General features: G+C 33.4%; 8 protein-coding genes across 8 annotated transcripts; 4 read left to right on the top strand and 4 right to left on the bottom strand.

Moving 5' to 3' along the window:
• Window positions 1-11,287: 11,287 nt before the first annotated feature.
• Window positions 11,288-22,180, bottom strand: LOC113498086 (prominin-1-A-like). Its single transcript, XM_026878001.1, has 15 exons — window positions 21,807-22,180; window positions 20,355-20,450; window positions 19,058-19,260; window positions 18,494-18,629; window positions 17,663-17,833; window positions 17,037-17,136; window positions 16,775-16,856; window positions 15,888-16,051; window positions 15,278-15,499; window positions 15,093-15,208; window positions 14,255-14,445; window positions 13,304-13,462; window positions 12,773-12,912; window positions 12,494-12,550; window positions 11,288-11,484 (listed from the first exon to the last, which is right to left on the bottom strand). Exons 1-15 carry the CDS (start codon window positions 22,015-22,017, stop codon window positions 11,448-11,450), a joined length of 2,085 nt encoding a protein of 694 aa, XP_026733802.1. The 5' UTR covers window positions 22,018-22,180; the 3' UTR covers window positions 11,288-11,447.
• Window positions 22,181-26,793: 4,613 nt separating this feature from the next.
• Window positions 26,794-31,276, top strand: LOC113498119 (circadian clock-controlled protein-like). Its single transcript, XM_026878055.1, has 5 exons — window positions 26,794-27,266; window positions 27,532-27,754; window positions 28,995-29,119; window positions 29,584-29,736; window positions 30,738-31,276. The coding sequence occupies exons 1-5, from the start codon at window positions 27,194-27,196 to the stop codon at window positions 30,887-30,889; spliced, it is 726 nt and encodes a 241-aa protein (XP_026733856.1). The 5' UTR covers window positions 26,794-27,193; the 3' UTR covers window positions 30,890-31,276.
• A 14,756-nt stretch (window positions 31,277-46,032) lies between these two features.
• On the bottom strand, window positions 46,033-59,025 carry LOC113498307 (circadian clock-controlled protein-like). The gene is made up of 5 exons (XM_026878275.1): window positions 58,712-59,025; window positions 55,299-55,518; window positions 48,010-48,140; window positions 47,404-47,559; window positions 46,033-46,257 (listed from the first exon to the last, which is right to left on the bottom strand). The coding sequence occupies exons 1-5, from the start codon at window positions 58,788-58,790 to the stop codon at window positions 46,091-46,093; spliced, it is 753 nt and encodes a 250-aa protein (XP_026734076.1). The 5' UTR covers window positions 58,791-59,025; the 3' UTR covers window positions 46,033-46,090.
• A 7,323-nt stretch (window positions 59,026-66,348) lies between these two features.
• On the bottom strand, window positions 66,349-78,982 carry LOC113498239 (circadian clock-controlled protein-like). The gene is made up of 5 exons (XM_026878177.1): window positions 78,588-78,982; window positions 71,245-71,464; window positions 68,378-68,508; window positions 67,151-67,306; window positions 66,349-66,577 (listed from the first exon to the last, which is right to left on the bottom strand). The coding sequence occupies exons 1-5, from the start codon at window positions 78,664-78,666 to the stop codon at window positions 66,411-66,413; spliced, it is 753 nt and encodes a 250-aa protein (XP_026733978.1). The 5' UTR covers window positions 78,667-78,982; the 3' UTR covers window positions 66,349-66,410.
• An 8,052-nt stretch (window positions 78,983-87,034) lies between these two features.
• LOC113498284 lies at window positions 87,035-93,528 on the top strand. The gene is made up of 5 exons (XM_026878239.1): window positions 87,035-87,244; window positions 87,587-87,809; window positions 89,653-89,804; window positions 90,304-90,465; window positions 93,225-93,528. The coding sequence occupies exons 1-5, from the start codon at window positions 87,178-87,180 to the stop codon at window positions 93,398-93,400; spliced, it is 780 nt and encodes a 259-aa protein (XP_026734040.1). The 5' UTR covers window positions 87,035-87,177; the 3' UTR covers window positions 93,401-93,528.
• Window positions 93,529-93,930: 402 nt separating this feature from the next.
• Window positions 93,931-96,003, bottom strand: LOC113498152. Its single transcript, XM_026878093.1, has 5 exons — window positions 95,838-96,003; window positions 95,529-95,757; window positions 94,980-95,131; window positions 94,643-94,804; window positions 93,931-94,199 (listed from the first exon to the last, which is right to left on the bottom strand). The coding sequence occupies exons 1-5, from the start codon at window positions 95,902-95,904 to the stop codon at window positions 94,024-94,026; spliced, it is 786 nt and encodes a 261-aa protein (XP_026733894.1). The 5' UTR covers window positions 95,905-96,003; the 3' UTR covers window positions 93,931-94,023.
• A 4,551-nt stretch (window positions 96,004-100,554) lies between these two features.
• Window positions 100,555-104,110, top strand: LOC113498234. Its single transcript, XM_026878172.1, has 5 exons — window positions 100,555-100,631; window positions 100,921-101,146; window positions 101,420-101,571; window positions 102,915-103,076; window positions 103,730-104,110. The coding sequence occupies exons 1-5, from the start codon at window positions 100,568-100,570 to the stop codon at window positions 103,903-103,905; spliced, it is 780 nt and encodes a 259-aa protein (XP_026733973.1). The 5' UTR covers window positions 100,555-100,567; the 3' UTR covers window positions 103,906-104,110.
• A 4,406-nt stretch (window positions 104,111-108,516) lies between these two features.
• Window positions 108,517-112,492, top strand: LOC113498126 (circadian clock-controlled protein-like). The gene is made up of 5 exons (XM_026878063.1): window positions 108,517-108,677; window positions 108,985-109,222; window positions 110,913-111,043; window positions 111,297-111,446; window positions 112,273-112,492. The coding sequence occupies exons 1-5, from the start codon at window positions 108,620-108,622 to the stop codon at window positions 112,425-112,427; spliced, it is 732 nt and encodes a 243-aa protein (XP_026733864.1). The 5' UTR covers window positions 108,517-108,619; the 3' UTR covers window positions 112,428-112,492.
• The last annotated feature ends 31,687 nt before the right edge of the window (window positions 112,493-144,179 follow it).

Below are 144,179 nucleotides of genomic sequence, written 5' to 3' on the forward strand. Positions count from 1 at the left end.
TTTATATATTGTCTATTCTATTTTCATTCAGGACATTGAACTTCCTTTCTTTGTATTTCTACTTGAGATGGTAATCCTAAGACAAGTCTAGCTTACCTCGTCGACTACTTAATCGCTTTGCTTAATCTGTCGCTACAAAGCTGTTTGTTACCACGTCTCCACTAAAAGTAAATAAGATATTATTCCGTGGAATTCAGAAAATATTCAACTTGGTCTTAAATTGTTTTCTACAAATGTAATGTAAACTAGAATGTTTACTGCTAGGAGAGTATTTGGGGCTACATTTAAACAACGCGTATTATTACAGTCGGTTTTTTTTTTGGAACCATAACCATATGTGGTTTTGTACAATACTTGGTGCGCGAAAACATTGGCCACAAAAAACAAGACCTTTAAAATATTGATGTGAAGCTTATTACTTGTATTATAATATTCTCTTGGACTCCAGGCCTCATTATAAAGTGTTTGCATATAAGTTAGTAGAAGGTGGTTCTATATTACCATGTTGCTTAATATTAATCTATACTCGAATAGTTTGTTTGTACGCGCTAATCTCAAGAACTACTGGTTCGAATTGAAAAATTCTTTTTGTGTTACACAAACCATTTATCAAGAAAGGCTATAGGCTATATAAGATCACGCTGCGACTAATAGGAGCGAAGGTACAATGGAAAATGTGGAAAAAGCGGGGAAAATTATTTATCTAACCACGTGGACGAAGTCGCGGGCAACAGCTAGTGTATAAATATAATTAAAATGCTTGATACTAGTATTAGTATACCCATGTCTGGGCGGTTTAGTCATACGTACTCGTTTCGCAACCAATGCAATCGTTTATAGGCATTTTAAATGGTGAATAAATTGTATATCTGGTCGTGTGAAATATGACGCGTTCTAATTTAATTCATGTTTGCTGAAACTAGGAATTAGGTACTTTGGGTTATAAAATACCCGTATATTTAAATAATTTAACATATTTGCTTTAGGGTCATCGACTCGGTATTAAAATGGAAAATCTGGTTGAGCCGTTAGGATAATAAAAACACTTACGATTAAACTCGAAAAAGGATAAGCTTTTAATAAGAAAGCTGCTGATAATACTAGAAATTATAATATGAACAGCTGATAGACAAAATCTGAAAAAAAATAACAATAATACTGGCCATAAACATTGAGGTAATTAAACGCTTCTTACGGTCCTAAAATTGATGGGTGACCAAATTCGATAGGAAATTGGTTTTTCTTATTGAAACCTCAATAGTTGCAGCCCAAAAATAATTTAGTACTAAACAAATCATTTATCCCTAATGTAGTTCTTATAATTACAACTACGGTCTCATTCCTAACCTACGTATAATTCGAAAAAAAAAACATAATCATATCCAGTGTTGGTATTTATAGCTCTATCAAACAAGACGGCTTATTAACGAGATATCGATACTTTTTGTAACATCGAGAATTCTTTAGCTTATATCGATTTATGTTTCGCAAGCGGACATGAGTTTATCTAGAATATCTGGCTGGGAATCTAGACCGCTGACTGGACGTTTGTGGTGAAAGGTCAGCCCCGTCAGACGCAGTGAGGCAATGCGTGACTAAAAATATAGGTATTTGGTTTTAGACTAGACTATTTGCTTTTTAGTTTGTACGTTGGTAGTTAAGTGGTCTTTAAGTGCTATTATTTAAGATCGTATATATATTTAAAAGTTTTAACAAAGGTTTGGAAAGAGTCTAATTCAAATGAATTTTGTTTTGCAAATTTTATTTAAATTTTTGTCAGAACACATACGTATACAATATGTTCAGCAAAAATACATTTGGCTTTATATATACAAAAAGTACCTTGAGGGCACAAAAAGGAATACAAAATTACGTAAAGCCTTCTTGCACCAAATTCACCAAACTACAATAAAAAAAGCAAAATAGTTACGCATCCATTCACATTTTACAGCGTAGGTACATAAAGGTTCATTAACCCACGATGATTCATAACAAGATGCACCGAGATGCGCGCGAGTCGATCACAGATAACGTATGTATGACGTCACAGATCTGACCTTGTACTGCATACTCGTCTTCGCACATCTAAATAATATGTTGGATGTTGCAGCTTAGAATATAAATGGATATGGCATAATTATTAAAGTTTTAAAAAACCTGCAAAAAGTTCAAAACATTGACATGATAATTGTCTCATGTTGATTTGTTGGAAAATCATACTTACCACAAATGGAAATAAGGTTGAAATCCTAGTTGCAAAATTAAAATGGATTTGTGATTGATAGTTCTGTCATTCTCCACTTTCGATAATTGGTAAACATTTAGCATGCGATCTAATGACTATAATTGACTGGACTGAAATAATGCAATCAGTAGTCTAATATTTGCTATAAGCTTTAGGTACTCTACTATTTCTTTAGTTAATACTTTTGATACAAATTTATGTACTGTGGGTGACTTAATGCCAGATACGTCTGCCATTCGCTCTGAGAAAATGTTAACGGGGTACATCAAATCTTATTAGCATTTTTAGCGTTCCGTAACAAGGAAGCCTATTATCGACGAACCGCTGTCAGTCCGTCTCTCCATGCGACAGTTGGGCAACATTTGGTTGTATCTAGTAGTGATAACTAAAAAGTTACAATTTAAACCGGTCATTTATTTCCGTTGCCGCTATAAAAGACTCGCACTTGACTAGTGTCACATATTACCTTTCTTACACAACAGTAAACCGACCGATAAAGAAAGGAGTTTCTAGTTTGTGTTTTGTTTATGTTTGTAGCAGAGTTATAGCAATAACAGTCTGCTTAGATGAGTTTTTAAAGTAGAGCTTGTGTTGTTTGAGTAAGCCGCTAGAGTTAGTGTTCAACGTTGACATTCTTATACAATGACAGTTCTGTTTAAGTATGTAATATCACAGGATCTGTAAGATGTACTACGAAGTGCCCTAAGTTGTAAATAGACTACATTGATAGTACGATTCTTTATAATTTGATTTGTTGCATTTTAACCTTAAGCATTCTGAAGTATTTGAAAGTTTACGTGGAAAAATATAGAAGTAGTTTCAAGTTTTATTCCTACATTAGCTTTTACCCGCGACGCGCACGTCCGCGTGGTTAGGAAATAAGATATTTCATCGTAATAAAACGTAGCCTATGTGTTAATCCAGGGTGTCAGCTAACTCCATACCGAATTTAATTAAAATCGATTCAGCTGTTTTGACTTGAAGAAGTAACAAACATACACACTCACGAGTAAGTTACATGTTTTTTTATTCTTTTTTAAAAAACGACTCTCGTATTTAAGGTATTCACAAAGTATTTATACACAAAGATAGGCAAGCAACGTCGGTCATACAAATGCTACAATAAAAACCCGTGCAATCAAGTTTAAAAACTGTTTATTATTAAAATAATGCCTCATCCACTTGTTGATAATGAATGTAGAGCCCGGCAGACGAGTCTGGCCGTCACCGTTATAAAGCTCACAAGCGTGTCAATAAGGCATTAGTTCAAGGTTTTTTAAACATCTTTATTATTGTTTTCCTTTTTTATTTGAAGGCGGTCGTTGATCTTTCCTTTCCATTTAACACGTGACACGTTGATTAAAATTTTGGACTTTATTCGATACCTTGATAGGTGAAAATGGCTCGTAAATATTTTATTATTTTAGGCGATGGAATTACTAAAATAGAATTTCACAAATCTAAACTCATAAGTAGTCATATTTTTTTGTTGGCTTTGTTGCTTTTGAATAGATAAACTTTAGAAAGGCATCCCTTAAATCCTTCCATTTTTCTCAGTCTATGCCTAAGGGGGCCAGTTTTTTTTAAGAAATATATTTTAGGCATTGCGCCCTACATGTTATACGAGCATTAAACTAAGTTTAATTAACTCCACTTATTAGAAAGAAGAGTTTTCTAGTGAGACAACCCTTTATTTTCCTAGAACAATAGTTTGATAGTATCATAGGTAAGGCTACAAACACATAAGTCACATTGTTCCCAGTGAACAGTAAAAGCACTATAAATATCCCACGATATCCTTATCGACTACCGCACGATCGCGAACCAATAAATACAATATCGTGAAACATTCGCACGTGGTATGAACACAGCCTTTCATTTTTATGTTCTGTTTGAAGTATTGTTTTAATAGTGTTAAGCACCAATCAATGAAAGACAGCGTGCTGGATGGCTGCTGGGGAGTTTGTTTCGCCGTTTCTTTTCGCACAGCAGAAGCTCCTAGGAAGCGGTGAATTCTGTCCAATGTAATGGCGTTCAAAAAGTGCTACTTAGTAGCCTAATTTTAAGAAATGACTTTTGATTTTGAATGTTAAGAGCTGGTCAAATATCAAGTTTTCTTCACTTTTCAGTTGATTGGCAAATCGTTTTGATGGAGTGATGCTACATTTGAAAATTACGTAGAGTGTAAATACATAGCGTGCAGGGCCCTTATTTTAGCGAATCAATTAAGAATCGCACTATTTTTAGACCAACTCAGCAAAACTTTGATATTATATCTTTAAACTTTCAGGGCCAAGAAACTGTATCCTTGGCTGGCATTGAAAACCATTAACAAAAACTAAGCGTATATGTTTTTATTACATTGTTATGTGGTCTTTAACCGTACTTAATTAACTATTGTAAGAATTCTGTGCCAAGGTGAGATAATCGGACGGCCTATTGCGAAATGTTGAACTTCTTTTGGTGTAGCGTCGGCACATAAATGCTTGTAGAGGGGCTAATATTATTAATACTACCAGAAATTGAAGGTGAAATTCATTTTAAATTATCGTCAGTTTTATTTTGAGAAGTGCAAAGATTTTTGAAAAGATTTTCCGTAGTCGATGAATATTTCAGGATAAATACCACATAATATTAGTTTTCGTGTACCGTGTTGGTAGTTGTGAGCATAAATAATATAATTAACGATGTGGAAGGGGACGATGTTGCAGTAACTGATGTCATAAAGCAATCGACGGGCCTGTTGGTCTAGTGGTTAGTGACCCTGACTGCTATACCGGAGGTCGTGGGTTCGATTCCCGCCCAGGACAAATGTTGTGTGATGAGCATGATCATTTGTTCTGGTGTCTGGGTGTAATTTATCTATAATATGTATGTATTTAGAAATATATAAGTAAGTTTATCAGTTGTCTGGTTACCATAACACAAGCTCTGCTTAGCTTGGGATCAGATAACCGTGTGTGAGTTGTCCCATGATATTATTATTATTATTATTAATTACTTTAAATATTAACAATAATTTATTAAGTATAGTGTAGGTATAATCAAGTCCAAAATCTGACAATCCTAACATATAAAGTTAACTTTAACGTTTAATCTTAAAGCACTCCTTAACAAACTAGGAATGTTTATTTATTTATCTTCAAATTACCGAATTTCGAGTAAAATGTGCAAAAAAAACATTAACGTTGTATTAAAACTTGAAGTTTATTTGACATTTATGGAGAGACTGGTAATATCCATCTAAATATGGAACGGGAAGCAGATTGTGATCGCTTGTAGGCGAGTCAGCTTGTAACTGTCAAACTAAATAAGTAATAGATGCTTGCAAGTTTAACTTGATGCGGATATAGCAAAGTTATCCTTAAAAATTAAGTGACTACTCACAAAAAGGTGAATTAATTTTATAGTCTGATTTTCAAAGGAAAACAGAACCCTTTTACTAAAGATCCTATGTCTGTGTTTTAGATTGGTATTCAAGGTGATTGAAGATTATTTTCAAAAGTTACTCCAACTTTCATTTCAAAACATTTTTAAATAGAGAGTAATTTCAAAACTTTTTTGCTATCGCATAAATGTGCAACATTAATAGCATGTCTCCACAATTGTCGCTAACATCTAACAAAAAACCAGGTTTGTTTTTTTTTTTATAAATTGGCCACTTGTTCAATAAAAAAAAACATTAGAATTTACTCTAGTTCAAGATAATAAAACGTGTCATTTATAATCTTGATATCAAATATCTTTGCGACACTTAAACGAAGTGGGTCAACTTTATTCAAAGATCAAGGAGGTCTACTATTAGCTCCTAAAGAAAGACAATATCACTTGAGGAAGAAAGACACTGCTCTTCATCATGTAGAGCGCTGTCTCGTTTTCTCAATTTCAACAGATATATTCAGATGTCTCAGTTATAATCGCGGATCATGGCGTAATCTTGGTGTTCACCGTTCAGCTCGCCGTTCACGCTCTAGGTTTAAACCAAAATAAAAAATGCAAGCGACGCGACAACCTTAAGGTGTCGCTTGTAAGAAACTTTTACATACGCTTCTTGGGTTTTACATAGCAGCTCATCTCGCCTCGTGAGGTTTATACCACAAGTTTAAAGATTACATTCGCGTCTCGAGGTTCACTTCATGGCGCGTCTCGCCTCGCGTGTAAATTCGGTGAGAGCTGCTAGTAGGCCCCTTGTCTGGACATCCTACAAAGGTAATCTTATTATGTTAAGTAGTAGAACGAGAACATAGTTAATGCCATTAACATTCAAACGTATTCATTGCTTTCGTAACTAATGTATAGCTGTTTGTATTTATGTACATTGTTTGATTGCGTGTGGGTTTGTTTGTAGGTATCAATGTGTGTTGCTTTTCAGCTTGGTAAAATTTATCTAGAATATTATGACTGAGTATTTTTTTTGTAACTTTTAGTCAAATATTGTCAAAGTAGCTAGTTTATTGAATGATGCAACGGTTTAATCACGCTTATCTATCGGGATGGCTGCCTAGTTTCGGACCCGACCGGAGCCCAAACCCAATTCTTTGAGTTATTTTTTTTTCATCTGTCACCTAAATTTAAGACAGTTTAAACAAACCCAGACCTTAGATGTGTCTAATATTGTCTTTATTATTGAATCTTGAACTATTTATAACGTCTTATTTTCTTAGTATTTTGAACAAATACTATATCAATATGCAGAATTCGAGTCCTCAAAAGACTTTGACATTACATTGAACTACGCCATTGAATCTTCAAAACTTATCTGTTATTATTAAATTTAATACTTAAGACCTTAATCGTTAATTACTAGCAGCTAGATTCAGTTCAATCTTAATAATAATACCACACGTGCAGTTTGTAATAGCCAGTTAATTGTTATTTAGCTTTTAACAGTCGTGTTTAAGATAAAAGATATAATTAATCATGTTTGACTATAGGTATACTATGGTTGTTGCTGTTTATTGCATGTTACTTTAAGCTGGTACTCTGGTAATGATTGGCGTATTGGCCCAAACGTTTGGGATACTCTGGCAATAGATTGTAAAGAACTGTTCTTTTTCCACCTGAATTGATATTGTGTTGGTGAATCAAGGCAAATATATTGGCACAAATATGTAATTAATGATGATCACACCAAAAGAATTCTTCCAAATAATCCTGCAGTTGAATTAAAAATATTACACATAACGGAATAAATTATTTGAAGCCATGAGGCGAGATTATTTTAAAATATCAGTTTTAATATAAAAATGACAAGTTATGAATATTTGAATTCGCATGAAAGCATTTATAGCTATTTATGCGAAAAGTGCAATGAAATGGTAAAACACTCATGAAATGTGTATTTTTCTGTCGTCATATACCTGAATTACAAGGAAACTTAAATACAACAATTTTTCACACCCTGTACTAAATAAACATTACATTTTGACAGACCCAGATTTGGAAAAATAGCTTTGATTAAGCTGTAGATGACGTCTCTCGTTTACCACCATTCAATAAAAGCAATGTGATTTATTTCCCCAATCCCTCCAACATTATACACGTTCAACGCAAGCGGTGAAAACGCTTTCAAAATCTTTCTAACATATTTCCGTTCCGTAACACACGTTCGACCTTCCGATCTATAATCTCAAGCCTATCGGTCTATCTTGGCAACAATATGATCAGATGTGATCACAAGTCTATACAGAATGTCGCAATGTTTAAGGCCAAGTGAAATGTTAAGCGGTCGACAGTGGCTCGATGGATCATAACATCGGATCTTACGAAACCCACCTAATTGTAGATATTTGCATGTTGAATTTAATCCTTAAGCGTTCTGGTTTAGATGATTGGCTTTTAGGATTGCGAAGTAATAGCAGCTGTTATAATTGCTTTATTTTTGTTGTGTGTATTGAGCACGCCTTTTTGGCTCTTACCGTCCTTTCCTAATAAAAACAAGTGACATTTTGAAGTAGTTCATTTGCAAATGCGTTCGATCGTAATCAGTGTAGCAATTTTGGTAGTAGTTTAGCTTGTTATATTAAGACGTATTTATCTTCCAGTTCCGTCCCTAGTTGATCTGGAAAGTGAGTATGGCGTGAGTCACACATAAAGTTACACAGACATAATATTCTATTCAGCTGAAATGTATTTGTTTTATGAGTGCTTTAAACCAGAGAGGCTGTGTTCCTCTAATTTATGATAGTCATTTCAAATGTCACTGGCTTTGTTTTGATAAAGCGTGTTTATTTGCGTAAGTAGGATGTAATAAATGTACTGTAGAGACACATACAGTTGCCTAACATGGGTCTCATAATTAAATCGTTACTTCTCTGTATGAGAGGAGGACTTTGCCCAGTTGTGGGACCTCCATAAGCAGTATTGTGTTGAAGGATCGTGATTTTATTAATTAAGGTGTAGTTTTAAGTTTAATAAAACTCTTGTCTGAAGTTACTTATTAGGGGATATTTGTAACTCTTTCATCATCAAGCGGCTGGACCAATTGATGTTTGGTATGAAGTTATTGATCTAGATAAATACATAGGCTAGTTTTAATCTACTTTTAATATCGTACGCTGCAACTAGCACCTATTAATTGTTTTGCATCAAAAGCTGCTGTAGAGTTTGTTGCGCCTTTTTTTCTCCACACCTACAGCATTAGGGGCGCTGTGGGCGGGTTATAAACAGGCTTTATTTGTGTTTATTATGACTATCAAGAAGTGTTACTTAGTAGCCTACCTTTAATAAATAAGTAGTGATTTTGATTGTATATGTTGAAACCGAAAAGCGAACTCTAGGCATTGCAGTTAATGCCGACTTTTGCTTGGCAAAAAAATATTACTCAATTCAAAAAAATAAGTCATTTATGTGTTTTGTTGTGTTTTATTCCAGTTATTGTTTGTTATTAATCGTGACGAGCAATTCTAACCTCTATGATTTACCTAAAAGGGACCTCACCCTACGGAAGTTTTGACGTATGCACATAATTTATACGTATAATCAATCTGATACATATTGCGCGTAAACAAATACCGGTAGTACGCTCAAAGACTGGCAATCCGCCATACTGGTTTGGCACTTTTTATGGTAACAAATATGCCATAAAAATTAGGTTGTATGCTTACCATATTTTTAATGGTTTTGGGCAGTTATTATAGAATTCAGTTAACACGATCTATGTTTTAAAATTTTGTATAAATGTGTCTTTTAACTTTACAGTGACAGTACATTATTAGAGATCTGTAAAGCTCAAATGTCTATGTATGAAAATATTACCTGTCTCTCCAGGTATCACGGTTAATGACATATATCATGGAGGTTTTAGGTGCAAATACAAAGGATATCAAGGGATCCCTTAAAATATGGATGGAATATTGGACTATGAAGAGTATGTCTAATTCGTTAACAATAATATTCTAATCTGAAATTACAAGTAAAGTCGAAACAAGTCACTATTTAAAGAATGTCATTAATTTACTAATTTGCCTACAAGATTTATATCTTTAAAATTGTTGTCTAATTTTTTGTACTGGCCTTGCGTATTGTTGAAATCATCAATTATACGTTGTAGAGTACCGACATGAGTTGCAACATTGATAAAAACCTACCATCTTTATTTTAAGAGGATTAAGGCCTATTTTCGAATAAACTGCTCCGATGTTGTGTATGCATGTTTGTATACTTTAACTGTAATTGGTCCACAGTTAACTTATAAGTTGAACGTGTGTTTACGATTATTACACCTCCATATTTCCGTTAAACTCGTTACTACCGCATCGCTTATTTTGTTAAGGTAAACAATTAATTTTGTTTTCATTAATAATTACGTAAATTATTTTGTATCATGTTTCATATCACGATACATTTTAGACAAAATTGAATAAAACTAAATTTTTATTAACCATTGTGAACAGAAAAACGAATTCTGTAAAAGTTTCATAAAAAGTGTTTGATAATTTCAGTTCGTGATTTCTTTTAATATCAATCAGAGAATATTGTCTCTACTATTTTTGTGATCTCTTCACAAGCTATAGTGTGGTCATAGGTAGAAATAGGTATAAGTATTATTTATTTAGATATTTTTCTATACTGGCCGACACGCACAATGTTTTTCGATCCCGACGCCTCTGCTCATGATTAAGGACTCCGGTTAGGTCCGAAACTAGTCGGGCTACCCCGATAAATACGCGTAAGTAAACCGTTACATCATTTAATAATTAATCAAATCAATCAAAAAATATTGAAAAGTAAATGTCCAAAATATTTAAATCCCTGTGTAAGTACGATAAAAATAATAGCCAATCGTTCTATTTATTCTTAATTAAGCTGGGCTGTAGACGGCAATTTAAATTGAACCATAAAGTACATAAAACGGGCATTTGGGTCACACGTCATTAGTTTATGCCAATAGTGTACGAGTACGTTCACTTTAATGAGAATATATTTTGTCGAAATATGTAGATTACGTCAATCAGGGAATCATAGTACTAATGGTGTACTACTACTAAAATACATAATATCTACTACCCGCATGTACATCATACATTAAAAGCACGACGTATTTATTTCGATAAAATATAAAAAAAGATCCACGTTTTGAATTCCATTCAAATTGATCAAAATCGGCCAAGTCGTTTTTATAGTTGTAAATTGCATTGTCTTCGGTTTTCAAGCTGCCCTGAAAATTACAGACTGCTAGCTTATCGGAAAGAGCCCCAAAATTGAGTTGCAAAAATCCAACTGGAACGACAAACATAAACCACAAATAAAATTGAGTGTATAGAAACGTGGCAAAAAAAATACATTGAACATACGAAATAAAATTTTCAATCAATGATTGCTTGAAGAATATCTTAAATTTATCGGAGACGAGGAGGATTGGGTCAGGAAATATTGTTTTTTTTCTTCTACGAATGTATCCTCCCAAATCAATAAAACAAAATGAAGTTTTCTTTCTCATTTTATAATTACTTAGACCGTATAACTAAAACACAAAGTGAATTACCAACTAAACCTACTTTAAATAACAATTTTATGTTAAAAAAAAACTCTTTTTATAAATCTCCTCTCTACGAAACTATTTATAAGTCGAAACGAGATATTTTGTTGTTAATAATAACTTCAAAGAAAATTAACTCCAGAATGCTGTAGTCAATATGGATGACATCTTATTCCATATTTTGTGCTGTTAAAGCTCTTCATCGGTTTTGCAGATCACGCTTCACCAGCTGTCGTTCCTTGGTGGCGGAGCAGGTGCTCTGTGAAATACAAAAATATGTACTTTATAATGTTTCAAAGTCAAGAAGGTAGTCCCTGGTTAAATATTACTGCTTCTATCCATACATAGTGCCGTTTTCTAAATAGCTTATTATTGTGTTAATAAATTACCCGTTTTGCCCTAAACATGACTACCCAGTGTTTAGGGCAAAACGGGTAAGGGTAAAAATGGAACACTATTACAACAAGACTAGGCTCTATCTCACAAACTGTGACAGCTAGTCGTTTAAAATTTTGACCGACGATGGATGTTTGTTGCTTAATGGTCACACAAAAAATGTTTTCTTTTTAGACTATTTGTACAGATCCATAGAAATCTAAATAACATGTTATTTAGATTTCTATGGTACAGATCCCTCCATAACCTCAGTTTATTTATTAACAATTCACGGCAGACAGACTATTCCAAGATATTTAAAGGTTTATGTTAAATTTGTTTAGTACCATGACCATAAGTAAAAGGTCTTGAGGTGCTCAAATTTCACAAGACATTCACTAGATGTTATACAAACACATCTATCAAAGAAAGGCGACAGATTTTTCTCGTAAATGTCGATGTGGTCATACAAGATGAAAGATATGTTTGTAGGTAAGTGACTTCATTGTATTTTATGTAAGGAATAGGGATGTACTTCTGTACTTTGCTCTTGTAAATCCAGTCATTGAAAATTACTGAATGACTTACTTTTTTAGTCTCTTACCAACATTCAAGTCACATGTGCAAGGCATCCAGATTCAAAACAAGAATTCTGATCTCACAATTTGTGGTTTTACACGGGGACATAACATGCGACATGCTACACAGTGTGGTGACTTACCCCATTTGGCTATTCGAGCCTGTAATTCATTCTTTAAAGTTGTGGAACTAGAACTGCAAATACTGCTATGATTCTCTAAGCCCGTTCAGGTAGTCATGCAGGTATGAGTACTCGTACCTACTCAATTTATTTACCAATAGGTACATTCTATCGATTAACTTTGTTAACGTACCCGGGTGTGTTCCAAGTGCTGTCATCACATAATGCTGTTGTTGGAGTCTCTTGTTGCCTGAGAGAAGGATATAAAAATAATTTACTGTTGTTCTATAAAGTAGCATATTAATAAATAATTTATTTTAATCGAAAAGACAAAGGTCAGGCGAATATAAATATGTTTGTGCACTTAATAGACCGAGATTGAGACAATTTCTATTGACCTACAAACCGTCACAGAAGCAGACTCGTTACGTAACATTTAAATGGAACAGTTCTAAGCAAAACTTGTACTAACCCCGAGCCCAAGTTAGCAAGCGTCATAGCTTCATGTGCCCTAATTCTCCTGCCGTATGCGCGCCAAAGTTTCACACAAATAGGAGCAAGTGCCGCGCACCATGAAACGCCAAGGAAAAATCCACATACCCACCAGCCATGCTGAAAATAATAAAAAGAAATGTCTAACTAAAGGCAAGAACAACCCTTAGCCAAGTAACATTATTCATATATATTTAACTCTATTTATTTGATTTGCTAGTAACAAAGGAAAAGTGACACGTATTCTCTTTGCTGACATAATATCTCAGTTTGCCATGCATTAAGTATACCGTTCTAGAAAAGATATAAAGCTAGAAATAAGGTTTCGTATCTTGAGGTTCTGTTCAAAGACTCTTGTATTGAATTTACGATTCACTTTTCAGTCAGAGGTTCTCAAGTCAGGTCAAAAAAAAAATCCCTTTGTTGACAACACCAGACAAAGTGTTACTGTTCTTTTCGGAATTATATGGAATACCAATATGGATAAATGTAAAGTTGGAAAGAATCTTACCAAAGAAGAAACATATTTGGAACATAGCAAAGACCTGGCGGCAGAATACACAGCATACAGAGGACGACATCTAGCAGCATGCTTCCCAGTTGATATAAGCACGTGAGTTCTCCAACCAGCGGCGTGGGAGACCAACCGCGAGATGTACATTGATACTTTCTAGAACAAAACATTAGATAGACGAAAGTATGTGGGATGAAATAATAATCAAGCTTGTATTGTGAGCACGAGACCACTGATAAACATACTTATATATTTCTAAATACAGACATATTACATATAAATTACACGGAGACACAGAACAAATTATCGTGATCATCACACAAACATTTGTCCTGGGTGGAAATTGAACCCACAACCTCCGGTATATCAGTCAGGGCTACTAACTACTAGACCAACCGGCCAGTAGGGTAGTAGTAGTCAACAGTTAGAAATATTTCCACTTGAAGATAAGTAATATTGGAGATGCATTCTGCCCAAAAAATACAAATTCTCTCCAATGTTTTTAAAGAAAGTTTTTGTACTTGGAGTCTTAATGTATTCAAAAACATATTCGCTGAAGTATAGGGAACCTTAAGGATATAGGGAACCTTATATAAAGTATAGGCATTACACTGGCTAATTAGTTCTTGGAAAATTGGTACTCAGAGGAGTTCCTTCGAGCGAAAATCAATTAATTAAGGTATTTAACGTAGGATTCAGAAAAGTTTAGTATGAGGTGCCTTGAATTTTTTTGCTTTCCTCATAGATTTATTATTCTTATACCTTGTTAATAAGATATCTTGATCATTTTTTAAAGATTAATTTGATCATAATCAAAATCTTTTTTTAACATATTTCTTGTTTTGGGGTAATTTGAGATACCATAATCTATTTTGTGATAGAAATAAAAGCCCACCAACCAAACAGAGTAATATTAAGTAGTTGATGGTGTGAAATATCGTATTATACCTTCTGAGCAATAACATCCCCTTGGTTGTCGATATAAAACTGCGCTGTATGTATGTGACTTAAAGAAATGTTGAGTTTTCTTCTAAAAGGCGACAACTGTAGCTCCAACTCCGTCAACTTGAACACCACGTCAGCCCGCAACTGTTCAAGTGGTTTTATGTTTGTCAAGTACAGCCTTTGAGCTCTTGAAGCTGGAAATGTTAAATTAAAGAAATATGTTGCAGAAAATGTTATAAAGCTTTTTAAGTCACCTGGAGCCTACGATTGCGTTACTTTTTAAGTAACTGTTGCATTCGTAGAGCGAGGTCCACACAACTCTTCTAAAATGTTTCGGGCCCTCGAAATAATAATTGCCAGATTGGATTTTGTTTTTTGGGCATTACAGTTAAGGTTCTATTATTGTGGTCTTTGTTTGCAGTTAAAACTGTTTTTAATCAGCGGGTGTTTATGAAACAATAATTTTAAGCTAGAAACATTTAAATTTATAATGAACACATTTGTTTCCGTTACTAAATATATGTAAAGAAATATACTTGAAGTCAATACGATCCTTAATAACTTTAGATAAAAAGATGCACGAATTGGATTGTAAATGACAAAATGGTTTAAGCGAACAGCAAATTACATAGATCCATTACGGATATGAGTAAGTTTTATATTTCAGCTTTAAACTCACGGACAAAAAAGTATGTTATAAATTTCTGTCCGTGGCACGGTTGCTCCTAACAAGTACTAACTACATCTGAGTTTATAGGGTGCATTTTATGTTTTGTAGCTATAGTGACTGAGTTGTCTCTTTCGTGGTAATATTTTAGTCTATTCAATATTTTGTCGTTACCTATAGTCTCCAATCTTCCTGCCGTAGTTAAATCTGTAACTTGAGCAGCTATATTTTCCAGTTGATCGACCAAAGAAGGTAGATCTTTGCTTACTACGGGCACATTGTAATCCATTCTAAAACACATAGTGGAATTCAGTTATTCACATTTATTTAAGAGTTAAGGGTATTTAAAATGATTTTACCTATATTTAGCTATATTGACGTCTGAAACATAGAGCATTTCGTTTAACAATTTACTGAAATTAACTGATATTGTTTTCAGCAGTCCAACGTCAATTGATGACGATAGTTTCCTGAAGTCAGATTGTAATTCTTCCCATTCAAAATATGAGGTCTCCTTATTAACATCCAATATTTTGTCCAGTTGAAACACTATGTAGGCCGGCCGGTCTCTCTCGCAATCTCTGAAATATAATGACCACGCTTTTTTATAATAATATCTACTCCCACTGTAAGAGATTTAATCCTTGTGGAGCGTGGGCTTCAAAGACTAAACCAACCTTTAGAAAAATGAGCATAAAATAAAAACCCAAGTATTGTAGGATGACGATTCTCAGTCAAAACAATTATAATCAATTTTGTTTTAGGTAGTAATTTCAATGGTTTTTGCTATTTACAGAATGTCCAAAAAACCAAAAGCAACCTAAGATTTAGCGTTGTTATTTTAATCCACACCTGTATGAAATTTCCATTCCAACTTGTTTGCGGACCCTTTGCTTGACCCGTGTTTTGTAAAATAACTCTACAAAAACTAAAAGAGAAAGGAGACACATATCGTAGAATATAAAATACCTGAGCACATCTTTCACCGATACATCGATAGTTATGTTCTCAAGTTCTCGGAACATGGCGTCGAAGATACCTTCGTTTTTTGGCAGGAGCGGCGACGGTCTGTCTAATAGAGCCGTTAGCGTTTCATATTGCGGCGCATCCCATAACGCATGGCAGACGTATACCTGAAAATGCATTATTAAGCTGTTTGAGAAGTTTTGGTTAAATACAAACTATTTTGTAGGAATTGCGTGTTTTAGGATAAGATACAAAAATGATTTTTATAGCTCCGTTCCCGAAAGGTAAAAATTGAACTATTACTAAGGCTCCGCTGTTTGCCCGCCCGTCTTTTATCAGGTTACAATTGAAAATTACAAAGATAATGATATTTTTGTATATGATACGGCCATAAACATGAAGGGTTACCATTTTTGACCATTTGCACGGAACCCTCAATGTCCAAGACTCACACATAGCCGATTTTTTATTAACAACCCATCTTGCTTTTTCGAGATGTTTAAGTATCAATCAAAACATTCATTGTCTTTATTTAACACAGGTAAAACGATCAACACAACAGCCACTTAAAGTTTACCGTCTCATAATCACTACGTAAAGTCAACTCGCTCCAACAACTTACATATTATGAAACTTATCCTGTAACCGTATACGCTACAAATAATAAACTTAGCGCTCGAAGTTTGTATCAGTGAACGCATAATCTGTACCGCAGAACATATTGCTGAACACAACTTGCTCACAGCTTTTTCAATGCGCCTTCAAAGAAATTCTTAGCAATGCACACGACAGCGATTTTCTAACTCGCGGAACAAAGGCGCTTCTGACTTTTCTGTGATTAATGTGCGTGTAATTTTCTTTGGAAGTAAGTATGCTTTTGGTATACCTACCTCCGCGTGACCAGCTATGAGGAATACTGAGGATACTACTCCCCAGAGTATAAGGGACGCTAGACATAACCAGACGGCCGATCTGAAATTGAATTAGTTCTAAAATAATACTGACAGACCAAAACTATTACAAGTTCGTAGACAAAAAAAAAATCAATGGAATCAATATACCTACCTTATTTCAAGAGTAATACAAAAACATACCTTATCATCAAAATCTAAGGTTCAGTTTTCATTGTGACATATTATAGTTTATACTTACACCTTAAGCGTTCTTTTCGCATGGTTTTTCGCATGACCGCAACCACAAAGCAAAGCCATCAGTATAAGCACCATAACAAAGCCAAACGTTACAATGCATGCTGAAATCATGTTAGTAAAAGAATTTAAATAAAGTAAGTAAAAATACATTAAAGAATTATAAATCTTTTGGAATTCATGTTTTCCGAAAATGGCTTTTAACTAAATATTCCTTAACTTTACAAGTAATTGGTATTTTCTAAGAACTTAGTACTACTACTTTATTAAATGATGTAACGGTTTAGTTTCACTCGCGATTCCGCCGCGTCAGCTCATGATTAAGGACTCCGGTTGGGTCCGAAACTAGTCGGGCACCCCCGATAAAAACGCATGAGTAAACTGTTACATCATTTAATTATGAATCAGTCTCACGATAGTTATTTTAAAAAAAAAAATAGCACTACTACATCATTTGCTTAATTTCGAATTTCTCAAGCATTTGAAACAATAATAATTACAGCAAACGGCAAAAGCCAAAACATACCACCAGCTCAAAACCGCTACACATGCGAAAACTTGCATAATAAGTTACCCTAACCATTCCATAGAGCAAATAGCAAGTAAGCGGCAATGCAAGACAAACTTTACCTAACATAAGTGTCCACCGCGCGAACTCATATCTCTGGACTCTCTCGAGACTCGATTCCAATTGACTGGCTATAGTGTGTAGCCCGGACGTTAGATGGCGCACAATGTCACTAAGGATTTTAGCAGAACTGTGAACAGCTTGTCTCCGTGTTTCCACGTCTCTAAGGATATCTGAGGAAAATGAAAATGAATTTTTGTTTTCTTTCAGAAGCTGAGCGCTTTGGGAAAATAAATGTAGAGGCATAACTGTAGTGATTTGCTTCTTCCGTATCTTAATATCGTTGTTTATTTAAATGTACTTTGATTTGGCATATCAAATTATATTTTAGCCTAAGATGTATACTAATAATTTCTGTATGTATGATTTAAAACCCGTATATCATTAACAACTACTTATTTAGCTGCTCTCATTTTTTTCTCAATTTATTTTATAAAATATAATATAATATATAATATATCCTGGGACAGCTCACACACGGTTATCTGATCCCAAGCTAAGCAGAGCTTGTGTTATGGTTACCAGACAACTGATAAACTTACTTATATATTTCCAAATACATGCATATTATAGATAAATTACACCCAGACACCAGAACAAATGATCATGCTCATCACACAACATTTGTCCTGGGCGGGAATCAAACCCACGACCTCCGGTATAACAGTCAGGGTCACTAATCACTAGACCAACAGGCCCGTCAAAAGTTTTAAGTCCCTCGCAGATTTTCGCAAATTTTATCAGATTCATTACTATTAAGCATAATCTCGCATAAAGTACTACCACGTTTAGTATCAGCTTTGAGCACAAAATAAGTAAAACAAATGAAGTACCCTCTCTAACTTGTGTTGTCTGCGCTAATATAGCTGACGGCAAAGTTTTGAACTCCTCCCGGGCTACGCGTATAGCTCGAGTCAAATTCTCAACGCCTAAAGTGCGCAGTTCCAATAACTGTTGCTCGTGTAGGATCTGAAATGATAAGTATTTTGATATTATGTTTGTTCTTTAAGTAAACATATTTTAGGATGGATTTGATTGTGATGTGATGTTTGATTGTCCATTTTGGAAGTAGCTTTAAACGAATTTTTTGAAGTCTTTGTAAATTCTACTTTAGAACAGCAAATGAGCTTCTCTGATTGAAGCTTCTTATTTCGATCAAGAACAAGATGCAATTTGAATGGTAAGATAGTTGAAGTCTTTACTACGAATCAGCCCCTCACTGTATAAGCTATCATTTTGGGTTATATAAACCCAAAAATTTTACTTAAAGAAGTAAGACTAAAGTAAATAAGACTAAGGAGCTATTTTGCCTAAACCAATAAGGAGGAGAAAGTAAAAATTCAAATCAACAAAATATTTTCTTTAACGATATTTAATAATACAAACGATAAACTTACCAAATCAAACTTCATTTTCAATTCCAACGAGTTTGTATTAATAGTATCACAAAGCGGCAAGTCTTTTAAAGTGCAATGTTTCTTTAGGTTTTCAATTTGGCGAGCCAAGTCCCTAACTCTATCTGACGCAGCTGACGCCAATGATCCTGCTCTGACGCTAACGTCTCTTAATGTAGATATTTTGGACGAAAGATCGAGGCTTTCTGTAATGTAAAATGCAAAAATGTTGATAGTAGTGCTGTGACATGATGCGATATACTATCCTTACTTCCTTACTAATATTATAAAATATGACAGGCAGGCCAGACATGGAAAAGAACATAGGCTACCTTTCATCCCGATTTTAAAATAGTTCCCGAGGGAAAATTGAAAAGGTGTGTAAAAGATATAAGATCACTAAGGAAAGGACGCTGTAAACTGAAGTCCACGCAGACGCAGTCGTGGGCAACAACTAGTATTTAATAATGTAAAACACTCAGCGAAAAATAATTCCTAGTTCCTGATGAAGGGAATTGTAACAGTAAGTAAAGTTACATTGGAATAATTAAAATAGCAATAAGGTAGTATTAAATCAAAACGAGTTGGAATAAAGTTAAGTACAAACACGTAGGTATACGTAAATGGATATAATTTATTCAGAATAGTTATTAATAAATGTTCCGCAAACTTGTTTGTTTAAACAATGTCGTCAATATTTGTTGATATAACTGTTTTTGATACATTTTTTTATACTTACTTCAATAATAGTACCTGTTTTTATTATTGACGTCAACCGATAAATAACCGTCTAATGATTTTGTTTACGTGATACAATTATTCGTACCTCTGAACATTTTTTGAAGAAAACGGAAACTATTGTAGTAGGTATCGAACTGTATGTTGTCATGGAGATCAAGTTAGATTTAGTTTTCAGTTTGAACTTAGCTGTTACATTTAGATTAAGCCGTGTCTTATATGTATTACCGCTTATGCATGGCATATCGACATAAGTTTCATGAAGATAGAAAAATAATCGTGAACGTGTCAGAAAATTGGCAACTTATAACCTTATGATGGTGGCCAACAGGGTTTTTTTTTGACGTAAAAAATATCCTCTTTTCTCTCTTTAAACCCCACTTGAAAGGATTTCAAGGGCCTTTAAAGTCATACAACGTAAATAAACAATTTCTTATAAAACCCGCCTATAAACGTCCCAGTGCTGACCACAGGACTCTTTCCATATAGATGTGACCGTTGATGGTGGCTTTGCTTATGAGGCCTTATAATTTTAATCTATTTAAAATTAAATAGGTAGTACCTGAGATTATGTCAACTAGAGAATCGAACACCAGATCGATGCCACTCTCTGCTGATATTGCTTGTTGAATAGGCTCGCCTAATAATGGTATTACATCTGAAAATAAACATTAACAAGTTAGAAATAATAAAAACAAAGTAATATCTTAATGCTCTCTACAGGAAAATAATGGGGACTTCCTATTTAAAACACTCTTTTCCAGAATTAGATTTTCAAATGCAAAATGTTTTTTCTTTTAAGTGTAATTAGAAAATCGTGTTCACAAAAACTTTTTAACCAGTGTACAGATTACTCAGAATTTTTAAACATAGTTCAACAGAATCTCGGACAAAAACTGACTTCATAATTGATAACTTCCAAGCTACTCTTCCTCTACATGAGGTCCTATCAGTAAAATAAAAATAAGGTTTCTCTCGTAATACGTGCTCTGGATTTTCTGAAAACTTAATTAAGTCGGATAAAAATGTTTGAATAAGGTCCTACTTTAACGCCTGAGCTTCGTATGTGCCTTATTTTTAATTATACGTTGCTCAGAATTATGATGCTAACGATAAGGCAGAATCTTTGAACAAACCTTAGGATGGTACTAAGAAATGAGCAAGATATATTTTAATTATCATTAAAAATTAAAGTTAAAATCACTACTTATTAATTGCCATTGCTACTGAAAAAAAACATGTCAGTATTTGCAGAAAATTATATTTTAAGTACTAGCCCCAATATTATTGTGGAAAAATACTTTAATATTTTCATGTATAATTTTTTCGGTTGTCCGATTAAATTGTCCGGTTGATAGGGTGCGAAATAAAACAGTCGAAACATTTTGCCATTCGGAAACCTTAAAACTGTTTTGTAATTTATGAACCTCTGGAATAGACTTCCTAGCTTGTAGGATTATTTCCAAAGTTTCGAATCCAACTGAACGTTTGCGGTGAGCGCAATATAAATCAATTATATTCGCTGTTCCTAGAAATCCAGCTGGTCCTATCCACAATACCGGATTAGATTTTGGTAGTAGAACTTTGAGGTTTCCTACTTACCAAATGATGCAATCGGGGTTTGTATATCTAGCTAGGAATGTATAACAAATAACAATATATTTGGTTACCATTGGTTAGGAAAATATGAATAAATTTGAATATGTTTTTAAAAGTCATCATACTATGATATAAATACCCTGTTAACGAGCGTAGTGATGAATAAAATGGAAAATGTCTTTCTTTGGTGGGTTATTTCTGAAAGGCTTGGTACTCTGAAAGAAAGATTAGCTTAGGGTAGCGGTAGCTTTCACCGGGTGCTTATGTTCCCTAATATATGGGAAGGCTGAAGAATGAAACACTGCAGTGATTTTAACTGGCAATAGACCTAAAAATATTTCTCTTTGCCACCATTGGAAATCCATGACAGTTTTCCAGGATAAATAACCTTTTTTCTTGTCTTTTTTTTTCTTACTTTTCAAATCCTGTTTATAAGCATGCAGCACTAGATCCACAGGCGGTACAAGACTGTGGTGTAGCTCACGCGCTGCTGCTGACAGCCAGGAGGCGAGGTCGGCGCATGCGCAGCTGATCACGTTCCTACCATCAGAGGCAGCTTCACGAGCCTGTTCGTTGCTCACAGCCATGCCAGATATAAGGACACTGAAAATGTGAAACGATTTCATTTAGATAGGTTTGGAATATAAGGTTAGGGTCTACATGAAATTCTTGAAAGAGTGAGTTGTTAGGATCCATTTACAGGAAAATTTACCATCATTATTGGACCTCCATACATTCCGTTTTCGATTATCTAGAAAACGGTTTCTAAAACTGCTGAGTTATATTCCACTTTTTTATTCTATATTTTAAGATAAGTCGTTTTGACGACCTCCGTGGTCGAGTGGCGTACGCACCGGTTTCAAGGTGTCGCTAGCTCTGAGGTCCCGGGTTCGATCCCCGGTTGAGTCAATGTAAAAATTCACATTTCTATATTGTCTCGGGTCTGGGTGTTTGTGGTACCTTCGTTGTATCTGAATTCCATAACACAAGTGCTTTAGCAACTTACTTTGGGTTTAGAACAATGTATGTGATGTTGTCCGCATTTATTCAGGTATTATTCAGGTAAATCATATTACATTTAAGCCAGTTTTCTTATTAAATACTTAAAGTTTGATGTATGGTTTAGTCTACGGAAGTGATTTGCATCTTAAGCATGTAAATTGCTTATATTACAGCCTAATTAATTTATGACGACAGAATAAAAAAAATACAATGAATATTGATTTTTAGATTAGCATAGAGGTACGACTGAATCATAAGCGAATGGTAAATCACTAAACAAAACAACAATTAAATTTATTGGACTATATATATATATATATATATATATATAATATATATTTTATAGGAGCTTTTTCTTTCTTTTAAGTTCAGTTTTATATGGAGACGTAATAAATTAAAAAGCAAAAAAAAAAGATTTTACGACAAGTTCAGAAGGACATGGACACACTCGAATGCTTTTGTTTTATCCGTAAATGCACACTTACTTCTCAAGTGTACATTAACTTCAGCACGTTATATAAATAAATTAACAAAGTACTTGAGTAATATCACGCTAAAAATCTATTTCGTTTTATTTTAGTTTTCTATTAGTACGAAGTAGTAACGCCTTTGAGGGTTCGCAAGGAAAATACAAGATTAATATCGTACTTACCAGCAAACGAGAACGATGAGTAAAGTCACAACCACCAGAGCTTTATCATTGCAATTTGTGTTCTCGGCTACAGGGAATAAGGCTCCAGTTTCCAATTCATCGTCACACCTGGACCTTGAAAATAGGGAGAGTATTCCCAAGACGAGGAAGTAGGAAGGTATCACGAGAGCGATGCAGGCAAACGCGATGATAAAAGCTAAGAAAGTTGATTCCACTTTTATTGACTGAAACAAAAATAAGACGAAAGTTACGTATAATGTTATATGACTTTGACTATAAGGTAATATAATTAATGAGCGAGGCCACTAAGGATATAAATATAGAAAAAGAACGGCCTCTTGATGCAAAAATTACAGAGGTCAAAAATGCAGGAATGCTTTAAATCATTGAACAACGGTATAGGCCTTGAAGGCCTATCTTTTAAAGTCCTTTTGAGAAGACGCGAGATTTTGCTCTAAGCAGTGTATAAAACCTCTTTTTTACACAACCACATTATTGTTAATGAAGGTTTGGGGCGTTTAGGGCATATTTTTCTTGTAGACGAATTAGCAGGGCCTTAAGAGCATGTGTATTTGTCTTTTAGAAGAATTAAAAGCAGAACTGTTTTCGGATATTATTGTATTTCATGTTGGTCTCTTATAATAAAGCATTCAATATTAATATGGTGATTTAACTTTTTTTAAGGTAAATTATTATTCAAGGGTACGTCATCAAATATTAATGTCTTTTTTTCAAGTAAAAAATATGCGTCCCACTGTTTATTCAAACATTTATGGTAGATGTGTCAATTTAAAATCTCTGGATTTTAAAGATTTTAAAAGTTACTTTAATTCTTAGGTTGGTCTTTATATTAATAAAAGTTAGTGACCATAAAAAACACGAATAATTAAATCTCTTACAATTATCTATTGGGAAAAGCTTATTACTCGGCATCTAAATATATTTGAAGATTAATCAACAAGTAAAAAAAGGTAGAAATATAATATACAGAAAGCTGTATATTATATTTGAACTCGCGATACAAAGGATTTGGTACAAAAAGGGTAAAGTAAAAAAAAAACTAGTTTGGTGACAAATAACTATCCAATATATGTGTCACCCAAAAAGAGAATATATCTGCATACATCAGCATAATATCTGCATTGTTTAAACTCAATCAGTGAAGGACGGACGAACAGCGAGGCCTCAATAAATAGGGTCCATTTTTACTCTTTGGGTACGGAACTCTAAAAACGCTTACGAGATTAGGAATGACCGATGTGTATTGCCCGAAAGAAAAATGTGCTCTTGTGTAAATGAGAGGACAACATCTCACTGAAATCAGTCTAATGTCTCTGACACACCCTATTATTGTTCAGAAATACTACTTAGTATTGTATAAATCAACATAATTCGTTTGGCAATTATGTCAACGGTAATACGATTGTCGCCGGGATCAAATGTACGGCTTCCTGTGCCTTCAATGCAATTTCGCGTCGGCGAACGTAATTATTGTACAGCAGGCTAATAAAAGGAAAATCAATTGTTAACGAAAATTATAACTTCATTTCTCTTGAGAATCTCCGACAACCAGCCTTGACTTCCCAAGAAATATCGTTTAGATAGTGCAAGGACACTAGGTTGAAGAGGACACATAGGCTGCCGCTAGATGTAAGACTGTTAGACTGGAAACCAACACCAATGTACAGGGGCAAATATCGGCTGACGATGATGATGCAAAGAGGTTCTCTTTTTCCTCATACGTCACCGTCATTAAAGTTTATAACCAAAATCTGAATGTTTGAACCATTCGAAATATAAAAACTGGAAGTCAAAGCTCGATTTTCAAAGCATAAATACAGTGTAAATCGTTGAGGAACTATTGCATAGCTACATTTTTCTTTTTAAGTTGCCGTAGTTTCGGAACGTTGTGTTAGAAAACTGTAAAGTAAATCTGAAGTTGACAAACTGACTTGTACTTCGCATTTGTATGTAGAAATGTTGCCTTTATTGTGTTTAAACCTTATTGAAATGTATACTTTACATGAAGTAGGAGATCCTACTGAAAGAGGTTAATTACAAAACGTTATTGTACTTACATCACGAGAATTAACGTTTACTTCTCGGGATACATTTTATACTAGTTTACATCGGGCTACCTGGGTTAAAAAGAAAGCAAGGCGAGAAATAACACACAGTATAGTATATTTTTAGTTTAAAAAATATACACAAACAATAAAATCGAAGCCCTATTACTGAAGAAAAACTCAACTCAAAATTTATAAGATCAGGGTAAAGTAACGGTTCTTACACACATAAATATGTTATAATACAAGCAATTTGTTTATCATTAGACAATCTGTATGGAACCCCTGTCTCGCGAGTCCAACTCGCACTTGACCGATTTTACTAATTTTATATTAGTCTCTTAATAAAGTCAGGGAATTGTTTTGATCTTAAATTCAAGGTAGAAACAGCAAAATCTATAGGATTAACATTAATTAAGCTTTCAATGTCGCATTCTATTTTAGGCTTAGTCTAAATTATTGTCCTTGCTATTTCGTTATAGGAAAAATACTAGAAACAACTTTTTGACAAGTTAAAATAGGTTTTAAGACAGTGATCGATTATTTCCTAATATTTTCGATTAGAAAATAATCAATTCGGAATATTAAAATATGTATAAGTATACTAAGTTGTGTGAAATAAATCTTTAAAATTGAATTATACTAACAAATCTAACTTAAACGTAGTACTTAGTGTTTATGTGAAGACGATTTTTGTTGTGAAAAAATATGTTCCTAAAATCTAGTTGCCTTTAATTATTAAAATAATTTTTGCTATAAACATATACAAGACAAACAAACATGAACTACACTCGTGTTAGGCGACACATTATCGCCTTTCCCCGTACTTGAGCCATCAGTACGTACGATCAAGTTTCAGGAAACGATCCTTTTAAAATGTCAATGTCTTATTGTTTACTTGACTGTCAGCTGATAATATAGTGTCTGTCCTTACTAAGAGACCCTAAATGACTGTTATCGTATGGAAGCGAGATGGAAGATATGCTTTGTAGTATGCTATCTCCTTCCGCAACTTTGACATGCCTGGCTGAAGAGAACATGGTACAGAAATTCAACGGCATTTTGGATAGTCGTTAAAAATGTACAATGAACTGTTTTTAAAATGATATTAAATCGATGAAGTTCTACAAAACAAAAAGTTTTATATTGAATAAGTAAATGAGAATAATTTCTATGACACACGAACAAGGCTATCGAGTTGATGGAAGACTTACATTGATATGTTTTTAAGAAATCTATTTTTCAATTACTGGAAAGTTCCACTGGATAAAAAAGTCCGAATCTAACGGGAGCGATCTTTTTTTAACGCTTTTTTTTCCACACTTTGAAAGAAATGACAACATATTAATGGCATGTTTTAATTTACTTCAGTAAAAAGTTATCATTTAAATGAATACTACAATTATACATATTCTTTTTTAGTACATGACATTTACATAAATGTATAGATTAAGTGACACAAAAAATTAAAGCATGAAATAAATTTAGAATGATTTATTCTTACATTTGTTACATAACTTATATCCATTTATTTTGTCTAAATTAATGCAAGCAAAATGTATGATAGTGTGAATTTGCAATCGTGGCAATTGAAATACTTATGACCGGTTTGAGGTGCTTCAGGCCAGGCACCAGGAAATTATTGCAAACACAGATGACACATATAAAATCATTGCAAAACCCCTTTTACGACGAATGTATCTTGTGTAAAACCTCTTTCATTTATTACAATAATTTCTTTAGACATACGCAATCATAATACTGAGCGTTAAAGTTCTTAAATACGGTATACCTTGACTTATTAATGAACCCTTCATTAATTTATGAAATACATTGGTACCTACGCAATGTAACTGGTTTTCAATTTTCGCCCTACGAGACACCAATAAGGTAGTATTGTACTGTAACCTCCTCCGTTGTTGACATTACTTGGCTGAATGAAATACAACAATAGTGGTTAAACAAGAAAAACTTTGCGTGATATTTAAAAAAGGAATGATAATCGCGCTTAATTTGGCCGGACCTTCTGATTATTGATCAGTGTAAGACTGGACCTCAACAGTGGATAACGACTCGAGCAAAATGTTTAAAATGATTGTTTTATATTCAATAGTTTCGGTATTATTTATTCATGGAAGTTCTGCAAAGGTTGCACGTGAGTAAATTAAACTTTTGTTGCTAAAAAAACTAAATACTACTATACTACTACTGAATAATTACTAAATAACTGTCTTGTTAAATAAAGTGAAATCTTTTCGAATCAGTGAAAAATAAACATAATATTTATTTAAAAAAGCTTATCATTTTTTGATGTAGATTAATTAATGTTTATTAACAAACATAATTTTCGATTCCAAATAAGATTTTCCTTAAGTATTATGTGTGGTCTAAATAATTATGTTTCAATCATTTACTTGCAGCATCGTACATCAAGACATGCCCGGGTCTTAAATCAGACTGTTTGAAAAAAACCATAGAAGACACATTGCCTCATTTCGCGAAAGGGATTCCCGAACTGGGGATAGCTCCTATCGATCCATTGGCAGAAGACCACGTCAAACTCATTCTTCCAGGAGGATTCAAGGTCGAATTACATAATGGAACTATGACCGGACTGAGGAAATGTGACATTGAATCTGTTTCGTAAGTATTCATTTGTTTTGAGTGATCTGATTACTAGATAGGAGTCGTAGGGTTAATAATATATTTAGCATTAAGGTAAAATTTACCGTGTGTGTAATTAGTACCTAATTGTTATTATAATGAGATCTTCTTACTCAGACATCATCAGAGATTTCTTTCTTAATTTTTTCAAGCTTTCGTATCTACAGTATTTATATCGCATTTCTAAAATTTACAACAAAATTTGTGAAACAGACAATAAATTTGCAACAATTCATTTGTTAAATTTTTGTGATCGAACGAATCTTCTTTCCATGGCATTTGACTCATGAAGTAATAAAAGCCTCCAAATTTCGCATTTTATTATTTTTATAGATGTTACTAAGTCAACAAAAGTAATACCTATAACCTGTTTTTGGAAGATCACCATATGATATACTTCCGTTGATACCAGTTATTTTACCATAAATATTATTTTATTTTTGTATTTAATAGCAGTTTGCAAGATTTTTCAAACATAATATAGCTAACTAAAGCATTAACAGTTACAAGGCGGAAAGCCTCATAACAAAATCATGAAAATCCTCTATACAGGGAAATGGTCTAAAATTGTAGTTACGGGGATCCTGCATCCAGGAGTTGAAAAATCCAGAGTAGGTTTTTTCTCTCTTGCATAAGCATAAGCATGTTGAAATAGTTTATTATTTTACAAAATTATTTATAACTAGCTGTTGCCCGGGACTTCGTCCCCGTGGGTAGAAGATATAAGTTATGATTTATACCTGCCCTGTTTTTTTTCACATTTTCCATTGTATCTTCGCTCCTATTAGTCGCAGCGTGATGGTTTATAGCCTAAAGCCTTCCTCGATGAATGGTCTATTCAACACAAAAAGATTTTTTCAATTTGGACCAGTAGTTCCTGAGATTAGCGCGTTCAAACAAACAAACAAACTCTTCAGCTTTATATATTAGTATAGATATAGATACAACTAATGGGTTAAATTGCACGCGCTTATATCTTCAACCAAGACTTTGATTAGAAAAAATGTATGTCATATGTAAATTCTAGATTGTAAAATGTAACATTTCGTTTTTTGCCTTCATAATTCAGGAAGCAGTTAAGCCTGCGCTCAATATATAGCCTAGATCGGTTTCTAAAGCTTGCCTTGGGACATCAGCAAAGCGAGTGAAACCACGGCGAAAAATATATACCTAATTAAAAATTGAATAGTTGCTAATAGATTATGTGTTTCAATTCCAGGTACGCAAACAATGAAGCTAATATGTTAATGCACTGTAATCTTACGATTAAAGGAGTTTATAAGGCGTCTGGAAGAATATTGATTGTATCCATCAATGGTGATGGAGATGCTAAAATTAAAATCAGTAAGTTCTTCAAATTGATTAAAAACTCACTACAGAATCTAATGTCGAAACGTTCAGCAGGCCTACTACCAAATTAGGACTGCTTAGAGAGATGCCATTCCATTTTTTTATTACATATTTATGAAAATTAATTAAAACCTCAATACACAAAACTCTTTAAATAACAATTCACCTATTGGTCTAGTGGTTAGTGGCCCCGACCGCTATAACGAAGGTGGTGGGTTTGATTCCCACACAGCACAATTATTTGTTCTATGTTTGGGTATAATTAATCTATAATATGCATGTATTTAGAGATATAACTGTCTATTAATTCTCTAGTTATGATACAGGCTCTGCTTAGTTTCAGACTGGCGACGTGTTACAGTTGTGGACGTGTTATATTATTATTGTTACCTCACTATTTATTCATGTGTTTACCATTTACGATAAAACGGGTAACCTCTTTTTTTTGTTTTGTACAGAAAACCTAAAGCTCGTAGCCAAAATAAAGTTCCAAGACAAAGAAAGAGATGGTGTTATCTATCATGAAGCCAAAGACTTGAAAATTGAGCATGAATATGGAGACAAGGTTATCTTCAGCTTAACGAACTTGTTCCAAGGAAACCCTGAATTAAGTAAGTGAATATTCTGTTATAGACGTCTTAGATGGTTGCAAAGATGTGTGAAAGGGGGGGAACTCGTCTGGTGTCAATAGAAAAATAGAAGAATGTGAAATAGAGTACACCAGTAATAATAGTACTCGGATTTTATGAAGAACGTAGATACCGAGAGAAGATGTTGAGTTACAGGGCTAAGTAATTCGCTTTTGAGGGATATCTGCCTAAAGATTTTTCCTGTTTTGGGCCTGTAGCTAAAGCTGACATATCAAAGTCTGGTTGTAGCAAATGGAAAAAAATATCAAAATTTTTGCATATGTCATTCGCATATTTAAAATTTTCTATTCGTTCTCTAGTGCGATTTTTCATAGCCCTCTAGAAGGTTGTATGCCTATGTGTAATTAACTCAAAGTTTTTAGACTACCAGAGTCGGTACGAGAAATCTTTCAAAAGACATTTTTAATATTCGTCAATAATCTTGAAGCCTGATTTATGATAACCGGTATAAGTTTATGTAAGAGGCAAGCGACAAGTCAAGGTTAACCACAACTTTTGCACATAATTGAGTAGCCTCATATTAAGGTAATAAAGGACATTTATTAACATATTCAAAAGAGAAAAATAAACTGGTACTTTAAAAGTTTTTTTTTTATAGAATCATATTGAATTTATTTTTGAACAAGTATAAAAAGATGTTTTTGTTTATTCGTTTGTTTTTTTTTACTTTTTTATTATGCTTTATGAGGCGTCCACTTAAAAAAATAAATTTCAAAAATAGACATTTTATTTCCTTTAAAACGGTAAAAATTAAGAACAAAATATTTTCAACAGATGCATACTGATATAGAATACTACTATCAGTCACTATCGATAAATTCTAAAACAGACTATTTAAATATATGTTCCGACTACTTTCGGACGAAACTGAAGTCCTTAATCATAAACTGACGCGCCGGCAGAGTCGCGAGTAGAAATATTCCTTTTGTTATATTCCTAATCATTTTCCAATTGTTTTGCAGGTGAGGCGGTTCTACAATTTTTGAACCAGAATTGGAAACAAATAGCGGAAGAGTTTGGACAACCCTTAGTAGATAGGCTAGTGAGTATTGTATCTAAAATTATTACCAAGTTCTTTACTGTTGTACCTAAAGATGAACTGTTTGTTGACTAAGTAATTGTAATTTGAAATACTTTAAGATTAGTATTGTATGTAGAGTCAGTAACAAATGTTTATAAATAAAAAGATTCCCAAAATACTTTAATTATTTTTTTTAACTTCACGGTACAGCTATATTCATTGGTGCAATTATCATTTAAACTTATTATCGCAAAGAGTATAAGGTAGTAAGTGTAATTGAAATTGAGAATCAATTTCAATTTACCTTGGACTTCACTTTTGTTGCTGACTGTACTTAGTCATGTAAATTTAATTAAGCTGATAAGTTGAAATTAATATATTATGTAAATTGACATAAAAATGTGAAATAAATTTGAATATATGAAATAATCTGTGTGTGGTAAGATGGTAGTAATAAAAATAATAGTGTAAATATTAAGACTGAGACTTTTATTCATAGTGATAAATGTTACTTGTATTTATATTACAACGAAATTCTGTTACGAAATATATCTAAAAGAAACACGATGTCGTATTCGAAGAAATAATTATTGTAATAGCACCTGTATTATGAAAGCCTTGCACAGGCCTCTACTTGTCGTGAGAGAGAGATGATGATACACAGCGTAGAGCAGCGTCTCTTTCTCTCAACAAAATAAGCCTTGCTTTGAGTGCTCATGGTACATCGCATCTACATTATTAAGCGTTCTATCTCATGTTGTCATATTAAAAAAGTAACTCACCTGGAGGAAGGAATATGGAAATGTGAACTCTCCCCAAACAATATCCTTAATAAGACCTGCAAAACATATGGTTTGTGTTAAATGACAGTGTGAAATGTCAAATAATATGTTTGAGTTTAATACTTGTGATACACTATGAAGTGTGTCAGAAAAATTAAAAACACTACAAAAATGTTTTCATCGTAAGTTCATTATTAAGAGATGCTTGTTACCCCGTGACCGTGTCAGCTCATGACGTGGATGGACTCCGGTTGGGTCTGAAACTAGTCGGGAAATCCCGATAAATGCGCGTGATTAAGTTTTGCATCATTTAATAACAAAATATAGTGTTTGTTTTTATAGAAACTGCTTCAGAATTCGATTTATTTGAATTCAATTCACATCATCTCAACACCTTTTTTTAAATTACTCTATTAACACACATACACTAAATACGTCACGCAAGTGTTACGATACTTACATGTTAGTTTTCTTTCTGTCATTAAAATTCTAACCAAATTGATACAAAATATATGTCTTCAATACATAGTTCGTAAGGTAACGAGATCATCCGCGACCTCGTTGTAGAGTACGAGGCGAAGCCTTTTGATATTGTACTGACTGTCACGAAGTCTTATTGGCAAGTTACACCTTACGTATAAAAATATAGAGTACTTTGAAATATTTTTCGAACGCTATGGAAAAAAACGCTTCATGATTCTTGACCAAACTGGCACAATATTAACGATAACCTGCGTAAAATTATTATTTGAGACCCCCGACTAGTTTTAGACTCTAGACAATTTCTCATTTAAGAGTTCCGCCCACTCGCAAGCTAAACTTATTAATCTTATTCAAATAAATAAAAAGTAATAAAAACTTCTTACCCACGGGAAAATCGAACGGGTATATCAGATAAAAGAATTCAGACATGAACTGAAACGGATGGAACCCCTCCTCGAGTTTCAGCGCCGGTATCAAATATTTTTGTTTCTGAGGCAGATCACCAAACCTTATTTTACTTCTGTCTTTTTCTTCAAACCAATCCTCTGTATAACTTGCCACTACATCACTTTCGGTTGCTTCACTCTGCGTTGTATTAAATATATCCACTTGGTCCTCGAAAATATCCCTTGTTATTGGTATGACTTGAACTGTTGTTGTAGGTAATGTGGATGATGTGACTGTAACTGCAGTGGTAGTAGTAGTAGTAGTAGTAGTAGTAGTCGCCTCCGTTGTTGTTTTTTTAACCACTGTTAGATCAGGTTTCTGTTGACGTCTTTCTTCTGACTTGGAATTCAACAAGTTATTATATTTCTCCAACCAAGCCTTTCCTGCCGTTGAGTTTAATTTCAAATTACCAGCATCCCGTTTTCGCCATAAACCTCCGAGTTCGTCGCGTCTTTGAGGACTGTAGTCATAATTATCAGTCTCAATATCAGCATCTACAGGTTTCACAATGTTTTGGGGGCTTTCGTTGAAATTTGTTTCGAGACAATTATCCCAAACTAAAGCTTCAGGTTTTATCAATCCAGTTTCCTGAGATATTTGCAAATCTCCATCGGTATTTTCCAAGTCGCTTTCATCTGAAAGTAATTTGATGTTGCCTTCGCGCGCATTTTTATCATTATTAGATTTCTTGTTTTTCACCGAGTAAATTGTGGAGATTGGTTGGAAATTCTGTTCTGGTACGTTCAGAGAGGTAGTTGCGGTGCCACCAATGACATTCAGATTGTTTCCGGCGGAGGCCGCAGGCGTCGTTTCCGATGTCGTTTGAATTTGTTGGATTCGCGATGGAAAAATGGCAGAAACTCGTAGTCCTTCTGGTAAACTGTTTATTTCGCTGGCCTCGTTCAACGCTGTTAAGCTGGTTTGTGAGTTAACTTGATTTATGAGAACTGCGAGAATTATATAAATTGTCGCCATAGCGATGTCATATTTTTGTTAAGTATTTACGTAGTCCCGCGACTGTGTATCGTAAGTAACGACGGTTGACTGAGTCGTGGGGTGCGGGACATTGAACGGGGGATTTGTAGCACTTAGCAGTCTGCCCAACGACGTTGCACAATCGTATCACGACGCTCCTATTGAACCTTTACTGGATTACGTGGAGAGTACCTTATAGAACATTATATTTACTATTTATTGATTAAAATATTTTAATACGCGTATACACCTGCATAATTCCACAATTCCGGAACTCATGATCTGGTAGGTATTTTTTAAATGCCTGAGTAATATCAAAATCGTACCCAGTTTAAGCTAAAGTTTGAGAACGGACATTCATTTTGATTGCCGAATATTTTAAATATCTTTTTCCAATTGAATGAATTTACTAACATTGGAAAACAGAGTTATGTTAGTCAGTAGTCCGTTATGAATAATATATTATGCAAGTCATAAAAATAATCATTTCATATGTGACCACATGCGTGAAATTTAGTGATGAAACGGTCGTACAAAACATAGAGTCCCTAACATTAACGATAGCTAGTTCAGAATACACGAAATAATATTTACGGAAAAGTGGTTTTAAATTACACTTGCTTAAAGAAAACTTAAAACCTCATTGGATTAAGGTAAAACCAATGAAAGTGGATAATCTTAGATTAAAAACATGCAGTAATTGTGTTAATTATGGTTACTGTATATCTAACCATAGTTTTAATCCTAAGATTATTTTAAGGAAAGCTTTACTTGACGTCATGTGTCTTGTAAAGTTCCTTATCGATTTAAGGATTATTGTCAGTTTTAAGGACTTACAACGGCTTTTAAAATAACAAGTATAGGTGCATACATGTTTACATTGCTAACACCTACTACTCTCCTTTTTAAATATTCCTAAGACTGTATAATATATGTTTTAGAACTTAGAAAACAAATTACATTTGCAGTATATGTGGACTGCTTTTATGTAGTGTAGCTCTCATAAAAATACTAATATATAAAACGTTAATATTATCCTTGATAATAAGGATCAACCAGACAGGCGTGGCAAGGATAGGCTGATAGTTCCAGAGGTTATACGGAACAATTATATGAGAAAAGCTCAAATATTTTACCTTTTATAATATAAGCATATCCAAAATAACGGTGTATTTTTTGGAATAAATATAATAATTAATATTGCAAATCATAAATTAACCTTTACCTAATTTAAAACTAATGAAGCTTATAAATTCAAACAAAAGCAAAACATGATCGCAATCTGCATAATACAGTAGTACAAAAATCTCATACAACTTTCCAGCCAGGATTTCGTGAAAACGTTACGTACCTAGTCGAAGAGGCTCTTCTCTACAAAAACTCTCATATAAAATGCATGCAACGGCTCCTAACCTACATCGTTATTAATAGTCAAGTGGGTGTGCCTGGCCTTATTACCGCGTACCTACTTTAATTTTAAACCTGACGTGTGTATCACCCTAAAAATTGTGCTGAAAGTTACTGGAGCTTTTTAAAAGAATTCCCTTACAAGCATTTTCTAAGGTAAGTCTCGTGCAGTTCTGAGGAATAGTGGCTTATTGCGCTTTTCCTCGACGGAAATTTTCAACGTTGTCATGATCTACGTGCGTCCTAATATGATTATGAGTTATATTTATGGTCTAGTTTGGGAGGAGAGGGTCTTGTGTGATCGTTAAATTACGTTTTCAATATTATAATAATATCTATTAAGATGGTCTCCAAATCATAATTTCCTATATTTAATATGTGTCATTAAAAACGTCTTGGTGAATGAATAGATCTACCAGCATTACCTCGTTATATGTATCCTTGTTTATTTCTATAACATCTAAAACTGTGATGATTATAATATCTATGAAAAAGACTGTTACGCTCTGCGTTTTAATTATACTCCTACAAGAGAAATACCGTAGATAAAACGTAGAAATATTCCATATTTTATCTGTGTCAGTGTAACAGTTGTTTAAGCTTTCATGACTTTGTTCTTTACAAAGCAATGACAGCTAATGTCATTGTGACATGTGTTGCTTAACGTTTGTTCTAATTGAAAAGTAGCACAGATAGGCTTGCGGTTCATTTTGATGTAGAGGAAATTATTGTATCTGTGTTATAATATTAACTATGCTTGTTCAAGATAAAGATAGGGATGAAATATTGGCAGTTAACATCAACTCTGCAACTGAATGATAAGAATCAAACTTAAATCGATACTTGCTAATTTCATCATCATTAGCCCGTTGCAGTCCGCTGCGATTACACATAGACCTTTCCAGAGTACTCCACCTAATTGCCTAAATTCATCGTGAAAATAAACAGGCTCTTGAAATAAGTATAACGTGAATCACTGCAAGTGTTCTAATACTTAAAATAACCTAGTACTGAAAGAATACCGATGAGCGAAAAAACTATCAAAACCATTTTGTCGTAAGTAGTTAAGTCATAACATCACATCGAAACTCTACTTTCAGCCAATCCTCACAAATGGCGGCAAGACAAACAGTTCACAAATAACTTTACACTCCCTTGAGCACGGAAGCGGGTGTATTCATCCTCCTTTTTTTCGTATCAAAACGCAAATGACATGTAAAAACAAATTTCCAAGTAGTTACCGATCGGATTTCCTTTGCATCCATACATACGGTATTTGAATACAGAGTCTGACCTGAATAATTCATTCGACTTGTACGCGGGCTCAACGGATACTATTTGAAATGCAATCGCGCTTTATGTACGACTTTGCAAGTGTTTGACACTTTTCAAAACCGATTTACTTTATGGATTTAAGATAAGATGTTGTGATCATTATATTGGATTTATGTTTTTACTTTCTTAGATAATGTTTCGTGAATTCTTTTTTCTTAGATGTCGCTCTATAAATATACTATGTTTATGTTGACTATTTTACATGATTTTGACGTTTCAGGTAAGAGAAGACTCTTAGAATCCAAAGATTGTAGTAATATTGAAAAAAAAAACACTTTTTAATGGATTCTCAAAAAGGCTTTACAAAAGATCTTTAACGGCTTGATAAGAAGTAACAAAAAACTTAAATCCTAGAAATTTGTTGTGATGTTTTAACGCATAAGAGGTTACTCGCACCTAAGCAATGCAATTCTTTGTTTGATACAAGTAGAATATTTCTCAGCATAAGTGGGATCAAACCTTTAAATGCGCGCATGGCGTGTGACAGCAATTTGAATACCGTAAACATCGCGCTTCAGGTCTCAACCATTCCTAAGCATTCCTCTAAAAATCACCTTTCGAAACGTCGCAAGCACCACTTGACAGTTCACAGCAATATACACTTTAAAAGCAAAGGTGTGAAAAGGGTGAAGTGACTTTTCGCGTGGCCGACGAAATGGGGGCACGCGGCCGTTACTGTGTGTATGTGTGTTGAGTAAACACACTGCTTTTCTTTTGGCTGAGGTTTGCTCGAGATTTTTTTTAAAAGTAAATTGACTGGTCGCAGGTGGTTGAAGGGAAACGGGTCAGCGGGTCTCGGTGGCGTGTCATGTTCATGTATCACCAGGGACGAATTTGCGGCATGACATATTTTGAATTTATCGTTCCTTTTGCACTTTTTTTGTGAATAAAAACCAAATTTAGTGCGGTATACTGCAAACTTTGGTTCTAATACAGAGAGTCCCTGGTAATACAAGAACAAGACATTTAAGAACTTTATCGATACCAATATTAAAACTTTAGGAAGTACAATATCTTCTTTCGTACTTATCTAGATGTTCTAAGATACCAAAAGAAGTCTTAATCCATGCTCGTATATCATGAATATCCGAAATGCATATTATTTTTGGATCAGTCAATAATTAAGCGATAAAACTCAGAATCACATCTAAAGGGCCTCTTGAGACGGTTCTGAAGTATCAAGGGGTTCATCATCTCTCATTTGAATAGGCTTAAGTAGTTGCATTCGATTCAAATAAAACCTACTGAGACTCTTTGTTAGTTTTTCGAAACCCTCAATTAAAGTGTCTCAAGTGGAGCCATCGTATTTTTAAGGGCTTTATTGAATGTGACAGACGAAAATGCGTATAATCAGAATAGTAAATATGTCTTACTTGCACCCAAAGATAGATCTCGATGGCGTGCAATTGGGGACGCCTATGATGATGATGTTTGGTTCAAATTGTAAAAGGTTTCATAAATGCTGTTAAACTTATGTTAACTTCACTATCTTACTGTTTAGAGAGTGAAACTATACCAATTCAAAAATACTACTTCAAAAAAAAAAAGACCACCATTTTTGCGCCTTACAAAATGTTGTCAGCAAAGTCCGTCCCTGCTGCATCATATTTCTATTAATTACCGCGACAACTGGGGCGCAGCTCCCATCTCCGCGGCCAGCATCTTGCAGCGTGTTTTTCTTCTTACACCTCTCGCCGTCATGTGGTAAGTAATTAAGATTTAGATACGGCCATAATGAACTGCGGGTTTTCAGGTAACGGATTTTTTACCTGTTTTGATGTAAGAGTGAAAATTAATTTGAAAACTTACCTGTATATTGTGTATTACTGTTTTCTACAGTTTTTTATTATAATTTTACTGTGTTACGTAAGATTTAGTTTTCAAATGTCTTTTTTCCTTTAATTTCAACGGTAACGAAACAGGAAGGTAATTCGGAACTCAGAGAAACTCATACACTTCTACCTAAGTATATTTCTTTAGAAACTATTTTTAATTCTGTATTGTGTCAATTATAGACATTGCAGTAAATATACTTCACCTCACCTACCGGACGATCAAAGTCTAAGTTTAATGAACAGAAAATACAAAATTCAATTACTAAATCAAATAATAAAAACATGACAATCAAATTGGAAATGTCTTAGAGTCGTATAATGGTAGGATACTGTCTTGGCATTTAATTAAGGGTGTATAACCCTTTGATGTCAAGTCAGGAAGGAAACCCTTTTCCGCCACTTTAACAGTAATAATAAAATTATAGCTTGCCCTTGGAGTCATAGCTTTAGCGGCCGCTAGTGATGGGATTGAATTCGGAGAATTTGGAATATCCATTTAAGACATCAATGTATTTTTAGCAGAACAAGACCTTATTACTAAGGAGCCGTTGTTGTTTCGGCGTCTGAATGCCCGTCGCTTGGCTGTATCTCAGGAGTGATGAGTGGACGTTGTTACAGTCATAATATATTTTTAGTGTGAAACTTGCGCTTGGAGGGTTATTCGCTTGCACTTGTGTTGTATGTCAAGGGAAATCCCCAGGTATTACACAAAAATACAACTATATTTTTGTTTTACAATGTGATAAGACCATTACCGTATTGAACAACGGATACGTTACTAAACTTCCTTTTGACAGACTATCTTATATAAACATGTTGTTCAGCTACGCTGCAGAAAGAAACAAATAAACAAAAAGTTATACATCACATGTAAACGATACCATCAAGCATAACTCCTCAGTAATCAGACCAAAACTAAAATCATCCATATGAATGTCTTCCGAGTTCAATTTCAGGAAGGTTCGTTTTCAAAACTCATTACTGTATTCAGTTTGTTTGGTAACCCTACGCTTGGGCTCTTGATGTCACTCAGCGCGTTTCTGTTCTACCCGTTGACTGTTGCCTTCGTATTTCAGTATGGCGTTATTTTATAAAATGTTGGAATATACACGATCCATTTAGTATTTCGGTTTGTACGTCTATATTTGACATTTTATCGTCTGATTTTGTGTAATTAGTATAAGATTCAAATGATTTGTATTGGTTATTGTGACCTCTTTGTTTCTAACTCCTTTGTTGAAAAGCTATTGTTGAGTGGTCTCTCATAGGTTCTCATAGGCAAAATTGATTGATTACTACTATAATACCAGAAACGATTCTTGAAAGTGAATTTCCTTAAACTTTCGTCATCATAATAAAAACTAAAGTAACTAAAACCCACATTCGGGACTTAAGTTATCACCAGCAGAATATTATTTATAGGATTAAATGCAGTATCCTATCTAATCCTATCTTAGAAGTTTGGGTAGAATTTAGAAACCAATAGACAGACATATACTTTGGAAAGTGACCCAAAATTTATGTCCAATTTCCCCAAATGTCCTTTAGTCAAATTGAAATTGAACCGACGTTTAATTTTGTAGATTGCATCCAATGATTCTATCAATCAATTCAAATTTGGGTCAAGTGCCTGTGTATAATACGGTCAAATGTCTTTCTTTTGCGTTGAATTTGGGATAAGTGAACCGTCTGTTTCGCTGTGTTTTGTTTTCTATTTTTAAAATAGCCTGTGAAACGGTGTGATAAATGGTTTCATTCCATTTTGTTCCTTTCTGTTCAGAAAACTGACCTCGTCGAAATTGTGACTTAAACGTGAGTACGGAAGGGTTATTTTAGTGTAATTTAATTATAAAAAAATATATATTGAGTGAAATCCTTATTTTCAGTTTACTAAATACTCAAATAAACAAATCACACGTAGCTATGGAATGTAGTTCATATTCAGTAAAGAACACAGGCTACATTTTGAAGTATTTTCAAGAAACGGAATTCAAAATATGCCTGCGGTCTGTTTTAAACGTTGTATATTTGGTTCGAAGTATGCCTCGTTCACTCTTTTCGCATCAAAGACTCAATGACGCACAAATCGCGTTTCTGCAGTTGCGAAATTTACGAGATTCTAGGCGTCGCACTCACAGCTGTTTCAAGAGTACTCACAACCTAGCCCTACACATTAACGAGATTCCAAAAAGGATAGAAAGCGAAGAGGAAATAAAACGCGAATATTTTTGATGGAAATGTTTTGGAAAATATATTTTTTTTTTGACAGTGAGATTTTATATCACTGCTTGTTGTTGTTACAATGAAATTATAATTGATACTAGAACAAAACTTTTTTTTTTATTCAGCCTTTTTAATGAACTAGGTGTTTACTTTCCTTTTGGGCTGTAGAATCATTAAGAATACTACCAACTTGACAATATTTACATACAAAAGAACAGAAAAGGAGGCTTTGCATTTTTATTATGAGTTTAACACAGCGTGGCAAAAAATAGGGCTTCAACGGAAAATCGAATAAAATGCCTACCTACTTATTGCAAGATTTGACAAAAGGAACCAATTTGTAAATGGTTGAATATTATTATTCTTAATTGAAATACTTTTTTGTATATTAAAAGCTTTTATTACTCAAAGGTTTTCCTATAACAAAGGGGTCTCTTGACAACGGTCCAAATTTCAGTAATAATGACAAAAGGATATTGACAACGGTTGCTTGATTTTAAGCATGGAAAGCTAATTACGGACTGAAATAGTTAACAGAAACCAGATTCAATTAGAGACACATTGTCTTGGGAGCAATGGACTTAGAATCAGAGGTGGTCAACTCGAGACATGTCAATGCGTATGAGAAAACAATTAAAATGTTTCACGCAACATTATAAGCTTAATATAAGTGAAGTTTCTGTTTTAAATGCTTTGGAAACTACATTAAAAATAATTACATTTATGTTGTAAATGGTGCAGACAAGACACATCTAGAAGTAAATAGATAAAAGTCCGTGCAACAAATAAGTTTGTAACACGAATTTAAAAGCGGGCTATTTACAAGACAGAGTTGAGAGCAACTGTTCTCAAGTCAACCAACCGTACAAAGGTTACCTAGGACGTATAAGATAAGATATTTTGCTATGTTTGTACTATTGAACTTATTATCATTGAGATGTTGGATTTTAAACCCTATTTCAGTATCATTAAATTTAGTTTAAGCTGATACTGGTTGTTTTGGGTTTGAAATGATGATCACACTGCTGGTCAATATAGGTAGGTACTCCTCCTTTTTCCTTCCAGACCTTTATTTCGTGTGCTAGGATATCTGCCTAGGTTATCATACCACCTTCGCTGCGGACGCTCTCGGCGTCCTCTGATACTTTTATCAGAGAACGCCGAGAGAGTAAGTCTTCACTTACTATAAGAAAATACTTTTTTCTTTGCGCCTCGATCATGACAAAATAAAATATCACTTTAACGAAGGTTCAAGTCAGGAATTTGGCTTTTAGTGTCTTAAACTTTTAGCAATAAGGCAAGACAGTTCGAAACAGAACATAAATATATTTTTCAATCTTCCACATTAAAACAAGTCCTTCTATTCAACAAGGCGAAAATAAAATGGAAATCGTGGACTAAACCATAAATTTCGTCGTCGGGTCGCGCTATAAGTCCAAACTTTACACGACAAAATTAGCTCAGACAAGTTTGTCCAAGTTGTTTCTGCCAAGAGAAGTGTTTTCTTTGGTTCAGAATTTCCAGTAAGTTCGGGATTTATTTTCTAAAAACTTCGTGTCCGAACACACAGCAGTGTCTGCGCACCCATGTGATCGGTTCCGTCCCTTTGTTTGTGTTGAATGTTTCATTTTTACCGACGGACAGGCCAAAGAGGTGTGTTGTAGAACTCATAGTATAAGCACATACTATTTTTTCAGAACAAAAACCTACAACTTACTCCTAATAAACACTTGATGAAATTGTCATAGGCTTACTACAGCTATTAAACGTTAAGTGAAGTATGTTTTGGACATATGCTTGAGCCTGTAAGAAAAGACTCTCAGCTTACTTTATTGAATTTCTAAAGTACCTTCAAGTCTGCAAAGTATCATGCTCAAAACACAATTTTAGACAATTTCCACTAAAAAGTATTAATTCTACAAAGTCATTAAAATCGAAAAGGCTACATGCCTAAGGGTTATGAGAAACAAAAAACTACGATTGCATCTTCTTGTATAAGTGTCACTCCAAATAATGAAGCTCCCAGCTGCTGGAATCTACCACTAGCCACTATGCTCAGAGAGACGGCTCAGATTCACTCGCGATGATTACGACTCATAGCTAATCAAGATAATTTAAGGCTACATAAGACTCATGTAGGTGCATGAGCGTCGATGGCCGATCATCATCAAATTTCATTTCTTTTTTTTGCTGTTCCTAATAATACTATTTTTCCCACGTTTTTATAAACTTGTTAGTTAGTCGTTCCGGTTGGATTTTTGCAGCTGTATTTGATACACTTCCCGATAAATTTGCAGGGTAGCTTCAAACGCGATGATAATGGAATTTACAACTAGATATTAAAACGGCTTGATCGATTTTGAAAAATATTGCATGGGGGCTTAAAATGGGGAATTAAAAATGTGGGCTTTTAGATTTTTTTAATCGAATAATTACTCTTAGTTCAACTGCACAGAACCTCTTTCATATTAAATAAATCTTTAAACGAATATTATAAAAGAAGTACCGCTAAGGTCACGACGGTCAATGCCACGATCCGTTGTTAAACCAACGAATGATTGAGATTAAGCAATGACCTAATATATATTATATAAAAACTTAAATTATACCGTTCAACATCTTAATGAGTGACCAGTAAGGTCATTCCATCGTGCGGTGTGAAGTTTTTGCGCGCGGTTTCGTCTGAGTAAATTCCGAAAATAAATTGGATAGTTTTAAGTGTATTTTGTTCTGAGACGTTCAAACGACTTTTCAGACGTTCAAAAGTTCAATTATACATATATGCCGCACGTCAACAAACCATTAATAATACAATTTTCTTACGCGCTAAGGAATTGAATCTCACAAAAAATACTAAATTTCGTGTCAAACACAAAGACACCCAACGCAGGTATGATCAATAATTTTATTTTTATATAATTTAGTTTCAATCATGCAAAACAGCAGATCGCGTTATTATTAATCAAAATTAAAATTGCCTACAACAGATTAAACGGGTATGAAATTACGAGTTCCATGACGCCAATGACGGAACTTTTTTGACATTCGTTGATTAACACTTGACTAATCAAGGAAGTTGTTTTAATATTTTGCTTAAACACAACAAACTGAGTTACGTAAGCTTATCCAAATAATAAGTTTATATGAACACAATTCAATTAGTACCTCGGATTGAACGTGTGGGAGAAGTTTTAACACGATTGGATGTAAGTCAACATTACTGTACACGAAGTTATATCCTAGGTGTTTTGGAATTAACTGATATTGTCAGTTGGGTATGCTGGAAAATATACAATAGACATGTCGTTCATATTCGGACCCAAATTGTGCGAACCGCATTGTGGAGTTTCATTCGGACTCGAATTGTGGAGTTATTGGGAGCAATTAAATTACGTTTTTACAGTGGTGATGATGAACATTATATTATATATAATTTACATATTAACATTTGCATTTCAAAAATTTAACAAGTAGCCTGAGTTTCGGTAAAAAATCTAGTATTTTAATAAATATTCTGCGATCAAAACTCATAAATTCAAAGCTGTGTATTTCATCTAGTTGTATTTTTTATGTACATATCTACTGTTAAATAAACAAATTACTTCGGGAACATAATTAACAAGTTTATTCCTTACGTGTAACAAAACTGGCATCAATTTGATACAAAATCAGTGGTGATTAACGTTCACGTTTGATTGGTTTTCGATGCGAGTTGCAATTGACGTGTAGTTAGCGCTCTCTGAGTTTACTTCATTTACATTTTGGGGTTCTGCAACAAAAATTTCAGTGAGCAAATTGATGCAAAACATTACTAGGTATGTATACGATAAAAATATACCTTTCAGGGATCTATATCTTCGAACTATGTATATACCTCGAGTGTTTTTGTTTCATGGGATATTTGCGGTATCGTGTTTTAATTTTAGTGTAAGGACATACAAATTGGATTTATTTTATTGGACTTTAGTTTATAGAGATCGTAGAAAAAAAAAATTAAAATTTTCATGACAAAAATCTTACTGTACTATATTCGTGAAGCAAATTTTAGTGAAACAACACGAGTTCTACGAAATCGAAAAACCTAGAATACTCCTTTGTTGCTATAACCCAGTGAATCCACGCACAAATCCAACAGAAAGGAAGTTTGGCTACAATAAAATAGCTATCGGTCAGCCGGGACAATCCTCTTGTACAACGTACATAGCAGTTGCACTCGCCACAACAAGTTGTTAACTTACCGACTGGTTCCGACTAGTTCCGACTAGTTCCGCGCTTCGGTGCGGCATTGTTACTGAAAATAGAATTCGCTGCACTTGGTTATCTCTTGGCTTGGTCGGCCATTTAATTAAGAGTTTCAGACTCGACTTCGTTGATGTAACGCTGTCCCATCTTTGAACTAGTTGCTTTTTCTCGTGTACTGTGGTACCATTGAATTGCAAATGAGGTTGATACACTTGATACGGTACTTAAAAATTATAGAGCAGTTTGCATTTTTTGTTTAAAAATTATGAGCGTTGGTGAGTTCTTAATTTAAGTCGGACGTGTATTCATAAGTTAGTAGTTAATTAAGCGTCTTCTTTTATTTGAAAGCATTTTTCTTTGATAGTTGTATGCACATTGAGAGACATATTTTAATGTTATAATTTTTTACTCAACTGATTTTTCTTGGGGAGAACAGACATCGTAAAATATATATTTTGTAAAATATAATATTAAAATATATTTCCCAAGAATGATGAAAGATAACATAATAAATTATTTACTCTTCGAGCAGGTGTTATTTAATAGAAGAAGATATTTATAGAATGCACATATACATTTATTTATAGAGTTCATTTCCCGTATATTGTTTTATCGCCGTTCAATACAGCATTCTCATAACACTTACTGTAAATACGCCGTTTTCTAGGCCATAAACGTGCGTCACATTAATTAAAACATTTGCATACCTTTATATAATTTTTTACAACGTTAATAAAGTCGGAACACGGTAAAAATCCGTCTGCTGACAGCTATAAGTTATATGAACAACGTAAAATTAACTAAGTTGCGATATAAAATATATTTTTACGAGCGTTAAAAACTTCAGCACTTATCTTCAACGGTAGTTCAGTTTGAAAATGGTAATACTGAAAACGTTGTTTGGGAAAAATATTGAATAAGGTACATGACACGTTTAATTTTACAAGCGGTGATTAAAAGAAAGACGGTTTTCTTATAAATAATATGATTCACTTAAACTTTTTCTTAAGTGATCAACAAAACGGAAAAATTCCACTGATCTTTCCAATGTATTATTAATTTTTGTTATTGGCCATTCGTTTGATTTTATTTTAACCTCTGATTTATTTATTTGCTTTTGTAAAAACAAAGCTAAACGCTCAAATTTGATGTAAGTATTTTTGTGCAAGCATAGAACTTTTTTCAAAGTACTTAAGAAAATGGGCGATAAGATGTAACTGCTTGATTTTTCAAGTCTTTCACTCACTTGCCATTCGTAGCAAACGCAGTGTAAAAAATCTAACGCCTCAACTAATAGGAAAGGATTTTGTCAAGATGAAGAAAACGCAGGAAGGGCGTGACTCTCCCGCGTCTAACAAAGACAAATGAAAAGATATTTCCAAAACGAATGATCTCTCACAAAGCTCTTATTACCATGTCATAAAGTTTAAATTACAATAAACATTTACTGCTTTAAATTATCTGGTGACATTTCACGACGTGATATCTTAGCAATTAAACTCAATGATATCTTAAAACCAAGTTATATTTTAAAACTAACTAATGTACATAAAATTACTATCACTTTAGAATTTAGGAATGGGTACATTTATCAGTTCTTCGTAGGGTACTGCGACAAAGAACTTTTCAATTGTTTTTACTGCCAAGTCTACTGCATAGTCCACGATAGGTTTTCCAAATTCTTCTGCTACTGTTCGCCAATTTTCATTTAGGAAATGTAGCACTGTGGTACCTGTAAAAATAATAAATAGAAATTATTGCAAATGAAAAAACACATTCTGCATATAAAAATAATATAAGGAAAAATATTTTAGATCACTCTATTATTATTATTAGTCATATTTGTAAGACAATATATTATTTTTTAAACATAAAAACAATATTCGCTTTAATGCAAACAGTAATTGATATTATCATAGTATTTACAAATGATTGATTAAAAAGAGTTCTACTAAGTAGACTACACGCACAAGAAATAATCGAGCTTAAAAGATCCGCATATCGCCAAGGTAACGTTATGTGGCAGTGGTTCTATTTGTTTTTCAAATATAAGAATTTAAGTTGATAAGTACCTAATAATAATACCTTTTTAAGTAGTAATTACGCATTGCAAAAGATTAATTCCGGTAAGTTTTATTACAAAGGCTCATCAGTCGATTCACGCATCTTAATCGGAACAGGATTTCCTTCACGAATATACCGTTGAAGACAATTAAGTGAAATAATTGCTGTCTTGTCACATTGACAGGCAAACGTAATGAGGACAAATCTGTTTCCGATAATTGCCTACTTTTTGCAATACCGGGTGAAGTGCTTAGAAGTACAATATGTCTACTATATCCAATTCACTTAACGTGTATTTATTTTGTGTATTTTTCTTTTGAAAGAGTAAGTTATGGAGTTTTTGCCGGTTCTTCCCTATAGGAATGACATTTTGGAACCGCGCAGCTCAAAGTCATAACTATAACGTTTTCAAAGAGCCTTGAAAACTGTCTAGTTGAAATCCAAAATCGAAATAAAGAGGAACCTAGCGTACCGTCTCTCTTCCACAGCCGCTAGAACCTTTAGGCCTTCTGGTCCCAAATAGCCATAGAAAGGGCCGTTATAAAAGAGGACGAACGCTTTTGCATCAGACCGTTCTTAATAGCTATTGTATGAGCTAATTTTAATATGAGGAATACATATGAGGGTATGAAATGTTACTAAAAAATGAGACATTTTTAATTACCCTAATGAACCTTTAAATTTTATAATCATTATTCACCTAAACATATTTTTACGTCATAAACAGGATTAATTCTGCCAAATAGCGTAAATATCTAAATCATTTACAAAAAACACTTCATAAATAATATTTAATCTCCAGTTTTATACTTACTGAGCTCCTTGCTTTCCTTGAATAAGTTTTCAAGGTCAAATGAGACACGATCTCCGTAGTCGAAAGTGTATTTATAATTCTTCAAACCAAAATGATTGACACCATCTTTGTCTTTGACGTATTTTGTGTTTATATCGACCTTCATTCTAAGATTAGCTGTAAATAACAGAATTTGGCCATTAGAATATTGAGACAAAACCAAAAACGATTCGATTTCCAAAGCAGCAATACTAAGGTTTTAAGTTTTTTAATTTCGCAAATGTCATGTCCAAAATATACATTTACATATTTTAAAAACTTTCCCACGCAATTTTCGTACAAAAATCCTCAAGGGATCAAATTTTATTCGTTGCACTCAACAACCGAAATAAACTTTTATTATCACGCAAAACTGTGGTGATTTCTAAAAAATGCATAACATGATTCACCATTTTGTTTACCACAAAACAAATCCCTGCGCATATTAATTTAATGGGGTCATGAAAACTGCAATAAAATTTGCGAAACAAGAGTTTCGAAATGCAAACCTTCCTAACCCGAAACCGAGATAAAGGGAGCTCGACATAGACATCAAAAACTGTTGAATTATTAATAGGAGATACTTACTAAGGCGTATTTTGGCCTCACCCGCACCGTCAATGGGGAATAGAAGGATTCTTCCGACAGCGTCATAAGTGCCTTTGATTGTGAGGTTACAGTGAAAAGCGAGGGCAAAGTGTCGCTTTTCTAGGTTTGACCTGAAATACAAAGTAGAATTGTATTTTTAGTTTAGCGGAACCAATCTTCCTCCATAATCTGTTATTAATATAAAATACAAGAAGTTTTCGCTTCTATTCATGTTAACATTATGTTTTAAAGTTACAAGCGTTTTTTTTATTAATGAACTAGTGCATAGCTTTGAATCACACATGCAACTCAACCAAAAATAATCATTTACAAAAGCTCATCAGTTTTACGATTGTATTATTTTTTTTTCGTTTGAAAATCATCAAGAAATTATGAAAATAATTATGAATACTCCTTCATACTTTTATGCAGGAACGGCGCTAAGTATTCAACAAAGTTCAGCCTAATTAAAGTTTGTTTGCAAAGTTAAAATTCTTTACTCGTCATTATTAATTTTAAAAATGAAAGCGAAATTATTCTTCTGATGTTACGAGTTATAGATGCTCACTAAGCAATGTAATGCAGATGAAATATAATACAATCTAAAATTGTATAAAGAAGAAAAATCATGGAAAAAAACTTTCGCGCAATTACTTGAATGGATATGTCAAATACTATTAAATAAATCGTATATTTTGGAAACGAACGGTTACAGATTTTACGTTTTACAAGGACTCATGCCCATTGCAAGCTACAGATTCTTTTCTGCTCGTTTTGGTAACATTTAACTGAGCGTTTAGTTTTTATAACATAACCTTTTTTAAAACAGCAATAAATAAAATTTATGATGAAAAAAAATAAAATTGCAAAAAGCTTGAAAAATCAGAACTGTTCAGATCAGGTAACACCGTCGGATTGAGTCAATGACACTTCCACCGTGTTGATCTTCAACGTTATTTAAAGAATACTTTATTTATTAGAGTGTCATCTTGAAATTACAAAACAATACACTAAAAAGGACGTATGTTAATTACACAACCTTATATCAAAAGCTTATATCAATATCAGCTACAAATAAGGAACTACGTTTTTTTATTCAATAAAAAAAAACTACTCCGTAATGAACCGAATGTTTGTAAGCGTATGTGTATGAGTGTGTCATCATCGATATGTCGATCATTTACAGACATAAAATTGTTTACGCCTTCGAAATTAAAAACAAAAACCTTTATTGTTATTTTTTTCTTCCAATTTACTTACTTTCATTTTTTTAGTTTGATGTAAACAAGTTTTTCTGTATGTATGTACTATAATGTTTAGTAAAGATAAACAACACCCGGAAAAACGATTTTTGTCCTTTAACGCGATTATTAACACTCCGAACGTATTTTGTAGTTTACTTTTAAATTTAAGTGGTGGACCATGTAAATAGAAATCAAGATATTTTTAAATTCTTACGACTAAAAGGTTATACCTGGTTCTTGTACTTTTATAGGTGTGCTAAAACAAAACACAGACTTTATAAAAAAAAAAACAAACATTGCACATCAGCAACAAAAGTGCATAAATAATTAGATACCATCGCATAATATTGTGTCCTGTCTTGAAAAGTGGGCTGATAGAAACTTCTGGGCGATTACTTTTTAATACAGTGACAAAGAGCTCAAACAATAAAATCATTGTTCAATGTGTTAAGTTATTGTAACCATAATTTTAGGCGAACGGAAGACGCCGGTGTACTTTGAATGCAAAACTGACTTCATGCAAATAACATTGGCAGCGATGCACGATGTGAGTTATGAATGACGTAAGTGGCTATGAACGAATAGTTACAAAACTGGAAAAGGATAAAACACGTTATGGTTTTGTTTAAAGAAAACACTGTTTCACTCTGAAGTCTATTCATGCTCTTTATACCTTGAAGACTTTCGTCTACCACTTACCATACAAAGATTGTACGGATACTTTATTCTGCAGTAAAGCTTCAGCTTGTAAATGTCTATTTTTCAACTGTTTTATCTACTTAATTCGTCTTTTTCATGAACTAATTCAATAAACTAGGCATAGAAAGTAAAAGAAAACGATAATACCACGATTTCAATTGCTGTTGCAGTTGTGGAATTAGAGAAGAGATGAAGAATTAGAGAGAAGGCGCTAAGTCTCTTAACCAAGACATTCGACAATTTTGTAGCTGTATCTTCTTTGAGACCTGGTGTCGGGCCTCAAATACGAGCAAACGGCGTATGCGGTTGAATTTTGAGCTAGCAACCTGTGTAAGAATTACAGCAACTTTCAAATTTAATGATCAAAGACGAAAAACTTAATAAATCTTAAATGTACAACACATTTTATGAATATGGCACACCTAATTGAGTTGCGTGAGTGACAAAATTAATTAAAATAAAACAAACAATGTTAAAACTTTACGTACATTTTATGCTTTAAATTAAAATTGTTTGTGTACCTGCTCAAAGTAAACCCTCTTTGCGTGGCTCTACATGTAATTATTCTTAAGTACTTGTCTTGGTACTGTCATATTATAGGACATGAAGCTTATACTTAATTACACAATTAATAGCTCAGATTATGATATAATGGTGTTCACCGATTACATTAATATTCACCGATATTGACTGGAACACAGTGGTCGCTGGATTGGTGATGTTTTTAGAGCGAGATGGCTTCTATATTGAATAGTGGCGTCTCGCTTCCACAATGGTTAAAGTTATGGTTCGATGGACAGATACAGGTCAATTATGAAAGGAATCGATAAGATTTTGTAATAAATTTAAAGGACATTCAGTTACTAATCCAACAAACAGTGATTTGAACTAATTTCAGTAATTTTAATACAAGAAATGTCTGCAAATAAGTTTCTGGTACATAATATTATAAACTAAATTCAAACTCAAAATATTGAGTTTGAATTTAGTTTATAAAAATATATATATAAAAATATATAAAAAATATGTAAAATATATAAAAAACCGGCCAAGTGCGAGTCGGACTCGCGCACCGAGGGTTCCGTACAAACCTGCAAGGTTTACAAAGTTCGTTCATTACGACGAGTAATCGAGTCATATATATTTATATGACTCGATTGTAAAACGTTGCTTCATGCCAAATTTCAAGATTCTAGGTCGACTGGAAGTACCCTTTAGGTTTTGATTCCCTTGCGAGTACTCGCGCGTTTCAAAATATGCAGCTTAAATTGCTGTTTCTTTTGATTGCGTTGACATAGAAGTTTGATTTTGTTACAGCTTAAAGGTATTATAGACCTGAGTATTTGGTATGAATTTCAATTTAATACCTCTACGCGTTTATGAGGAAATAGGTAGTAAGTTTAAAATTATTAAAAAATAAAATATTATGTGATGTAACTAAAAATTTATGGTTTTTGTAATTTTTCCTTTATCTATGGTATAAGACGTTGCTTCGTACCAAATTTCAAGATTCTGAGTTCACGGGAAGCACCCTGTAGGTTTTGATTCCCTTGCAAGTGTCGAAAATTTGCGGCATAAACGGCTGTATCTTTTGATTGCGTTGCCTTAGAAGTTTGATTTTTTCACAGCTTCAAGGGACAGTAGACCTGAGTAATTGATATAAATTTCAGCTTCATACCTCCACGCGTTCCCGAGAAAAAGGGTCTTGACAGACGGACGGACGGACGGACGGACAGACGGACGGACAGACGGACAACAAAGTGATCCTATAAGGGTTCCGTTTTTTCCTTTTGAGGTACGGAACCCTAAAAATAGGGAACAACACAAATAAAGTCAAATATACTTTATTACTGTTTATATAACATGGTAACGTTACCTATGACACGGTTTACAAAATAAAACTCATAAACTTTTTCCTAAATGCGACCCTTTGTAAAATATGTAAGTTTTATCGCTCCGTGAAACAGTCGCTTTTGTGTCAAACAATATTTTTATGAGAGGTAAATGATATGATGTGACAAGACAATGACAGATAATAAAATCCATTTAATGCTTGTTAACATAGTACAGTCAGCACCAGAAGTCACTAACACAAAACAACTGCACACAACCAAATTAAATGTTGTTGCTTTTGTGTTATAAGGATACAAATAAGGTTTGACACTTATTAGTAAAAACATACTAATATCCAATTTGTATATTACACTTAAAAATACTGGAATCTTCTTTTTTGCTGTCTGTACCTATGTGGTACCGATGGGAGTCAAGAACACAACGGTGTGCAATTGATTTTATTTCAACATATTTGTGGAATATAAATTAGAGGATATTTAGTTTAAAACCATATATTTTCCGAAATAGACAATATTTTGAGCGCAAATTTTGTGTTAAAGTAATTTAATTACATTATTTATTAGTTTAAAATTATTTTGCAAGGATGCATTAAGTATTCGAATATTCAGATTGTAATGTTTTACGCAAGAGTTCGTTGACCTATGTTCGGTTACAGTTGACGTCATCATAAAACAGAACCATAAAATCTTCAAAAAATATAAAGTTGGCTCAAAAGTGTTTTTTTTAATTTCCAATTGACAATGTGTGAGAAATCTGTTGCTAAGTGGTATTTAATTAAGCTATTTATCCTACAATGATCTTGCTGTCATCCGTCATCGATTTAACAAGAAGGCGAGAATGACAATTCTATATGTTTTTTTCTCATTTCACATGATTCATTCTCACGGGTAAATAATAGCAATGTTTATAATGACGTCACTAGTTGTTATTACTTGGACAATATACGGAATGAATCTCTTTACGGGAGATCGGCATCAAGCATTGACTGGTTTATTAAATTTTAGTTTTTAAGGGCTCTATCACGTAAGACGAATGCAATTTTAAGTGGCATGTCTCTCTTCGTTTGCCATATTACAACTCCTTAAGATACATTGTGTGTTTTTCAATATTCGCAGATGATGTAATTTATTGTCACTAAAACTAATCGTTGCAGTGACATCAGTAGTTTTTACGGCTACCTCGTCGTGAGTACGAACCTTTCCGGTTGTGTTGCAAGTCTATCTCCTCCTTTTTTGTACCTTTAAGCTACAAACAGTTTTATTTCCTAAATATTTGGTAGAAGACATATGGCTCGTTTTTACATAATACCCGTTGGTCATTACTTAACTTTCACAAAGTAAACACTAAAACCAGCACAAGCAACAAAAAAGGCATAATTATCTCAGTATCAATAACCAAACAGGTTGAACTTAGAATGCTATCTTAGTCTAGTCTATTTGAACCAATAGATATTCTAACAAAATCCAGACTGCAATATCAATAGCTTAACTCTGTTATTGCAGGAACTAGCTTCATTTAAAAGAACTAACGGCGTCTTCATTTACAACTGCACAAAGGAACTATAAAAGTTAGTTTCAACTAACAGTTATAGCCAATCGACTTACCTAATTTTAAGCGACTTAAATAAACTGGTTATTAACCAGTTCTTTAAATAGCATTAATGTGCTGTGTTCTCATTCTAGAATCAATGCTCTAAGGACCTAAAGTTTTCTGGGAAAATATTTTTAATCATATTTACCAGATTATTAGCAGCGAGAGAATAATAAAGATTTGATTAGACCCCATGGGTACATCTTTTACAGCAATAGAAAGCACATACTCAAAATTGATGTGTGAACTGCACGGACAGTCGAACGGTATAGGTGAGCATAAGGAACCCAATGTGCGCAATGTGTCGTGGGTTCGATTCCAAGTTTGGGTGTCTTTGTGTGTGTGACTTAAATGTTTGTGAAATGCTTCGCGAGTAAAGCTAACCGTTGACAAATGGGTAAAATTCCTAAATTCGGGAGTTGTTTTTAATAGAAAAAAATGTGTTTTAGTAATAATCGACTTCGTATATGATAATGATATTTTGCATGAAATTTGCATGAACGATGGGAAAAATTCCTTTAATCTGCTTATCGTTGTCATCGATTAGTATCAGATTACATAATATTGAAGATATTAAATGGATTAACTACCATAATGATTATGTGCTCTATCAATATATAACATAAGCCCGTGCCTGAGTGTAGTTGACAACTTGAAGTCTTAGGCCCTGCGTTTACTAGCCCGTGCAAGTCTCCTGTACCGAAAAACTTTATCTTCAATCACGCTTGCCTATACAGAGGGTCCTGTTCCACATTTCAAACTTATCGTATTTTGATCGTTTTTGGTTTTTGAAATCATTGTAAAATTGAAGTCACACGCACGTATTTTTGCCCCGTTAGTGAAGAAAGAACTCTTCTCATTCTCAGCAAAATCAAAATTAAACAAAACTATTTTTATGGAGAAGAACCGGCAAGAAACTCCAAAGGTTGCTCTTTTAAAAATAAAAATATATATAGTACATATGACGTTTGCCTAAATGATGCCTGGTAGTAACTCTTCAGTAGTCAAGCTATATAGGTGCTCCTAGTAACTTACAACAACGTCCAAATCTGACCTTTACAGCTCATTGACTAGGTACTTCTTGGATAGACTCTAAATTTATGTTATGTTCCAATATCACTTTAGCATGATTGATTAGGTGTCCAACTTAGGGCTATACACGGCTCATTTGATAATAATATTTCTAACATAGGAACGTAATTATACGGTACACATTTTCCTTCTCATACAAGAGTAATACTTAGAGTTATTAAATAAAACCTTAACCCAGCCAATATGCTAGGTTATCTAATATCACCTTGTTACATTGTCTCGTTTTGAACTTGTTTTTTTAATTATTGCGCTGGTCAGAATGGCCCAGGACTATTACTATTACAGATTATCATCGATAATGATTGCTATGTATCATTACCAACATATAGTTTATGCAATACTTTATTGCGCTTTTCCGTATTTGGTTCGTTATTTAGATTAATTGCGCCTTGTCATTTAGACAACTGTATTAGTCTTGCTTTGAGTTTTTACGATTAAAGGTTACGGAGAAGATGTTTAATAATGGTTAACTCGCGCGTGTTTATCGGGACCCCGAGGAAGTTTCGGACCCAACAGGAATCCGCACTGTCCACCACCCCAATGCTTTGGGATTTTGTTTATACATAATAATATGATGTGGAGTAGAAACTCTTTTCGAAAGCGAAAAATTTCGTCGTAGAAAGACTTTAAGCTTTGCTTTAAATTGCGGAATTAAATAACTACCTACCATTTAAAACGATTATAATGCATGCTTGTATTTGTTCATAAGCAAAAGAGCAACTTCAGTTCTAAGACGAATTTTACGACTTGTCAGCTCGTAAAACTTATCCTTAACCTAAAGGAACAAAATAACATAAGGAAAATACTTACAAGACGTCATCGACGATGCATTTTCTGAATCCCGTCACTTTTCCCTTATAGAAGGTGAAGGTTAATCCACTTAGAGGGATGGACAGTCTTTCGATGACGAAGGGATCCAAGGAAACGACACCAAGTTCAGGGATCCCTTTAACGAATTCTGGGATCGCATCCTGTGTTGACTTCACCAGACATTCTCGGGATGTGTCGTTGCATGGTCGAATGTAGTCGGCTGGAAAGAGAGTTAAAAATAGGGAACTCTGAATTTGTCATTTGGCTCAAATTTATGGAATTGACAGGTTACAGAGAGAATGCGAACGGGCCATACAAATTATGATTCTACTAGCTTAGTTTTGGAGTTATTCGTATTTCGTTGTGTTTTGAATGTTGAGGTTGAATGTATAGAAGTAACATCATTTGTTGTGAAGGTCATTTTCATACATTCGAGTGATTTGAACAGCCTTACGTTTGTATGATATAACTTGTCTACAAGCGAGTATGATTTATCGAGAAACCATTTCATTTTTACAGGTTTGTCAAGAGAGAAACAAATGTGAAAATGAATGTCATTTCTGTACATTTTTATGCATTTTGATTCTCATAAAAAAAAAAAAGATGTCAATGACGGCAGGTTCTCAAAGGTACAATTTATCAACATTATACATCGGCACTTTTCAATAAACAATATCTTAGAACAAAGAAAAAGTCTGTTGATCACTAGAACTTGGTTGTTTATTACAATGGTTGATTGAGCTCTATCGTTATCTGGATTCCATTTATTTTTATGACTAAAGTATTGTTAGTATACAGACAACGTTATTATGCAATGCTTTTAGGAATACTACTCCTTTTAAACATGCATTCGGTTAGATTGACCTCTAACCGATTGCAATTTGCTAAGGATACAAAGGCATTGTTAATTTACAGAAATGTCAAAACCCTTGAAAATTGTCTAAGAAGAAGATCCAGAATTAAAATGGAATAAATTGGAATCACTAAATTGAGTTACTTTTTTCGCACTAAATTTTAACCGTCTCAACATCTCACAATACCAATAAATATAGGTACACATTATGAAGCATCTATAAAGTTTGTTCAACTATTTCAAAATTTCAAGTAACCTGAATTAATTCGAATCATTATTAAAACACGATCAATTTTAATGGAGTTATGAAATTATTTATAACAATCAGAGCAAGTCTTTCGAGGACAAAGTCAAGGTTTAAAAGATTACCTAAAAATGTTTTAAAATTATGACTTTAGTTTTAGTATCCTAGTTTGTTCGTTCGAAAAGAGACCTAACTGGCTTGCCTTGTATGACGAGTTGTTTATGTTACTTTTATTAAGCTGTTCGTTTAAAGAACTTTAGGAGTTTTTGATTTCCTTAAAAAATTATTAAATGTTTGACGAATGTAACTGCGACAAAGTAATTTTGTTGCGATTTTTTTTGAAATTAATGAACAACTTGATTTTGAAATACTTTTGGAGTATTAAAATCAGGTCATTATCAATACCTGTGACGGATTACTCAAATTTTAGTTCTTAAATTACTGTGTTAAATACTTTTTTCAGGTGTCAATGTGACGCATCCAGCTTTTGAAAGACTATTTCTTCATGTCACAACCTTTCTTTTTTTATTTAATCTTTTTACTTTAAATCAAGTGCTTTTTATGATGTTGTTTGTATCGATCTCAAATTTCTATCGACTTTTTGTACGCGGAAAATGTTTGTTGCATTCAATCCAACCAGATTTTTAAGTCCGAGTGTTGCTATGTTATAATCAACATCAGGTTATTAAGTTCCTTTAAACTTAATAAAATACATTGGCCTTGATGGTTTGACATACAATTATTTAGTACGACCTTCCTCTTAATTAAATGCGTAATTAAAAACTAATTAGTGAATTAATTTTCACGTAATAGTTTATTAAACTTAATATGTAGTTTAATCTAAAAAGTTATTGATATAGAATTTGATCTATATAATAATTAAGATCTAATATTTAAAGATGCAAGCATGATGATTGTGAATATAACACTGTTCCGTTGATTCTCATCAGTGGGACTAATGAAGACAGGTTGACGAATATTTGGAACTAGCTGTTGCCCGCGACTTCGTCCACGTGATCGATTGTATCTTCGCTCCTATTAGTCGCAGCCAGATGTTATATAGCCTATAGCCTTCCTTGATAAATAGTCTATTCAACACAAAAAGATTTTTTCAATTCGAACCCGTAGTTCCTGAGATTAGCGCGTTCAAACAAACAAACAAACTCTTCAGCTTTATATATTAGTATAGAAGTATAGATATAGATTAAGGATTTTTGCTTTTTTTAAACTTCATCTCAATAATCGTTTTCATTCGCTATTTTAGAATTATCTAAGAAACTTTAAAAAGGTTAGCAAGCGTGTTTCTGAATCTGTAAAAACAGCCTAATTATGCGTTCATTGAACCGTTGCCGTGAAGCTTAAAACCGTAAGTATTGGAAAGAAATCATGACTATTTTGGGACACTAAATGCTTAAATAAATTATACCCTTGTGCGACTCTACAGCTAAGCAAAAGGACCATACCAAGGGTGACAAGTTTCGGACTATTTGGTCAGTAAAATATACATAAATTCTGAATTCATTTTAATATCTTGTACTATGGAATCGAGTGAGGCATGGTTGCATATCCCGGTCTTAAATATGTCAATGGTAGTTTTAGTTTTGGCGGAAACAAAATTGTGTAAAAATAGTATGTTAGATAGTCATTTCAAACATTAGCAAATAGTCATTCGTTTTTAAACAAATAAAAATAATAGATTTGAACGAAGCTTATCCAAAAATCAATCGATCTGGCTATCTTCTGGATATTGAACCATTTAAAAGAGAAGGACGAAAAATATACAACAATAAAATATATTTACACTTTTATATAACTGTTTCCGAATTTTTTGTAACTCTGATTTATATATGGTCAATAACCTCATCAATAACATAAAATTATAACCCGACGGTTAACTAAAATAAAACTAGTTTTAATTTGGTTTGGACGGTTTAGGTTATTTTTATCGTTTTTATGTATCTCCAACGTTTTATATATGTTAAAATACACAAAACAAAAATCATATCAACATTGTTTTGTTCTTAACGAGGTAAATATTCATTACATTAATATTTTTGTCTATTAATTATACATTTGATTCAGAGGGAGTTAGACTAAAATTCAACTCATGTTTAAAAATTACCACAGGTATAAATACCTACGTCTAATTGCAATCACTTCACACCCTTTTTAAATTAAATCTTGATTAATCTGCATAGAAATTAAATCCTCTAAATGGAATGTTCATAAAATATAAAAAAAAAACATGAAATATGAATTAATTCAAACATAATTATAAAAAAATGTCAAGATATAATAATCATATAAAAAACTTACGTGCCAATTTCGCGTTACAACTACAGAAAAACAATACAAAACTTATTAGTACACTGACGATCAGCACTTGCAAATTCATTGTTGATCAACAATGTTGAACAATTAACCGTGTGCTTACAACTGTATCGTGGCGTCGTGTTTAACTGCTATATATCGACTAAATGGAAAGATATTATTATTAGACCTTCGAGAGCCGACATTGCAGGCGGACGACCGGTCTTAAGAGGAACATCAGCGTCGAATTATCACAATTACCTCATACTGATTAGCTGGTATGAAAACATTACAAAGTTAATGAGCTTCGGCTAAGCGGTGTTGCGAACGGCCTATTGAATCCATGTATGAGTTCCGGTTGTTTATTTTGATTGAGATTGTTTGAGTATGTAGTAACGTTATTTTAGAACAGCTGTGATTTTTTTTATGTCAAATGTTTTGATACATGTTATTGGATGATTGATAAAAATAAATTAAAGCGGTTTTAGTTTTTCGCTTGAAATACTTTTACTTTGTCTCTATCGATGCAATTTGGATGCAGTAATGTTTTTTTTTTGTGAAAATGATGAATAAAAAAAAGCCTAAAAACAAAAGGAAAATGTTTCGTTTTTCATTTCCTGTTGAAGGAAATTCGATTCAACAAAATAATGTTTTAATCATAAAATACTATTTTTATATGTCTAGCTTACCTATATGTATTTTAATAATTAAAAATGTTGCCAGTGTTATATAATGATTGATATTGGTAGGTGTGATATTTTTAAACAAACACAAAGAGTGTTACAGATTTAAAGTTCTTAGTGTGTTTTATTGATTCCGTGCATGATTAATAAAATCTCTGGCAATTTGTAAAATTTGTGTTTGAGACGACAAACATATTGGCCGAATATTTTAATTTTTTCTCAAAGTGATATTTGTTTTTCACGAAATTAAAAAGTTATACGTATATCTATATAATTTTTGAACATTGAGGTCTGAAATGAAAACAATATATATATCACCTTCCTCAGAAATATTTATGACCTCGATAATACTATAGTTGTTTCTTTTGTTCAAATTCCTACTTTTGAACTCTTAAAACTTCGTTAAAGGAGACCTTAGTATAGTTTTATTTTTATATAATTACAGAGATTGTTTCTTGAATTAATTTATCGTGATATTGAATCCTCTTTGTGATAACATCTAAGGAACATTTAACGTAAAATACTTTACATAATAAATAGTGGTGGTAAGAAGTGCTTAAGATGCCGAAGAAGATGATTAGCTATGTACCAAAAACTATAATAAGTACCTAATAGTTAAAGAACTCAGGGTAGAATCAATTATTTCCTAAATACTAGAGATCACGCATGAACTAAAGCCGTTCAAGGATGTATACCAATTTTCTTTTTCTTTAAAAATTAACAAAAATTTGTTTTTTTTTGGGCGGGTTTCCAGTCCAGTATGCCCATCAGAACTCCTCTAAAAGATTAAGTATTCAGCAACTGAAAATCGAATGCATCTGTCTTTAATATCTGGAAATAATAAAAAAATAAATCCTAATGCTCTAATTTTACTAAGTGTTTTTGTCACATGAATAAAAAATATCAATTTTGTAATAGTCAATGATAGACAATGTCGTACAAAAAAAAAGAATAATACCAGTTTCATTTATTTTATAAACGCAGTTACTTACTAAAGACATAAAAAATGTCAGTTACACAAAAACACTACCCATTATAAAACTGTATTTGGCAGAAAAAAATACGTCAAAAATCACAAAATTATGTCCATTTCTAGGTATTCGATTCGAAGAATTTCGGTTCTGGATCTAATTAATCACTTTTTGAAACCAAAAATCTAAATTAAAGGAAACACATTGACATTTTGTATTTGATTACTTTTAATATAAAAAGGTAAAATGCAAATATTTATTATTTCAATAGTTAATTTCGTATTGCTAAGCAGTTTAACCAATTTTTATGACACCTTTTAAAATATTCTTCTTATTAATCATGAATTTTTCTTGTTGCACTATTATCTAATAATATGTTTTTTTCGTTTTTTCCTCATTTATAAGTTTTTAAGACTAATTCTGCAGTTGACACTGTCTCATATTTAAAATACCTAAGAAAACAAGTGTATGTTTTTTAAACATCGACTGACCTTGATGGTGACCATCATTTTGATGTTATTATTTCCGTATTTTTTTTTAGATTTTTTTATAACCTAATTACGCTACTGTAATGCGGTTAAATTTATGGTTTACTTAATTTAATAACATTAGTCGTTTGGAACGCAAAACAATAAAAAAATCTGTATTAGACGTAAAATTATTAATAGCGTAGTAGCGTCAGCAATATATTAAAAACAACTGTTGTATACAGTTGTATCGAAAGAGAATTGCTAAATATAGTGTAACAAGTAACCAAATAAATAGGCCTGATAGAATGGAGTATATTTAAAACATATTAATCACCAATTCCTGCATATTAATTATAGATATATATCGGCCCTTAATAAATAAGACTGAGTTAGCCCACTTCTCTTGCTGACTGTAACTGTTCATAAAATCGTTTTTTATTTAAAATAGATTTTTAAAACTAAAATAACCTTATAATTTCCTGTTAATTTTCCATACAAGGGCCAAACATATACAGAAAATTCCATGGTTTTAACTTAAACTTGCCACATTACTGGAACTGCGCTAGGATACGCATGAGTGCTACAAAAAATATAAAAGCCAATACAGACCTAAAGTAGATTGTAAAAGGTTTATATTTGTTTAAAATATTACTTTCATATCAATTTATGCATCTATCCTATGTCATTGTTAGTCTTTAATAGGTAAACAAAAAACTGAGAAAATGAACATAGTGTTTTATTTTTAAACAGCTAAAGTACTGACTAATGTTTCAGTTTTAAATGCGTAGATGACATTTTCAGTATTAAATTGTATTATTATTAACTGAGGGATTTGTTAATTCCATTTTTTGTATACCTAATTTATTGTGTTCAAACGATCTGTTCAAACTAATTTCATTAATTCAATGTTTTAGTTTTATAACGATCTAAGAGCAAAATAAAAAAAAATATTTATTATTCTGCTTTACCCTAACCCCAGGGTATTTCAATCGATGTCTGTCCGTTTTGAATGTACGATAAAATAATATAAAACGTAAGAGAGGAGGGTTTTTGCCCACATATGACAGCTCAAAGTAAAATACAGTACCTACTTGTTTCTGTTTTTAATCAATCAATTGAAATTTAAAGATATCCTGTTTAAAAAATAAATGTAGAGAATGGAATCAATTCTTCAACAAATTTTGTTTTTCTTTTTAATCTTTTCTATTAATCTTAGACTAACCAGATCCATCCTTTTCAAGCCTCTATTCATCCCTTTATCTCGGTCGAAGTTTTTAAATAGTCAAAATATATATGGATATCCCACTTAAGTACTTTTACATTATCTAAATCGAAGGACAGATATTCGACAACCTTCAACATTTCTTGCTTAGCAACACCATCGCTGTTGTTAATTTGAATAACAAACGGCAAATAACAAAAAACATTATTGTTTAAAAGCTTGCTACAAAACAACAACAAAAAACTTACCTCTACAAACGTGGTCTTCTACCGCGTAGTTTCATCTCTTGCTAAACCAGAGACACGTAAATATAGGTTGTACTTCATTATGGCGCTGGCTTGTTTCAAAGCAGATCAAAGGCCTCATCAAATCAAGAATCATCACGTCACAAAGAAGGTACGAGCAGTGATCAAGCCCGGTTTCAGTGTTGATACTGTCACATCATTACTTCGGCTTTCAAATAGCTTTTACTGGCCGAAAAGTTAATTAAAAGCCTTATTAAAAAGTTACAATGACTATACGATCGGGTTTTAAAAAAGGAGCATAATTGGGCAATTAAAAATAAATGTTAATGACTTTCGATAAATAAAATAAGACCAGGATTATAAGAGTGAACTTGATTGAGGTCAAGTTCAAATCGATTCTAAATTTAAATATTTTAAAACAATATCGGTTTTGTTTTAATGTGATTTTTTTTTAGTTTTGCATCCCTGATTTATCGATTGCGATATTATTAAAACATTATACAGAATTAGATTCGGGTAGATTGAATAAAGAAATACTCATATTAATAATAATAAATTACTAATATTCTTACCAATGTAGTTCATATTTCCCATTCATAAAACATTGACGTTTTTAATATAGGGTGAAAGTGCTTCCAGTAAATTTTTAATAAGGTACGTACTAGAGACTACATAGAAAGCTTACCTTTAGACACATTTCGAGGAATCGGGACCTTTCTATCAAAAGTAAAACATATAAAATACGTTATAATAGCATTGCAATAGTGAGCAGTTAGTATCGAAAATGAGATTTACTTAGTATATATCTGGAATTTTAAAGGGTAAAAACGGCACCCTATTACTAAGGCACTGCTGTCAATCCGTAACTTTGTTACTATGCTGTATCTCATGATTCGTGATAGCTAAATATTTTCACAGATATATTTATGTTGTCGCTTTAACAACTAAAAATCTAAATCGACGTCTACGGCGTCGTTCGACTCACACTTGACCTGTTTTTAAGTCCATTGTGTTCACCCATTTTTAACCGAGTTTACGTCCAGTTAAATTTCATTAATTACTAAATAATATAACAGTAACCACTTGGCTAGACGAAGTGATGGCAGGTGGACTAAGGCGGTGACAGAATGGTGGCCAAGACAAGGCAAAAGAAGCGTCGGTCGTCCGGGAGCAAGATGGGTAGATGATATGATAAAGGTTTCGGGTCGAGTCTGGATGAGGCTAGCACAAGACCGTAGAAATGGATGGTAGGATGATGGGAGGCCTATGCCCACCAGTGGGATGATAAAGGCTGTGAATGATGATGATGATAGCAGTAACTTCTGATAGTAAGTAAGGATGCCACGTATTAAAGTGTCTCAAAAAATCAAAGAGGAAACATCGATGAATTAAATTGTGGTACTTAGTTATGCATTCTGAACTTGTAACAAGCGCAATCGGGACGGCAAACTGAATGCAAAGCGTTTTCGAAATTAGGTAGAACATAAGTTATTGTCGTGTTGTTTTGTACCCACGTTGTAAAGTTTGTATATTTATTATACAAACTCGTTGAATATGTGGTGAGAGTTATCCAACGATTAAATTAATCGGTCAACTATTGGTGCTTTGCTCATATAATATACTTAGTTGTTTTATGAGCATAAGCTCACAAGGCTTATGCATGATGTGGTCACCTGTAATTAAGGAAGCACAAGAACCCTGTAACTTCTTTTTCTCTTGTATATCATGTAAGGTGTATTCTTTGTTGGTGATCCATATAAGTAAATAAATAAATAAATAAATCTTGTGATATTATTTCTTCATTATTTATCAAAAAAAAACATTTTAAGGGTAAAGGCTTTGTACCTCTGTGGGACAGAAAACGGAAAGTCAATATTTTCCTTGAAGGAAGGAAAACTGCTTGACTTATTACTGTCACAGTATGTGGCACAAAGTCTTATATTATAATTACAAGTATTTCACCTTCACTGCAATATAATGATTTCACAGATAGCCGAATGGTTGAGGTCGGACATGAGGCGCGACGTGTCGCGAGTTTGATTCCGCGTAGGACAAGCGTTTGTTTGAATCTCAAATGCACGTCCTAAATGTAGGTGTCAATGTACATGTGACTTAAATGTTTGTCATACTCCCGCAATACAAGGATTAAATTCCATAGTACAGGATTTTTTTTTCAAAAATCAAAATAAGAAATTTATCATTGCCACATTACAGCTACTACATGGTAAAAATTAAATTCGACGTATGTATTTGTCAACAAAAATACAAGTACCTGTATTTTATGTCAAAAGGCCGCTTAGATATACCCACGTTTAATGCTCCTGTAGACAAGGATGAAAATTATAATATCAATAAATACCATAGGCATAGCTCTTCAACTCGGAGTGCCCCAAGGACAAACGACTAACTTAGACCCAAAATGAAATTAATATAAGAAAGTGTGGTAAGAGAGTATATTCAACGGGACGTAGCCCCGGTACGCAACGGAAGGAACATGTTCGGGTTTTCATCAGTAGTAGTCTGACAGCCCCTCAACACTTCTCTGATCCGAAAACAAAAGAAGTGTACATTGTTTCTTCAATGTCAATTCATTAAAATAGTTATGACGCCATCCAATTTCGAATTAGCGATAGATGCCGTTTTCCTAATAGATTATAATATAGTTATAAGTTTTATTACAATCCATAACCGGATTGGAATATATATGTATATAATCAGTCTTAATAATGCATTTATGTGTAATCTATCAAGATAATACTTTTATAGCAACAAAAAGAGGATTTTCGAACAAATTAGTGTTCATAATATTCAAGGCCAAGTTTTTATTTTGATCAATCTTTTGAAACGAATATTGCTAGCTATTTAGATTCTTCGGAAGTAATTTGAGCAATTTAGATTTAGTATCTCTTTATTTTCAAAAATATACTCAATGGCCTTAATCTTTTGCGATGATTACTGTTAATTGTATTCTTTTTCATTAACATGAATCATGATCAAATTTGACTTCTCTAAATTTATTTTTAACGACTGACATTTTATTTGACGCTTACCTATCATAAAATAGAGGTAATAAAATTATGACCTTGGATATTTAATTTAGACCGAGAATAGTGTTAAATTTATTTATATTATTTAATTATTTATTATAATACAAAACAATATTTTACAATTTAAGGTATAGGTAACTATATACAAAAAACATTTTTGGGAACAGGGATTGTCTTGTCCCAACATATATTGTGGCCTGACAGATAAAATTTAGTTTATAACCGGCCTAATAATACGCCTTTGGCTTGTCAAAACACTTAACTAAATTACGTTTTTAGGTAAACACACAAAATATAACTAATTGTAAAACTAAAACAATTTTAAACTTTGTTCATAAATTAGAACTACGTACTTAAACATAATAATGAATTATATAATGATTAATAATAGTTTAATAGATGACAGTGAAGTGATACAAAATTTAAATGATAACTGTCCTTTAAGCATAGTTTTAGTAGATATTTAATAAATAGTAAAGTATATTGTTGGTTCATAATTTACCCACCCGTTTTCTCAAGGTTGAAATCTTTTTAAATTTACCGAGTCAGTCATAATGAAAATTTATATTCTAAACAAACTAACAAATATTTTAGCCTCTCAAATACCGATAATACTTTCTTATCAATCGTAAGTATGTTTCACTTTGACATTCATATTTCTTTGATATTATGATCAATTCTATTGAGGTTAAGACAAACTAAGGTCTTTCCACCACTCTTGTGAGGTAACTGAGGGCTTGCCATTTCTTTTAAAGTCGCAGATGCTGTTTTAGTTGTGTAGCAGCGATATAAAGAGAATTAAGAATTCAGAAGAATTCATTTCTCCTCATGCAACTCTCAACGTTTCGTTGCGTTTGTCTCTACATTTTGCTAGAGCAAATTTGATCGAATTTAGGTTTATAAGTATGTCTTCAAATCATTTCTCATAAAATACACTAAAATAGTTTTTTAAGAACGTTTACGACCGAAGTGAAACACACACTCAATACAAATAAGAAATCTTGACACGAACCTACACATCTATATTTAATTAAAGTATTATAACATAATTTGTTTTATTTGATTATTTAATACTTCGGTATAGGCACATTGAGTAGTTCGTCGTAGGGTACAGCATCGAAGAATTTCTTCGCAGTGCTGACAGTCACATTTAGCGCAAAATCCACAACAGGTTGTCCAAATTCTTCAGTCACTATTCTCCAATTTTCGTTCAGGAACTGTAGCACTGTGTTACCTGAAAAAGTAAGGAATATGGATGAGTGGATAAACTACATCACAGTCTCAATAAGTCTAAATACCGCTTTTAGATAACAGTTTTTTTAACGACTTCCGTCGCAAGGAATTTAATCCTTGTGTCGCGGGGGGTTTTACAATCATACAAATGAACACATGCACAACAACACCCAGACTCAGAACAATCGTTCCTGGATCACACAATGCTTGTTCTACGCAGGGATCGGACCCGCGACACGACGCACTCGGTGGGTTTGGCGTGGTTCCCGAATTTCCAAACTTGTTTCGATTTTTATTTGTGAACAGAATCAGTTATTTTATTATTGGTTGAAATTACGATGCCCTAAAATGTAGTCAAACACAGTTACAGTGTCTAAACTTATTAACTAGGTTCTGCCTTGAGACCTGAACCTTTTTCGTTTATGCTTCTACTTCTTGTTAAATTTATCTCTACATCACCCTATGGTTGACTGGTAGGGAATTCCTCGGCCATTAAATCCACTATTATTAGTACATTGTTCATGATATTCATGTATATAAGGTGTTTCAAAAATGTAGGGTTGTAAATACTTACTTAATTCAGGGTTGCCTTTGAAAAGGTTGTTGATTGTGTAGACAATCCTCTCGCCGTAATCAAAAGTGTATTTATAGTTCTTGATACCAAAGTGATCTCGGCCTTCGGCGTCCTTGAAGTATTTCGTGTTGATATTCAGCTTTATTATAGAATTTACTGGAATAGACAAAAAAATAAGGTTAAGTTAACAGAATTAATAAAAAAAAAAATACAGTCGAATTGAGAACCTCCTCCTTTTTTTGAAGTCGGTTAAAAAGGTAGGAAGATAGGATCATTTTTTTTCCTCTAAATGATTATTTTGATTGCCTAGCGTAAATTTTGTTTAGGGTAAATGTTATGGGAAAAGTTTGTTTAATTGTTATAAAGTAACATTTATTAATACAACAAATAGATTGAAATCAAATAGGTACATGATTATGAAATGGTCGACTCTCCTTTTAGAGAGATTGTTACTAAAATAATTAATTTAATCGACCCCTTACGATAAATTAATAGCAAATCTGATCAATATTTTAATGTTTTTATTCAATAATCGAGTACTGGCGCGTGTCTTCAATCAAAAAATAATTTTATATCTAAATTATCAGTTAAAATCTATTATTTAAAATAGCTTAGCACTTATCATCGTGATTTTGCTAACACTCTTTAAAAGGCGCCTAAAATGAAGCAATGTCTTTCATTCAATTCATTATTACGTATGCACGAATGCACGGTTTCTATTCAATCGTCAGTTGCTATATCCGTTAATATAACTCTTGGAGTTATATTAACGATGGTGATGATGTCGAGGGTAGTAAGACGTATAACAAAAGAGGATTGCCCGAGATACTAAGCTAAGCGTAATTTGGAGTCACTGAAAAAATACCCACATTCGTATAATTAAGTTGAAATTGAGATAGTTTCACCATAAGTTATATTTTTAAGCAAACATTGTGAACAGAACATTTAAACCTTTTCGGAATCCTATATAGCGAAAAACTACTGGAAGTTTATTTTGTTTTATGAATGTTACCTCTTGTATTTGAATTCGCACCTCTTCAATCATCTACTACGCTATAATTGTAGAGGGAGAATTAGTTAAATTAATAGTTCTTCACATTAAATAAATTGTAGGGGAAAAAATAATCTAGTCATGTTTCGAGACGCTCTACTTTATTAGATAAATATTTGAGACAAATAAAAGGCAGTTTTTCTTCGCTGTGAAGATTTGAATGAAAAATAACTAACCTATTTTGATCTTCGAGTCTCCTTCTCCATTGATTGGGAAGAGTAGAAGTCTTCCCACTGCGGTATATTTGCCCTTGATTGTGATGTTGCATCGCACTTCCAATATAAACACGTTCTTTTCTAAATAAGCCCTGAAATGAAACAAATAATAATAAATCACCCAGTACCTACGCAACAAATTCTTTGATTGGAATTAACGTCGTGAAAGCCTAAAGGCGCTCTATGCAACACATATTATTGTTTACACAGTAAAGTAAGCGTACAGGGTTAGATGTAATAGCTAGATGTGTATTCCAGACAATGTCAGGGGATGTTCAAATATGACGAAAGAAAAGAAGTTTGTATAAGATTTTATACGAAAGTTGTAGTGCCTTTAAAACTACATCGGAGGTGAGAGTAACAAACAAAAATGAGACATCAGCAAATTCAAAATTGTAAGTATGACTCATCTCTTAAGCTTAAAATCTAAACCAACAATATTTGAATGGATTTATTGAATAAAAAGGGATTGTATACAAAACTTTGAACAATAAACTTTCCTTCTTCATCAACAAATGTTTTATAAGCCTTTCTATTCAGCGCTCAGAACCCTTGGAGTTTGGAGCAATATAACAATAGGAAAAACAATTTAGATATGACATACCCTTTTACCCGACGACAATATAATAAGCTCTGTACTAGGGATGTCACAGATATGACGTTTCGGATAAGTTCACGGATATATGAATATCCAATCGTTGATTTCGGTTACGATTGTTTTTTTTTATAACAACTTCCACATTTAATGTCGCGGGTGGTTTTACAACACTCAAGTACGCTACACAAAGACAAGTTTTTATGTTTACAGAAGTTAAATAAACCTTTTCAGAGACGGGAGTCTTGGGTGACGACTTGTTTGGCAACGATCTTCCATAGCAAATTGTTTTAAATTCACATAAATAGATAACATTGTCCAATTTCATCCATAGCTCTACAACCATTCTATTTACCGTTGCGGATAATTTGTTATTTCAGATATACGTTAGTTCGTATAAATTGTATAACATCCCTGCTCTATAGTACTCCACACTTCACGAAAAGTCCTATTTTGGGATAAACGTTTCCTCATCTAGTCTCGAAAGTAAGTTGAAGGGAGTATCTCCTAAATCTAAGTACAAATGCCTTTTCATTGTGGTTTGAAAAAGGTCGACGCACAAAAGAGTTCGTTTCTGATGTAATAAAGAGATCAAAGATACATCATTGGTGAGGCTGATTTGTAATGCTTTGATGTCATCAATTGTTATAATGGTTGTTAAAGATATGGTAGTTAAATATCATTTTTTTGTTGACTTCAATTATTTAGTAACATAAAAATAGTTGATTCTTGTTTTATATTTAGGCAAGTAAATGTAATGACTTTTATTGCTTTTCGCTTTTTGGTGTTTGAGTGATGTAAGCGAGATTTAATGTTATTAAAAAAGAAATGGATTCATTAACTTTTTTTAATAAAAGCTAAACTTTGTTAATTCACAAAACATATTTTATCTACAGATGCAAACGATAATAACAGCACAGATTTCAATCCCATTCATCCTATACCCGTTTACTTAAGCATAAAAACGTTAAACGAAATCAAAGTCAAAGAACGTTTACGGATTTGATATAACAAACCCCGTCAAAGAACAAAATCCTCCAGCAGAGTGCATCCTTGAAAACTCCTTATACGAATCCATTCCGTTTGAATAATTCGTAGCAAAATACAAAGGGTTTCGTCAAGCCACAGTTGGCGTGAGAACAAACCGCATTACATTCAACGGTGGTGAGGCAAGGTTTCCTTAGCAATCGAGTTAGGTAAGCAGCAAAGCAAGTACCGATTGCGAAGTCAAATTTACTTAAATGGATGACTTTTGTTTTAGTGAAAAACAAAAACAAAATTTGTTATGTCATCAAGTTTACATCACGTTTGGTGTGTAATAAAAATTAGAGAAGGATGTTGAAAACGTGATTCTGGTAGTAGGGTTTTGGTTGAAGAATCGGACTGAAACTGAAGAATAGTGAAGGGAAACCTTATGTAGAAACATGAATGTCAATCGGGAACTCACAAGTAAGCAGCAATAGAAGAAAAGTGAATGTATAAAAACGTGGGAAAATCTCCGTCTTTCTGTTAGAGTGGCTTGCTTACTGTGACCTATGAATGATAGTGTGCTTTTGTATATTTTTCTATGAGCCTAGATGATCCGGCAAACGTTATTCTGATAGGCTGGTTTATAAACCAAAATAATCCAGTACACCACTCAAAAGAATTAAAAAAAAAAAATGGGTGAAACATTTATTAAAAAAAAAACGATAAATAAAATAAAAATAGAAGTTTAAAAGGGTTTGATAGAATGTTGCGATACTCAGGATTCCTCAATTAGGTTATTCGTTTTTTTTTACGTGATTTTCGGAATATCATATTCCAGTGTCTATAAAAGAAAAGCTCATTTGATGCTATCATTGATGGTTTGAAATAACATTAAACTTTTAAGACTTCAACTGAGAAGATAAGTCTAACTGAATTATATTTTACATGAAGCCACTGCCTACCTCAATATGTCTTTGAAATAATTACCTATCTACAAAACACATGCTGTCAGCGTTGCTCTATATTAACTAGCAGTCATACCGTACTGTTTTGGCACAGCATTTTCTTAGATAGGTTTTTGTTACAACTCCTCCGCTAACGGATTTAATTTTCGGGTATTTGGGATTTAATATAGATTCAGTCACATGCACATACACTTCGAAAAAACATTTGTGGATATCATGAATGCTTGCCTTACGCGGGGATTGGAGCAACGAACCGTCGCTCACAGTGATACAACTTGGTTATAATTAGTAATACGTACTCAACATTCAAAACTTGGCATTTCCGTAGTCCCGTCGCTTTACCCTCGTAAAACGTAACTTTGATTCCGGGCAGCTGTATCGGGAGCTCATCAATGACAAACGGGTCTAAGGGCGGCACTCCAAGATGTGGGAGACCCTTACAGAACTGTGGTATTGCATCCTGCGTCGCTTTAATCAGGCAGGCTGGTTCTGTGTTGTTGCATGGGTGGATGAAATCAGCTGTGGAAAGGAAAAATTTGCAATAGTTAAAAAATATACTGCAAAAAAGGGCCACTTCCTAAAAGTTTTGACCGTCATTCCGAAAATGTGAGAACATAACCCTTTCTGACGTAGTCAGTCAAAAATGAAGTACATATATAATTTGTGAACACTTTGCCTATATAGCTAAGTAGGTCAGTGAAAAATCTCTACAGTATTTTAGAATATACGCTGTCTAAGTCTAGTTGTAACATGATGCATTGACAAATACACGATTTATGTAAACATCAATTATTGATAAATTGCCTCTCCCATAAAGGTAGTCCACTCAACAGAGTCACTCGGTTTAAGTACCTGGGTCACTGGGTCACCGATGATCTTACTGATGATACGGATTTGGATAGAGAGCGCAGGGCGTTGGCCGTAAGGTGTAACATGCTAGCTCGTAGATTTGCACGATGTACAAGGGATGTTAAAGTTACTCTGTTTAGGGCATATTGCCAATCTTTGTACACGTGTGCCCTATGGGTCAATTACACTAAACGGTCTTTCAATGCTCTGCGGATCCAATACAATAATGCCTTCAGAGTACTTTTGGGACTACCGCGATTTTGTAGCGCATCAGGGATGTTCGCTGATGCAGGTGTTCCTGACTTTGGTTCACTTGTGAGACAGCGTTCAGCATCACTGATGCGGAGAGTACGCGATAGTTCTAACAGTCGGGTTGCTATTGTAGCTGGTCATGTAGATAGCCCCATAATGTGGCGCTGCATGACCAGACATCGACCAGCATTTAGTTATATAAAATAATATTTAATTAATTCTAGAGTAGTTTTCTGTTTAGAATTTATGTTATACATAACTATGGACTATTATGAAATAAGTCTGAAATAAATATTATTATTATTATTATTATATATAATGTTCTACGATTGAGGTACTTATTGCATTACACGTCGACCTTGGTCCATGATACTTTGCACAATAGTATTGTACAGTACCTTACAAGTATTAACTCATTATCATAAACAACCGGCAAAAATTATATATAAGTAAATCATGTTGAGCAATCCGTACTAATATGCAATGGTTTGTACACGATTTCTAGGCAAGGCTACTCTCCAAACGGCAGTTGATCGTCACACGCGATGCGTTAAGGAGACGGTTACTGGTTTGTTATATAAAAATAACATAAATCTCCCAAACACTGCCCATTCAATTTATCATTCGAGCTATTTAACTTTGCTCGTTTGTTTTTTTGTACAGGTACTTAATACGTCTTTCAAAAACAATTTTTTTTTGTTTGTTTGTCGTTCCGGTTAGATTTTTGTAACTCAATTTTGAAGCACTTCAAATCACTTCAAATTTTCAGATATCTTTAAATGTTATAAGAACAGCTGGATCAATTTTGATAAAATTTTAATGAAGTGACATTTAAAAACGTGGGTTTTAGATTCTTTAACTCTATTAATTGTACTTATTTACGTTAGAATACGAATCTCAGTGTCTCCACTTAAAAGTTATGTTATTTCAGTTCTGGAAGCGTGACAGACCACTACCCGGTGTAGAGCCGTGTCACTCTTTAACAGCTTTATAATTAAAACAACGGCTCATTAGGTTTAATTTAAGTAATTCGTTTTGGAAAATATGTATTTCTTCTATATTAAAAAAAAAATATATTAGTCAAATAATATATATGCATTTGCATCAATAAATAATACTTTTCTCTCTGAATACACGAATTGAATGTTTTAACATTTAATTTATTTAGAGTATTTGTGAATGAATTTGTCAAATGTCAATACTTGTAATTAAATTAAATTTTGTTGATTTGTTCAGATCGTAGTCTGATTTCCATGAACTTGTTTAGCGCATTTCCATGAATTTAATAGGAATCGACGTTTCCCGATACTTTTCCATTAATCCAGTGACTATCTAATTAATCTTAGTTAATGGAGAAATATCTCATTATTTATTCAACTCTGAAATTTCTTACATAACATGTTCAAACAAAATATTTCGTTGTACTTTTGACCTTGGCGACATGCTATTTAAGCGTAAGTATACAAAATATGTTTAAGATACTTTTATGTCGTAATCCGTGACATCTGTCTTTCTTGAAACGAATACTTGACCTTTATGCAATTGTCTTTGTCCTGTTTAAATAATAACCAAGGTTCGAGGCCTTGCTTGCGTACATTTGAGGCCTGGGAAACTAATAGAGACTTGTAATGTCGGAGGTTTCACGGGAATGTTTTGGGAGTTCAAGGTATTTTTATACAATCAGTTTTTAAAAGTATTATATGGTGGTTTATAAGGACATGATTATAATGTAAGTTATTGCTTGTCAGTTTATCTGATTTATAAAATGCCACTCTCTCTATTAGACCAATCTACCATAGGTACCTAACCTAATGATAGTTATAAACATATTTAACATCTAACATCCTCGCAAGCCCATATACTTCGATAGATATCTGTGAAAATTGCACTTAACCTTCACACAAATAACCAGCTAATATACCACTTACATATTATGTAAACTTTGTCCATTCATTACTCTAAGCAACATATAGAATATTCAGGGACATAGTATATGAATTAGCTAGTCATTGTGCCTTCATATGAGTGTTAGTGTGCAAGTCATATAACAGCCTAAAGATTTGAGAATGCGGAGAATATCGCGCGAGTTGTTATACATTGCCGCACCGTGTAGCTCTGGTATAGAGAGGAATCTGTCGTCGACGGTAATATATCGGAATTATGGTGAAACTTCCCGTTTCGTCAAAATGAGTCTTTATTCATAAACTATATTCGATTTAGTATCGTTATCCATAACCTATTCGTTTCTATTTGCCACAACGAGTCACGAAGAGCGATGTGTAAGTCAGTCAATTATTCTGTAAAAGAATTCAGTCGTTGGTATTAAGTTGAATTTCTTTGATCGCTCATGCTGACGAAATCGAAAATATTCTAGTCCCCATTTTATTATGAAAAATTTATACAGACTTAGGAAACACATTTATTTTTAAACCACTTAAAATAACCATCACTATTAAACTTAAGCATGTGTAAACTACTAAAGAACGTAGATAGACACTGAAATGATGTGTGTTAGTGCACTTAAGCCTTAATTATCGACCTAAGGAGTAATCGACTTTGAACATAAGTGCTGAATAAACGTGTGTGAAGATTACAAGAATTATTCATCTGAACAATACGACGACTTATACACATGTATTTATAAGGCTAGTTTTTGACCAAACCAGAGTCCCTAGTCATGTGCTGACCCGGCGACGGGGTGTGACTTGCGAAGCGAACTGATCATAAATGCGCCATATGTAAGTTATTACAATAATATATTGAACAATCATATAAATCCTATATTAAACATCATTCTAAAACACTAGCACTTATATATTCGTATTCATTCTACTAGACAATACAGGCATGTCTAGAAGGGAACCAAAACAATGCTATTTTACCCGTTGTATGAGCTAGCTGAATAAAATATGAACGATGTCAACCGCCACTCGTTGTTTCCGACCATTGTTAAGTTTTTAAATCACATTTTCTGTAAAACGTTGCTCCCGAAATCACAACATTCTATCTATGGACTCATTTGTTCTAGCGTTTTGTCTTTATATAAGAAACTATAGTCTGTACTGAATAAATGTAGTACATACTATATAGTTACCATATAGTATATACACCGTGATTTTTTAGTCGTCTTACAAAAGCAGCCCAGTTCATGTATCCAATGACTAGAACACGTTCATGATAAAAAATAGGTATTTATGAGATTTGAATAAATTTAAAATGCAACTTTTATTCAATATTATGATGCAATTCATAGTTTTTTAGAAACACAGCTCTGTTGCGAGCGCGGTCCGATCCTTGTAACAATGGTGAGGGGCGCGGGCGGCGGCGTTTTTATCATTTTTAAGAGTATATTTCAGATTTTTCTTGTTTAATTTTTCTTCGTACTTATTATCTTCGTTGATGATAAAAAAAAATCGCGCCTTGGGGTATTTTACGTCGGATACATGAACTGGGCTACTTTTGTAAGACGACTAAAAAATCACCGTGAATAGCAAATACTATAGCAAACCATAGAAATAGTATTATATTTTAATATTCGTAAATTATGTGGCTTTCTATTGTTAATATAATTTTCAAAATCAATTTTAAGATTTTGCAACAACATCACAAACTACCTTTCTCGTAGAATAAAATATTTTCATTAAAACGTCATCAACCTCACTATAAAATAAAATAGGTTATGATAATATATCTTTGCCTATATTTGTTGAAGTTCGTAGTGTGGTGTTAATCATTGGGTGTGTGTACCTACCTAAACGTAATAATTAGATCAATCATTGACAGATACTATGTACATGTATTTCATTCATTTACTACCCAGGATTAGCGTCGAATAAAGACTCAAACTCTATGCCGTTGAATCAAACAAATATTTACAAATCGAGGTATAAATTGTTTACGATAAGGTGTTTTTTTCATTGTCTTTCGTCGATTATGTTCAGACATATACACTGAACCGGGGTGGGAAATTGGTGGAAAATGGAGTTTTGTATTTTAGAAACTATTGCTTACTGGAATCGACAGAATCACTTTTTAAAATAAAAGTAATAAATAAGTAAGCAAATTGAATAATCAGAATAAGGTTTTTAGCAAAAACTCCATAATATCTGATATGAGTAAAATCGTTATAATAGTACAGTAATAACATATATCGCGATTTATAATCATATCACGGGACCTTTTCAAAAATGATTTCATTAGAATTATTATAACTAAGCAGAACAATTGTTCGCCATCGGTACAATATCTTAGAACAATATCTATCTATCGGTATCTTGTAACAATATCATTGAATTGCTTCAATTGACAGGTTCATATTTGTCTCTATTTCAAAGACATTGATCTCGAACTAATTACGTATTCTGAAAAAAAGTAAAGAACCATCGTAACTTTGATTATTTAATCAAGTTTATGTGTGTTCCTTGATTGTAAGAAAACAAAACGTGGGCCGACCGTAAATAGATACAAAAACAGTACGACGTTATTTAATAAAAGGGCAAATAAGGAATTCATTAGAAAAAAAAAAATGATTTTTGTTTCAATAATGTTCTACAAATATTATTATACTTATTGAAATAAATAGAAATAACCTAGACGGTTAAGAAATTGTGACATCGCTTTAAAATAAAACACGAATGTAATAGACATTTCATATTGGGTTGCTATTTCAGTTTAATAAGCAAGCGCATCAACGCATTAGCGTTTGGAAAAATGTAACTTGTCTACAGAAAAAGTTGAATAATGTCATTTAACAACCCTAAAAGAAAATCTTTTAAAACCTGCTTAAACTAAAACTTACTAGGTAATTATGGTAAATAGTTCCCTCGTGCTTGATAACTAATAAAATTAAGTACCGAAAACGTTTATAACCTCCTCTACCAATCTTATCTACTTATCCGTTTCCGAATCAGGTATTACCGACTGAATCTTTAAATGGTTGTTGGGCTTTCTAATAATGATAATTCAAGGTTTCATTGAGATATCTAAACTGTTAGTTAGCAGGTTAAACAGGATTGCATCCATTAGAGCGAGTCGACGCTATGGACAATGTAAAGCGCCATCTCGCTTCCACTTTAATAATACCACAGTTTTTAGAGTTCGTAATACGGGTATAGATTGGGGGCACTTGAATAGGTTTCCTGTGGCTTCTCTCTGGCCTTCCAAATATGTTTGTACAAGGTTAAAAGGTGAAATTATTTGTGCTATTTACGTATTCGAGTGACCCAGTTTTTCTGTGGTAAACTAACTTAGGGTGATTGATAACTAGGTTAATCTTGATCTAAAAATTATGCCCTTTACCCCAGCCCTTCTAGTATATTATAACACAGTTCTTCTAAATTAAAGTAAGTAAATAACAGTAAATTACATAGAAATAATCATTAAAATTTCAAATGTATGAAACCGACATTTCAATCCAACAAGTCACGTGAGTTTGACCTGTCATCTCCATACATACGGTGATTTCTAGTGAAGTAAACGATTGTAGAAATTATATTTGGCGAAGAGGATTGTAGTTATATCTTAAAATGTGATGATTATCATTCAGGTGTTTTTTTTTTTTTTCGAAATTCTTACTTGTTGAATTGAGAAAAAACACATCATAAATAACAATAAACTTGAATGTAAATAACTCGTAAATACTGTGTACGAGTATATGCCTATGTTGGTACTCGTATTATACGAGTACCAAGATATATTTGTGTCATATGTCAGTTCATTTTGAATTTGCCTCCAAATGTTCCCATGCGTTAAAACCTTAATTATAATCCGTTCTTTATGACGTGTCTGGCTTATCATATCATTACTGTCGCCTAAAGAGTGCGGTGCTATCGTAATGGAGGGTTACGTTACGTAAGTCTATCATGCAGGATTGAGAGGGTTGGCAGACCTCGAAACCATTGAACAAGTCCTGTACGCTTGAAAATTTCTGAAAGGTTTTTCCTATAGAGTCTGATCTGACGTTCTTCACCTAAATTAGGACAATTTAGGTTAAGAACGTCGGATTAAAAAGTAGAATCTTTGAAGTAATACAATCTCAAATTCATGTGCTTAAAAATATTGTATAAAATGTATGCCCTTAACTAGTCATATAACTAAAATAATTTTGCAGATTTGCTCTTTATGGTATTTTACGCATAACTCTGGGGCAATTTATATTATTTTTATTTATTCAAAAAGTCTCAAAAATTGGCACGGAAATATTAGCAGAGGAGAGCCTATTAAGATAATTGAATAGATTTTCTTAGATCACTGCTTATTGACACTGTTTAATTTAAATAGTATTACTTTGTCTGAATGCGTTTTAGTACGGACCTACAACCATCGCTCATCTGCATATTAAATATAATATCTCAATAACGCAAAAACCCACACTATAAATCATTTTAAAAACCACAATAATCGTTCGAAAACAAATCTTTATAAATCAATGAAAACTGCTCCAACTTGTCAATTACAGTAGGTAATAAACCACAAATAAATCAATCAACTGCAACCGCACTTATCAATTCTGTCAATTTAAAAGCAAACACTAAAAACTCACGTGCATATTTCGCAGAGCAATCGCCGACAAGAGATGCCGCCGACATCAGCGTAAAAACCAAAACAAATCTCTCACACATTGTTGATAAACACTCAACGAACGTAACAACGAAAACAGTATGAAATCTTGGACCACACTGAGCTGACCCCTCTAGCCCCACAGTTGCCTTATGTTAATAAAAACAAGTTCTTTCTTATTTTAGTTGCATAAATTCGGCTAGCTCTTTGCCAATATGAAGCCTGATTTTCACGCAACACTGGCCACTAATCCGTTCCACAAAATGTTTGCGACGCGAATGCGCTGGAGTGCGTGCGCTTGCGATCGTATTCTTGGATATTGCACCGCGATTGGCCGGCAATTCTGTTTTCGAAAAGTCGGTTCAAGTACGAAGGTCGTAGTGTTAAAGTTTATTTACTTAGTACTTACCTAAACACACATAAAGTAATATCTACTATTTAAATTTTATAAATAATGTACCTTTGGATGTTTATTTCATTTAAAAAGGTTTGGTTTTCTGAAGGCTGGTCCTTGAGCCGGATTTGAGAGGCGAGTGTCATAATTTGTTGACACAACAATGAGCTGCACATAGCATAGTAATATTATCATTGTAAGACGCCGTTTGACGCTAAAAGTGATTAAACAACTCTTGAAATAAGAGGGAATTTAAAACAATTTCGTGGATGTTAAATCAAATTTGCTTAAAAAAGAAGAGTACTTGAGAATCGCTATATTGCATATTAGCATCACATCCTCATCCATGTTGCATTGAATCCTATTCTCTTAAATATTGTATTGCATTTTAAATAAAATAAACCGTTACAAAATAAATAAAAAAATGTAGGTTAATTACCAATAATTTAAATTACGCATTTTCCACACAGAGTCTTAAGAAAAACATCGCGTACAAGTTGCTTGCATCGTTGCGTAAGTTGCAAGGCAACTAAGCGAAACGGGTTACTATGGTATGATCGAACGATGACCTATTAGCGCCAACAATTATGCAATGTGCCAACCTTAAACCCAACAGGGTATTGCAATAGATACCGGTATACTTAACGCCCATGATTTCAGCCACCTATTTCTAATTGGAACTTTGGTTTTATTTTACGGCCAATAGTGGACTAGAAGCCGAATATAAAAATAAGTTTATATATTCATTTTAAAGAAAATAAAAGTAATTTAAAAATAATTAAGTGAACGACTTAATGAAATATAGGTCGCACATAACTTTAAATATTTTATCTTGGAATTAGCGCAGTTGGGTAGAGTTGTAAAGTTAAACGTTTTGACTCAAAGAAAATGGAAAAAAGAAAAGCCAGCATCGAGATTTGTTCGACTTGAATTTTTTTTTCTTAAATATTGTTTATAGGTCACAACATCACTTAAATTCATGAGATGTTTAAACTCCGCCTCAACATAACTCTACCTAACTATTTTAGAGTCGACTGTCAACGCCATCAAGAACAAAATGACGAAAAGTTTGGAAAAAATAAACTAAAAAGGAAATACACTTAAAATAATATTCCGTTTTACCAGAATAGGCCCCCCAGTAAATAGGTAATACCCAACTATTTCAGCATATAGCAGAAGGTGCGTGCTTGTTGCATTTATGCATTAAATCATTTCAAGGCAACGCTGGGAGTCCTACTATTGTATCGCGTGGTATGATGTCGAAAACTAATAACTTTCATGATTCACAAGCAGTTTATGTGTAGTATTAGTTAAGTAATACTAGCGTGCTAGCCGGGGCGATATGATACCGGTGGATCTTGGTGTGAAGTGGGTCGAAGTAAGGAAACATTTGTAGTAGGATTGGACTGTTGCTGGTTGGAACTTGATTAGAAAACAAATGAGATAAATGACTCTAGCAAACTTAAGAACTAATTCTTGGAACTTGACGAAGTAAGTAGAGCAGTTTTTGATATGATTCCATTGTCAATGAGGTCGAACACCATTTATATTTGTGTCGGCCCTGCTCTACACGGTGTAGCATTTCGTGTCATTTTCACAACTGATCAGTGGTAGATGCCAGATGTTAACTAAGTAGGGAAATTTTAACGTAGAGTAGATTTAACTAACGCTACCAATATAGTAAAAATATTGGCAATAAAACAGTGATAGCATAGTGGTACACACAAGACAAAGGTCTTAAGGTTGAATTTTGGCAAGCACCAATTTGCGTATTGAAATAAATTATTAATTGCCACTTGTTAGAAATTTTAAAGGAATACCGAGAGGAAACCAATACACGCAAACATCTGAATGTTTCGTTTGGCTCAAAATCTTCGATACTAGGTAGCACCTTAACCATTTGCAAGCAATTGCAAATCATGATAGATTATCTCTAAAAAAATAATTGGAAAGTACATTTTGTACATCGTTAAAACAATAACAAGTATTCTATCGACACTTGTGCTAGATAGCCGCTTTGGGTAGCCAATACCGGAATCCGATTGGGTAATATATGGACTGTGGCTATCGGATTAGTTAATATGCTTAGCGGAGTACTGCGGTATCGGACTCATAAACTATCCCACTCTATTTTAATCTAAATTATAGTTGACAAGGATTTGCGTGGATGTCAGATATCTTACCAATAATTGGCCTATATCGTTTTTCTTGATCCAAACTAACCATATACCAAATTTTATCTCAATCTGTTCAGTTGTTAACTCAAGAACGCATGAGAAACGCAGGTAGTCACACGGAGAGTTAAATTTATATTCATTTCTTTTTTTACATTATAGTAAATTGATTCATCAGATGGTCTTATCTAGCATTTTCATTCCAAAAGCAAAAAAACACAACCTTAAAAAAAATGCTTTTAAAATCTGTTATAGAACAAAAATGCAGTTCTATTTGCAGTTTTTTCGAAACCACTAACAATGTAAGGTTTATAAACCTGAATAACGTATAATAAAGATTGTAAAATTGTATATTACCTACCGATCGCGAACAATGTAATCCATTATGGATGATGTATTCAACTTATAAGTACGATAATTGTTAACAATTTTGCAACATTAGTTTCTTTTTAAAGATTATTACTTGGAAGGTATCATGCTATGCATATTGAATAATAATACAATGTTTGATCACGAAAGAGTATCAAAGGTTTAGCAGTAGTAAAAAAAGTATTGAAACTTTAAATAGCAACGTTAGGGGAGAAGGGGCCTATATAATAGTAGCATACTTATACAGTTTGTCTAAAATTTCAATTTTTTTTTTTCTCTAGCCCACTGTGTCCCACTGCTGGGCAAAGGCCTCCCCCAAATCCTTCCACGACTCTCTATTCTGGGCCGCATGGAACCAGCCTGCGCGGCAAGCGTTAAGGTCGTCTCGCCACCGCTTCCTAGGTCGCCCACGACGACGCCGTCCATCCGTTGGCTCCCATAACATTTCAATTATAGTTTAAAAAAAATACCTGATAATAAAGACAGCAGAAACTGGTTTTTTAAATACTATCAAAGTACATACATAAATGAAAATATTATCACCCGTCTGAAGAAAGAGAATCATATTAAAGAGGTTATCATTAATTGTATCGCAACCTCCTTGGACGATGGTCGTATGTTAAAATAACAATTGATAGACCAACATTGAACAATACAAGACGTACGGCAAAAAAAGACTCACATTTCCACTGAGTCCAGACTTCTGACAATCAAAAATAGTAGAAAAACAGCGAATTTTCTCAGACGCTTTTATATCCTCCCAGTATCACCTGATTAAGTTTATAGGCCACAATAAAGCAACAACATAAATTGAAAATACATAAATCTGTTCCTGACGTGGTTATTTTTTCCTGTTCTCTGCAAGCTGTGATAAACACGTAGGAAACTAAAATAAACTTTATGATCCGTCTTGTGTATGGTCCAATAATTTCAATGTTGAATGTTTTCCGATTTCGTCCTATGGTTTGACAGATTAAACCGCGCTCGCTGAGGTTGTTCCGACGATGGATCAACCATGAATCAAATTGTCGTACCTTCCTGCGTTGGAACGCACATTGAGCTGTTGTCAAACGTTAGGATCTGGGCATTAGTATTTAGCTACCAGTTTTACTTAAAGGACTGGATGAAACGATTAAATAGTAAAATCGATCAATTGCTAGTTTTGTCACTGAGGGTTTTGTGCAAATCAGGCAAAGAAAACCAAATAAGCTAAAAAAACAGTCGCTTATTAAAAAAATTACCGTAAAAAGTTCTTTTAATCATTTCGTAGTATTTTGTTGTAGCTGCAACTAAATTATAATATAATAATACCTGCGCTAAACACCCGTAGCTTTTAAGATGGTAACAAACAAACTGCGGTGCCGTAGTAATAGAGTTCCTTTATTACCTCTTTGACAAGGAAGGAAATACTTAAGGATCCCTTTAAAGATAAAAAGGAAGTCTTGCAATCCGGTGAGGTTAGAAATTAACCTAACAAAGTTGTCAAAGCAAAAGGTTTCTGTAACCCATAGGTAAGATACTGATAAATGAAATTCGCACTATAATATTTCACATGATTTCTTATTATAATGTATTGCATATCATTGCTCTGACAGGCAAAATATTATACATAGATAGGTAACTCTTTTTGTTTGATTTAAAATCGTAGATTACAATGTGATTTGTTTTTGCACACTTAGCAACAAAATTTGATATCATGATGAATAAACCTAGCTTTGTAATCTACCATACAATTTACCAGTAAAGGCTTCAAATTATAGACTTAGCCACTAATGCCGTTCTAATGTCAATGACCAATAAAAGGCCAACAAGGCAAGTCTATAGAGCCCACGATTTTCTATGTGAACTGTTTATTCGACAATACCTTCACACACTGTTTTTATCAAAATCTTTTGTTTTGATTGTATTAATATTTATGAGATATAGAAACACTTTTTTTCTTTGCTGAAATATTGAAGTATTTCGCATACAATTTGTGTAGTCCATGTCAAGGTGTGATATGTCAATGGTCTGTACTGCTTTTGTGAATTGCCTTGAACATTTTGTTCTGTGTAATGTTGCAATTGATTTGGTATGACATTGTTTTAAACTGTATTCTTCTTTTTGTATGGTTCATTATATTATATCCTGGAGTTTAAGATTCTAAGCCTCTGACGTGGCTTAGCACGCCCTTAAAAAGTCTTAGGTGCGGTTTCCTCACTATACTCTCCTTTGACAGTTCAGAAATTCATAGTTAATTATTAGGAATACGCACATCAATTTGAAAAGACATGTACGTGCCTAGATTCTATCCTATAACATTTGTATTGTCAGTCTAACAGTAATACCGCTGATTTATAAGAATGAGACCATTTTAGGATTTCGGATCTTTCATACCTAATGATGATCGACCAATTTTGTTATTTATTTAAATCATAGAACATTTCATATCGTATATCAACATTAAATGTGCTAATTAACTATCATTTACAATAATATTCGAAAATTACCCTTCAAAACAGATTGCTTCGGATAACACAGACCGTATTAACTCATACAAAATAAATGTTAAATTATACCAGGAGCACTTAGTAAGTCAGTACTTACGTTCTCAGTCAACCTCCTAGAATGGCAACAAATCGTTGCGCCATTTGTCAATAAGTAGTACGACGCAACATACACGGATCGCATTCACTATTAGTGTAACAGATGTACTAGTTAGGAAGTGTGCAGCGTCAGAGGCTAGTTAGCGTGTCTACGTGTTCTTTTTTTAATATACGGTTACTGCATGCAGTTATTATGCCGATTGTGTTAACAAATAGATGAGTTGAAATGAAACTACTTTTAAGGATTTTATCGCGGTTAATTTTTTAGATTTTAGTTACCTAAGAAACCACTAAATAGATGAGTATTGAAATACTTACATTTCTTCACACGAGTCTTTAACTTGAGTTTTTAAACCTATTAAGAAATTTAGTCCTTGTTTTGCGATAATTTCACAAATATTTAAGTCATATGTACACTGACACCCAGACTCGAAACAAGCATTCGTGGATCACCCAAATGCTTGTCACACGAAATGATCGAACCCCCGACATGTCACTTTCAGTAGGTTTGGCGTGGTGACTTCAACCATTCGGTTATCTGTGCAGTCTTTACATTTAAATTCTTAAAAAAGTAGTTCATCAATTTACTATTTTATCATCAAATAGCTTCCATAATTTATTGTTCGTGCTTCTCAATCACGAGAAAGAAAAACAATTAACAAAAATCAAACGTGTTGTTACGAAATGCACAGAATAGTATCAAAATACACCACAATTATCTTTTAAAAACAATTTTTAAATCGAGTGGTATTCCATTGTTGAGACAGGGATTACACATCTCGAGAATTGAACACCGATTTTTGGCAGCTGGCTTTAAAATTGCTAAAGGAATAACGGCCAAATTTTACAATAAAATTCATTTCATAATTGTATTGTGATCAAGGGGTTGTTAAGCTTCTATTGGCAATTCCCCATTAATGCATTATTAATATTAATTGAGGACGTGGTGGACAACCATTAAACCTTTAAAAATTAGCGTTTCTGTTTATATCGAGGCACCTACCCATATTAAGGAAATAGGAGAAAAATATACGGACCCGTCATTTTTGTACGACTACGCCATTGCTGTTCCGCAAAACGCATACCTACTTACTTTTGCATTAAAAAAGAAACGGGGTGTACTGAATGGAAAATTAGTCATTCATACAAACCTTAATGTCCAAAAAAAACATATTTCAAGCTTAGATCTAATACAGGATTTGCTGAATTTCTTTCATTACCAGATGTTGTTATTTAATGTAATCCTTTTATTGTAAGAGTTTTTCTTTCTGCGCCTGATTGATGTTATGAGCAATCCGACGGTCAGCAACAACAAAGAAACATTAAAAATATTTTTATTTTATTGGTATCATGTAACTCTAAGAACTTTAATATGATGTCTTAAATACTTTTTATTTATACATTTATTTTTACAATTTAAATGTGCTTCTATCCTACGTTATCTACCATAAATGTAATCGAGTTTCTGTTTTGTTTCATTAATAAATATACGGTTTACAAACTTTTATATTTACTAAAAAAATAAAATAACGAAAGAGCTTCGCTTTAATCCTAATTGAATTTTGTTTTGCATACAACAGCTACAGAAAATTAATAAAACATATATTAATATTATAAACGCGAAAGAGTAAAAATAAAAATTCAGTAGTTATGCGTGATAGAGTATCAAAAACATGTATGTGTGTTTTTGATACTCTATCATGCATTACTACTGAATTTTATGTTCCCTTGGGATCATATTATATTTCTAGCGGGACCCCTTTCATCAGCTAGTGAAAAATAAAATGCAGTAGCAATGTGTATGTAGGCTGGCAGTGCAAGGAGAAGCGGTCACGCAGAGGTTGAATTCTCAAAATCATTGGCACTGCTAATCCCCTTAAGTCACCTGCCGCCAAGTCTTAAAGTAATATCATAAGTTTCGTAAGAGTGAGGCATACATGGCGTAGAGCGTCGTCCCTCTTCCACAACTGCCATAAAACGCAGATGCTTTAAAACGAGGCAATAGTTCAACTTCAGTGTTTGGTTGTTTACTATTTAATTCCAACTGGTTTTGGTAGTCATTAAAGCCAAGGGTAAATAACCAAAATAATTTATCGAATAGTAAATATGGTGTTACATCAGCTCATGATGGTCGGTGTCGGTTCTAACTAATCTCACGGCTTGGCCGGCCCTGACACTAAATAAGAGCTAAACTCGATTAAACATTATTTAAATTTGAGGTTTTTTTTTCATATCTGTTTTCCTATATCAGCTGATTAACAAAAATGCAAAACGCATTTTTTTCACTTAAAATATAAGGGCCTCGCTTCGTCAGATTTCGATAGATTTAGGTTGATCAGTGCAGGGGATGGTGACGTCTTTTTTACGTCGACAGTTTTTTTTTTAAATATATTTGATTTAGTCAAAATTCCGACCGAACAAAATGGAACTTATCTAAAACAGGAACAAAAGATAATGCTCAATATTTTTGATTGAAATATGCAGGTTCTTAAGATAATATAATCATTTACACGTACAACGTAAAAAATGAATGATTTCGATCATAAACGAGATTTTTCTTTAAGGTCAGCTTATAAGCCGTACACTTATTGCGTGAAGAATTGGACGCAACATTGAATTCCCTCAATTTTTAACTGTGAACTTTGTTAGACACAAAAAATCTAAAATGTTACATTAATAAATTCCAGTAAAGGTTTTAATAACTTAAATGATACAGGCTACTCTAATCAAACGTGTCTCCAAATACATTTTTTTGGTAGCCCTCACTGCTTTTATATCTTGGAAACTTGATTAAGATTTCAAAATAACCACTATGTATGATTGGAGGCCACAATCAATGTAACATTCCACTTCTACGATTAATTATCAGTTATGTTCTAAGTCTTGTTAAACGAGGTTTTGGTAAATCTTGGGTATCAGTTTTAGCGGCCAACAGTGTAAATTTTCGTACTTGCCTGCATATATTATGTGGTAAATTTTCTGTACAGCCAGTGTTTTTAGAATCTCAGCCTAAAGTTATCCGTATATGTGCAGCCAGACCGAAAAAATAAAATGATAGTTAAAAATTTTGCTGTGTTGTTTACGTTCACATTTTTCGTTTTCAGCGACACCGCATTTGGTAAGTTTCCAGCGTTGTTTATTTCAAACTATGTTTTGACAGTACTTGGTTGAAAAATTCTGATTTTAATATTAAATATTGAGATAAATAAATGATATTTTAGTGTTATTAAGTCTGTGTCTGGGAATAAATTGAATACTACGACTTTTTATAGTTTGAAAAATAAAAACTTTAATTTATATAAGTCAGTTTGCATTGAACTGCTTTCTACACTAACATTGAATTAAAAGTAATTTATATTTAGAACGCCTATATTAACAACCTCTACACAAAAACCTCTTCTTATCTGTTTATTGGAAAATCTTTCTCTTTCTTAATCAATGAAAATCATGACATTTTCAGTGGACCTTCCAAAATGCAAGTTGGATAACTTTGAATGTATGAGAGGACTATATGAGAGCGTGATCCATGGTATCGGCAAAACTGGTATCCCGGAATTGAAGATTCCACCCGTGGATCCTATCAAATTGACCAATGTGACCGTCAACGTTCTTGGCTTAGTTAATATAACAATGGTGGATGGAGTAGCGAAAGGAGTCAAAGATTGCATCTTTGAGCAATTTAGGTGAGGATCAGTGTCATGTTTCTATCCCCTTGGTAATTATTTTTTATGGTTCGAATTGCGACCCCGTCTCCGCGTCAGCTCAAGATTAAGGAGTCCGGTTGGGTTTGAAACCAGTCGGGATATCCAGATAAATACACATGAGTAAACTTATTAAACACATAAGTGGCGAAGGCTGTTGCAAGGATATATGTAATTTTAAGGTTTTTTTTATTGATAAATGCACTGAATCAATTCGCTTTATTAAAAAAACGTATGTTATTATTATTGTTCTGTTACTTTTGAAGGACTAAGTAATTTTTTCACATTTGATGTCAGTTCATGGCCCTTATAAACTTCTGACGTTTTAAGAATTATTTTTTGTATAAAAAAATATTACGCGGCGCATTGACACTATAAAAGTAGCCTTGCGAAGGTCGTCGAAACAATCGGGTATCTTCACAATTCGATAACCAGTTTTAAGTAACACAGCTTACCTAAAGTTCTTTTAATTAAAATTTTAGTGGTTTTTTTCGTATCACCATATTAACATTATTTGCGATCACAATAAAATTAAAGCAATCATACTCATACCTGGGTTCAGAGTCTGGCCATCCGTATTGTATTACTGTTTTGCGGGTAAGACTCGCACTTGGCCATTTTTGGATGTGCTAAAACGATGATCAAATAAAAATAATGGAGGTTATTTTTTGCATTGACCTTGCAGTTTCAAACATGAGTTTTTAATTGACGACCTCGTGTCAAAATGTTATTGCGCTTCCGACAAAATATGCTCTATAGCTATTACAGAAGAAGTCTGCTACCTCAGCAGAAATTGATTTCTTTCTAATTTCTTAACGGAATCGAGGAAGTGATACGAAAAAATTGAGAAAAAGAAGACGACTCTGTTCTTCTTATTTTATTTATCTAAGGAGTTGTTCCTTAGATAAATAAAATAAGAAGCTTTTAATAATAATTTAATTTAATTTTCGTAAGTTTTTGCCAAAGGATTAAAGATCAGAGGGTCTACCATGGTTGTAGACGTAATATAAGTGTGCAAGCGTGATAGCGCAATACAGGGCGTACAGCGGCGTCCCTCTTTCATACCTTCAATAATTACTAAGGAGCTTAGAGCCCTTGTAATTGGCTACTTACCTACACGTATTTTTAATAATCTTGTGTTTATTACCACTAACAAAACCACAACAAACTATAAAAAATGTTTCCTGGGCCATATTATATTTAGTAATTTTACCAGATTTGCATTCTAACAATACAAGAGCGTCTGAAGCATAAAATTATGATTTTTTTTCTGCATGAGATCATAGTTATTATGGAAATTGAGTGAGATAAGACGCTAAGACATAAAGATCAGACAAATGGTGTGTGTCTAATCACTCCCTTGAGTGTTGACCATGAAATAATGGGCTGTATGAATGCCTATAGACTTAGGTAACAAGTTTCGAGTCAAGAGCACCGACAGGTGATTCATCAAAAAATATTCTTTTATGAGTGTTTCGCTGTATTTTTCTTAAATATTTGATGAAGATCATATTGTTTAAAATCAATTAATCGAAAGGATTTTTTTTTGTTTTCTTTATTTAACCTCCTTCCGCGGTGAGAAATTTAATCTCTGCCGCTTGTTATACGCCAAAAAAACCAGTCACATTCAGAGCAAGCATAAGAAGTTCACACAAATGTTTGTCGTATGTGGACATCGAACCCGCGAAACGTTCCGCACAGCGGTTTTGATTGTATATACCACTCGACTATCCGTGAAGTCAAAATTGTAGTTACTACGGCAAACTCTTTTGTCTGGACCTATTTCCGTATGTTTAACATACCCGTATGTTTTTTTTTTGCTTAGGGTAAATATTACTGAGGAAAGAGGACATCAAGAGAACACATGTGATATATCCATCAAGGGTCATTACAAAATTGAATCTGCGAGTCCGTTACTTGAAGCACTCTTACAAGGAAACGCAATAAGTGGAGAAGGAAATGGAAAAATCAAAATCGGTAATACTTTTTAAAGTTTTCGGTTTTTAAGCACTTTCGAAGCATTTGTTTTGGTACGTAAAGTTTAATCTATTTTAAAACAGCAACAAACAATTTTACATTAAAATCCCCTTGATTAGGAGAAAGGTGCAGTTAAAAACCAAAATTGTCAAAGCTGGAGAGAGGAGGGGAACAAAAAAAGTCTTTTTCACCTTATTCTCATTTGATAAATACACAAAAAATCTATTAAGGTTAATAGTCTTTCGCGATACAATACTTACTTTTTAAAAACGATTAAGTTATGACTGGTCTTCAATAGAACAGATTGGGGACAAAAGTTTCGGATTTATAGATTTAAATGCCTCTATATGGTTATATAGAGGCATTTAAATTTTGTTGTATTAAAAATCCTCAAAATTACCTACACCTACATAAAATAGATAATTTAATCTGAACTGTTTTTGAAAACTGTTTTGAACAGCGAGAACGTAATTATAATTTGTACTTTCATTTCCCACAGAAAAACTGCATTTGAAATTCGATTTTCCCTTCTACGCACAAAAGCGAGATGACGGAGAGATCTACATGAAATGCATTTACGATCTCATCAAGTATGACTACGAAATTCGAGGGAAAGTCGGCTTCTTTGCTGATAATCTTTATTTGGGCAATCAGGAAATCAGTAAGTACAAAGCCATAACCATTTCGAAAGCCATAAACCTTATCAAATTCGCAACAGTTATGGCCGTTTATGGTCATATTTGGTAAAAATTGGATCATAGGGTATAATACTGAAGTATTTTGCGCTTAGAGATAGATCAGAAGACAAGTTTTCAGAAAAACTTGAAGCGACAGCTTGAATTATTTTGCTTCTAAATTTGTTTTATCTATTTAAAGTTTCCTGGTTAATTAGGTTTCCGAAGTTAACCAAGCATACGTAAATGTAAAAAGAGCTCATAGCATAATCGTCACTATCCCTCACCCTTTTCTTACATTGGTTCCATTCCTTTTCGTTTTGTCTTCCTTCCATTCATTTCCTTTTCTATCTCCAATTCAGTAAACCTTCTTCTTACAACGCTATTTTTGTCTAACTTCAATAATATTATCTTGTGTTTCTCTTCTTCTTTATTTTTGTCTCTCGTTATATTCTACTGTATAGGCATGGTACGTATCACACCTAAAAATATATGCAAATTAAATTCACAAAACTAGTTTTTAATTTTGAGTAACTAATTTTATGACGGCTTATACATTAAGACGTGTCAGGGTTAAGTTTACATCTGCAATTATGTATATACATAGTTCGATGTAATTAAGAAATATTTTATAACTAGCTGTTGCCCGCGACTTCTTCCGCGTGGTTAGAAGATATAAGTTAGGAATTTTTGAACGAAAGCTATCGAAGATTAATATTTTTCCCCGTTTTTGCAACATTTTCCATTTTATCTTCGGTCGTATTAGTTGCAGCGTGATGTTATATAGCCTAACACCTTCCTCAATGAATGGTCTATTGAACACAAAAAGATTTTTTTCAATTTGAAAGAGTAGTTCCTGAGATTAGCGCGTTCAAACAAACAAACTCTTCAGCTTTATATATTAGTATAGAGTATAGATATAAAATAATTAAATGACTGCATAGAAATATAAAAAAAAAAATATCTTTATTTCGGACAAGTTTCATCCATAGTGGGTTAGTAAGTAAATCTTATATCTATGTTAGTAACCTTAATGTTTAGTGACAAGCTCGTTGTTCGAGATGCATCTACGAACAATATCACACAACAGTGGCGAGTCGTACCTGCCTGCTATAGTCTTCAGAATGGAGTTGGAGCTGGCCCGCACCCTGCAGAGCAACGAAGCAGATTTCTGTCTGATGATGGCATGGAAGCCATCAACTTGTGCTTGGGTGAACATACCAGATGCACTGCAGAAACGGGGCAGCCCCATCAACATTCTGAATCCATTATTATATTGGATCCGCAGGGCGCTAATAGTCCGCTGAGTATAATTGGTCCATAGGCTGCACGTGTAGAATACCTGACAATAAGCTTTAAAAAGCGTTATCTTAACTTGCTCGCTACACCTTGCAAACCTTCGTGCCAACATGTTACACCGGACTGCCAGCGCCCTACGTTCCCGCTCGATATCCACCTGGTCCCTAAGGTCGTCGGTTACATAATGCCCCAGATACTTGAACTGATAAACCCGCTTTAGTTCATTCCCGTTAAGTTTGATTGCAGGTACGGATTCTGGGCATTTACCACCGTCGGCCTTAAAGATCAAAAACTCGCTTTTTCTAACATTATACAATAGGCCATGTGCCTGAGCGTAAGACTCGCAACACTCAAGTAGCTCCCTGAGAGCCCTGACCGTTGGGCTCAGCAACACCATATCGTCAGCGTAACTGATGTTATTGATACTAACGTCATCAATGCGACAGCCGACTTTCTTGCTGCTGAGCTCAACGATCAGATCGTTCATATAAAGGTTAAATAGCTTTGGTGACGTAATTCCTCCTTGTCTTACACCACATTCTAGACCATACGGCACAGAAAGTTTATCGGCCCATCTCACGTAATTAACCTGGTTGTAATACCAATATTGAAGGATACGCAGCAGTTCAGCTGGCACTTTCCTCTCCCGAAGCTTGTCCCACATAACATCATACGAAACCAGATCAAAAGCACGGGAGAGATCCAAAAAACAAGCATAAACGGGTGTTTGACGTTTTGTATAATATTGCACTGTATGTTTGAGTCCCAGAATCGCAGTTTCGGTGGACAAGTCATTACGAAATCCAAACTGTGCATCATGTCATTGCAATAAACTATCTAAACGCGCGTCCAGCTGGCTATCGAGAACCTTTGCGATGATAGTAGCCAGGGAGATGGGTCGATAGTTAAACTTGTCAGCTACATCACCAGTTTTATTTTTAATAATAGGCACAACAATTGTACGCATGAGATCATGAGGGAGGTACGAGTGACACATACACAAAGAGTAAAACATAGCTAGGACTCTGGCTATGTGAGGACCAGCATGTTGCAAGTGCTAATTGCTCAGCCCGTCGTGACCCGGGGACTTTCCTCTAGTCATTTTTCGAATTGTATTGGACACTTGCTTCGCGGTAAAACAAACCAGATCCGCGTCACGACATCCACCCTCATCGAGCACTCGCAGCGGTGAGCCCAGCGGTGACTCAACTTTAAAGTGGTCTACAAACATGCCAGCAATGCCCTCCGGCTGATCAGCACCCCCAACACTCACAGGAAGGCCAGGCCTAACGTCAAGTTTTTTCAAAATATGATTATAGTTCAAAATTATCTTTGCTTTACTTATGTCGGACTGCTTATATTTAAATATATTATCCAAGTTACAGCAGACCCATTAAAAGAACGGCGACCTATATAAATTTCTTCTAATTCAAATTTTTATTTTAAGGCGAAACCATCATGACAATGCTGAATGAAAACTGGCAATTCGTGATGTCATCTTTTGGCCAGCCGTTCGTTGACAAAGGTGTGGAGTTATACTTCAAGTTTGCTGGCTACTTCTTTGATTCTGTTCCTGCAAGAAACTATATCCTCGACGACTTAACACCTTACGCCAGACCTTAGATTAAGCAGTTTTTGATTAATGATTAAGTCCGGTTTTGGGTTTTTTGAGGGCATACAAGGCGATGACATAGAAGTTATTTTTTATGTTTATTAAAGTACAAAACGAAACGTCAAAATTTTCCAAATAAATGAAATTAAGGTGTGTTTTAATTATTCCATCTCGAACCCAGTACTAGTGTATCATACAAGCTCAATATTGCCTACTCCTGAGTTTAGGTATTCTCTTTTTTTATATCTGCATGCTCTTTATCCAACAGTTTCCAATTAACATAATAATGTCCTATCGACTTTATGTGGTCATTTTAGGTAAAAACAAGACTTATTGAGCATTAATTTATATTTTTTCTGTTATATACCTACTCACCTACCTAATCCACTTTACACAGGCGTTGGTGGATTTTGTTGCATTAAATAAATAATTCAAAATCGTAGTCAAAGAATGAAATGTGTATTATTAGGAAAATGGCAAAATCACCACTAACTAAAGACAAATATTTTACTGTAACATCGATATCAAATAAAAAAAGTAATTGTTCATAAATTTTATTCACACATCCTCACAATTTTTTTGCCATACTTTTTTGCCTCTACAATTTCGACTGTTTCTTTTACTTATCCTGTATTTAATTCGTAACATAAGGAGTCAAGTCGTCACAGATCAGCTCTTTCGATGGCACTGCATCAAAGAATTTCGTTACTTCTGTGTAAAACACGTTCAAGCCGCTATTAAGGACGGTAGGTCCCACTAATTTAGTTATCACCTTCCAATTCTCATTGAAGATATTGATTGCAACGGTACCTAAAAATATAAATTCATAAAGCAAGTGTGACGACAATAGTGTAACAGCAATAGTGTACCTAATTATTATGGACAGAGTACATGATTTGGATGGAGAACGAAGGTCCACCAATGACAAAATGCGTAGTTGACTTAAAAAAGATCTCAAGCTCAGGATGAATGGAACCGGCAATGAGCGGAGAAGAATAGCATTACCAAAGTTAGACCTTCTTCTAGAAATCATAAATCTGAGCAAACATAATTCTTAAATTACATTCTCTTAATTAAAAATAGAAATGTGGAATAGATGGGTTACCAAAAAGTAATTTCAATAACGTGAAAGCTTTAAATAATGGCTGAAGTTGCTAAAACTGCTTGGCAAGATAAACTTTTGCCTGAGGTTACTATAATAATTCTACTTCATATTACCTATATCACATATTCATGTTAAAGGCAATACTTACTGACATCCTGTTGTCCAACGAACATGCCATCAGCTTCCACCGACATTTTTCCTAAAACCTCATATGACGTGACTGCCTCTTCAGGTTCTATCCTTATGTGGGGTTCGCAGTCAGCAAGTTTCTTCACCGTGAATGGGAATTCAAGGTTCAGCTTGAGATTTTCTGTAAGAATAATGAAAAAGTTTTTCATGTTAGTACAGTTTCATATTAGTATAGATTTTTTTAGTAGTTGGTTACTAAAAAATCGAGCAATCTTAAACCAAACATCTCCTTAAGCAATCTTTCTCAGTATTGCTAATTTATAAGTACTACACAAAAAAGTAACACAAATCCTCACCAACTACAATTTTTGCCTTTCCTTCGCCATGAACGTTAACTCCACCAATAATTGCTAAAAGTGTTGGAGTAGATTCTGCCTTGTAAGTTCCTTCAAACGAAAAGGAACCGCATACCAATTCGATGTTTGTACGTAACGTTTTGACATCAGTCCTGAAAGGGAAATTGTTCATGAAATATATGTAAGCATAAACTTTTTTTTTTTTTTTTTTAAAAAAAAAAAAAAAAAAAAACATCTTCATATTTTCTATCAGCGCCTTTTAAATAAACACTGTTGCAAGATCCCCAGGCAGCTTAAAATACAAATACAAGACTCAGTGGCGATTCCTGATTCCGACAATAGTCAAAGAACATTAGTTTTCTTCTTTTTCGTTTGGTTGGTGTTCAACTTGATGTCTGTTTTAAACTGCTCGTATGTCAACAAACGTCAGACTGTCTAACGAATTAACTAGAAAGGGAGCACAAATCCAGTTACGATCGAGTTTCGATCCAATACGAAATTTCTTTTCCATCTAGATATAAGAACAAATTAAGGATCAAATAAACTTACGTGAAAGTGTTACTCTGACAAGTACTAAATCCTGCGATTGCACCATCCTCTAGTGTTACGTTGAGCATTCCAAGCACAGATAATTGAAGATCCTTAACCACATAAGGGTCCATTCTAGGTATATTGTATTCTGGAATGCCATTATCCACTACTTCCTTTAGTATTCCTCCGTACAAAACCTTTTGACAGGCACCGTCATCTAACCCACATTTTTTGTTCAGCTTTTTATCTGAAATATAAAAATGAAAATTGTTGTAAAGTTCAAATTTGGTATTGATGGTTATTAAACTTATTTCAAAGAACTCTTACAAACTGCAGACGCGTTGCATAAAGCAAAGGTGGTAGCAAAGAATAAAATACTTTTAATAATATACATATTGACTGCCCGTCCCGTATTTTAAGAGTCTACTGTAATTTTGAGGAAGTGAACTTTATTTATACATAATACCGCGGATAATATAAGTAATTAAATATATTAAAATAAAATTAAAATATTTCAGTCAATGTCAATCCGGTCCCGTATAATTCTCAATGTTTTTTAATTTAGTTTTTACTACCTACCGAATGTAGCCGAACGTATAACGTTAAACTAAAAATATACATCGCTTTTCACTATATTTAATATAATCCTACTAATATTATAAACGTAAATGATAGTTTGTATGTATGGATGTTTGTTCCTCTTCCACGTAAAAACTACTGCAGGGATTTAGACGAAACTTGGTACACGGATAGCTTAAAAACAGGATTATCATTAAGGATTTTCTCCCGCATTTTGTGTTCACAGGGATCATTTTCGGTTTGTAGCGGACGGACCTGTTCATAACAACTAGTATAGTAATAAATTATTATGTACTGAACTCTAAGTAAACATTAAGTGTAGAATTGAAACAATTTGTTATTCTAATAAAAAATGGGTTTTCAAAAACTCCGCGGAACTACAACAAATGAGAATTGTTACAGACAATTAATTTGGCAACAGAGAACAAACACGTGGTAGAAATAATTAAATTCATTACGCCTTTATCCACCTTTTTTAAAATTGACTTTAAGCGCTACATCATATTTTTGTTGTTGTAATGAACTTCATATTTAATTTGAAAACAAAAGAGAATGATGTCTAGAATTCTAGACTATAATAGGTTAGATCCTAAATTAATGTGGATGAAGTTTTTGTGTGCAAGGAGTATTAGCTTATGAAGTTTTATTTTAAAGTATCTGCTATGTTTGTAATTTTCGAATTGAAGGCCATTGTATAAGAAGTATATTGTCGAGTTTGTATCCTCAAAAGCATATTTTCGATGTGGAAAAGGTAAAATGTTAATTTTGTCCAAATTATTAATGAGAGACGTATATTTTGTAAAAAAATACCATTTTACTTCTATAGGAAGATCCTTACGTCTCTTGGTCTGAGGAAACCTTTGGAGAATCTGGTAACAGTGAGTCTATGTCAATTGACTTTCCAAAATATGAATTATTTTGTATCCCTGTCTCAATTGCTCAGGGCCCCGATTCTGCTATTTTACAACGGCCGATGAATGAATGGCAATTGGATTAAATTTGATATTATTACTATTCTTTTAAGCATTTTTCCAATATAGTAATTGGAAGTTAATTGTATTGACCTTGAGTGTACCATCCCGTACTGAATTTACAATTATTTTGTAGGAAAAAATACAAAAAATGTCATTTTAAGCCAATTTTCATTCATTCATCGGTCATTGTAAATATCAGAATTGGGGCCCTGGTTCAATATAAAATATTTCATCCCTTTTTCCTACGTTTAAGATTATAGTGCTATTTTGTTTTAGTAGTTGTAGTTTTAACATTTAACCCACAAGAAGAAGCCAGCAGTTAGTGATTGAATTAATACAATTATCCTAATTATATTATAATAACAAGGCTTGACATAATTATTACAGTTACCATGGTAATTATAAGTTTATAGTGTCATAACAATAAGAACCAGTTTTGTGATCCCAAATCTTTTTTTTTTGTCATGAATTGTTTAATTTTTTGTTTGTACCTATTATTGTTTTGTGTTGAGGATTATAAAAAAGGATTAATTGAATGTAAAGCATAACCCGCTTTAACTTTTTAAGCTCTAGCGTGGAAACAAAGCATTAAGTAATTTATTCCAAAAATAATATTCCTATCATACAATACAAAAATTATCAGCTGTTTACAGCTGTCATTGGGCAGTCGCTTAATTTTTTACAATCAATTGAGTGTAACGTATAAATTACATAAAATAATTTAACGACCCATGGAGTTACGTTTTTTTTTTTTTAATTAATTTAATTGTTTGAGAGAAGTTATTTATATACTTAAAATATTCACGGGGTACGTGCAAAAACGCCTATTCATTATTAAATACTAAAATTTAAATGTTTACATAGTTATCGAAACTTATCATTATGACGACCCGTGGTGCTTCTGACTCTACTAGGTTCTAGACCTTTTGTTTAGTGAAAATATACTTACAGTAATACACCATACAGTACATTTTACCGCGTGTGCATCTAAATACCTAGTACACTTCTGTGTACGACTTGTAAAAACAAAACTTATTAAGTTTGATCTTTGGACTTGGAAGGTAAAAGTCGCAAGTTCGAAAGCGTCATAGACCAACATAAGTTCGAATTCATACGCATGTAACAAAGTAACTCTTTAAACATTATAACGAGGCCAGCACAGTTGAGAAAATTTCGAAGGTTAACACACCTTCGAAATTTTCTTTTTTAGCCACGTTGGCGGCTTTTAGCTAAAAGTTTGACACCGGGTGGTATATCAAATAAAAGAAGAAGTACGCGTTTATCAATACGTAAAAAAATATTGCGTATCAACCTTCCAAATTAGTCACGTTAACGTAAATTGACGATACATTTCTAAAACTAATTGTTTAAAAACTCTGCTTCTTACGTCAGGATGACGTCACTTCTCCCATGAGACGACAAGGATCCTGCCTAGGGAAAACGTTCGTGATTCGTGTAATGCTTACAATATGCAAAAGGGAACCCTAATACTGGCTCCGCTGTCTGTGTGTCTGTCCGTGCGTCCGTGTCTGTCTAAAGTCCGACAGCTACCAGGCTGAGTCTAATGAACCGTGACATCTTGAAAGTTAAAATTTACAGATGGTGTAGGTATTAAATTTCTATTACCAATGTTAACCCACCATTACAATAAATACTACACTATTACAAAAAAATGCTCAAAATAAAGAAGGGAAGCGTTGCAATGACGACCTCTGTGGTCGAGTGGCGTACGCACCGGTTTCAAGGTACCGCTAGCTCTGAATTCCCGGGTTCGAAAAAAGAGTGAAAGGAAAATAAGAGTGAGTAGATAATACCCATAAGTTTATTTGTCACCCAGCTTTTTGTTTTACTTTAGCCCATTTCATACAGAACGCCTTCATGTCGCAAGTCCGACGCGCTTTACCTGTTTTTATTTCGAATGAAGTTTTTGTGATTTTTAAGGTCAATAGGAACATTGAACTAATGTATAAATTTAGATCCTAAAATCTACAAGAAATAAAGGCATCATGATCATTTATTGATGTTTATTTTTTTATTGTAGTTTCCTTTAAGATAATAATTAACGATCCTCAAACGTTTTGAAATATTTTTTTTGGGCATCGTCATAAATAAAACCTTTTTTCTACTTTAAAACATAGTTTATTATCAGGTAATTAAAACATAAAATTACTAACAAATTAAAAGTAGAGAAATTTCCGAAAAAAAAAGACATGTTAAAGTGATGATATGTTCTAATTTAAGTTATTTCATTTCATTTGAAAACCTTATTGCTATGAAAATTAAATTATAAAGAAGTAACTTTTAAAAAAAAATACACTTTCAAATGATATCCAAAGATTTTCGAATCGATCCACCTATAATTTCTCTATCACTTAATACTACTATTACGATAAAAGTAAATTAATCCTAAATAAAAATTAATGATAATTTATGATCTAAAATAGATAAATAAATAAACACATTTTCATGTGTTGTCAAGCAAAAACAATACAAAACTTACAAGAAATATAGGTACAATGATAATTTATATGCTTGCTTTTAACTGGTTTATAAATAGGTTAAATGGAATATTGTGTCGTTCAACTTACACACGTGCATCTAATTAAAAAAAGGTCAGGTAGGATTCAACTTGATTCCATTAAGGATCCGCATAGTTTATATTAATCCATCGAAATAGTTATTTGTTATTAAATGTGATGTTTCAAGTAGGATCAGGTAAAAAAAAATGTTTGATAACCAAAACACTCCACACTTCAGCATTCGATAGTCGATAGCCAGCGAATTTTTCTGAAAGGGTTACCGCGGCCCCGGTACACAATGAGAATAGGAAGGAACATGGGTGTGTTATAGTTAGTAAAAATCTGGGACTGCCTTCCACTCAACCAGTGCAACTAGAGTCACTACTATAACGTTTTAAAAATGCCTGAAAGACGGCCTATTTGAAATTAAAACTTTTGATTTTGAACCTTGAGCGGGATTTTACTGGTACTTGGTCAAGTGGTTATTTGTTTTCTGGGAGTTCCATAATTAAATGATCTGTATGGAGTGGCGTTTCCACTGACGTTTTAGTTAGTCTTATCTAAGTATTATAGTGTTTGGCGAATTAAAAAAAAACAACTGCGTGTTCTATTGTATTCCAGCCAGCCACATCCAAAATTTGTGTGTTTCGCATAAAAAGATTGATTAATTTCCCAGTTACTGATTATATTCAGGAACAAAACCTTTAAACAATAAAAAATAAATTCACACTTAAATTATAGATATGTATCAGATGTCGATGTTATGCATACAATGTTTCAGAAAATGATATTTTTCCTTTAATAATTAACTGGATTTAATTACAGTACTGGTTGGCATTAGTTTCTAGAACATTTTGACCTTGGCTTATTTTTTTTTCTTGGACCGTCATAAATAAGTACGTACCTGTTTATTTTATTCGCGTTATATATATAATTGGAGTCGTACGGGTAATCTTTATCCATGTGAGGACACTGAGGGGAAAAGATGTTTCTTAAAAATTCTGTGTGTTTAGTTGTGGCAGTTTTAGCTGTTTGTGAATCGGCATTTGGTAAGACATTATTACATTATTTTACATTATTATTGAAGCTAAAATATTTTTCTTCCTTTGCTAAATTAATATACCCACTTATAGATACTCCTTTTTGAGCAGTTGCGTGAACGTTTCTACCATGTATGAACTGTTTCTTTACTTGTAATCAAAAATATTTCTCAATAAAGTCATTATATTATTTAGAATTACGAGTAATGTTTTTGTTTCCTCTCAGTAGCTACAACCTTTACAAATTATATTTTAATTTTGAAATGTGACTATGATATTTATTTTACTTTTTTTGCAGTGGATACTCTAAACAAATGCAAAATTAACGATGGGGACTGTCAGAAAGATATGTTTCAAACAGTGATCAGGGATATAGCAAAAACTGGCGTACCTGAACTCGATATACCGAAACTAGACCCTATTGCTCTACAAAATGTGTCTGTCGCTATCCTCAATGTGATTGATATAACTTTAGTGGAAGGCACTGCCAAGGGAATCAAGGATTGCACTGTTAATAAATTTGAGTGAGTAATGTTTTTTTGAGTAATTTTAAACAAAAGACTGCTCAGAAGTTTAGCCCATTTTTTATGTGCCTTGGTGTTTCTTTCTATAAATGTGAAGCGTATTCACCAATATTTTTTCTTTAAAATAATTTTAACATTTCATTAAAAAAATTAACGTTGTCTTTATTCGGCCAGTTAAATTAAAATATCTACATCGAACTACGAGTACTAGTTCCTCAAAAAAAGTATTATCTTTAGACTATCAAACTAACAAAACGAATGTTTTACCGACAGAACCAAAATTGAAGACAAACATGCTTTCGTGGAATTGACTTGTGACATCTCAATAAAAGGACGCTACAAGATATTCTCGTCAAGCCCTATGGTTAAAAGCTTCTTCGGAGGGGAAAGTGTGCACGGCGATGGAAACGGAAAAGTCAAAATCGGTAACAATACGATAGTCATTTGTTTCTTCCTATCCTTTTTAATCTTCTTTTCTGTCTCTATGTAACCGAACATGTCCAGGGCTCCAATTCTGCTATTTACCATGGCCGAGGAATGAATGAAAATTACACTTTTCGTATTTTCTTAAGCATTTTGCCACTCAAGATCAATACAATTCACTTCCAATTATTGGTTTGGTAAAATTATTCTCAGAATAGGAATAATTTCAAATTTAATCCAACTGCCATTCATTCATAGAGGAGCTCGTGGCTAAGCTATAACCGCATAAGTGATTCAATCACAGGTTTTAGCTATGCTTGACGCGGTTGGTCCGTAGATGGGTGACCATCTTTGTCATAACGAGTTCCTCCGTGTTTCGGAAGGCACGTTAAATTGTGGGTCCCGGCTGTTATTCCTACATCTTTGACAGTCGTTACAGGTAGTCAGAAGCTTGAAAAAGTCTGACAGCTAGTCTAACCAAGGGGTATATCGTGTTGCCCAGGTAACTGGGTTGAGGAGGTCAGATAGGCAGTCGCTCCTTGTACAACACTGGTACTTAGCTGAAACCGGTTGGACTGGTAGCCGACCAAAACATAGTTGGGAAAAGGCTAGGCCGATGATGCCATTCATTCAACGGCCCTTAAAAATAGCAGAATGGGGGCTTAGTTCGGTCTGCTTTGTTGTGTACCTTCTCTTATAATTATTTTTGTATCGAAATATAAAAGATACGTGTCGTGATAAGATACAAAAGAAAGTCGCATCATATTACACTCAACAGCAAAAGTAATTTATCAAAATTGTGGTGGTCTGGCTGATACTTCAATTAGACGCTACACAGTTCAGAGGCGAAGGCGCTCGTTAGCATTGAACTTAGATCATTCACTTTTGCTGTTGACTGTACAATGTTTATGACATAAGTTTTGATCTATGTTTAGCTATGTCCATGACATTGTATGACTGTAAATGCAAATGTCGTTATCACAGTATTTACTGTAATAATACATTGAAGATTATGTAATACAACTTATCTATTGTGATGATGGAATGTAAGAAAATAAAGTTAGCGTATGAATAAAATGTTAAGTCCTATGCAAAGTAAATAAAAAATTGTTGATCTAATTGCGTGAATATGTGTTAAAATCGTTAAATGAAATCTTCAAGCTACTCTAGGGATACGTGAAACTACTGCTAAATTCTTGGACCATGTTAATGAACGAATTGCAAATAACTTCTTTTTATTTTTCTATCTTTATGATGAACTCATAACTCAATTCTAAAAGTTGTTCTACTTAATCGTTTCGGGAAAACCTGCGCAATTCAATGTAAAAACTATTTTTTTTTTCAGAAAAACTATTTATTCGTTTCGACTTCTATTTCCTCGTTCAAAGACGTGATGATGGTGAAATTTACATCACATGTAGACCCGAAAAGACCACCTCCAAGTTTGATATTAAAGGGAGAATGCGTATCACTGCTGACAAATTATTCGTCGGAAATAAGGAGTCTAGTAAGTATTTTTTGTTTTATACTTATAAACTAGCTGTCCTAGAAAATATTGTTTTGCCATACAAATGAGTTCTAGGGAATAAATAAAGGAGGGGTATGAAAAATATCCTTCCGAATTTCATAAAAATCGGTCGAGTCGTTTCGGAGGAAGAGTAGTTTTAATAAAAATAGTTTGTAATACACGTAACAACGGTACTAGGTCTTGTTTGAGGTTAAAGATCAGTAGTGGTTATGGCGATTAAGCTTTATGACTTAATTGACGATTCCTCGTGAAAATTGTCTGTATAAAACTGTTAAAATTGCTACTTAATTACTTCATGATTCATCAAGATTACGTTCTCCTAATTATACTATAAATAGATAAGTTAACAAGGTAGAGAACCTTGGCTAGATATCTCAAAGATAAATTAAAATTGTAATTAATGGTGAATTATATTTTTGAAGGGATGATTTATTTCAATTATCTACTCAAAATTAATGGAAGCTACTGTTCTAGGTGAAGCATACAAATGTTACAAATATTTCTTTTTTCATGAATTTACGATTTAAACGTAAAATGTTCTTTATTTACTTTTTTCATCCAGAATTAAGGATGTGCAAAATTCTTTACCGCTTGTTTGTAGCATGTTGTGACCTATTTTGTAACTTTTACAGGTCAACTCGTGACTGGACTGTTCAATGAAAACTGGAGGGCTTTGATGACGTCATTTGGAAAGCCTTTTATGGACAAAGCTACAGTATTCGTGTATGACTTCCTTCATAAATTCTTTGGTTCAGTTCCTGCGAAATACTACATTTTAGATGACTTATCACCATATGTCAGCGAATGATTCAACCAATTTTGTCTACAACACTTTTAAACAGACCCTTGTTCAAAACCAGACATCGTAAATAAATGTCTGAAAGATCATCATTTATGATTGTCACGTCATCATCAATAAACAAGCAGTCTCGAAATTATGACCACGATCTGTTTAAACTTTTATGTATACATGTCTTTGTAAATATAAGAAAATAGCTACCAACAAAATAAAATAAAATCTTAATACCACTGGATATAGGATTATGAATAAAATGTTTTTATTTTATGAAATATTGTTTTAAAACCACCTTCAGCTTAACCCAAAAATAAAATATAGAATTACCAACTACAAAGAAAGCTGTCATCTGCACAGCCTATGTGTAAAAGGTAACGAACCCACACAAAAATTCGTACTCCAAAAATATCACACGATGTTTTTATAATAAATAAAAACAATTATCTCTAACGCAATAATGTTGTAAATTATTCCACATTTCGGGAAATACAGGACTCGTTTATAAATTAACATAATATCTTTAAACAACTGGTATGGGCTATTGTCAAACGAATACTTGGTTTAATTCTAAAGCCGTCTTTGACAAAAACTAGATATCACAAAGCACATGCTAAGTTAATGTATTTTTTTAAAACTGAAAAAATACTAGCTACCTCTATGATAATGGATACGTTAAAATGTATGTTTATTAATACAAATTTGGTTTATTATACGGTCGGTAAGACGTCGAAATCATGATGCGTGAACGAATCTGAATACTAATTACATTTGCTTCTAAGGAAACGAGAGGTTTATTTTTAATGACTTCATGTTTTAGCTAAAAATAGTACTTTATTAACTATAGTCGGTATTCTTGCAATAACATTGTTTGAATGCTTGGTACGTTGTATAAACATTTCATAATAAAATAATTATGTGTGTTGCAAATGGAAGCTTAAACATCCCACTAATCCCACTAATCCCACTAATATTATAAAGGCGAAAGTTTGTGAGTGTGTGTGCATATTTGTTACTTCTTCACGTCGATATGGCTGAACCGATTTCAATGAAATTTGGTATGGAGTTAGCTGACACCCTGCATTAACACTTGGGCTACGTTTTGCTACGAGATAATATCTTATTCCCATGGGAAAATCGACGTAAATGAAGGAGGATATAAAAATTTTAATCACACCATTATTAATAAGAGCCGTGCAGTGATGAAAAATCTTACAAATATGGACAGAAGTTGCGTGGACTCTAAAAAATAATCCGATTTCAAAAAATCCTAAGTTATATTTCGAAATTGCGGGTAATAGCTAGTTTTCCCATAATGAAGAGTCATAATATTTGTTTTTGTGCTTTTAAATAGTATCAGAATATTTTTAGGTGAAATGGAACTCTACATTTCATTTTGGAGTGACAAAGACAATATCATACCTTATTAAAGGTCTACTTTTTCGGCACTCGAGGCAAATTTGTGAATATAACTAGCATGTACCAGTACAGCAATACACAAATGGCACATGACAACTACAACATCCGTAATAAGTAATAGATGAAGGCACAATGTTATAAATTGCTACAGACTTAGCAATTATACTGCTGCTTAGTCAAGATCAATGCGTAACCACTTACTTCGGTTTACGTTAAATACTAGTTTGTATTGAGGAAATTGCGTGTTGAATAATAAGGCATAATCGGTGATCCCGAGAAATAGTTATACTAATAGAGTAATCATTGTTTACTTTTTGAATTGGAACTTTGGAACAGGAACTTAATGGCAATCTTTTTATTTGATTTGATCTAATTTTTAGAAAATAAAACGTAAAAAAAAACGCTTGTGAATAGTTTAATTAATTGCTTTAAATGCGTCGTTCCAAAATGTACTGGAGAAAATACAACAGGCGTTCTACTTTATTTTTTGTATTTTTTGAAACTATTTAAACAAAGTCAAATTAATTGCATCTACAACTTTTAGGGTCATTAGCGCAGGCTTAACCCGCCAAGTTCCTTAAAGGACTGGAATGGACTTATCCCATAAGCCGTCCTCGTCTTTCCAAGGTGGGGAAAGAGCTTAAAGATTGTAGAGGGTAAAAATAATGGCGACACTTTAAATTTACTAGAAAATTCTAGACGAGGCAGAAACTGGCAGAAAAAGAGAGACCTTACAGTGGTATTTGAATAGTGGAATTAGAAAATAACACTAGAAATGCTGGTTAGGGTCACGTTCGTAAAGGGTAAAACGTTATGATAAGTATGGCTTTAGCTTCGGGACTAACTTAAGTGGACTTTGACCGAATTTTTCAAGATCTTGTGAACAATCATTAGTTATAAACCAGCCTTGAATAAACAGTTATTTATTCGACGACGAATTTACCTAATTCTTACGTACTAGTTGTAAATAATAGTTTTATCAGAACAGAAAAGATGTTACGAGACATAAAAAGTGTCAGAAGAAAATGGTAAATCTGCAACAAAAAATGTAAAAAGGTTATACAAAACTAACACAACTCTACAGTAAGCAACTGTGTGAAAACTATGAAGCCCACAGTGTCTAGATTTATAAAAAAAACACCAACATTTTCCATGAAAATCTTTTATAAAGTTAATAAAAACACCATTCATCCAGATGTTTTACAAGCTCAAGTAGCGTGCTCGCTGTCACTTCCACCCTAAACTATTTTGTTAACATTTAACCAGAAAAAAATATTTTCAAAACCTTTTATCAAGCGATAGTAAACTTTAGACAAAGAAAATTAGAGCTTAAATTTCCTTGCATGCTGAAAAATGTATTCTTTACTGAAAATGAATTCTGTATCAAATCTGATAAGGTTGAAATTTGTATGAACCTCACGCACATGTCAAACTTGCATCTTGTTATGTTTATGTGAGTGATTTTATTTACATTTCTCTTGGTGATATATTGTCGTGTACATTTTTCATTTGCGACGCTTTTCACGTGTGTCCTTGTCAAGTGGACACTTTAGCTTTTAACATAGCAATTCTTTTATGCGAATGGGTCATTGTTACACGACCTTTTGTAATGAAATATGAGACAGCTGATGTTAAATGTTTTCTGTCACTTTTTTCTAAAACCTTCCCTGGTTAAGCGAATAACCCTTTTGCAATTCACAAATATTTTGCATATATTAATATATTCCCAGAAAAATAGTGTCTCACTTGGATATGAGATCTTTTCATGTTCTTATTTCATTTTGAATACACGACATCAGCCATGTTGAGTAAATACCTCATAGCAATCTTAAGCAAGCATGCGATATATTCCAATTATAGTTGAAAAATTCACAGAAATGTTAAAAACACGTAGCGTAACGGAATTTGTAGAAAAAGTATTAGATTCGAGTCAACAAGAATTCCAATAACGTAAATTGAAAGCCGAAAAGCAGTCACAAATTCACGAAAAAAATATGGTTCTCAACTCGTTAAAATTTATTGGCTCAATACGGACTTAAATTTGAAATCTGATCAAAAGACCTTTGTTCAATCAAGATTTTGATTACATAATCAAACAATAGACCGCAAAAATATAGTTTTATTTCGTTGTTCTAATTCACCGTCAAGCCATTTTCCGATCTATGCTGAACAATGAACATGACTAAACAATGACTCCAATGCTGAACCCCTAAACCTAGTTACCTAGGCTATACATTACCCCTTAACCAGATTCGTTGTCAGTCTTTTTGGCTCCTGACTATCCGTAATAACTGTTAAATATTATGTGTAACGACATGGACCCACAACTTAATGTCCTTTTCGAAGCACGGAAGACCTCGTCATGACGCAGATGGTTCAACCTGTGATAGTCCAACTTGAGCAGTTGTAGTTTAAGTTCATATGAACAAAGATCTTTGTAAGGCGGTGTCATTTCTTGAAATTATATACAAGTATCCATTAGTGGATCAGCCGTAGAGAACAAGGTTTAACCTGTATTAATAGTCAAACGGCTTAGACTCAACTACTATCCTTCGACTCAAGCGATTAACCCTCTCTCCATCCCATTATCTTCAGATATGCAGAGGCCAGATTATATTTGATGCGATATTGTTTATTTAGATAACATAATTCACGCAAGACTTACTAGAACTTTGAGCAGTCTAAATAATAGTTCATTGTTCGTAGCAGGCGGTTGTTTTAACGCATTTAATTCCTAGATAAAAAAACATTGACGCAAACTAGATACAAATTAATAACTTGTGACAATCCAAACTGCTTGATATAATCATATTTAGCAAACAAAGAAACTATTAATTCAATGTTACGGAGCACTAACTACATTATGCAAAAAAGTTATTTACGTCACACAACATAATATGAAAGATGATTCAGCAAGAGAATATAGAATATGCAACTTTCCCGCTTTAGACATAAAGATGAATTTCAAATGAATATGATGATCAACCATGATAACTGAAAGACTAGTTATTTAAATAGAATGTACTGAAAGAAATTATTCATTGCGTGTTACTGTCCAGGCTTGAATTACTTATGAGGTGAATAGAAGACATGGACCTGAAACAAAACGATAATGGCTAAACGCTAATGCTCTTGCACGTGATACAATCCTTCACATGTTGACAGAAAATTAAGGTGCACAGTGTTTAAGGTCGGTAATGAGGAAGATCAAACCTATAATTTCGTTGTTATTTGTTTATAAAGCCTCAGAGCGAGGCTTGTTCATTACAGTTACAGAGTTTTCAGCAGTGCCACATAGTTGTTTCACAAAATGCTACGAATAAGTTGGTTTGTGGGGTTGTTTTGTAGTGTCCTGTCTATGGAACTGCGTAAGTTTTAATTAGTTGTACAAGTGCATTTCTTTGTTTAAGTACTTTTATGGTAGGATGGTAATTAAAGTTAAATATGAGAGTGAGCTGGTGTGGCTCGTTCAGAACATAGCTTTGGTCTTTTATTTCTTTTAGACATGTTGATTCATACATTTTTGCTTTGCGTTGGTACCTACTAATTGTGAGAAATGTTTTCCTGATACAGCTGCAATTGCATACATTTTTAGTTCTTTCATATTAATATGAATAAATATTCAAATATGGAAACAGACTTTAATCATTTCTTTGAATATTTTTTCCATTTCAGCCTCTTATATTTCATCATGCTCAAGAAACGATCCGAATCTAAACGAATGTGCATTGAAGTCAGCCCGAGAGTCCCTTCATCAATTCTCCCTTGGCGATCCTGAGAGGGGGCTCCATTCTCTAGACCCGCTGCATGTACCTGAAATGGTAATCTACATCCCAAACAAACAAGGCATTAAAGTCGTGTTTAAGGATAATTACTTCTCGGGACTTTCGAAGTTGCATCTCGAAAGTTTGAGGTTAGTACTTAACTTTATTTCTTACACAGTGAGTGCTTAATATTTTTTGGAAGAAATCTGAAAATAATGTTCCCAAATAGCTACAGTCTGAGATACTTAGAAAGAGGAAAACGTCACTTACTTAATGCAGGACAAAAGCCAACAGGCTATCCTACAGTATGACAGTAACAGCTCCAAAAACAAAAGTACAATCGTTATTTGTATCAACGTCATACCATCCTGACTATCATAGAGAGACATTTGTACTATTAGGTATGCAGATTATTCCAATTAATGAGTCCAAGATAAGGGAATGGTACATTTACGAAGACCATACCTCCTTTACCTACATCAGAATGTGATCGTTCATGAGGATGTCACAATAGTCACAATGTACCAAGTTGATGTCTGCTTCCATTAGCGTTTTACTACCGAAGCGTTATGATTACCATAAATTGTAGCGTTACCAAAAGCGGTATTGGATTGTAATAAAATTTAGGAAATGATTTTATAGGAATCAAATATTTTTTTATTAAATTATTTGTTTCGTAGATTTGCGAAAAAATCTGTACCTAATATTATAAAACTGAAAAATGTAACGCGCCAGGTGCAAAAACTACTAATCCGATTTTAAAATAAGAAGTTCATTTACTGAGGAAGGCAATACGATCTTGCAATGATGAAAGAGAATAGAAAGAAATGAAAATTTAATACTTTGCCACAACCAAAATAAACTTGAAAAATTAATTACTTTTTCAGTACCGAAAATGTGTAAAAATAATTGTGACAAACTAAACATTAATAAAAGATATATATTTTAAACTAATTTCCATTTGACTTAGAAGTCCGCCTTATATTTTTACTCAGAACTACGTCATGATCGCTATAATATGTATAAATTTATTTAAATCATTAGCTAATTTTACTTAAATAAAATTACGCAATTACCTGTTCCTAGAAATCAGCAGTGATAAATACCTCAAAAAGAGATCGTAATTTCAATATTGTTCTGTCAACGGTACATCATATTGAACTATGCCCGACTAACGACTACGTCATGACTCACGGGCAATTAGCTTTGGCCGTTTAATTACGAATAATATTATGAAGGCGCCTTAAGTTAAAGGGTCCGTTGAAATAATTAGGCTCAGGCGATGATTCATTGAGAACAAAAGGAGTAATGGCGTGAAAAACCGAGCAGTGATCGTGCGAAATTTGACTTGAACTAACAGACTCGGTTCATGAAATATATGCAAATACATTTTTGAATATTCATTGTTCCTGAGCTTTATTCAGTAAGTTTTCTTATTTAAACTTATGAATCCGCATTAGAAATGCGTGGATTTTGTGTAGCGGTTTATGAATTTGCTTTCTTTTTGAAGATAAGTAGTTATTTATGTCGTTTTTTTTTAGGTTACGATTTTCTTTAAGGACTTTACATCTGTTAAGTGCGTAACAAACTTTTAAGCAGACAAAATCAAACCAAACAGAATCCCAAAAATCGTTATCATTACAAAACGTATATCTTAACTTCTATATCTTTTTATTTAAATAGAGAACATGGTAGAGTTTTAATTTTATTTCTTGACAATTTTTTAGGGTTGATCATATATAGATACACCTGTTTTCAGGCTGTGACTCCTTAAACTGAAGTGAATTCTGTAAGTCTCATAACATAGAACGGAAATATTTTATATTATTTTTATTTCAGCTTCGACTTGGAAAAGAAGCAGATACGTGCCGATGCTCTGGTCAACTTAGACGTGAAGAACAAGTACGATTTAAGTGGAAAACTGCTCATGTTGCCCGTTCAATCCAACGGGGACGCTGCTATACATTTAAGTAAGTACATATATAACCCAAAATTTCGAGACGAACAAAAAAAGTGTCATTATGAAGTAATTTTCCAAAAATATAATCACAAAAGTCACTCCATGTCAGTCTCTGCATCAAGCTGAAAACCTTTTTCCAAGCTAAGTTGGGGTCAGCTACTCCAACTTAGCTTGAAAAGTGGTTTGGCAGAAGAACTAATCATATGTGTGAGACTCTAGTACAGCATTTTATGGAGCTCTAACTTAACATTTCAATTCCACAGAAAATACTCTCCTACACATTCGTTACTGGTACGATCATGTGGAAGGCGCTGATGGTAAAATTCATTGGAAAATAAACAAACATGACATCAAATATGAAGTAGAAAAGGCTAATTTCAGATTGGAGAACCTGTTCAATGATAAAAATATAGGTATGTATTTTTAATTTTTGTATTAATTATAATTGATTGACCATTGAATAAGTTGCATTTTTGTAAGCAGTATTTGGAAATATTATTTTTTGTACTATTTTCATATTTTCAAAATATACCATAAAAAATATCACTCACAGCACTGTTTGCTAGGAAGCTGCTAATAAAATAATTTACCCCACAATTGGAGCTGTTAAGTGAATAAATAGTTCTCTCATTACATTTACTCAAAATTGCAAAACCATCATTGCATACACGCAAAAACTGACTAAAGCAAAATTCAATGAACAACAATAGAATAGAGTTACCATGCAACATGAGCGCTTGTTAAACAAAAACTGCCACAATTTTATGATTGATCGGGGTCGGGGAGCATTTTGCGAAGCGATAACAGTAAAATAGAACAATTTACGATGTAAAAGTTTCACGAACCGTAGGACGAATTGCATGTTTTGCTGTTTGTGAATTTAGATGATTGGCAATACTTCAAACCAATGTTAGACTGTATAGGGAAGGAGGGATGTAAAAACATGGATATTTTGGTCAGTATCTGGCCTCTGGCGTTTGCCTGTCATTTGTGAGGAATGATGCGTTTGATTGATATGTTATCGGAGAATAAAGCATTCATGAGCATTTATTTTGAAATTGTGGACATAGAAACATCTTTGGTATAAACGCATATACTGGGTTTTCTTAATATGGAGCAAGATAGGGAATAGTAGAGGGAATTAGCTTTTAGACTAGCAGGGCATAATAAGCCAAGAAAATGACCGCTTTTTCAAAACATAACTTAGTAATTATCCAGGAACTTATTTATTTTTTCCAGGTGACCAAATAAACAAGCTTCTGAATGAAATGTGGCGTGAGATTGTGAATGAAGTTGGTCCGTCGATCTGTCATTCACTTAGCTCAGCCGTAGTGGAAAGTCTAGCAGTACTGCTCGAACAAGTATCGTTTGATGAACTCATGCCAGATAAATGAGTCAAGAATGATGGTTGATAAAATGTTGATGAGAGGTTTGATGTGAAATAAATGTCTGTAATGAGGTTTTATGTTTTATTTACTGATGCATGATGCATGTAAATGGTTAACTTCTTCGCATTTCAAAGGATAAAAATGTTATTCAACTGGTATGACTTTTATCCAACTTGGACTATTGTCGAAGTAACACTAGTTTCAATGGAGCAAAAAAACGAAGAAGTTAAAAACACAAGGCATTTTCATAAAAAGCTTGACGCTTTTCTGCTCTGTTTTGTTTTCCTCTCAATATGTTTTCACCTTATAATCAAACGCACCTGAAGTCTTAAGGAAACTCTTAAAGAAACGCACGCACAATCCAAATCTGTATTCCAAGCACCTCTAAATCGCCCACGAAGGACCTGGAACTGTGTCTCAAAAATCCTGTCCCACATTAATTTATCGTTTACCCGGCGTTCTCTTAATTAAAGCCCTGCGGACCAAAAATTAAATGCTCGGGAACCTCTGTTTATTCGCTAATTGCTGACTTAATATTATCGAGTTACCTATTACAGGGCGCTTACATATAATACCTATTATTTTAATAGTTTTTGGGCAACCCTCGAAAAGGTTTTCCAAATTTTCCGAAATTAATTTCATAGTTCAAGTGGTGGGTTGTCGTTTCTGCTTTTGAAATAATATAGGCTTCAATGTTATTTGAAACAACTAATTATATTTGTGTTGGTTTGTTTTCCTGATATTTAATTAATGCAATAATAATTAATTGTTCTGACTAAAATTAAAAACGCAGAAATACGAACAGCAATATAATATATTGCTGTTCGTATTTCTGCGTTTATTTTCTTGCATATTATGCAGACGAAAATGTAATTTTACGCTATATAAAATTAAAATAGGCATAAGGTAAATACCCATGAGATTAATATCACAAGAACACAAAACCCAGAGAGCTCACCACCACTTATTGCAGTTGTGGAAGCGTAACAGCAAGCTACATGGCATAGGAAGGCGTCTCTTTTTCACAGCTTCATTATTATCACTCAAAAGCGTGATAGTCCTTGGGAATTCTCATTACTCGAAGTACTGTTACTCCTGTAACAGTACTTCGAACCAAATCGTCTGTAAAACCTCTTCATTTAACATAAACACCATCACTATGACGCTATATTACGGTCAATTGTAACTTTCTAAAGTAATATTATTTGCATTTGTTTAAATTTGACGACTCACTACATGGCGTAGAGCGATCTTTCTTAAACAACTGCAATAATATTTCTCTTTAACTTAAGGCGTAGGCGTATCTCGTGATTTAATTAAATTTAAAGTTATCCATACAGAAACCGCGAGCATCCCATCTTTGAATATTATTGAAAGCCGATGTTATTAGGTTGGAACGTAGCCGCCTACATTTTGAATGTACTGCTTTTTCACGGCAGCTGTGGCTTATTGGAATATTACCTGCAACCTACGTGGTATGTTATTCCACAGTGTTTTGATATTAAGTTTATTTGGCAGCAAATTGGGTTGACGAAATTGGTTGTCTTTAAACCTAATCGAAATTATGCATTTTTTTTTTGTAGTTAACCAAATACGAATTATTCTTATTTAAAATTCAAATAAGCCTTAACTTGTGACATAACAAAACACTTATAACGAGTTAACTTATAAAAATCCCCAATTAAATATCATGTAACGTTTATGGAAAACGCAAAACCACAACAAAACAAACATAAACGATTATCGGATATCTTTTACATAAAATTTTAAACTAAAAGTGCAATTACGAGGAGAGGCGAAACAAAGACAGGCACCGAATCTGTGTCCAAACGTAATTTACCTGAGATAAAGGAACAATGTGCCCGCCTTACCGACGCGAGGATGAAGATGAGATTACCAGAGCCTACACCAGCAACACTTCAAGTACGAATATTGTTGTGGTGTAAGCGAGATGCAGCTATGAATAAAGTTTAGCGTCCTCTCTTATTCGCAGTAGCCAGTGTATTGCTTTAAAGGTTCTAGTAGAGGTGACAGAATGGGACCCATAATGCTGTTTGTGTCGCCCGGAGAAAACTTAAAATATAACGTTTAAAAATTGCCGATTGTTGTCATCTGAAGAAAAGTGCCGTGATTTGCAAATATTTAACTTTGAATACCCTTACAACGTGAAGTAAATATAATGAAGCGTCAAGCAAAGATGTCGATAATAATTCATTTTCCCCTTGATATTTAATGAAAAAAAATTGTTATTACTTAAGAAATTTCAGAAAAAAATTGCTTTAAATTTAATTTAAATACCACTGAATTAGAACGAAACAATGTGTTATTTTACTGAAATATGGTCTGATGTATTTATGTCCCAAAGATACGGAACGAAAAACACATTAATTAAATAGGAAATCGCCAGCAAAACGCAAGCCAACGTGTAATTCATTTTGCTGTAACAATAGAAAACCGAGCAGTTAAAAAGCACTAAGTCAAGCTGGCTCAGAACCAAGACTTAAAATTTATCATACATCTTCCAGTTCGCTATTATTTGTAAGAGTTCCTCCGTTACCAAGCCACAACATGCAACAATTCCATCTCACTTCCTCTACGGTTAAAAGCTTCTAGTTTCTTGAGTTTGTTAAAAGCCGTTAAAGCCAGTATGAATTGAGCCTTCACGGCGAACACAATAGACTGAAAAGGCAACATTAAGACCAGATTTTAGTCGTAAGTAAGGCAATGACTTGAGATACCGTAATGCAGACATCACTTGTTTCCTCAACAGACGTTATCATAGCGAATAATATTTCATATTTTTTGCAACAGTCTTTGTAAATCTCGAGACTCTCGTAATTCCGTGTCGAAATAAATCCAATCTTCATTCCACTTTCTTGGGTATTTTAAAAGAAAAAATAAATATATCTGAGCTCCAAGTACTTTCTTGTATCCCCTTGCGCACCTGTTGTAATTGAGGGCCCTACACTAAAATATGGCGCCAGCAATCTAAGAGTCGTCTAAAAGTTATTTTTGGTTTATTCAAGAGTTTTTTCTTTCGCCAGTTACTTACCTAAAAGTATTTGTGTTTTTTATTACCACACTGTTTTATAAAGTGTCTTGAAAGAATATTTATAAAAAAAAACTGAAGCTACACAATTATCAACGTGATACAAAAAAATAGGCACATTGAATCTTCTTAAATTTCTTCAGAGCAGTCAACTCAAATTATCCATTTATTTCTTTGCAGACTACATTACTATTCCCTTTTGTGTCATTCTCAGGATAAAAGAACTTTGCAGCTGGTGCCAAAAGAAATAATTTTGTCAGTACCGTCGAGATTTAAGTTCGAGACTTTTCTAGATAATCGCTATTTTATGACGCTATCTTTAAACAGTAAAACATCTGTACACAGACTTATGTTCGGTAGCCATCTTGTGTTACGTGCTCAAAAGTAACACTTAAAGGAGATAGCAACCGCTTAATATTTACCGCCCGTCCTTGCTTCCAGACGATGCAAACCGCCCAGAGGCACAAAAACAATTTACTGCTCTAAGACCAGTTTTATAACGGTAGTAGGACTTTGCAAAGGATCCTCTCTTGTACTTTTAGAAGTCTATTTCCATCACAAAGTCGTACCTGAGGCTAGGAACGAAAGAAGCACTAGCTCATTCCGTTCATTGTACCAATTCTAATTGTCCCCTGAGTTATGAAACCTTTCTAAGTTTTCTAAGGCCCGAATTATTTATTAGTGAAATAATATTCGGTGCAAAATGTGATTTTGTATTTGATCATATTCGGCTCACAATATTTTACGATTAATAGTATTTTGTCGAATCGTCTTCAAGTACATGTTGTAATTTGAATGAAAATCTTTAGTCAAGGAACAAAACTTTTTTACATTAAAGTTAGAATGGAAACTGTATTTTCATACAACGTCAAAAGGATATTAAAAATTGTAGAAGCTACTCTACATAAAAAGTAACAGCAATATAGTAATGGTCCAACTATGTAATAATAGAACTAATAAAACGCAAAACTATTGTTAAAGAAATAAAATGTTGTAGAGAAAAGTAATTCACCTTTGTACAGTAGTGGGATATTAAAAATCTGTTCATGTATAAATCGCCAGGAGATTCCGGTCGAGGTAAGCTGGTGTCGTTCCTATTTACGTATAGCAGTTCAATATATAGCAGGAATAAAATGTCCATCGGGACTTTCGATGTAAATCCGACATGTGCATTTTGACTGCTATTCTGGGATCAATGTGTGGTGGTGCAAAATAAAAATTGTGCTGCGAAAAATCCGAAGCGAAAATTATTTTTAGCCAACGAAATATATTTTTGAAATGATAAATCGATTTGGAGATTTGTGATTTGAAATGTGTGATAAATATCAGGCGCTAGAATAAAAATGGCGTCTTATTTGTGTGTTATAAATTATACCATTGCTTATCAACATAAGAGTATGTTAAATTCAGTAAAGCAAAATCAAGTGCTCATTGGTAGGTGATTATTTTCTGTTATTAAAAACTGATTGGAAAAACAATATGGCCGTGATTTGGGTACAAGTAGATACCGGTAATAAACGTATACGGTAATTTACAAAGGGATAGCAGATAGCAGATAACAGATATTGCATATGATTGGTTTTTATTGGTTATAAAAGTAAAACTTTCGTGTTTCGATTTTTTTCTTCTATTCTTCTGTAAAATGTTTATGAGGTTACAGAATATTTCTACTTACTACACTATTTGCACACTGTAAGACGCGTGATTGTGACATACGGACGGAAAGAGAGACTCATAAAGGTTATCAATATCATGACCTCAATTTTTAAGCCCATAAATGTGCCATTTGACTCATTGTTACAAAATTAAATACCTCGTCAAGTGGCCACAACCATCAAACCTCAAATTTGCCCTTGTTTTAATAAGTCTTCAAACTGACCTATTTATTCGAAATTGGTTATTGTATACTTTACAAGTCACTTTACAGATATTAATCTGGAGGTACCACGACTAAATAGAGGCACTTAGCCAGAGTATTGGCAATTTAGTGCGAGCATCTTACCTAATGAAGATCGAGCGGTTCTCGACTATCAGGACTTGTAACTAGTAAAATATGAGCCACTTAGGTTTTTCATTAGAACCAATAAAAGAATGGATCAATGGGAAAATTGTCTTCGTGATTTTTTTGAAGAGAATAATTTAGAATATTATTATCCGTTTTTCGAACCGACAAAGTGCTTTTTATTTTATGAGGCAAGATTAAATAATTATGTAACAGTTTTTCCTCTTAATATTTCTTTTCTACCTTGTTATCCTCGCATGGTGTAGAAGTTAACTTAAGTAACTTTTAATGATTATGGGATTATTCAAATTTCGTAAACATTTGATCAAACTTCCTAATGGTGTACAAATAAATATTTTTGACTAAATACTTAAAAAGTTTTAACGTTTCTTTTTCATAAAACACGTTTAACTAAACAGTCTATAATAAAAGCGTCACGCAGTTAATGACAAATGTGTCAGTAGAAGCAACTAAATTAACCGATCAAGTGTAAAAATTGGAGTAGCGACACAGGGTTCAGTACAAGTACAAAATAGTCTAAAGATAAACTAGTTCCTTGGGTGACACTCTCTTTATTTGTCACTAACAAATGTATGACCGTATTTTTTTTTCTATTCCACAGAAAATTTCAATTGTCTAGCTATCCCGTTTCATATGATACAGCCTATTGACGGACGGACTGACGGCGAAACGTCGAAATAGGCTTTCGTTTTTCCTCTTTGGGAACGGAATTCTGAAAATACAGCACTGTCTTAGAAGGTGGGACATGCTCATTAATTAAAAGATAGCAGATGTTCAGAAGAAACTTGCAATTAGTCGGCGGTAGTAAGTTAGGGCGGGGAAAATGGTAGCCAAGAGGGAAATACTCGATTTTATTACTTTCGGTGGATAAGGATTCTATTTATAGATGACACCGTCTCCGATAGATTTCTATGGAACTGTCTGTGAGACATTTAAGGACGTAACGTTGTAATTGTTTGGTGTTAGCCGTTCCGGGGTTAGCAGATGTTTACAATTTGTCGTAAGCCGTTCTGGGATTAGAAGATTAATAAAATGAGTTGGTAGCTTTAAATTGCAGCGTATAGATAATTTTAGTTTTATTTGACTATTCAAGTTCTGATTCAGATACTTTTGATAATTATATAGCGCCAATAAAGTTTATAGGCGCAAGTTAATAGAATAATAGTCACCTAGTCAAATATAATTTTAAATCAAAAGGATGAAATGTTTTTGATGAATCAATAATTTTGATATTAAACTATATTTAACCGGATTTCAAAGTGGTTAATTACTTAAACTGAAAGATCTAGCATTTCATTTTATTTAGATTCGTAATTTGTAAGTAACCCTTGTCATCCTTATTAAGTGTGAAACTGTTTCAATTACTTCCAAGGCTGGCTTTACAGATCGTTCATTAAAATTTGTCATCATTAATTTGCGGTATTCACAACCCGTCTTGTGGGCTATAGCTGCTTTTGGGATGTTTATTTATTTCTAGTACATTCAATAAAACTTAATGTATCTGTATGGCAGAGTTGTGTTGCTTTTTAGAACAAAATGCCACTATTCAAAATGGTAAAATGAAGTAGAATAAAAATCGACCTCTTTTGTGGACTTAATTTTGAAATACTTATTAATGGTCCTTCCAACTTATAGGAAAGAGCGTAGTACAATGGCAAAAACCACAGTTTTCAGGGGATTTTCCCTCACACAAGAGATCACAAAGATAGAAGGAATCCCATGCTTCCCTCTGGTCCTATCCCATCACTTACTTGCGGGAACCTTTTTGCCTGACCTTTGAAACCCTGCTTACCACAATACTATTCATAGGCTTACACCGCTCCATAATCTTTGTATTTGATTGTTTAATTATGTATGTGCTGTGTCAATAAAAATTCTAGCTTCGTTGTAAGTTTGAAATTAGCTTCAAAATAAAATAGCTTTAATAGCTTGGACCTAAAAAAAAATGAATTAAATAAAGAACATTTTATTAAAACAATAAGTAACAGTTTACTCCCGAAGCTATTTATAAGAATCGCCCGTCTGGTTTCGAATCTAAGGAGTTCTCAATCATTAGTAGAAGCGGCGGCGCGTCGGCCACAATAAATAGAAACTTGCTTTTCGTGAAAGTTAATGATGAATAGTTAATATTGATCTGACGTTTGGTTCCGCATCATAAAAATTTAGGTGCTAAGCAATAGTCGGTGTGATTTCTATCTTTCTCTATCGTATCGTTAGAAGTGAAATAAATGGCACAGCATTTATTTCACTTCCTTGTATATTGTCATTTCTGTTTAGTTATTAAGCAACATTATTTATAGAAAACGAAGAACAACAGATGAATTCCTAAGATATTTGTAATTAACTTGTCACATAACTGGAGTTGTAAACGGACTAATTGTGAGGGAATTTGATAGGACCCTTGGAATGAATTGTCTCGTAGCCCTTGAGTTATAAGCAGCAATGGACAATGACATTGAATTATATTTCTGTTTTGATGACATTTTAATTTCCATATTTGGGGGTGATAGTCACTTGTACTATCACCTAATTTTATTTTTTTATATTATTTTATGAAACAAAATATGTAAGTTTAATGCGTGTAGATTCTCTTAGAGAGGCGCCTAATTTAATATTACTATAACATAATGCATAACACGGTCGTTGCAGAAACTGAACAAAAATGGATCACAAACAGCGGCAATGATTTTTAAAAATCTAGCAGCGTGTTTTCATCTAATAGCAGTTGTCAACCCCTGCATTCCTTCTAAATACGCATTTCTGCAACATAAAATATTAGGTATTTACCACAACGGCAAAAGCCTTTGCATTTACCATCAGCTTACATGGAAATGTTGCCAATCTAGGAAACTGACCCTGAAACAAACGGAGACCGACAAGAATAAATAGCGACCAAAACGCGGCCACGCATGAAAATTCCACTTCCATAATAAATGGAAAGTACCAATGATCAAAGTAATAAATATAAAACAGGGTAATAAATCTGGACGGTCACATCCTTTGCCCCATTATTACAGGAGAAAGACCGAGCACATTAACTTTGGAGTGTATCACATTCGCATAGGAATGTTACTACGCGGTTCAAACGTCGCACGTCGTATGGAAATTGTAAGCTTCGCTGTTGGGACAGATTTAGTTTTAAACAAGAATGCTGTAATGATTTCTGAGGTTTCTAATGTTAGAAATGGAACTAGTTTGCATTTCGTTCTGTATCATGTCCTTAATGCGTGGAAGTAAAATATGAATTCCTAACCTTAGCGGACTTTCTCTTCGAGGTGAATTGTATTCGTAAGAAAATTTTTCACAAGTCAAACTAACGTCACTTGTGAAAAAGGAATGTCATACTCAAATACTTCGACGAACTTATGCGATATCTGCGAGGCTATGAAGGTTACGAGTAAAATATGGAAATTAAAATATTTTTTATATTTTCTATACTGATCTGGTCCTATTACTGATCATATCATGATGAACTATCTACCGCTTAAAGATTTTTTCCTTTAGCTTTATAATATTACATATAATATTTCTCTTTTGTTACGCATCATTGTCTAGGCCTTCTAGAATACCTACCAAATCTCTATAATCTTATTTCTATATGTTGACAAGAATCTAGTAATAAGAAATATTCTATAGATCAGCTATCTTATGGTTTCGGTCTTGATTACAAACATTTACATTTGTCCTCAAACAACCGAAGCGTGGGACACAAACTTGCGGGTCGTATAAATATTTGATCTTGGTAGAAACCACTGCCCTGAGCGGAAAGTCAAGTCCTCGTCTATTGCTTGAGTCGGATTGAATTTGAGTAGAGCTTGAACTATTTAGATATTTATTTTTACTTTAAACTGGCTTGTAAAACTGTTATCTGAATATTTTTTTTAATAACTAAGGTTAAATCTGTGTAATTTTGGGTGAAAGCGATAGTTTTAGCAGAAAATAAAAATAACAACTAACTAGAGACAAAATTTGATATAAACCTTTTCCTTTGATGATTTTTTTTTTGTTTACTATATTCATAGTCAAACCTATTGCAATCATAAACAGATTCCCCGGATAAAAAAGTGACACTAATAATTAATCTTAGTGTAATATTATTCTTATTCCCAACTCTATATTTAAAAGCAAAATACCTTTTGGGTAAGTGTTACAAAAAAATATTATACAATTACATTCTTCTGTTTCCTTTATATGCCACAGTGTCCACAGTTAAACTTAATTATTCAAAAAGTTGTAAAAGAAGAGCAACAAATATGTAACTTTTATAACTTCCTCTGACTGGATGTAACAAACAAGTTGTTTATAAAATATCAAAACAACACATCCGCATGTCTGTCGGGCCATGGGAAACAGACAAACAAAGCGACTTTTCAAGAACAAAGACTCGACCCGCGGTCCTATGACGAATACAAACTAGCAAACATCATAATGCGGTTCCAAAAACCCTTAAGCTAATGAAATAAAGATGGTTCTTGAACAGCAAAAGGAGGTAGATAATGTTGTTGGTAGAGGGATGAACTAGTGACGCTGCAGAATGTGTGTTTTCCGTGAGAGCGCTATAGCAATGTGGATTTACAGGGAATTGAATTTTGTAGTTCACATTGACGGAACGCAGCGGTATATTTAAGACACGAGAGCATTTCCATACATAACCGAAATCGAATGAACGTATTCAGACACCGCATGCTTAAGAAACGGGAACTCAAATCAACGAACGTGAAGAACAGAACACGAAATTTGTAAGTTGACATCTGGATTAGAAATAATGTATTAAAGTTGAATATCGAAATGTGGATTTTAATGTGACTAGACACAAATGCAAAATTGTGCATTAGTATTTTTCAAGAAATTCGTCAACAGACATATTATAATCCCTACTAATATTATAAATGTGAAAGTAACTCTGTCTGTCTGTTACGCTTTCACGTCTAAACCGCTGAACTGATTTTAATGAAATTTGGTGGTTTTTATCCCGGACTTTTGAAGTGTTCTCTTTTAAACGATATAACCGACCTCGACGCAGGCGAAGCCGCGGGCGAAAAGCTAGTATGATAATAACCTTAAAATTTTCAGCGCTTAAAATATTTTCTATGAATTTAATATCTTAGGTAAAACAAGAAAATCCGTGACGATTTTATTCAAGATCGCACGAAGCGAATATGTTTGAAGCTCTAGAGATAAAATCTAGGGTAGGATTTGCAATATTCAAGTCAAGTGGTAAGTAGATCGCTATTCTTGCTAGTGCGAGAATTGGCTTACACTGTTACAATATTACGATAATTTTAGACTATTCGATGAATATTTTTCTCGTTATTTTTAGCTTCATATTTTGGTCGAAGTTGCGTCTCAAAAAAGATACAAAACGAAATTTCGTTTGCATTTAACAAAAAGATTATTTAGGTTACATTGTAAGGTCAAAATATTTTTCAGAGAGCTAAATAGGTCAAAATTCTCTCCAGTCGTTGAAACACATCCAAATCCAGAAATTTGTATCTTAGACACTCCATCATGTTATATAACCTCGACCCATTGTGGAAACGAAGAAAGCCAAACGTAATAATTCAACAGAGTGCATATTTATGATCAAATAAGATAATATATCATCAAAAAAATCACAAATAACCGAACTTTATTATCGTTTGCGATAACAGCGTAACTCACTGTGCAAACAACAGGCAAATAGGAAATTTGCGTTCTTTACTGCACTCGTAATATTTGTATGCCCATGGGGGGAGAGGCTAATAAATTTTCTTCATTCTTCACTTTTTTCCGATCTGTTCTTCCCATAGTGAAATGAGGGTGTCTTAAACAAAATTGAAGTTCGTAAAAATGAAGTTTCATTACGTAGGTATTACTTTGGGATTCTAAAACACTGGCAGGATATTCTGAATGTCAAGCACGAGCTTTGCTGACGTTCGGAAATACCCAATCTTTATACTAGCCTACGTTGTTTGTTTTACAAAACAGATACCTTAAGACCAACCACCGCCTCTTAGAGCAAGACTGTTGATACTGTAGAAAAGAGATGGCACTATACGATGTATTGTGTTCTGTCTCGCTTCCTCAACTAGAAGAATCTTTCCTTACGAGGTGGCAGTAGACCTTCTGTACTTTGACCGGAATTTGAATTGACGCGACAATACTTAAAGTTTCAGGTTTATACTGATTAAATTCATTAAGAATCGTTCGTTTTTATGCGAACAGAATACAAAAAACACTAGATACCTGTATAATTCTATTGCTAGAATATATTGTAAATTCTCTAAGTTGACACCTATGAACTATTTATTTCTCAAAACAACTTTTGGTGAATGAAACAGGTGAATAATTTCCTTTCTTTGTTTTCCTTACATTTTGCAATTATGCATTCATTTTTTTTAGGTTCTGCTCAAATATGAGTATACGCCTTTGTTCCATCGATGGGTAATTTATAGGCTGGATGATTTTTACTTATTTTGTTAATTTTTTTTATTAATTTATAAATCCAAATTTCTACCAATCAAAGAAACTTCCATCGGCAAATAAAACATGTCCAGTGACACCATTTAACGCAATGCAGTTCCCTGTATGGACAGTTCGCGTAGCAGTCGGATTCCTTGCCCGCAACCATTATTTTCGACGACAAACGACCTACTGCCACATTTGGCTGCTAATAGCTTTTAACTCGTTCTCAACTTGAATTTACGCAAAGATGCTTTGGATATACGGTTATTTGATTTTCATTTATTTGTATTCAATTTACGTTTTACCGTCATGTAACAGGGTAAACAAGGAACCCTTTTGCTGTCTGTCGGAATGTTCGAGTATACGACCGTATGTGTATCTTATAAATCAAGGTTAAACAAGGTTTTAATGTCATCAATTGAAAGGGACACCATTCTATTGCGAAATATGATTTTATTTGCCTATTCATACGAATCACTCGACGTTTAGACTCCGACAATGCAATCTTCTTCTTCTATTTTTTTATGCTGTTAGTGTATTCTTACGGCTTGTAAAATTCCTGTTGTCAAAGCAAAGTCTTGTTTTGATTTAGCATCATTGCTTTGTTCTTTTTTTCAGTTTTCTTTAAAATCGACATATTCTCAAACGATTTTTAGTAATTATTGGTAGATTCCTTACACATAAAATCACTGCAATATAAAGCATACTTTATCATAATCTGACACATCCTTAAAATTAATTTTAAGAATAACTCCATCATAAAACGTATGTTAATCAAGTTTATTAAAGACATGTTAATTAAGCGTCTTCATGTTAACCCTCATCAATTAGTGAAGCTCTGAATAGCACGAATTTAACGATTTTCTAAAGGGTACCTTTTAATGAAAGGTTAATTTCATTTTTAATGAATTGTTCTATTCGTTCAGTGTTTGATCCGTACAATAACATTGGCAACCTTTTTGGGACGAATATTTATTATGAGCTAGCTTTTAAATAAGACTTTTATTTGTTAGGACTATTTTTAGAGATTTGAACTGTAAAGAGATTGTAGATTAAAATGAATGATTTATTCCGCTTCGAACGTAAATTGTTTTCGTTTGATAATAATATTATTTTGTCTTAGTAAAGCATTTTCAAGGAAACCTCTTCATTTGCGAGGAATTTTGTTTTATAATATTTAAAATACTTATATAACATACAGTTTTAACTTAGTATTCGAAATTATTTTCTCGATTAAAAAATGCTTATTAACAGTACAAGGAAGGGACTATCAAAATATAATTGAAATCTCTTTGGGCAGGAGTGATAAGCCAATAAATTTTAAATATCTCAAACATAGGCAACTATAAAAATCGTAAATCCTATATCGGTAACACGACCCGCATATCCGAAAAACCGTTTACTTTTATATAACGCGTGCATCGTAAAAAAAAACGTCGGCGCGCTTTTCACTGAATATCAATCGAATAAAAATGTTCGCCACAAACTGCCTACTGTTTTAGAATAACAAAAGGATCTGACAGCCAATAGTTTAGTTGTTTTCTTTATTCATACAATTTTTCATTGCAACGTTCCGACAGACAGACAGTTGACAAATGGCGATGATAGCGGTATTGGTTATCGGTTTACGCGTGGGTAAACTTGTTTTTTTTTTTTCTAGAACACTAGAGTTGCTTGTAACTGAATTAATAAACAAGATATAATACTGCAAGCTCAACCGGCCATCGTTGTTTTGCCTTTTAATTATTTCTGAGGAAGTTTTGGTGGTCTAATATTTTAAATACGAATGAAAAAATAAATTAAGTCACAAATAATAAAATAGAACAGGCAATTATACATGAAACTTGAGTTTATTTTTGTTTAGTTCTTATTGTCGATTTTGCCTCTATCTTCTCCTCCTACTCGCACCATCAAATTGTAATTTATATTCAGGAAAATATTTTCAATTATAGCCTTAAGCACCGTTTTCATTCACACTCTCCCATTCAGGCTAAAACTTGACTTAAAATTGTACAATCTATCTAACATTTCAATTTAAGTTACAAAAAGGTTGGCCCTAACATTTATATTCCTTCTTTTGAATTTGAATGAACTCTTTGGATAAAAAATGTCCCTTCCGTTCAGGTAATAAATCTTCCACGATATTTGTTGTACAGGTAACGGGGACTTAAGGATGTGTGACTTGGAAACTACATTTATCTTGTGCAATGGTTATTTTCCGATAGAAAACTATTTTTTTGTAGATTATAGTAATTATTCAGATTGACTTACATAATAATATTGTGGAACAATATGGCTTACAGCTGGACTTTAAAAGAGACTGCGACCCCGGTTTTTTTTTTTCATTTCTTCTCAAGATAGTCAGATAGGAAATGTCGATTAAAGCGTTCTCAAAAAAGACACGTAAAAGTAATGACATATTCTTTTTGCAGAATGTATAATTTTATTTCATTTCATTATGTCCTTTAGAGATTTACACTCATTTTGTAGCAAGTTGTCAGGTTATATCAGTAAGTATAAAATAAAGTGTAATTGACAGACAGGCAAACAGTTTTTTTAAATGTAAAGTATTGGTATTGATTACGAACGAAGCAAGACAGTAACTGTTACTACTGTGACTATGTAACAAAACTCAAATAAAACTTTACGATACAAAAAGGAACGATTTTAACGCTCAAGAAATTAAAAACTTCAGAGTCAAATTTTGCTTTTAAATTTCCGTATACCTATGCGGGGAGCATAGGTATACGGAAATTTACAAGCAGAACTAAAACTTATATGAAAGATAGTTTTAATTAAAACTAAATAACGAAAAATCCAAGGACCCTAACACTGAGTGGCAGAGATTCACAACTTAGTACTCACCAAAGTTATAACAAGCCATCACTTGGCTCACTCACTAGGGATGTGCCATTTGCACTTAAAACAAAAGTTTTAATTAGATACAAGTGTTTCATCCGGGTTTGTTTGCGGTTTTTGCTGCCCTTGCTTGTGGCAACTTTTGGAGGAACTGCTCAGATTTAATTTAACTATTAGTGTACAAGTTGCATGCTTGCTTATTGCAGTTTAATAAACGTTGCGAACATTTATGTTTATAGAATTGAATGTTCTGGTGTTTGTGTGTTTTAAAGCACAAAAAATATGTTTTATGTTTACTGCATTTGCTTTTAGGATTTTGTTTGAAGAGGTAAATAACTACGTGTAGATAAATCGCAAGGGGGTGAAATTTGATGACGTCGCCGTTGGTTTCATGTAAAACTTCAATTGGCTATATGATAGGTCTTTAAGGGAAAAAAAATAATTTCGTGGTACATATTTTATCCATAATGGCTACTGCTACCACATTCTTTCGGGTTCGGGCAAAGATTCAAAGTCAAATGTAAATAGTTTTTATATTTACTATAGATTTAAATCCGGTTGATTAATAACAAAAGAATTGTCATAAAATAATGTAGTTGAATAACTAAACTAAACATGCTGTAAAAAAACCTTTAATAGCATTCGATATGTACAGTAAAAAAAACTAATTATTAAAGACCGTAATTAAATAGTAGCACATATATGTCTTAATTAAATAGAAAATAAAAGAACTTTCTTTCTGTCAAGTTAAAAATGTTTTCGCTGCCAAAGCAACCAGAAGCTTGGAAAAATCCCGTGGCTCGAAACTTTTTATGAGACAGTAGTTCAGTAAACGTTCCCTAAACACCGCTTACAACGTTCAACTTTAGTTTCTAAATGTTATCGAGGGTTTTAATGCCCGGGGTATATTTAGATTAAATTGATAACTGGTTATAACAGACCGTTTGTTTTGCGTTCGAATTGTAACGTAATTGAAAATTCTTCAATGATTTGAATCATTTTTCTTTCGTTCGTTAAAATCTTAATAGGCGTTTAGTGCTATAAGTTTACATATAATTATATCTGTCAAAGCTTATATGTATGTAGGCGTCTTTGTTCCATTATAACTGACTAAAACCTCCACGTTTTAATTACCAGCGCCAAACTTTCAAATGTCAAAACTCAAACATCAGGAAACACCATTAATTCACACTGCAACCCTTTCTAAACTAGTGACGTACTACTTCGTGTTAGAAGTAAGTGACCTAATTGGGTTGGCACTCACATTTTCCAGTTTTCGAATTTATTTTTCAGTTCAAAACCAATCTTATCGCTCGGAAAATTAAGTTGATTTTTCTCCGGCCAATTAGTGGCGGGGCCTGAAGATTGCGCGTCGACTAACCAATTTATTGTACCTCTAAGTTGCTGAAGTAATGTTGATGTCTACTTAAATGTTAATCCAATAAGGAAAGGCAATTCTGTTTTCTGAGTTAACAATTCTTGTCGAAGGAATTATCTTGTCCCTCACCTTTAAAATTATTTTAGGTAATAGAAAAGGGACGTTGGGTATACATAACTTTGCTTTAAGTATGTTTATCTTAAATTTATCTTTTGGTTGATGAATTAAGTTAGTAGCCTGTTTATTTTTGCTCACACATTTAAAGTTATTTCAATTTTGCTGAGTACGTTATAAAATTATTTTTAGCGGAATATTCTCTTAAACACTGCCTTTAAAATTATGTTACGTGGAAAAGGAGCTATGACAAATCAGACAAAGGACTACTTGTTTAGAGTTCGTAACTGGATATGAGTGTTGGTCTTTCAGAAGCATTATAGGACCAGATCAGCACGAAACTACCGACTAAAACTGTTTCAAAAAGAGAATCTTGACCAACTTTTAAGAAGTAGTTCCTAGCAAAATTTGAAGTATACGTCACTTACATTGAAAATTAAATAAAACCTTGTAAAAAGGACTTTTCCAACCCATTCTTATCAACTTACACCAAAACGTAGTCGTATGGTGAAATAAAACTATTCTTTCCATTCAATAATGATCGAATCGGCCGACAATAGCCGAACAGACTGCAAATGATAATTGAAGAGCGGAGTCGACCCCTCAAATGCTGATCAGGGATAATTTTCGCTTCAGTGCATTTTCTAGCCACTTCCCCACTTTGCTACACTTCATAATCTTTTAACGTGCATTTTTTAACTTTAGTATGTTTTTTTTTTTCTCCGAAATTGTTTCTTGTAGTGTAAACTGTGGTGTTTTAACATTTCATTTGTTTATTTGACTTTAATACTTCATTTCACAAAATTCATCATGAATAAGTCCATGATGAATTTTGTGAAATGAAGTATTAAAAAAAGATTGTGGTCACTGGTTTTTTTTTTCTGTCAATTAATCGTCTTCATGTGTGTTAGTATTTAATGTGTGTAGATAGAATATGTAGACGAGTGACACTTTATTGAGATAAAATACTTAGATAAAAGTTAGTTAAAGAAAATATTTGACGTCTTACTTACATTTATGTGATGGATTAAATATTTGAAAAGCTAATGCACACTTAGACATCAATCAAACTGATATTGCCTTGTCACTCTATAATTCTGACCCAAGATGAAGAAAGTAAAAAGCGTTTATCATTTTCTGAATTTTAAAACAGGTATCTAGACATACTTTATGAGCAATACTTCTATAACCTCAAGACTCCGATTCGCGACCCCGCCGCCGCATCAGCTCATGATTAAGGATTGCATGCATGCTCGTGATTGGGCCCAAAACTAATCGGGCAATCCCGATATTGTAATTAAATCAATAATTATGAATTCACACCTCACAGCTGTTATCACTGCCTTAAGCACAGAATTAACGGAAACCAAAAATAATTGTCAGCAAAATTTACAATTTTCCGTGATCTCCTAAAGACCACCCGTCAGTTTCCAGCCCTTATTACGTAAATCAGGCTTGTCTACTCTACATGAAATTAAATTAAAGCTGTTTAAAAAATCCCGAGAGCTTGTCTTGGCCGATCAAATGGGGCTTATTCAAGTAACACTAAAGATGGCTAACTCAAAACCGATAAAAAGTTAATGTCTTCATTTGAAATTCTATAGCTATTCTTTTGTTTTAGAGCTACTAGATAGAGCTGTAAGTGACTGCTGCTGAAGGTATAACGTGGGTTGCTGTTTTTTTTATACTGCTACTAAAGTTTGTCATCGTAATTTTAATAGAAGGTGTTTTTTATTATATCTGGATTTCATTTATACATATACTAGCTGTTGACCGCGACTTCGTCCCCGTGGATAAAAGATATAAGTTATGATTTAGGTATACCTGCCCGGTTTTTTTCACACTTTCCATTATATCTTAGCTCCTATTAGTCGCAGCGTGATGGTTTATAGCCTAAAGCCTTCCTCGATGAATGGTCTATTCAACACAAAAATATTTTTTTTAATTTGGACTAGTAGTTCCTGAGATTAGCGCGTTCAAACAAACAAACAAACAAACTCTTCAGCTTTATATATTAGTATAGAAGTATAGATTGGAAAGTTCTTTCAGTTATACGTCACTGTTCTGTTTTATGCTGGAAAATTGTATATTTAAATTTTACATTTTAATTTCCACTATTTACTCATTGTTCCTACCATTTCTTTCATAAAAAAAATTCCTTACGTCACGAACAAAATCGATGCAACTTCTGAAAAGGATTTAAACTTATAAAGCCCTTTTCCGCCGAATGTTGTAAACCACTGTCTTTAGGTATGATACTTAATATTCGCAGTACATTTTAGGAATCCACGCATTATGAATACAAATTACGAAACCCTAAAAAGGGACAAAGAAACATAACGTTTGAAGAAGAATTACCTAAAAAGCAAAATAAACAAAAGGGTGCTGTTTAAGTTGACAAGAACCTTTAGTCGCTAGAAAAGCTTGTCAAATGATGCTTATTTTATTATCATAATTATTTTGCTATTTGCTAATAATTTGGAAATTACTTACCTATATTCTTCGCCATCGCTCTTGAAGTAGACTGGGACACAGAAATAAAATCAACTGTGAATTGATTCGAAGATGTAAATAAATATGATGTCCATAAAGCCTCTAGATTATTTACCTGTACAAATTAGGTATTGGCTAATATTATTTATATATATATCACGACAAAATGCATATTTAATACTCAAGCTTAAAAGTACTTTTCTACCCTCAATCAATCTCTAGTCGTATAAAAAACAACACACAATCTGTGTACTTACCGAATGGTTGGCAAAACTAGCAAATGTTCGGACTTAGTTGTTTATCCCAAGATTTGTCAATTTCAGCTTACACTGGTTCTCGTAGCAAATCTGGGGCTTTGCTGAGATATCTAAGAACTTATCTTTGATGGATATTGGCTGTTATCGTACTGTATAACGTACCTAGTTTTCTAATGGGTAAGTTTTTTTGCTAAAGATTTCGTCGGTTTGAGTCCCAGATTCTTTAATTGACAATGTGTCTCGTTTATTTCTCTACAAAGTATATGTAATTTGAAACATTAATTCGCTTAATAATAAAAAAATAACGAGGCAACAACTGCCATTTCAACCTAAAATAAATGTTATTGTGTATTTACTACTAGTATCATATCCTGGTAACATGATATCGTGCAAAGAGTATTCATACATACACACTGATAAGTGAAGTCATGTTTTTGTCATCGGATATAAAATACCAAAGTTATTAATCGTCAAGTAATTAATATTTCTCTTCAGCAGTTCCCTCAATGGTAGGATGCTTGTTTTTTAATTAATCAAAATGGACGGCTAATCAATCTTGTTGACACAATTTTCACACGGTTCTGAACTCTGCCCTTGTGTTACTGTTTTCATAATCCCGTCAAAGCCCTATTCTGATAAGTCATTATATTTTACTTGACAAATAGTGATAGGCGTTTAATTGAAGAGTCGTTTCAACTTTAACTAGAATGCTTCTAAAGAATATTATACTAAGATGAAGTTATCGTAATGCCATAATAATTAATTTTTATACTGCTTAACTAGAAGAAAAGTTTTAAGAAAATCAAGCCGTTTGATAGGGTATTAAATATCCACGTTAAAAAAGTTTTAAAAAGACTAACTGAAATCGTTAAAGACTTTTTTGTTGAAAACTATAAATATTTCACAATTTATACTGTCTCAAAAATTTAGCATTAACCTTATTCGATGTCTGCCTAAGAGTTATGGAAAATGCTGTCACTGGCTACTCTGATCCGTAAATCTACTAATCCACATTCGATAAAACAGCATTTCAGAAAGTTAACTACTAGTAAATTAAATACTTGTAACCTGTAAAGGTTAACTAGACAAAAAAAAACATATCATTTGGTATTTAACGTCCATTTTCTCATTAAATGATCGTATAGCAATTTCCTCGTAAATCTACCTATGTAAATGTCTCCGAAATAGGCCACAGGTGTTATGCTAATGTAACATGAAATGTGAGCTTTATGAATCTAGGAATTACGAATATTACTATACTAAGCCGATTTGGGGAAGGGATGGAGGGTTATACGGAAAGAATTAATATAATATTAATATTCCACAACTTTCACACAACGCCATCTAGTCTCAAATAAGCAAGAGCTTGTATTATGAGTACTAGACAACTGCCAAACATGCTTATATTTTTCTAAATACATACATAATATAAATAAATTACACCCAGACACAGAACAAATGATCGTGCTCATCACACAAACATTTGTCCTGGGTGGGAATCGAACCCACGACCTCCGGTATAGCAGTCAGGGTCACTAACCACTAGACCAACAGGCCAGTCGAGCTAACAAACCATGTACTAAGAGTTCTTAACGGAACACTGAAGCAAGGCAGTTCGCTAAATTGCATTGCAGTAACGTGTCACTTACTTGACAGAATTCAAACTGGTTTAGACGGTGCTCGTATTAAACTCAAGATTTTAGTCGTCTATTCTTCTACATATTGGTTGAGTAATTGCAGAACGGGTATAATTCCACGTAAGCCCTTAATTACTGGCGCTTATTAAACGTTCATGGTGAGAACACGAACGTTTTGCACGACTTACAAAAAGAACAGAACCTAATTCACTCTAAACTTTAATTGCAGTGGAATTTGATATAGTGCCTCAGTTTCTCGACCATATTTGAAGTAAAAATGTGAATTCCAGTTTAATAAAATTTACATGTTACAAAATCGACAGAATGAATATTTTAATCGTTAACTACTTCATTTAAGTATGTTTGACACCCAATTATGTAACTTGGGTTTGCCAGATTATTTTCATAACGATATTTCTGTTTGTTCTACACATTATTTTGCCTCGACCAAAGAGTCGTTATAGCATTTAACGTCAGAATATCTGGATAGCTGGCTAGAATGTAATTAAAATTGGCTTAAAACCGTACCTGCATCAAATTGAAAAGCTCTATTAAAAGTTTACCAACAATTTGCGGAAATCCTGATGAAATTAATGTTTTAAGCGTCTCATCAATGTAAATTGTTCTAATAGATTGACGGCATTATAAAATATTCAATTTCTGTTTGAAAATTTATGGATTTTATAATGAACTCAACATTCGGCGAATTGATGGTTTATTAGCTAACACTACCATCATTTTGATACAATGTTTTAATTAGGTTTTAAATATTCGGCGTGCGTTCATGGTGGTTTCAGCTTATTTTGTTTATGACTGGGTATTAATATTAACGATAATATGGATTAAAATTGTACAGAGTATTTTGATATTTGCAATTAACACTGTTTGTTGTTCCAGAGAATTGTGTAAATCAGTATTTAAACAAGAGTATCATAACAAGATACAATGTAAAATTCTATTACTACCATTGGTAAACTGTTTGCACACACAACTTTTAAATCGCTCGACCGATTTTTATCAAACATGTCCAAAACAGTCGCTCGAAATTTACCTCTAATACAGAGCAAATTAAACTGAAATCGCTCGATCCGTTCGAGAGCTACGACGCCACAGACAGACAGAGACGTCCGACTTATAACACCCCTTTTTCCGTCGGAGGTAAAAAACTAAAATAATAACCCTATCTCGATTTCAAATAAACAACAATTGTGCAACTAAAATCCTAAAGCGAAGAAAACGCAAGAAATTCACTAATCGTCAAAGAAACCTCCCAACTTCCCTAATAACAGCAAAAAATCGAAAAGCATTTTAATAAAGCGAATAGAACTGAGACTTTCATACATAAGTGCTACAAAAACCCAGTAAAGACATGACGTTGACAGATAGTGTGGACATTAGGGCTGTGCCATTAGTGCCACAGCTTTGCTTCACTTGTAGCACAGATTATTAATGGTTTAACACGAGGGTCCATCTTTCATTAGTTTAGCTGTTCTACTGCATATTTAGTGGTCATTTGTCTAGTAGTTACTGTTATGCTATGAGTATTGTTTCGGAAAATTGGTGTACTCGTTGTATACCTATTTTTTTAGTATTTGGAAGGTATGCGGTGGTTGTTAAACAATGTTGGCATCAATTATCTATAGAAATATCAATGAGATATTATATTATGGGTTATGACACAATAAAATATCAGTCAAGTACGCTGGGTGAGTGAGCCAGGGTTCCGTACAAGTATAGCATAGTAAAACAAATTTACGAACAAAATTGATCGTCGAGCGTTGCTTAAATTAAACCATTACTGCCGAAAATATATATCTATGCTGCCAATACGAATTGGTTTAGTAAATAATAATAATAAATAATTCTAACTGTAACCTAAGTGCCCCGTAAATGCCTAAGTGATCAATTTAATTAAGCAATTTATTTAATTCAAATTGAGTAAGTTATCGTTTCATGTACAGTTAACAATTTATACAGTTTCCCATTTAACTAGTTAATTCACTCAACCGTTTTATCTTTGAATTTCGAATTTTCAAGTTCATACAATTATTACTTGAGAAGTTTTCCCGTAAACTTGTCTTTTGCTTGTGTTCTCGTAAATTGCTTAACAATGCCGGCTATAGTCGTTAAAGTTTTATAGACAATGTCTATTAAATGAACGTCTAGGCTCTATTTTTATGTTCTAGAAGGATTTTTATATACGCAAAAGTAAGTGAAATCAGTTTATCCAGTAAAAATTTAAATCAAGCATAGTTATTAAAAATAAAGACGAATTAAGAACGTTTACGAACATTAATGGAATAACGTAACATGACCCATCAATGGAATTGATTAATTTAATTATTTCCCTCATATTTTTCACTTCATTTTAAATCATCATCTTTAATAATTATTTACCGATTATGACCACAATAATATGTTTTGAAACAAAATACTTAACCTCTTTAATGTTTCACAGAGCAACGTTATTTAACCATACACATTTAATAATAAAAATATAAACACTTCATTTTTATTATAATGAAATACACAATACTCATAAACCAATGTCTGATTTAATCAAACAATACTGCAAAGTAAAATTCATAACAAATAAAGGCTTAAAATTTATTACAATGCCCAAATAGTTTCGGACCATAAAGTTTGACTGCTCTAAAAAATCACAAACACTCGCGTTTAGTGATAAAACTGTTATAAAACCATTAACTACGATTTATAACTTTCGCTGATCTGAACAATATCGAGTTATTGCTTCACTAAAAAGGGATGTTGAAGTTTTTATGCATGATTTATGAACTCTACAGTAACAATAAGATAAAAATGATAATTTCTAAAACTTTGTGTTTCATTTATTTTTTTGTTACATACTTTTACAGGATTTGGGAACGGACGAAACTTAATTCACATAAAAAAATATAGATAACTGAAACCACCAGTCTGGTTAACTCATGGCTGATAAATGGCTTGTGTTCAATGTTGAAAATTAATACATTCACTCCCTAATAACAGGTTAAGTGTAAGGTTTCCCTTAACGTTTATTGGCGTTATATCTTGAAGGGAACTGGAATTAAAAATAAAGTTTTCTCCATTCATTAGTCTTAGATCTATCAAGTCAAGGCACCGTTAACAATCGATTGAACATTTCTTTACTAAGCTTTCCATTACTATTAACATAATTATCAAAATCATCACCCACAACAACACAAACAACAGTAAAACTTATAAAGTTATCGATTCTTGCAGTTTGATCGCCACTTGAAAACTAACCTCCAAAACTTATCCAGCCTCCATTATAATACCCACAAAAGTTTGCAAATAAATAAACCTGTTGTTTACGCCGAACCACTCGAGTCCCCCGCTGTGTGTCTGCAAACACCATCCGTCAACGTCCGTGCCTCTTATTCACTTTGATAGTGCAAACACGTTCTTAGGGCCTATTTACTAGTACGCTCGAGAACATTGGTCTATTAAGATTGTTTTAGTAAATTCGACCTTATTGCTTAACCATACATGGCAAAAATTGAAACTGCCGGTGAGCATTTAAAGGACCGTCAATTAAAAAAAAATGTATTATTTTTGTAGAATTTATGTCTTCAATCTCGAGAAAAAGAAAAGACCTACGAGTATAGTACTTATATAATCCACACCTCCGCCTCGCATCCATTACTGAACTTAAACAGTTTCAATTTATGAGATGATATTCTTGAATAAAACGCAAATTAAAAAGGATTTTTCACAACCCGGTTACTAGTAAAACCTAGCGGTTCGGTACGTGCTATATCCAAGTCCTAACCATCATATAAACAGATTTTTAACAAATCTAAAAGCACTTACTTCGTGTATGGAAAAGTAATTAAAATCCTCAGATCCGAACGTTTATAAATTACGATGTTTTTATTCAAAGCTCCGATGTCTAATATGCGTCTGCCTGTACGAAAACATCCGTCCAACACTTGTGTAAGTGATAAGTTTTGTATGGTCAAAGACGTTATCGATTTCCCGACATTTTGGGGTGTAAGGGTAGGTAAGTGAGCTGACAAACTGTCAACACTAACCCTAAATGGCTTTGGTAAGTTATTATAATTGGAGTTAGGATGATAATTTGAAGATGTTTTGTCTAGATACCACATCTTAGGCAGTTGATAGATTGGAAGCCGTGTGGACCTAAAGTGGCCTGGAGGTTATATGAAGTAAACACTACGCAACCGATTACTTTCCTTTCTTTTTTCTTCTCGGCCTCAAAATTGCAATGCTCCAAAGAAGCTACATCACCTACAATCACATTTCATCAGTCATAGCATTTTAAAACTGTTGCTGGTTGAGCTTGATATTTTGTCAATCTAAAAGTTCTCATTGCTTTCCAAATCTAACTTAACACCTATGAATAATTTATTTGTTTAAAAAAAAACAAATTAAAACAACATTTCTCAATTTGACCTAAGTCAGCATCATATTTACCGCTACAACGGCAAGCTCCTCAAATAATTATAAACAGATAGTGCAAATGTTTACAATCTTCGATCTCAGAGTAAATATCTTATCTTATTTATAGGTAAGAACCCCAAGTACCCGCGGGACGCCTCAAAGGCGACAGGTTCGAATCAAATTCAAATATCACCCTTTCAGGAGTCCCTTTCCCTCGGTACATTACTTTCTGCCCTTTGGTTTACATCGTTTTATCATGAATTAATTATGAGATTACTCCCGTCCAAAGATTTTTTAGTATTTAGTGTTCTGGGAATCGTTGTAGCAGTTCATCATGTTTAAATTTTAAATGTGGTCCTAACAGTTAACATTTTACATTATGGACGCTTTTGTTAGCCATTCTCGTAAAAAAAGCTCAGGTTTTTTTTTTTCAGAGTCTATTTGGCAAGTCTTGACTAAGCCCACTTTCGAATATAGGAAAACCATGTTCTTTCCTCATGATCAGTTGTTTGTAAAAATAATCTGTATTTTTGTTTCTTTTAAAAAAGAACTTTGTACTATCACTCTAAAGAATTTAATCCTCGTGTCCCAGGGGATTTTTCAAAAATACAAGTCACACGCCCAAAGACACTCAGACCCAGCATGCGTAGATCACACAAAATCTTGTCCTGCGCGAGGATCAAACCTGTAACACTTCGGCTTATTTGAATATTCACCACACATTCACAATTTTACCTAGTAACGAGCATAATGAAACATACGTTACCTGTAGGTGTAATAACACACAAACACAAATAATACACGTGTGATGTGAGCGTGACGGTGATATAACCGCAACGTCGTCACCCTCATGGCGAGCACGCCATTCAAAATACAGAAAAACATTTTCAGAGGAATTATGTTGCCAGTGTTAGCTTTAATAATCATTTATACAATTTCAACGGGTGTGTGAGGAAATATGTTTTGTAATTGTTTTGTCAAGTGATGATGGTAATGTCAGTATAAATTGTTGTAGGTATGAATAGAATATTAATTTATTTAAAAGAGAAATAAAAAAAGTCCTTAATGTTCTGCTATTTGCAGCGACTAAATATTTTATAGTCAGAATGAAAAAAGGAAAAATATTGCATTAAAAAGGTTTGATACGAATAAAACGCCAGAACCAGTAACCCAATATACTATTTGTAGGTTATCTTGCGTCACGAAAATCGAATACATGGTTGAGATGAATCATTAAGAAAAGTTAGCCGACTGAATGTCCAAATTCAGAAATTTTAATTATCAGACAAACAGAAGCAGCCCATATCACCAATCAAGCATACAACATAAAGCTTCTAAAAACGACCAAGTTGTACACAAAGAATATTCCACATACTGACATCAGGAAGCCAACAAACTCATTCAGAAAACAAGTGACGACTGTTTCATAATCTACAATGAACTAGCAAATAGCGATCTGTCATTGAAAACCCTCAACCCTATTTCGCCTACGTTCAAGAATACGCTCCTGTCAGTTGGCACCAATTTGCCTGGTTTAAATTGCCACCCACTAAGTCCTGACAACGTTTACTCTGCACAACTCAAGTGATTTAATGCGAAAGTTTTTATTTTTTCACAAGGGTCTATTAATATAATGTTGAAAAATAAAGTTGATGGTTACAAAGTTGAATACTTTTAGTCGCTTTTTCATCACTGTTGATGAGGCTTTATGAATTTACAAGTGTTTTCTCTTATTTATTGAGTCAACCAATCATAGATACTAAAAAGTCAACTGCGAGTCAGACTACCAAAATCGAGGGATTATTGAATGATGCAACAATTTACTCACGCGTAGTTTCGGACCCAACTGGAGTCCTTAATCATGAGCTGACGCGATGGGGTCGCAAGTCGAACTGTCGACTCGCGACCCCGCTGAGATTATCGTATCTTTTTTCCGGCAGTGAGATATTAACAGGCGAGACTTAGTATTAAAACAGCTTCATTAAAATGAAGCGCTATTCCGCAATGCTTTACAAAAATTTAAACAACCCAAAAATCTAACAAGACTCTTAGAAAATGGAGAAAAACAAGTAGCATACTTATTCGATAGAACGAAGAGCCCAGTTTTCCTTAAAGAAAAGATCGCACAAACCAACATTATCTCAGTAATGTTGGTTTGTGTAACACATTGTACGTATAAACTGGCGCAAGAGGCCAAGGTCTTAGGCACCGTAATTTTTGAATCAGAATGCTCGCTGTTGGATACACAATGAAACATAATATGAAGTTAGTATAACGGTGGTGGCAACCCTAATATAGTTTTGTGGGGATACGAAGTGCATTTAGAGGTCAATGCCCTTATTCTCTTTGAGTTTTTTGTTCTGTTTTTGCAATATTTCGTATTCGGTAACATTGTAATTTCTTAAAGTGCTTTCGTCTTCACTTTTTTGGATTTAGAGATTCAGATCAGTTTCTATTATTACCTACCTGTTTAGAATGTCAAATTCTTAATTTATATCCTCTTTTACGGTATTCAAAAGAACATTTATAAATAGACCATATTTGTCATAACGAGTTCCTCCGTGTTTCGGAAGGCACGTTAAATTGTGGGTCCCGGCTGTTATTCCTACATCATTGACAGTCGTTGCAGGTAGTCAGAAGCTTGAAAAGTCTGACAACCAGTCTAACCAAGGGGTATCGTGTTGCCCAGGTAACTGGGTTGAGGTCAGATAGGCAGTCGCTCCTTGTAAAACACCGGTATTTAGCTGAAACTGGTTAGACTGGTAGCCGACCCCAACATAGTTGGGAAAAGGCTAGGCCAATGATGATTTATAAATAGGTCATGAATACATCGCTAGCAAACCTAAATTCAAATGTGAAGCAAACGGAGCATGAATCTCAAGGCAGCCTTTTCCTTTCTCTATTAGACGAATTGCTATTATTTTTCAATATAATTTAGATTGTTTTGGATTTTGCAATAATAATAGGTAACAAGCCTATCTGTTCCCCTAAAAACACAACAGTAATTATTAAATTTTACGGTATACCGTTGTTTACAAAATATGTTCTTGCAAAAAGATTTCTTTTATTGACCGTACAAACCTTTTTAAAGGTCGACCTCTGTAGAGCCTATAAATAGATTCAAAACCACCGACAAAGACTAATGACGTGGTAAGACAATCATTTATAACAATACACTTTAAAAAATGTCGTCTGTGCTTACCCCATAAATCCTTTAGAAGCGCAGTGCTTACATTTTACAACGCAATAAGTTCACTTAAAAACTATTATTAAGCTTTTGCTTCTCGAAAGCGACGAGGCAATTTATGAGAAAAGGAATTATTAATTAACAGAAAAATAAATGAACAGCTTTAGAGTCAGCAGCACACAGTCGTGTTTTGTTTTTTTTTTTAACTTTCTGTTTTAAAACGAGAAGAAAGTTGAGTTCTAAATTCCAAACGTTTGAATATTCTTTTTATCGAATAAAAATGTCTCTGTATAGAGGTTTAATTTTTTTCTATCAAGCCATAAATTGTTGAATAAAAAAATCTATTGCAAATGTTATAGCATTAAAAGGAACATGTCTTTTAATAGGGACTTTTAAAAGAATACTCAATTTATTATTAAGTTAGTGGTAACCAAGACCTGGGCTAATTTAACCTATTGTTGAATACGAGGTCAATTTAAAGTGGTTGTAAGCCTAGCAAATGAACAAAGTCTTTTATTTTAGAAACCAACAAGAAGTATTGAACAAGCTTGATGAATAAAACACCATTCTTCTTTATAACGCTTTTTCCCAGCAATTTGACTTTTGCGATCTAGTATTAAAGTATTTCATTGAAAATTTAATTTATTAAAGTTAGGCTCCAAAGCAACACTTTTTATCGGCAGAGAATCATATTATATAGACAGCACCCAGTATCGCCCACCCTTTACCGCTTTCTAGATGGCTGCTCTGGCTGTAAAGACCAAAGAGCCCAACAAACTCCTCAAAATAAAAAAAAACATTATTTTGCTTACAGATTACGTGATACGTGACAAATTGAATCGCTTATAACATATTAACAATACAAAGTTACTAGTAAAAACTGGAATTCTTTCATTTCTCTATTATGTAAATTATTGTAGAGCACATGAACGGTTACTATTCTAAGAATTTTGCTGCAGAAGTATTTCAATATTTTAGTGTTGGTTTTCAATTACGGCCACTATACTGCAACCCAATTAAGGTTTCATAGGGAATCATGCAACTGAGTGAACAAAGTCCTCATTATTATTTCCAATATTTCTATGTAAGTCAAAGTAAGTGCATTAACAATGTAATTGTAGAGTTTCACGTATAAAACGTTTTTAGTTAATATTGTTGCCATATTTCAGGAACTATTGAAGGTACAAAATTGTAAAGGTTAAAACCCAATAAAATATACATTTTTACATTGTTAACGTTTCTTTTTGAAGACTCATATGAGGGAAATATTTGCAGTTATAAAATTAGTTAAATGGAAAATTCAATCCTCAATTATTAATACATTGCACGTTAATTTATTCGTATATAATTGCTTATTTTTTTTTTAAAAACTAGCTTAAAATTTTTTAGAAAGTTAAAAACGACTTTAGAAAAAAGTCGTTTTTAAGTTTCTAATGAGTCTGCTGCCTCTGTGAATATATATTAAGCAGCATAAGACACACTTTTAAAATAGAACTATAAAAAAACGATATTCAAATCAAACTTTTGATTTTTAAATGAAATAGTTCCAAATACACTATGTCAGTCAGAATACACAACTTATATATCAGTAATAATAAATATTATTTATCTTCAAATCAATTTTTAATTTCTTGGCGAAACTATCCTATATGCATATGGAAAACTAATTAATTCTAAGACGCCGAGAGCAATTAGGCGTAGGAAATGAACATCTGAACGTGACCGGCCATGTTAAAGTAGTAAATTAATTAAGAGGGGATGTGTTCCTTAATGGCTACTTAAAGTTTCATCCCCTCATCTAGACAATTTAGAGTTGTAAAATTCAGTCTAGAATTTGATTACAGTGTTATGGGGCTAGGTACTATGTTAAGGTATTTATTAAATCAGGTTGTAATTCGCTTACATACCATATGTTTAATACGATGCGATATCGTTTCATTATCACTTTTGATAATAAAAAGTCGTGGTAAAGGAAAAAATCATGAATAGAAAATTAATTAATTAATGTTGAACCAAACTTAGGATCGAATAGAAATGCTTATGATTTAATACCCAGGACACACTGTTCAATTTTTTGTGGTTTACTTTAATAATTCAAAAAAACATGTTTGTCTCCAAAATATCTAAATAATTGTTCTTTTGCAATATCTTGTGTCATAATACTCATAATCGATGCAGATGACATATAATCGTAACTATATGTCGCAGCCAACTGTTCAAAATAGCCGTACAATCAAACAGCTAGCGCATTGACTGAAAAAGAAAGAAAGAACTTACGAACGTAAGCTTATTTAACATTTAATTGAAAATCCTTTCAACACACATACTAGATTTTGAAGCTGTCAGATTCCCACAGTACAATTCTTAATATGAAAAAAGTTTCACTACATCATCTTTTGTTATACATCACCTAAAGCAAAACCAACAACGGCTCTACAAAACTAATAAAACGCCACAGACCTACACAAAACAGAAAGCTCCATTTTAATAACAAAGAAAAATAGCTTTATACTGTGTAACAAGATATCCGATTGAAGTTCGAAGACTTTTACTCAAGACTGAATAAGCTTAAGCTCGTCTCTTCAGAAGACTGCGACTCAAAGTACAGGGTTTTTTACCATAAGCTTACCAAAACTGTTGCTTTTGTGCAAGTAAGACGCAACTACGCTTATTGTAGCGCGCTATCCTGCTTCCTCAGTAAGTCATGCTACTGCGTTCAATTAATGTATCCATGGGGGGAAAAAATCGTTTTTAAAACTACTCGTCATATGGCTATTTTAATTTAATAATAGTTTACGAGTATTTATCGGGATAGTTTGACTCATCATTGAGAACTGCGGTTGGGATCGGAATATACTAAAACTATCCCGATAAATACGCATGATTATATATTTATGAAAAAAATGTACCTACCTCATAAAAGTTATAATGATAAATATATAACATGTAGATATAAAGTACAGTACTAATGCTTTCAAGGAAAAGTGAAGGTGGGAAGAAAGCCGTGGCTCAGATGGATTTACCAATTCAAAGGCTTACTTTTGGTGACCGCAGCCGGTCTACGGATCTTTGACCCTTATAAACTTGCAAGATTTCTAATTAACCCGTCATTTCCAATATTCATAGGTTGATCTTTGACTGTTGTTGATACAACAGTATGAGATTGAGGTTTCATTACAACGGTTATCAGATGTTATTGACCCAATAAAATGGGTTGGAGAGCCCACTTCGCTGCTTGGATCCGCTTGAATCGGTGGACTGAAAATTTACCACCGCAAAGACTGAAATGAAAAACAGATTCAAAATTTTCAAATTCATCAGATTATTTATTTTTTAATAGTAACTTTTGTGAGGTTGATGATTATAATATATAATCTAGTATTTATTTATCAGTTTGACTCGCGACCACGCACCTGCGCCTCAGCTCATGATTAAGTACTCTAGGTCCGAAACTAGTCTGACAATTCCGATAAATACGCGCGAGTAAACCTTTGCACCACTTAATAACAGTTTACTTAAACACTATTTTGAAAATATCAATTTAACTTTATAATAATGATAAAGTTTATGTCTGTTCAACATTCCGAGTACGTTTCCCCCATACATGTGTACTGACGTAAACTTGGTTAATTTTCCGGGTCGCTAACTACTTCAATACTGTGTCGCATTAAGGGTAGACATATGATCATGGTGTTCGTCATGTTATTATTAAGGTGCAGTTCTGTTGTTCTGTTTTAGAAAATGATGCGGAAATTACGAACAATAGTTTTAAATATTCTTTAGTTTTTAATAATCTTTAAAATGTAATATATAAAAATAGGTTTAAAATTATATTCTTACTTGAAATTGAAATATGTTGTCATCGGTAATCTTAATTCGTCGAAATTCAAAA

Source organism: Trichoplusia ni, chromosome 10 (genome assembly GCF_003590095.1).
Source record: "Trichoplusia ni isolate ovarian cell line Hi5 chromosome 10, tn1, whole genome shotgun sequence".
NCBI classification, from domain to species: Eukaryota; Metazoa; Arthropoda; class Insecta; order Lepidoptera; family Noctuidae; genus Trichoplusia; species Trichoplusia ni.

Coding starts and splice junctions, on each gene's coding strand:
- LOC113498307 (XM_026878275.1), bottom strand. CDS start 58,790: ATGAATTTGCAAGTGCTGATCGTCAGTGTACTAATAAGTTTTGTATTG. Junction 55,519..58,711: donor TTGTAACGCGAAATTGGCAC/GTAAGTTTTTTA, acceptor CTCTCTTTCCAG/CCGACTACATTCGACCATGC. Junction 47,560..48,009: donor TGAGGCCAAAATACGCCTTA/GTAAGTATCTCC, acceptor TGTTATTTACAG/CTAATCTTAGAATGAAGGTC.
- LOC113498119 (XM_026878055.1), top strand. CDS start 27,194: ATGTTTAAAATGATTGTTTTATATTCAATAGTTTCGGTATTATTTATT. Junction 27,755..28,994: donor TGTGACATTGAATCTGTTTC/GTAAGTATTCAT, acceptor TTTCAATTCCAG/GTACGCAAACAATGAAGCTA. Junction 29,120..29,583: donor AGATGCTAAAATTAAAATCA/GTAAGTTCTTCA, acceptor TGTTTTGTACAG/AAAACCTAAAGCTCGTAGCC.
- LOC113498152 (XM_026878093.1), bottom strand. CDS start 95,904: ATGTATATTATTAAAAGTATTTTATTCTTTGCTACCACCTTTGCTTTA. Junction 95,132..95,528: donor TGTCAGAGTAACACTTTCAC/GTAAGTTTATTT, acceptor TTTCCCTTTCAG/GACTGATGTCAAAACGTTAC. Junction 94,200..94,642: donor CGTTGGACAACAGGATGTCA/GTAAGTATTGCC, acceptor TTATATTTTTAG/GTACCGTTGCAATCAATATC.
- LOC113498239 (XM_026878177.1), bottom strand. CDS start 78,666: ATGTGTGAGAGATTTGTTTTGGTTTTTACGCTGATGTCGGCGGCATCT. Junction 67,307..68,377: donor AGACTCGAAGATCAAAATAG/GTTAGTTATTTT, acceptor TGTCTATTCCAG/TAAATTCTATAATAAAGCTG. Junction 66,578..67,150: donor CAAAGGCAACCCTGAATTAA/GTAAGTATTTAC, acceptor TTACTTTTTCAG/GTAACACAGTGCTACAGTTC.
- LOC113498086 (XM_026878001.1), bottom strand. CDS start 22,017: ATGAAATCGTTTCACATTTTCAGTGTCCTTATATCTGGCATGGCTGTG. Junction 18,630..19,057: donor TGAAAATGAAGTTTGATTTG/GTAAGTTTATCG, acceptor TTATCATTTCAG/ATCCTACACGAGCAACAGTT. Junction 17,137..17,662: donor GCGGTGGACACTTATGTTAG/GTAAAGTTTGTC, acceptor ACATGATTTCAG/CATGCATTGTAACGTTTGGC.
- LOC113498284 (XM_026878239.1), top strand. CDS start 87,178: ATGATAGTTAAAAATTTTGCTGTGTTGTTTACGTTCACATTTTTCGTT. Junction 87,810..89,652: donor TGCATCTTTGAGCAATTTAG/GTGAGGATCAGT, acceptor TTTTTTGCTTAG/GGTAAATATTACTGAGGAAA. Junction 89,805..90,303: donor AAATGGAAAAATCAAAATCG/GTAATACTTTTT, acceptor CATTTCCCACAG/AAAAACTGCATTTGAAATTC.
- LOC113498126 (XM_026878063.1), top strand. CDS start 108,620: ATGCTACGAATAAGTTGGTTTGTGGGGTTGTTTTGTAGTGTCCTGTCT. Junction 111,044..111,296: donor GGACGCTGCTATACATTTAA/GTAAGTACATAT, acceptor TCAATTCCACAG/AAAATACTCTCCTACACATT. Junction 111,447..112,272: donor GTTCAATGATAAAAATATAG/GTATGTATTTTT, acceptor TATTTTTTCCAG/GTGACCAAATAAACAAGCTT.
- LOC113498234 (XM_026878172.1), top strand. CDS start 100,568: ATGTTTCTTAAAAATTCTGTGTGTTTAGTTGTGGCAGTTTTAGCTGTT. Junction 101,147..101,419: donor TGCACTGTTAATAAATTTGA/GTGAGTAATGTT, acceptor TTTTACCGACAG/AACCAAAATTGAAGACAAAC. Junction 103,077..103,729: donor CGTCGGAAATAAGGAGTCTA/GTAAGTATTTTT, acceptor TAACTTTTACAG/GTCAACTCGTGACTGGACTG.